Source organism: Melanostigma gelatinosum (genome assembly GCF_949748355.1).
Source record: "Melanostigma gelatinosum genome assembly, chromosome: 18".
Taxonomy (NCBI): Eukaryota; Metazoa; Chordata; class Actinopteri; order Perciformes; family Zoarcidae; genus Melanostigma; species Melanostigma gelatinosum.
In genome coordinates, this window is record NC_136651.1 from 13,768,906 (window position 1) to 13,913,084 (window position 144,179).

Here is a 144,179-nt window from a genome sequence, read left to right on the forward strand (position 1 = left end):
AGAGAGAGAGAGAGGTAACGTGTCCCTTATGATCTAGTTCAGCATCACTTATCTCCTCTTTATGGCCTAATTAGTTGTCTAATCGCCTCCTAAGGACATCTTTTATTGTTCTCCGCAGAGCAGCGGAGACAGTAAGACTAGTGTAGTGTTGTGTGTTTGGGGGGTGGTTACGGAGCGAGCGTGTCTTGGATAGTGAACTAAAGCTTCAGCCTCATATTTTGCACCTTCTCACTGTGGACCTCTATTCTTTTGTTGACATCGCGAGGCAGGGTTGATAAGAGGATCGACTGCCTTGTAATAAAGCTTATCAGAGGACTGGAGATATTGTGCCCAACAGCTGCTTTTAGGACATGGATAGTATTTATGAGGGTAAACCTTTGGACGATTGATTGAATCTCTTGCATGCTGTTATTGGTCTTTGCTCCGTATTAATGTTTCACTGCGAAACTCCTCTTGCTGGCAAGAATCAACACAGGGGATATGTCGCCGAGATACCGATGTTACTCACTGCTCTGTGAAGCTTCATCACAACTAAGGGAAGAGAGATGGCAAAACATATTGCGATGTGGATTCCAGTGTCTTCTGTAACTAGCACCCACTCACAATTTAAATTTGGCAGATCCCGTGGGAAAATAATTGACATCGTCCAACATTCAACATTTAAATTGTGCCAAGAGTGTGATATCCACAGCAGCTGTCGTGGATGATGGGGCATTAGTTAAGCATCTGTAATGGAAAATGTCTACTGAGCATATATTTCTACTTTGTATATTGTGTAAAGTATACTTTTGCTCTGAACTCAGTAGATCTTCATCCCTTGACATACTTGATATTCTTATGTGTATTTTATATTCTTCTAAAACACAACTGTTTCATAACTTGTGTAACAGACTATCATAAGCTTGCATCATGTAACTTGTGATCCATGCGGCTGACTGCCTGCACACGTGTCCTCTTCTTCTTCGTGTTGGACAACAAGTACCTATTGTATGTTCACATGTTCTGTGCCTTAAGGAGAAAACGTATGCATCTGTGTTTCTGTTGTAACGCAGATAAAGAACTTCTTCTACTTCTTTAACAGCACGGCCTGCACGGGATGAAACAGGCCCCCCACCCTTTATCACTCTCTTTATAACTCTGTGATTTGTTACTTCTGGAGTGCACACTTCTGCAGACTCCGAGTGACTCTGTAGAACTGTGCCTCTTCTCTCTTTACATACTTTTGAAACACAAGTTCTGTTTGACAATATTCTTCATTGCAGCTTAATAAAAAGACACCACACGTCTCAGTATTAGTCATTTGCAAAAATGTGAAATATCACACTGGTGGGAGAATCTTTTGCGTATAAAATACTTTGGTTTGGCAAATACGAGTCATTTGCATTGTTGGCCGCCTTCCTTGTCGGTGTGATCACATGTGAAGCAGGATTTGTCAGGTTAGCGGACCGAGTTATAAAGACGGCTGTGAACGGCAGTTTAAATCCACAGCGGTTAAAAAACAAAACAGTCGCGTGACTTGCATCAGGGAAAAAGAGTGCGTGACCCTGACCCTGACCTTTTTATACCATTAGAGGAACCCAGCAGCTGATCAGAGTTACACTACATCACATGTGTCAAGTGGGTTCAGTGGGGATGGTGTGTGAGCATAGACGACCCTAAACCGGACATCAAAATGTCCATTCCTCTAAGAGGCAGGCATTCTCCAAACACCACATTTGGTTCTAATGACTGCTTTGAATTTTTATTGAAGCTTATTTGTATCCTTGTAAAACTGAAGTGAGGATATATTGTGATTTAAAGCATGTAGGGACTGAAACAGTGGATTTGCAAGTGGTTAAGTATTCTGTGGAGGCTCTGAAAGGGAGATATCTTAGACCAGTTTGCATGTGTAACATATATTTCTTCTTCTATTACTACTATGCTGAAATGTCTAGCTCTCGATCAAGATGCACAAAAGAGTGTAACTAGATGATGGCCACTCGTCTTGGCACAACACTCCAGGCCGTGCCAAATGTTATGTCAACTCATGAGTCATGATGTGGCTTTTAAACGACTTGTAATGAATTCCTTTCAAATTCAAAGTCTTCATTTAAAACCAGTTTAGTAGGTTACAGAGATTGAAAGTGGTCATTACCCTGTCAGCCTATAACTACAAGAGAGACTTTCACAATTCTCCAAACTCTCGTCCAAATCTACACAGCAGTCAGCCTCGGTGATATACCTGTCACGATTTCACCTTTTATCAGCTGAATACATATGATTGTGAATTGTTTTATGTTGGTCGTTTATCCATACTTAACGCTGCCTGTGTTTCTAATCTTTAACAGTGAACCTGCTGGATTCTCGCTCTGTGATGGGAGACCTAGGATGGGTGGCCTATCCTAAGAATGGGGTGAGTATGACCATTGCTAAGATCTTTCAATTCTTGGTTGATTACAACAGAAGAAGAATACAATTTGACAAATGCTGTTGTGGTGACACCTACAACTTTTTAGTGTCATTGTTTCATGATTGGTTGTCTTTTTGGAGGCTCCTGTTGAGTAGAAGTATACAGATGTGTTCTTGTGGGTTTTTTTTTGTCACAGTCGAAACACCTTATGACATGAAAACAAAGCTATGTCGTTCAAATATCTGTATCGGCTTTCAGAAGATTCATTACCCATCAGCAATTACTTGACTCTCTAACAATAAACTTGCGTCCGTCCAAAACAGTTTCTGTAGTTTTGAGTTGTGAACTCTCTCTCAGCGTGTGACCAAAGGCACCTGTGACGTCATTATTTCACACTGAACTACCGGCTCTTCAATTGTTTTATCAAGGTTATTTCAGGTCATTTCATTACCAAGAACTCTCAGTTCATTATCAGGGTCAATTGAATTCATGAATAAGATGTTGTAAGTCACCGCGGGATATATTATTCTCAAGCCAGGAATTGAAATTCCATGACCAAGTATTCCCATGGGGAAGGCTAATTAAAGAATGACTCACTAGAGTTGGAAAACACTTATTTTGTGGTATTGTATATTGTGTTTTAATGAAAAAGAACTCTCATTTAAAATAAATGTATTAATGTATTCTGGAGCTTTAACACGACCTCGACTCAAGAGACAGTAGCTGACAGCCGAATCTGCCACCTTTTTGTTGTTAAAAATGAAATTTCCCAACCTCCAAGGGATCGATAGTGCTGCTGCGGTCGCTCTACACAGGAATTCATTTTGTGCATCCATTTGATCCACATGGCAAATCTCTCACATAGTCGCCACTCCTGTTGGCAAATATGCAGCTGTTACACGCCGGACCAATAGTGCTGACCGTCGCGTTTTGTCAGCTCTGGGTATTCAAATCACGGCCCACTCTGTGGCTGTATGTAGATGGGAGAGATAGTGCTGACAAAAGCAGCCGTATGCGCATTTCATATTAATGAAGATGTGATTATGGCATGTGGTTTCTAGAGTGCACCCGCATAAATAACAGCTTTCAGGAGGGACGGAGGGAGAGGAAAGAAAAGACGCGATAAGGCCATGTAAGGATCTCATAATGACATCCTCTCTTATTAGCTCTTGGGTTTTTGTTCAGCTCCAGTTTCAAGTGATTAAAATGTATTTTTTTTTTAATCTGTTCAAGTTGACTGACAGTGAAAGGACAAACATGTCTGACGAAATTAATAATTCATTCCCTGTTTGGCATTTTAAATGACAGACGTCATCGTCGTTGGCCATTATATTTCCCATCATGCTCAGCACATATACGGCAGAACCCGATCTGCAGCATACTCGCACGTTCTCCACGTGCACAAACACACATTTGGCAGCAACAATCTTCCGTGGCTAAATAGGACGTTGAGGAGGTTTGTTGAGGACGTTGAGGACGTTTGTTTCATCCCTGGTTTTCTCCTCCAGCCCCATCATCATCATCTCTCCTCTCATTCTTCACTTTTTGTTTTCACTTCTCATCCCCTGCCCCTCCCATCCTTTATAGTCCCCGAACATTCATTTTTACTCCCTTTTCCCCGTTTTCTTCTCATTCTTGTCATCTGCTCGTCTGTTCTTTATCTCGCCATCTCCTTTCCGCTGCGCTCTTCTCCCGAAGCTCCAATGTGCTTTGAAAGTTCTTGAAACATGCATTTTAGCAAACGAGAGATGGGAGTAAAATAAGGGATTGAAAGAGAAGTGTTTAAAACTTGATGGATGACCTTGAAATTGTTTTGACACATTTCAATGAACAGCGGGACACTGACGTAGTAGGTTGTAAAAACACAATTAATAGCTTAATTTTTCACTAAAAACCTTTCTCGCCTCATCTATGATGAGCTCCTTGAACTGTTTAGAATTGAGTGTTCTTATCTTCTGTGTACACAGCCTTCTTTATACACAAGCATATTATAAACTGAAATTATAAAGGCCTTACGAAGTGTCTCTTTCTTAAAAAATCTATTACGGAAGTCTGGCGATGCTGAGAGACAGGTGTGGAGAGATGGCGATCTGCACAAAGAGTGTGAGAGAGAACTCTGAGGAAACCAGGCTCCTGTGACCTCGCGAATAAAAGTCCTCTTGAATGCGAGTTCTTCATGGCCAGTCAAGAAGACAGTGATAAACTAGAGGACGAGACAATAAGATCTTAAAAGTGGAACTAGTTTCATTTTGTCTGCTACCCATGTCTCAGTGTATGATTACTGCAGCAGAACGGATGAGGTTGAAAGGGGTTTAGGTCGGAGAGAATAGAGAGAAATGGTGTGTGTACGTAGTTGAATGCAATTAATTAGTGCTTAATGATAATGTAGGACGGTATTCATAGGTTATTTGGCTGATGAAAAAACAACAAAGAGGATTATTAGGAAGAAAGCAACCGCCAACGTTTAAGTATTTAGCTTGAGGCTCTACATTTGAGCACATTTGAGTTATAGTTAGACGACACTGAGCTGGTATCATTGGAATTTCAGTTGGCTCATGAAAGGTTGCTTCCTCACTATTGCTGATCATTATGCATTTGGGTGGATGCTTTTATCTGCTGCTTCTTAAAGCATCTTGAAGGGAGAATAATACGTAAGAAACGTAAGAAAAGTCATGAAGGAAGGTGCCATTAAAGGGATGGATCCCACAATATGGATTATTTTATTCTGTCCATCAGTCTCAATTACCTCCCATTTTGCTCAGTCTTTATCCGAACATGAGTTGGCAATGGCCCCTGGGCCTGTAAAGATGCTGACACACCAAGCCGACCTCAAAGAACCTATTGACAGAGGCTGACTGATGACACACGTTGTGATGCCTCAATTTCTCTGTTTCAAAGAAGAAAATACAAAGACAACTGTCGCACGCCACGCTACAGGCCTCCATGAAAGGAAATAGTCTGCAGAAAAACCTTTCTTTACACAAAGACGAACAAGCCAAACGAGCCCACCATTCTCCCACCACTGTGAATCTGTTGAAATGGGCTTTAAGCAGAAGACGAGACTGTCTGACCCAAAGTTACAAATGAGAATGTTAAATTCGTTTTTTTTCTTTGCCTGATTCTGCTTTTCCACTGGGCTGAACGATTTGAGGAAACTATCTAATTGGGATTCTTTAAAATGTCAAAAATGATCTGACTTTCCCATGTGACATCTTCAAATGTCTTGTTTTGTGTAACAGTCCACCATCCTGAATATGTTGTGTGGTTCATGAATGTATTTTAGCATACCCCCATTGGAGAAGCTGCAACCAGAGAATACTTATTTTTGCTTTAAGAAATGACTTAATGACCTAATCGATTATTAAAATGGTTAACAGTTAATTCTCTGAAGAATAATGGACGAATCGCCGCAGCTGTAATTGCAATTTTTTTTCCGACCGACGTTGCAATTTCATTGTGAATAGTTTCTATAACTCAAACCCCAGTCTTATGCTGCGTTCACACCGGTCGCGTTGATTTTTTGACGCACTGCAAAAAAGCGTCCAACGCACTGCACAATCGCGTCCAACGCGCCGCCGGTCGTGTTCACACCAAACGCCGCAAAATCTCGTAGCGCCGGAGAGGGGGCGTGGTTTATCGTCCTGGAAGCCGTTCACCTGGCCGCCATTTCTTTCCGCTGTCAACCGTGAAAGGAATAAGGACAATTGCTGCTTTGTACGTGTTGTGGAAGTCCCTCAAACATCGGAATGCCAAACTCGCGCGTTGGCGATTTTGCGGCGTCCACCGCACTGCAATAACGCGTCCAACGTGCCGCGCCATTGCAAAATCGCGGCGCGCCAGTCTCATCGCGTCTGTGCATAGACTTTGTATGTAATCTCGACACGCGTCAAAAAATCAACGCGACCGGTGTGAACGCAGCATTAGTAGTTGTGATATACATATTGCAATAATACTGCTGGCTTTGGCCAAGTGTGTTATGTGCATTTTGTATGATGACATAATAAATTCATCATTGTCATTTTAGATATCGGACTGACAACCCTGCACTTAAATCTGCTGAAGTTGATGATGGATGATGAGCTCAAACAGTCTGTATGTTCGTGTGAGACGCAAAAAACAAAAGAAGCAAAACAGAAAATGAGGTGGAACCATGCTAAATTGGTGTAACTTGCTTTGCTGAACTCAGAAAGCTCTCTTTCATCGACCGCCTCTCGCTGATACAGCATGTTTAATTGACCGAAGATAAAGGCAAGCTAGCATCACAGGGGCTGAACGCACTGCAGAAATACTCTGGGCAATGGTGAGGCACAGGCGCTCAATGACGGCTAACAGTTGGCCCGACGTGTCAGGGTCCTGAACTCTCCGTCCCTAATGAGGAAGGGCAGCGGCTGTCTGAGCAGTTCAGTTTGCTTCGGGATTCGTTCTGCTGCAACTCGTACGCTGTTTAGCAGGCCTGGTTTTCCCTTAATGCACATGACGGTACCATAAGGAAGGGACGACAAGGTGGCGGGAGGAGAGGAGAGCGGGGCTATACGAGAATGGTGGAAAATCGCTAGAATAAGGTGTGACGGAAGGGATGATCGGGGACAAGGAAGAAGAAGACGGGAAGTCAGAAGCTGCAACTTGAGGAGGCTGAGATGGAGAAGGGGGGGGGGGGCAGTGTTTCTAGGTTAGACTTAAGATTGGATCGTGAAAGGAAGAATAGAGGACACATGGAGGGGAAACGATGATGGACACGGATGACATGAAGAGGCAGAGGAATGAGGCACAAGAAGAGTGATGTTGGAGTGAATTAGATGGGAGCAGAAATAGGGGGGGGGGTTCTTGTAGGGATAAGGAGGGAGAGGGACAGTTCTATCACAGTGTCATGACGGTCAGCGGTAATGGGCGGTAATAATAAGTTGGGGACAGCTTTATAGACTTAGAGCCAGGAGGGCACTCAGCACAGCCACAGGGGGTCTGCTGACGGATGTGACTCGCACGCAGAACACACACACACACACACACGATAGTCAACAAAACAAATGCACACTAATGAGGAGCCAGAGGGATGCCTATAGGGACAGTTCAGTGTTGAGGCTAGCGCTGCGTGAGGAGGTCTGAAAGGCCTGACTTTCCTGGAAAGCTCAAAGTCATCACAATCCCTTCCTTCTGCCCGTGACTACTCCACCAAATCTGTCCTTTTCTCCATAAACAATAGCCCTTTGTTGTTTTGCTGAAGCTGTCTCGTTTCTAGCCTTGCGAGGAAATGCATCGATGATTGTGGATATCATTTCATGCAACCTTTTTTAAAAGCAAAGGAGTCAAACTCCTGCTGACTTGAATGGAAGTGTGTGCGTCTCAGTGCTCTTTTCAAACTTGCAAATGGCTCCTGTTCGAGTGTCGTGTCAATTTACACCAGTAATCAAACACTGTTATTACAGTAGAGCTGCAAAGTGGGCTGGACTTCCAGTGGCAACAAAGGCAACCACACTTTATACACAGACACTGAAGCCGTTTGGTTCCAGGCATAACTGGAGAAGGTCGTCTGCTAAACTCCCTGCTGGGCTACCAATGATGGTGTGTGTGTGTGTGTGTGTTAAGCTGTGTAAAGCCCGGAGCAGCCTGGTGGATCTGTGTGATCTAACCAGTAAGAGGCTTAATGTCTGCACTTGGACTGACTGGGCTGGAGTCTGGGAGGGATCGGGACTCAGTCACACTCAAGCACCCACAGATCAGGTCTGTGCATCGACGGTGTGTACTTGTGAAGACATGATGGATTTAGTTTGACCTTTACCCAGGGCTATGTCTAACCTTTACTCTTAATAAACTAAGAGTCAACCCTCAAACAGCCCTTTGAAGAATTCAGGTTGGTTGAAGTTGAAAAATGTGATTCTAGGTGTGTATTTAGGAAATGCATATTTCTGACGACGGGGTTAGAAAGCGTGGGCTGAACCTTTTGCGGTTGTCGCTAACGGCTTATTTTGCGGCAAGCAAATAAGCGGCATCATGTCGTATCTGACCCGTGTTCAGTTTGTAGTTGTACTGTCAGCTCTTTGTCCACAGCACATAACAGGCAGACAGCATGGAATAGAAATCATTCAACTGTAAACTTTAATTTACTTACTAATTTGGTGTTCTCTCTTCCAAATAATCCAGCCACAGACCGATCCATTCATGACATAACATGAAATGGAAAGCTTTAGGATCCTCTTTACCCCGGGTATGTGCACCAACATTAATCGTTTGTTCGAAGGCTTTTAACAATGTAACAGGAGTGATCCTGTCATAAACTACAGATAGAACATAATCCAACAATGGGATCCTTCAAATCACACTTCAGGATACTCTCTTACTCATGATTCGAACTGGAAATGCAACTGATTTAGAAATGGCATATATGCAAAGTCGCCGACAAAAGTAAAACACTTTGTAAACTCAAGCTAATGTGGCGCTGAGAAACCTTTCTCTTCCACTTTGTTTGATGATCATTGAGAGATAAATGTATTCATTATTTTCATTTTTAGCCTGAGATTTATATCGTCAAAACTATTTTACAGTTTAAACAGTTTATTTTGGTAGTACTTTTATTACTTTTGATTTATGTGTGTTTTTAATTTAATATAATGCCCAACGACGATGACGTCTGTCATTTAAAATGCCAAACAGGGAATGAATTATTCATTTTGTCAGACATGTTTGTCCTTTCACTGTCAGTCAACTTGAACAGATTAAAAAAAAAAAAAATTTTAATCACTTGAAACTGGAGCTGAACAAAAACCCAAGAGCTAATAAGAGAGGATGGCATGTGTGTTTTTAAACACATGTCTAATAATACTTGACTGTACCTTGATTCATCCACAAATGGTTCAGGAAATGAATGATAATACACAGAAAAGAAAAGAGGCCGACGAAAGCAGGGAGGAATGAGAAGGGGAAAAAAAGACAAGTGGAGAACAAGACGGAGAAGAGAGAGAAAGGACAAAGACAGATGGTTGTACACGGCGACTCAAGCAAGGGTTGATTAATATGGGCTATTAAGCTATAACACCAGATCATAGTCTGGTCCCTCTGGCCATATTACAGTGACATGATGAAGCGCCTGTATTAGCCATGGGAGAGTGCTGGTGATGCAGATAATAGCCACCTCCCAGGAGACTTGCAGAGGGAATTAATGCTGCTGTCTGACACTCACACACACGGGCATAGATGCAGACGCTCACACACACACACACGCTTGAACACTGACAGAATCATTTACATATATGCACACATACAGGCAGGAACCAACACACACACGCTTTATGGAGGTATGGCTATGCACTACACACCGATGAACACACCTTTAAGGGCAGGTTAATCATTTTTTTTGCTGACAACTTCATGGTAAATGCATATACACCCCATAACACTATCTCATTCCTTTCTCTCTATTGCAGTAGGAGCAAACGAGGTGGAAGGGATGAGGATTATTCTGCTATCTAGCCACACACACTCTCTCTTTATAATTTCCTCGCCAGTGTTAAGCCTCTCAAACAGGTTTGCGTAGCTCATTCTGACTGCATCTCCATGCGTCTCAATTCATCACATGTGGGTATTATTCAAAATACTCTGATATTGGCACAGATAACAGAGTTTTGTCGATACCATTACTGCAAAGTATTGTACTTGAGTACAATTCTGAGGTTCTTGTACTCCGTTCTCTGTCTCAGTGGGAGGAGATCGGGGAAGTGGACGAGGACTACGCTCCGATCCACACTTACCAAGTGTGCCGGGTGATGGAGCAGAACCAGAACAACTGGCTCCACACCAACTGGATCCTGACCGAGGGCGCCCAGCGGGTCTTCATCGAGCTCAAGTTCACCCTGAGAGACTGCAACAGCCTGCCCGGCGGGGTCGGGACCTGCAAGGAGACGTTTAACATGTATTACTACGAAACGGACGGGGGCGAGGAGGAAATGGAGGACGGAGAGATGAGCGATGGGACGGGGATGACGGAGGAGGAAGACAGGGCGATGAAGGAGAGCAGATACATCAAAATCGACACCATAGCGGCCGACGAGAGCTTCACCGAGCTGGACCTTGGGGACCGCGTGATGAAACTCAACACGGAAGTCCGCGATTTAGGTCCCCTGACTCAGAAAGGCTTCTACCTGGCTTTTCAGGATTTGGGGGCCTGTATCGCTTTGGTGTCGGTGCGCGTTTTCTACAAACGCTGCCCGCTTCGAGTGAAGAGTTTGGCCGAGTTCCCCGACACCATCCCGGGCTCGGAGGCTTCGCAGCTGGTGGAGGTAGTGGGCCGCTGCGTCAATAACTCTCTGCCTTTATATGAGCCTCCCAGGATGCATTGCAGCACGGAGGGAGAATGGCTGGTGCCGATCGGGAAGTGCGTGTGCCAGCCGGGATTTGAGGAAATCAACGGATCGTGTCAAGGTAAGAGGAGGTTTGTGTGCAAAGTGGTGCTCGTACAAATAGTTTATGAACTGATTACATTTTCTTTCTTTTATCGTCACCAGTCATTTTTAAATGTGAGAATTTCCAGCTTTTTACTTAAAATCGTCTCCCAGGGTTCACATTTTTGGTCTTTTTTGGGTTTGTCGGTGCGTGCCGGTTTGCTTTGGGTTGCCATCTCCATCCCGTTTGTTTCTTTTTATATCCATGCACACGTTTGTTTTTAGTATTGTGTGCTTGAGTGTGTGCACAGACGGGTTTTATTCTTTTACTAAGAGTGTTTCTTGCTTATGCGTCAGTCTTAGTGGAGGAGGGTATTCCCCCGAGCCCAGCAGCACTTTGCTGCTCTCATCCAGCCGCTGTTCTGCTCCGAGTCGAGCCCAAAAACTCCCACCGCCGACCTTAACTGCCATTTCCACGGGCGCCCAGGGCCGCTCTATTTTCCTCCCCTTCACTCCTCTCCAATCTTCCTCTGCGCTGTCTTTAAATTACTCAATTTTCAGACCTGAACACGAGACTCTACTTGCGCAAACCAAGAGCATCTCTGAGTGGCGTGGCGAAAAATTTCAGTAAGAATTCCAGAGAAGTTATTACAGCGGCATGGAGCTGCGTGGTATGGAACATCGAAATGTGTGGTTGCAGGTGTGCAAGGGAGCATTTCACAAATCAGATTTTCTGTTGAATTCATCACACCATGCCTCCAGAAGTAAAGCATGGCCTTTTTAAGATGCAGCATATGTCTTCTAAAAAAAAAAAACTAAAAAAAAACGTAGTGTAATAAAGTGTGCACCATCTCCAGCTTAACTTTGTCAGACATGGAGTCTCTGTGGGAAGATCATTAGGAAATAGCTGTCAAGTGTGCCACTGGCCTGCCTGGAGTCACACTGCCACCGACTGTGCGGTAACACAGACCTGTGGCTGATGAGGCAAAAAAACGAACAAATGCAATAAATATCTCTGGCGTTTTCATTCTGTGCTGTGTATATCAGGAGTATTAAAAAAATAAATAAAAATGTGTGTTTTGTCTCTATGAGAGAAGCATCTTTGAGGATGTTGTGTTACTGTATACTGGAACATATACTATACGTGTATAGAATAAAGATGTATGCACTTTAGAATTACTCAGAATACGAAGAATTACACATAAAAAGTAGTAGTGTCATTAAAAAAAAGCTTTTTGGGCTCTTGGATTGGACTGGCTGTCTGCATTATTGGCAACGTGCTTTAGTTGTTGACATCCTGATGCTTGTACAGTAGTACACCAAATACTGTAGACTGCAGTTTTGTTTTCTCCAACTGTCGGTTGTTTGGATCACCGACCACCTTGATCCAGACTGAAATATCTCAAGAACTAATTCGATAGATTGGCAGGGATTTTGTACAGACGTTAAAGCTCCCAGGGGTTGACTTTTGTGCTTCAGACTGAAACACACACACGGGCGGCAGTGGCTCATGGGGTAGAGAGGTTGGTGGTTCGATCCTTGGTTTGCTCCGTGTCCTGTGCCGATGTGTCTGTGAGCAAGACACATCCCCGAATCGCTCATCGGACAGTGGCCCTACGCTTCACACTATGAAGCTCCAGGTACCCCTCTAGCTTCAGGTTGTGCAGAAATGCATAGTTTATAAAGACTATATATTTTGCATGTTTCCCTGTTAGAGATGTAGATATATTGTGAATATGCATGTGTCATAAACACAACATGGAGGAAACAGCTTTTCCGTTTTCATTTTCTAGTGGGCAGATGATGCTAAAGTATATCATTCACAATGTTCAAAAGCCTCGTTGGATCGAACTGTATTCACACTTTTTCATAGATAGAAAGAAAACAAAAACAACACTACGCGTGTGAGAAAGAAGTGGTCTGTGTCTGTATGGAGCTGATGAGTGCAGCAGCGAAGATTAAAAGAGTGTTTTTTTGTTTCATGAGACATCAGTTAAAAAAAACCCTTTTCTGGTGCAGACCGAGATTTAAAGAGACAGACAGAAAGCGGTATTCCCTTTGAACCTCTATCCGCCAAAGTGGTGTGAGGGTGTCTGCTTGATGACGATGTGATTAAAGTTTTGCAAGACGCTAAACGTCCGCCTCGCGACCGGTTTTTCGCCGTCATTTTGCAGCAGAGCAATGTTTTTGAGCCAGAACACCTGTCTGAGTAGAACACCCTCCAAGCAGTTATTGAAGCGACGAGATGATTTTCAGTTTCGGATGCAGATGAATCCGACGGCCTTTGAAAGTGTCTACAGAGAGAAACATGGCAGGATTTCCTCTCTCTGAGCTTTGTAACCATATGTGTTCTTCTCTTTGGCAAACACTTTTTCATGTGCATGTCGCTCGCTCACGTCGGAGTATTAAGTGTTTTGAAAGCTTTCCTGGACTCCATACTGCGAGGAGTTATGTATTCAGTCTCTATGTATTTTAGGGCTGGTGTCTGCTTTTCAGATGTGAACGTTCTGAACATCTGTCTGTCTGGATATGAGAAGCTGCACTGGGTCTGGTGGTTTCATCCCCGCTCTATTATGTCTATTTTGCCCTCTCAGTGAATGTGTTTTAACAAAGACATGCAGCATTGATGATGACAATTTTCTATTTTACAGCCTGTTCAGCCGTTTGTTAGTGCTTTAATAAGCATGGTTGTCTTACAGTAGTCTGAATCAGCGGGTTGCAGGTCGGAGTACAGTACAAAGTGAGAGAGAATGTGTGTTGATCCTGGTTGTATTGGCTGCATGTGCTGCCTAGTGGAGCGTGGTTTAGCGCAGCCTCTGTGAATGTAGGACAGAAATCATTGCGTACAGTTCTCCCTCCCCCTCTTTTGTCTTTTTGTCCTGTCTCACGTCTTGAGTTCTTTGTCTCACTCATTTGCTTTATGTCTACACTCTTCTGTCCTTCTTCCCCTGTCTTTCTTTTCTCTCACTTTATCTTTCTGCGACTGCCTATCACTCATTGCCTTGCCATCCCTCCCTCTTTCTCTTCCTCTTTACTGCTGCCACTTCATCAGCACTCTCCTGTCTTTTACACACACACACACACACACACACACACACACACACACACACACACACACACACACACACAATATGACAGTAATACTCTTTTATAGAAAAAAGAAATCTCCCCCCATTAACAATCTTATTCCATCTTATTTACTCTCTTTCTCTCTCTCACACACACACACGCACACAATAGTACATCTGTGTTTATGGAATACATTTAACCACAATACACCAGCATTGTTGGATTTGTGTTGTTATTCGTTGCTTTGTTCTGCTATTGTCCAGACTCAGTGTTTGATTACTTTAGTATTTTTTATTATTTACTCCTATGACATCGGAGGATTAAACTGATCATCCGTTTCCATTGTAGCAAGAGTGAAAGACACAGACAGTACACACATTTACATACGAAGTGTGTGGCGATGCCGTCTCCTCATACCGGAGATGTCGGGTATTGTGTCGGATGACATCTCACGACATTGTATGTGGTTGTGTGAGATGTATAGATGTAGGCATAACTTTAGCTGGGGTAATTGGTGATAGCCTGCAGCACTGTCAGCCCAGCGAGACTGAAGAGATGGGGAGGAGCATGCACGGCTAGATGGATGGCTGGACGGGGAGGATGGGAGGATTACAGAGAGGGGAACGTGATGGCAAAAACAAGGGGACCCAAGATAAATGGAAGGTTTCTCACCACAGGGTGTGAGGGCAGAGAGACAGAGAGATGGATGAGTGTTGTTTCAGCGGTGATTGCAATAGAGGAAGGATAACTGAGGAGAGAAGTGGGCAGATGGATGAGGGGGGGGGGGGTGGTGATTGTAGATTGAGTTCAGCCTCGCAGATGTGATTTAGGCTGAATGAACACTAGAAGGACTGTGGGAATAACAGCTGAATGGTTTGGATCATATTCATGGTGCGATGTTTGCATTGAGCATGATGAATCAATTTGTACATTATTCTCAACCAATTTTCTGTCATTTCGTTAGCATTTGTTTAAAGTGAGTTAAGAAAGAACCTAGTTTGTAGTCTCTGCTGGCAGAACTGCAGTAAACCCTCTGCTGGATGTGGCTTCTCTATCTGACCACCAGTAATGGAAGATGAAAACCACAATACCATACTACAACCAGACTTTGATATAAATTCACCATGATTACATTATTTATTAATTTTTTAAACTCATGATTTATCAATTGTATTTGTTTGTTTTATTGTATTAACTATAGGCAAATGTAGCTGAAGATGTAGCAGCATGCTGACTCGAAACCTGGATGAGGTGTTTACATGGCACATTATCTTAACAATCGTCAGGTTGGTCAGTGCTAGTTTAAGATCTTTCTGGCACCAGGATATGTCTATAAGTGACTATAAAACAATTGTAGATGAAAGGTTGAAGGGTGTGTTGCCTTGAATGATGGAATAATGTCACATGAGCTGACTGAAATGTTTTAATGCCACTAAAAAAAGCTCAGTGACGCACTGTAATGATGGAATAAGGGCTGGGATCCATTGTTGGTTTCGTGGAATAAGGGCTATATGGGATGTTGGGAAGATGAAATAAAGGCTGAATGGAATCCTGGGATTGACAGCTTGGCGATGTTTGGATTCAGGCTGCACTGAATTCAAGTGACAGAAGAAAAGACTTGGAGGTATAAGATGGGCAGCGAAGTCGGGGGGGGGGGGGAGTTGGGGGAGGACGAGAGTCAGCAGAGAAGAGGAAAAAGGATGACAGAAGATGAGGAATGCGAATGACAACGAGGACGACTGATAGTATCATCAATTCAAATAATTGCACGAAATGATGCGCTGCCGCTCACTGGTAGAAGAACAAAAAACCACGGAGTATTCCGTTCCTCGAGCGTCTTCTTAAGTGTGTCATGCCGAGCTGGATTCCCCTCGACAATGCTGTGTTTCAGTATCCGGGCTCCCCTGATGTTGCTCTGTGTTTGCCTGCCTATCAGACGTCACTGCAGCATTATGTCAAACTGGATCTGGTCATGGTGGTGCTGCTGCCATCAGACACTGTCCCACTGGCGTAGCAATGCGAGGAAGCTTCCTGCCTTCTCCCTCCGCGGAATTATGGGATAGCGAACGAGCGTGTTTCAGTGCGGGGCCTGCGGTTGACGGTGACGGGGGTATTACAGTGGCTTGCGTAACACGGGGGTACACGCATGATCGTGGCGGCATCTGCCATTTTCAATATGTGCTGGTCAGGGTCTGGCTTCCAACACCTCCTTGCTGTGGATTGCTTTAGTTGTTTCATTCAGTTGGTCAGTTATTGAAATATTCACAAGACACAGCCACAGGTAAAACAAGGTATTTATTCCTCGTTTATTTTTTGCTCATCTAACCGTCATCTATCGTTGATCGATGTATATTTTCAGTGTTGACAAATCAAACCTCTGTCGTGGTTGCAAGAGTGCAGCCTAAACCTTTGATCTGAACTCGCTCAACCTGAATGGCATCGCTAGTCTGGTATTTGCTCCCCTGTATCTATCGTCGTGTGCCTTTTTTGAATTCTATCATTTTGAGCTATCTGTATTCAGAAAGCCTTACTCATCCCTGAGTTCCTCAAGAGACAGAGGAAGCATGGGGAATCATAGCGCAGAAATCTGCAAGTGGCAGGAAGCCTCTTTTGGTTCCGTCATCTCCTGAAATATGACTCGACTGGATTTATTGCATAAAGAGCTGCCATTCATCTTTTAAGATCCTGTTCAATTGGAAGCTGCGTCCGGACTTCTTTCAATACACTACTCTCTCCCTCTCTCCTCCATCTTCCTCCCCAGCCCGCTCTCCATCACCCCATCATCTCAACGTGGTGATGCTGTCATGACAACTAAAGTGCTTCCTGAGTGCTTGTTGGGTAAACTGACTTTCCCAGAAGTGCTTCCTCCCTGTTCCCCTCCCCCCTGCTAACATGCACGCACATTCACAAGTTTTTTGTTATACTTGTGAGGACGTTAATTGACACAGTGCATTACCTAGCCCCCCCCCCCCATCTTCAGCCATAACCAACATAACTAGGTGCCTCTCCCCATTCGCCCTAACCTTAACCGAAACCTAATTCTAACCTCACCACTGAAACCAAGTCTAAACCCTCAAACACCTCTTTTAAAGAAATGCGGGCCAGCCGCAATGTCCTCACAAAGATAGAAGCGCACATAGACGCACACATTGCTGCAGTTGGTGAAATATTAATAAAATGCTTCATTCAGCAGAGCCAGCTTCTTTCCATGAAAGCCTGGTCGTCTCCAGAGTCCCAGTCAGCGCTGGCTCGTAGGACTGGTTAGACTGGTAGTTGTGGACGCTCCTGATGCATTTAGGTCAGGAGATTATTTTCCCAAATGATACGCTTTGACAGTTGTTGTTGAGGTTTTTTTTTTCGTTTTCTCCTTGCACCTGTTCTAGAAGTCTGGAAGAAGGTGAAGTTGAAACACATGCACACTTTGATTGAGATGGAGCAGAATTTAGGTTCGCTATGAATATGCATGTTTTACTTTACCTTACTGGCACCCTCCTCACTTTTTGGAAAACAAAAGCTGTATGAATGTCTGTTTGCCTGTTGCAAATTCAAACTTTGACGTTGTGAAAATATACAGCCACTGTAAAATATCCTGGCTATACATTTCTAATGCAGACGCTGCAAAAAAAACCCCAAAAAAACCACAAATCTCTAAATTACCTGATCATTTATTATAACATCTGCCTGTTTAGAAATACATCAAAACACATTTTCCTGGGAATGGAATGAAAGTGCAAACAGCATCTGGGTGAGTTTAAGTTGGGACTTACAGTCTCCACATGTGCGTCTGCAAACACATAGCAATGTAATATCCATGTGCAAACGGAAACATGAATGGTCTGCATAAATGGTTCAAATGAAATTATAATTCGATTCACAACCGATTTCATTCCATGCGTTCCACATACTTACGTCTGAGCTGACAGCGCTCCACCTCCAGCACACGTCTCAGGAGTGTTGTGATGGCGCTGAGATCCTGACCCTTGCACACCCAATCTGCGGGTGCTTGTAATTTGTGTTTGCAGTTGAACCGTCCATACATTTATCAAGTACATAAAAATGCTGAAAAGGCAATATAACATTTCAGTCTGGTGTCGTCGTTGTTCAGCATACCTTGACACTTGATTTCACATTCTGATGTATTGCTGATGTTTAATCTACTGGGGCAATAAATTGATTTCAGTTGGAAAGCCATTGTGACCTGCTGGACCTCTGGGTGTCAGCTCGTGGCCTGGGAATAAATGGGTGCTGAACAATGACCCTCCTCCGCCACCCAAAAGACAGGAAACCCCATTGACTTGATTGTATATTGTTGTGGTATGATCATCTGGCTTTGTTTGTGTTCACACACAGGCATACGTGAATGTGAGCATGCATCGCCACATGCACACATGCGCACAAACACAGCAATGCAACAATAATGCATGAAGGTACGACACCCTCATTCATGCAAACGCACAATTAGACGCTCACACACATGCTGTGTTTATGTTCCTTTAGGCCAGTGGCTCGCTGGGGGACAAATGCAGGAAGAGGATATTTACCATGTTTCCTTGCCTGATTTATTGGTTCACAATGGTATCGGTTAACAACATGGGCTTTGTGTTGAAACTCGGCTTCACCATTTTTGTGTTTCTTCTGTCAAACTGTTTACTTGCATGCCAAATACTGCTGAATCCGTGTACAGTTAGAAGAGTGACAGGAAAGATGGAAATATGAGTTCATGTCACGTTCGATAAATAGTGCGAGACGTTATTTTGTCTGACCGTGAAGCTCTGTTTGAAATTCAGTTGTGGAATGTAACAACGGTAACAATAGTTCAAATATAGTTTGTGCAATTAAGAACAATTTTGAAATATGTGTACTTTCCGCGGGCATGTCCATTTTATGCTACTTTGTACTCCACTTAATGTCACCGAAATATTGCACTTTTTATTCCACATTTACTGGCCGACTATAGCTGCACTTACTCTGCAGAACCTCTTCACACGACTTACGACAAGCTTGTAACATGTTGCATTACTATGGATTAAACTACCCAACAGCATAGATCAAATTAGCTCCACTTTAACCAGCATGCACATGCATAAGTAACGTGCTAATAGTACACTATTTCATGACGTAACAATGCATACATGAGGTGTACTTCGATTATTTTAGTGTGTTTGCGTCTGTACTTTGAAAGCATTGTTTAACGGAGTATTCACACATTTTGGAATTGCTACTTTTATTCATCACTGCAGACCGTTTTCTACTTTCCATTTTCTTCAATGTAGTTAGCCAACTACCCAACTGGCACTCGTCATGTCTCCAGAAGGTTGTGAATACTGTCCCTTCATCCAGTGATTATATTTCTGTTTTAGGAATTTATTTTAATATTTGCATCCTTGCTGTGTCTTAGCTCGATATAAATGAATTTAAATCCAACCGTCTGTTGATACAACTTTAACTTCTGTCCTGTCCCCCCCCCCCCTCCCCCTTTGAGTATGCATCTCTCCCTCTGCCTTAATCGCTTACTCCCTCTAATCCCACCAAACGACAGCCAGTCATATAAATCAACATGTTTACAATGAAATGTTTCCAATGAAACGCTCGTTAAGAGGCATCAACGGACACCGCTGGATCCTGAATTGCCTGGGATGCCAGAGTGTGATGCATATTAATTAGGTATTAACCTCACACACACACACACACACACACACGCAAATGCATGAAGGCACATTAGTGTGTGTTGCATATTAATTACCTATTACCCTTTTGTGCTGTGCATTAAAAGCTGCGTGGCATCAGAAAGACAGCTTGCCCAAGGGCACATGCAAACACACACACCCACACACACACACACACGCTAACACCACCAACACTGTCTATTCGCATTGGCATTCTCAATGACGAATGAGCCATTTCAGTCAGCCGCCCATGACCACAACTAATCTCACCGCAGCAAGTGTGTGCTTGTCAGTGTTTGCTCGCATTCAAAGATGCATGAGTGAGTGGGTGTGTCCCTTTAAGACAATTTAACAAGTAAAGCACCTCATCCAGAGATCTAAGCCTTTCCTTGCATCTGGAGATGTTTAATTTCTAGGAAATCTGACAGGATGATTAATAAAGAGATGATTAAAGTGAAGAAAATAGATAACTTCAAAGTAAAAACAATATATATATATATATATATATATATATATATATATATATATATATTTAGCGAATACAACTGTAGGTTTGAGAGTTGAAATGTATGGTACTGCTCATTTTAAAAACTAATCTGTACTTCATTTGCAATTTTACTAAAAACATACAAATATGAACATGGAACGAGATCAAGAGGTCACAGTTGGCCATACCTTTAGGGTGATGGGCATTTCATTCATCTTTAAACAAGACTCAAGAGTCAACAGCAATGCTGACGTCTCCATCACCATCTCTCCGTAGCTCAATGTTTACAGCAGTCCTTTGTTCCACCATGATGGTAGATGGTCTTTGGAGTTTAAATGAAAGCAGTAAGTCACATGCACAGTAATCCAGTTTCATAAATGTAATTTAAGCAACTTGTTGGTTTTTTGGTTTTTTCCCGCTCTTTTCCTGAGCCTCCACATGGACTTTAAGACTACCCTTCAGTTCTCAGATTCCACACTGAACATACATGTTCTTATTGCCTCTCTGTGGCAATTTAATTGCTTTATCTAACTATCAGCCTTCAGCTGGCTGCCCTGACCCTTATGCCCTCTTTTGCCTGTGGGTGGTAAATCCGTAGATACATAATTAAACGAATACAGTCAAACGGAGCATGATATATATATATATATATATATATATATAGTTAACCCCGCCCATGTCACATCTCACAATGCATGCTCACTTCCACGCGTGTTCTTTGTCCACTTTTCCTGTCGAGCAAGGATGATCTATTTATCCAAAAGGGAAAATGAGCTAGAATCAATGATAATCAATACCATCTACACCGTTGGCTCGTTTTAGTCAACTGGTATTGACTTTCTTTTTCACACCAATTTGCACATTTTAATTGCAAATGTTTATATCATTCTCATAATCATTTGCAACTTCCAGGGGAAATGAATGCATTATTTTTAATTTCACCAAAATATGTCATATAATCTCCACATTATGTCTACTTGTCTATGCAAAATATCTATTCATCAGGCTGACTCTTCTATCTCTTCAGCAGTAACATTTTTCAGCAAACTAATGCAGTTTTATGTTCACCCTTTGCCAAGAAGAACCCGGGATCAGATATGGAACATATTTAATAATATACGATATGTTTCAGGTGTGTATGTGTGTAATCTGTAGTTAGAAAGAACATATATAAAAGTGTTACCCCACAGTGACAGCCACTGTGGCCAGCAGACAAAAATAAATCCACAGAAGCTCAAAACTTCATCAACAGGAAATCCAAGTAGGAGCCATCAGAGTATCACACTGTGCCCCATGCATACTGTTTGATTGACAGGGGATCTTCAGGGAGTGTAGCAGAGCCACACCAGGTGGTGAGAGTTTAGCACCAAAAATAAAACAATGATAGTTACACTGGCATGATATCTGACCATACTATCTCAAATTATGAATCTGTTCAGGGGGTTTTCCATTTTTCATGATTTCTTTTATCATGCTGCTTATTGTCTACTTCACTGCCTGCATGTGTGCCTGTCTTTGTGAAATGAGCTGCCACCCCATGTTTTATTGATTTGGCCATGGGGGGTTTTGAGGATGGAGTCAAGGAGAGCTGGACACCAGACGATGGCAATACATCTGTATGCAACCATAAACGTGTGCGTGGCAACGGGCTGAAGCAGACAAAGGATCAAGTGTGTCCTACTGCCCTGAATGCCTCAGCCCACCACGCACACGCACGCTCTCATGGAAGGTGATACGGTTCTACATCATTAGGCTGCAGCAGAGTAAGATGAAGTAAATGGACATTCAATAAAAATCATGCATTTAATACCAATGCATCCATTTTTTTCAGCATTTAACAAAAAATTCAACGGCAGCAAAAGTCAAGCATTTAGACCATCTTTTCACATCTGAGTAAAATAAGCCCAAAAGACATGTCTGTGCTTTGTCGAGCATGAATCATGTCATCAGCTGCATTGCTATCTGCTCATTCGAAACTAGGCCAGCTTCATGAATGCCTCAAAAGCAATGTCTTGAGCCGATCAACTCGTAATTAGTCTGTGTGGCAGCCTACATGCTAAGCCAATCCACGCATACACACAAGGCCACACAGAGGCTTCTAGTGTGTGTGTGTGTATATGTGTTTGAAGCGTGTGTGTGGGAAGCAGAGGTGAGACACAGAGCGATCCAGGGCAGAGGGAGAATTTTTCAGGCCTAATGTTCCATGACAATGGACCAAGGTTCCGTCAAGGGGAATCAGAGCTATTGCTGCCTAACGCCTGAAACACAGACACACACAAATCCCCCCCCCCCCCACACACACACACACACACTCCTCCTTTGTCTCATCTCCTCTCTTCCCACCGTTCTCTTCACTCGTCTTATTTGCTTTTCACCTACTTTTCCCTCCTCGATTAATTGTCCTTCTGTCCTCTTACCTGAAGTTCAATTATGAAGTTGTTAATCCCAGTTGCAGCCTGAATGGGCTTCACAGCAACCACATTAAAAAAAAAGAGCGCGTGAAAACAACAGCTCCTAACCTTTACGCCCTTCGAGGACGAGCATAGATCATGATATCTCCTCTCTTATGTCCTCGACTGTCTCTCTGTCGTATGTATGTGTAGAGCTCTGCTCATCGGCAGTCCGATATCCCATCATCATTTCATCCTCTATTGCGTCGGTCTATTTGTATCCGTCAGGGTGCAACAGCAAAATCAGGAAGAAAATGATGGCGTGATAAGTCGGTAATTGGTCGGCTTGGGGGCGCAGCCATGGCGACAGAGGTTGATGATGTATTCTCCCCGTGTTAACATTCCGAGTGTGTCACCCCGCTGTCTACCTGCCCCACTTAGATCAACAGAGTGTATGTCTGTGTGGGAGGAAGAGAGATTATGTCTGTTTCAGTGCTTGTTTGTATATTCCCATATGCGGCCGGGTGGGTACAATATTGTGCAGCAGATGCCCGTGATTCTTAAGCAGGTGATGTTCACTGAGTTGAAGACTATGAATAAGAAGGGAAGCTCCGCAATAGGAAAATAAATAATCTTTTTTTTTTTGATTAAGATATAAAAAAAAAACAGAGGAAGAGAGCTGGGGTTGGACAAAAGAAATAACCCCCCGAGGGAAATGAGAAGAAATCAGACTTTAGAAGGAACAAAGAAGAAATACAAATGTGACAGCCGAATGCTTCTTTAATTTCATCCCTGCAGCTACAGCGGTATCTCTGATGTGAAACCTGAAAACAACCACAACCACCCAGGGAAAATGTCGATGCTGACCTCCTTTTTTTTTTTTTTTTTCCTAAAGAACTAACCATGCTGTCCTGCTTTTTCTCTCCCCCACATTTTTTTCTTCTTTACCCCCTTCCCTTTCCTATTTGTACGTCTTCTCTTATCATCTCATCTTTATCCAACCCAAAACATCCCATGGCATCCGCCCCCCTCCCCTCCTCGTCTTTCAGTCTGCAAAGTGGGGTTTTACCGCTCGCTGCTGGAGTCCTTGGCCTGCAGTAAATGTCCACCCCACAGTGTGGCCAGGCAGCCGGGAGCCACTGCTTGCAGTTGTGAGGACGGATACTACAAGATCGACTCCGACCCTCCCAATATGGCCTGCACACGTGAGCATTTATATTTGCACATGCATTTTACAACTGATGTTCACAGTTTTTGTACTTTTATTCTTGGATATGTTGCTGTCGTGACCTCTTTCCATCTCTCTCAGGCCCTCCGTCTGCTCCACGTAACGCCATCTCCAATGTCAACGAGACCAGCGTCTTCCTGGAGTGGTCCGTTCCGATGGAAACCGGCGGCAGGAAGGATGTGCGCTACAACATCCTGTGCAGACAGGTATTGCCCGATGGAAGGGGCTTGGAAGAATGCGGCCCCAACGTACGTTTTCTGCCACGCCGCGTCGGCCTGTCAAACACCTCGGTCATGGTGGCCGACCTGCAGTCACACACTAACTACAGCTTCCTGCTGGAGGCTGTCAACGGGGTGTCGGAGCTGGCCAAAGAGCACGCCAAGCAGTATGTGTCACTTAATGTGACAACCAATCAGGCAGGTATGTTGCGCCGGATCTGTCACAACTGTCAATACTTTGTTTTGCCAATCACAGCCTCCCCATGACTTCTCCAATCAGCACCACAGCTGTCCTGTTTTTGTTTGTTTTTTCCCCCGATATTCAAGCTTATTCTGAACTTCCCAACACAAATCACCATTTTGTCTTTTTCTTTTTACCTCGTTATTGAGACTTCCACACACCAACCTGCAAGTTGGATTTCTGGCGCAAATATCTTAGTTTGGCAACAAAGACACCAGATGATCAAATTATCACGATCATTATTTTTCCAACAAATCTGTCGCTGCGTTAATTGTGTCTCGTGCGCCATCCTTTCAGTGAATGAGGGAACATTGCACAGTGGAAAGCTATTTTTGTTTTGTTTTTGCATTCAGAGTCATTGGAAAAGCAGCTTGGTCCCCTCAATTAGGCAACGCATTCCATCAACAATCTTTGCAGGAATCGGGACCACAGTGAAAGCTCTTGATTTGCAGGGGGTGTTTTTTTCTGCCTGCCTATCAAAAATGATGAATCAGGCAGATGATGGGCAAGTTTGCATGTTGTTTTTATGCTGGGAAGTACTTTTATTCATCAACTCTAAGCAAAAAAAAAAAAGCAACCTTTAGCTGGTATAATGTGTTGCACATGCAGCTGCTGGGAATATTTCATTATCTGCCGTGCCAGAGCAGCTTAGAAGTTCCGTGTGACTGTAAAGTATGCTTGAGCAAGGCACTAAACCAATAACACTAAAGTGAGCAGCACAGTGGTCAAACATAAAAGACCACTCTAACATGAGACAATGAAAGAGTCCAACTACTCCCCATAGCTGTAAATAGTGAAAGCTTTGCTGGCTTTTGTTGTGAAAAATAAAGCTATCTTTCACACCCAGGGCAGATTTAAGAATACGACGAAAGCTCTCAGAGACGTTTAGTTATATCAATATCCAGATTTATTATATCAAAGCAATAGATTCGTTATCAACAAAGTTATTCAGCCAACACAATTAAACATGCATGGGCTCTAATGATTTTCCTCGCAGAGGTCCACCATAAGACACACTTCAACACTTCAGCATGATCCTTAATATATGGGGTCCGCCCCCTTGATACATTAGTCAAAGTCAAAGATGCAAACGTATCACGTTTAAGCCGTGTATTACGCTTGGTTGGAAGCCGTGAATGTCCATTCACCTTTGGCCCCTCCCAATAGGCGTTGGTTTCCGTCAGTGTGAGTGAGGTGTTGTCGACTGCGGGGGGGTGACTGGTTTAATACAGCCCGAGGCTGCTGGGCCTACTCTACGCTGCCGGCCCTGCTCTTGTGACGCAGTTAAGCCAGTGATCTGCCAGTAATCTTCCACTGCTGCTCTCTCGCCCTACTGTCTCATATGAGTACTGCCTGAGTCACTATTAAAGCTAAGACTATTTAAGCTGCTATAAGCTACTGGTTATTAGAACTGCAAATAAGCTAGTGTTTAATTAAGCTGCATATAAACTAGTTGCTAATTAAAGCTATTCTATCCCTACTAATTGCAAACAGTAGAAGGTGTAACCTATTACACCTTAAAAGGAATATTTTCTCAACAAATCCCTCTCTTGACGTCTGAAGGACGTCACTTTCTTTACCTTTCTGTCCTGTTACACGCATGTGTCTGGCTCTGCCTCATCTGACCCTACCAGGCTGATCTGCTAGTCCCATGCGGGGTAGGCCCTATAGGGAGGGGGTGGTGGTGGTTCCTTGGAGAGGGCAGTGGTGATGAGACGGCTAACCAAAGAACGAATACAGGGTATTATACAACATCCACATGATACCAGTATTGCAATGAACATTCCCGCTGACACTGCTATTGACAAGATCAGGTCTTTCCATTTTCCAAACATGGTTTCCATCCACTTTCCAAATGGATTGTCTATCCCTGATGCCTCCTGCATTTCTTTTGACAGTGCCTTCAGACTATTCAGTGCTTTGGTGACTGAACCGTCCGGCGCAGTGTTGTTGGGGATGATAGTGCAACACAGGTCTCCAAACATTGAGCAAACACCCCCTTTTTCAGCTAACAACATGTCTAAAGCCATTCTATTTTGCATAGTTATAAGAGAGGTCGGCCCGAGTTGTTCGGCCATCCCTTCAATTGCGTCCCTAGTAAGGTTAGCAAGACGCAAGACATTGTAATGAACATAGTTTATGCGGTCCACGTTTTTGTTGGGCGTGATCGGAAAGAAGGCTGCGATTATGGGGATGTTTTCAAAACCTGCTGCGACTTGATCTGCTAGTTTGTATTCGTTAGGAACGCCTCTTGGGATGCCTATAGAGTCTATATAGGTGGGGCCTTCGGTGAGCGAGAAGGTACTTAAGGTAACCCCTCTTTTGATGATGTGTCGCCTTCTGCGTTTGGTGAGAGAAGTGGCTCGATCGCTGGGTTGTGTTAATCTGCGACCTATTAGGGTGAGGGGCATTCCGAGTCTGACCATTGCACAAGTCCCAATGGTTTTGGTCGCTTCTATTCTAGGCACTAAGCGCAGACTTCCACAGTAATAGAATAGACCTGCTCTGGCCCAGGGCCCAATGTCTGAGCCATCGCGGGTCTCACTGCACCAATCAGGGGAAATTTTGCCCACATTCAGCTGTGGTCGTTATCAACAAAGTTATTCAGCCAACACAATTAAACATGCATGGGCTCTAATGATTTTCCTCGCAGAGGTCCACCATAAGACACACTTCAACACTTCAGCATGATCCTTAATATATGGGGTCCGCCCCCTTGATACATTAGTCAAAGTCAAAGATGCAAACGTATCACGTTTAAGCCGTGTATTACGCTTGGTTGGAAGCCGTGAATGTCCATTCACCTTTGGCCCCTCCCAATAGGCGTTGGTTTCCGTCAGTGTGAGTGAGGTGTTGTCGACTGCGGGGGGGTGACTGGTTTAATACAGCCCGAGGCTGCTGGGCCTACTCTACGCTGCCGGCCCTGCTCTTGTGACGCAGTTAAGCCAGTGATCTGCCAGTAATCTTCCACTGCTGCTCTCTCGCCCTACTGTCTCATATGAGTACTGCCTGAGTCACTATTAAAGCTAAGACTATTTAAGCTGCTATAAGCTACTGGTTATTAGAACTGCAAATAAGCTAGTGTTTAATTAAGCTGCATATAAACTAGTTGCTAATTAAAGCTATTCTATCCCTACTAATTGCAAACAGTAGAAGGTGTAACCTATTACACCTTAAAAGGAATATTTTCTCAACACTTTCCTTTTAAATGGAGATTCAAATTCATATGGGCTTTGGGAGACCATTTTTTAAAATGTTTACGGGTGTTATGGGCCTGTGTAGTTCATTTGATTTGCTTGTAATGAAATGGGCAGCACATGGCGTCATGAAATGAGAAAAACATGAGACTAATGCTCTCCTTCCCAGGGCTTCCATCTGTAGGGAAGGCTGGAGAAAAGAGCCGTTTTTGAAGGAGTGTTTGTTCCCGTTTGTTGAACAAATAGTTCATTGGCAGACTATTAACTGTCGGAAGTAGCAGCAGCAGCAGTAGGAGAGAGAATGAGAGCGGGCAGATGGTTGTCTGACAGTCAAGAGTAGCGACGGCCCTCTAACTGTGTTGTCATTGTGCCCGTCTGCAGACTGAGTGGATTACACCAGACGACAGAATCCACATTCAGTTCATTGGAGTTGCGGCTCGATTAAAGTTAGCAGTCACTGGACCATGTAGAGATTCGGATCTACATTCGATTAGATTACACACGGTTGGCTGAGTCACAGACGGATACAATGTGCAGCTCTTTGCCATGGATGAGGCCAAGGCTAGGCTAGGGTGTGTTTTTATTTCTGTCGATGTTGGATAAATATCCTCTCTTTAATTTGGGAACACAATAAATCAGGAGCACCGCTGAGTTTGTGCAGCGATCACTAGAATAACATGAATTAAAGGACATGTTGTGGTTGAAAGGTTGTTGTGTGCTGCGCCACTGACCACGTCCAGCATGATTGACAGTTGCCAGAAGTTTTGTTGCACCTAATTAAACCACACCCAGCCGGGATGTCAAGGTGTACAAAACCCTCCAATGTGAACTCATCTGTACTCCTCATATTTTGCCTCACGGGCAGAAGCCCCTGGCGTGGTAGCGTTTTGTGGAGTGTCTTGATGCGTGTGGTTAACCTGGTGAGTTTAGGCAAGGAAACCACTCAATAAGGGTAGGTTTGGCTTAGAATAAGATCGTTTGGAGCCTAAATGCAATGTCTCTGTCCAGAGATCATGACCCGGTTAGTCGACATAATCCACAGAACTTGTTATGAGCAGTTTCATGTAGGAACTGTGGTAATAGGTCATGATTTATTGAGAGAGGCATTGCTGTTGAGTTTTTTTAAATACATTTTTTAAATACATTTTTTTCTTACAGGTACGAGGGAAAATGTGGATTTTGATTTAGATGTGAACTCCTCGCTCTCAAATGATTTCCCAAAGTAATCAGAACAATCACGTTAACAATAATCCTGAAGCATTAATCGTAACGAGCAGTTTAACATCCTGCCTCGCCTCTCTATGACAGATCTAATTACGCAATGAGGACTTTGATCAGCGTTGTAAACATCTGTGTTTTTTGACTGAGCTTCTGCTCAGGAGGGTAAAAAGGCACGAACAAGATACCAAGACCGAAGTCGTGCGAAACGGGGGTCGACGGGTAGTCTCGGATAGACGGAGACGGAGAGAAGGAGTCGGAGGATCTGCCTTTTGATGTGTGGGAAGTGTCACCATCGATAAGGGATCCGTGAAATAGGTGATTTCACAGTGTTCCTGTGAAGACCTGCTGAATATTAAAGTGTCGGTACTCGTGAGGAGGAGAGGTGAAAGGCAGGAGGGAAGGACAGAAGACCAGGATGGAGGTAGAGGAAGAAGCTGTGGAAATGATGGGGGAGGTTTGTGATGAGGAAAGGAAAGGTGTAGGAATTAACTTACAAAAAGAAAAAGAAATTCATGAATCCAAACCATGAGAACAAATAATCGAATTGACCACACATCGTCAATAATCACAGACAATTCAGTCTTTTGTCGGCCGATAAGCTTGATGGTCATGTAATGGCTTCCTGCGGTAGCTCAGCTCTATTATGTCTTTCCTCGTGCCCAGTTTTGCATGTTGTTCACAGTGTGGGAGCACTGCGTGGTAACTGCGCACTAAATGCTCCCATACATTGTTTGTGCTGTTGTTGGCAATTCATCAAATGAATCGTGATGCATTACCTTGTGGGCGGTGAAAATAAGAGCCCAGCCTGGTGCTCTGCCCATGTGTCTTACTTTTGCTTTTAGTCATGTATAATAGATATAAAAGCAGTGGGGTAGCGAGGTTGTTTGCACTGAAACTGGAAAAAACGCTAATTTGTGAGTGTTTTAGCTCTATTTTTTAATGTATTTAGTGACTCAGAATAACATTTTTGTACCACGTGTACATTTGGAGTCTCCAAATGTCCTTTTGGGACATCTGCCTCTAGAGTCACACTTCAATTTGAGTGTGAAAGTGTTGGTACTTTCACAAGAAACTTTAATCAGCAGTTTATTCTCTTTTTGCTTTACCTGATGTATGCGTATAGTATGTTTGGCTTAGGAGCCATTTTAATTTAGGTATGTCATTTTCGGTATTTTTTTTTCTCCCAAGCAGGAAGTGGAAGACGTCTTCAAAGACTGATGACACATTTGGTAGAGCAGAGCAGAGGAGATAGGCTGTAGGAAAGAAGCGGGCCAGGGTTCACATCGTCCATATTGTTTCTTAGAACGTTTCACTTTATAAGAAGATTGCTTTCCATCTGGTTGAGTTTGTACATTCAGTCTTCTTTTAAACGCATTTTCCTGTGAATTATACCCGACAGGAAATACAGAAAGAGAGATGGGGAATGACATACGGCAAAGGTCTGGGGACGTTGCAGTTTATGGTCAGACCAAGAAGGCGTCCTGTACTTCCAGTAGTCTTCCTATTATGATCTTTATGAATTCCTGATTGACTGAAATATACCGGTTGCCACCGATAAGATTGCAATATGTTGCGTGACGGATGAGTTTCTAGGCTGCCAAATGACTGTCACTGTTGCAATTGTATGAATGAAAACATGAGAGCGGGATGAGATAGAGCAGGTAGACAGGTGTTTAAGTTTCAAATAAAAAAATAAAAGATGAGAGCAGCTCCGGTGCTTTACAGCCTTAATAAAGCCATCTCTCTCTCTCTCTCGTGGTCTCCCATATCGCTTTCATTCTGTCTCTGGGTCTCTCTAGCTGTCACTCTCCGAGGGTATAGTTAAAGGATAATAAACCAGGTAGTTGAAGGTCTGTATTGATTTCAGTGATGCTCCGGACAGATAGCGGTCTGAGAGGCTTATGTTCTGCACGGTGATAACGGTGCTCTTATCTGAGGCTTACACTGGAGGGCTGCACTCGTCCGCTGAATAGCTTTCTCCACCTGTCCCCGCATGAAATGGAAGCTTCGGCTCGATTGGGAAAACAGAAAATGACATCACAGACGTTTTAAAATTAGTTTGTGGAGTGCGATAGCAAACTGTAGGTGCTCATTAGCAGATGTAACAGGCACTGGAAGTGTTCGAACCAGCGAGTGCGATTCCTCTGTCTTCCTTGCTGCTAAAACCAAAGTGTTGCTTTCACCACGTCTCTCCCTCTATCTCTCATCTCTCACTTTCTTCCCATTTTTGTCAACCCTCTCGCTTTTCTTCCGTCTCCTCCTCTCGCACCCCCCTCCGTCTCTTCCAGCACCTCCCACCCTCAAATCCCACCTCCCACCCTCAAAGTTTCTCAAATCCGTCGGGTTTTAAAACACTAGTTAGTTTAGTCTCAGTCGCTGAGTTGTGGCACTCATTGTGTGGCTCCTGTTGACTAAGATTCTGCCTTCGGGTGTTTAAATATGGACGTTGCGCGTCTGTGCTGTTTTTGGTATTTGGTGAAAAGGAAAGGTTAGGGCTGAGAAGGAACAGATACAAATGACATGATGATTAGATCCGTTAGTATATAAACAGAATTACTTATGCCTGTGAGGGCCAGAACTGCCCCACCGTGAGAGCGAGCCTGTACGCACGCGGTGCTGCAGTCTTCAGCAGCACCGCATCGCAATAACGTTACCGAAACTGGTTGACAATTAAAAGGAATTTAATCCTACTGAAGCAAATACAAGTATACAGTGAAGTACACGACTTCTATGGAATATTAACCGATTTAGCCCCGTGCAAAAAACTCTTCCCAGCTCCTCAGGAGACACAACCGTCCCCTGGAAACTTAATGCCAGATGAGAGGAAAATACTTGATTACGTCCCTCCCTCATACAGTTCGAAACTCCTCCCATTTTGTCCATCACAATTCCTATTGGCTAACTCCCAGGTCCCAGGTGCCCCCTTTAATCGCCTGTCTAAAAGCCTCTCTGTCCCTTCGCTCTTAATACATTCTATATAAAAGATAAGACTTTGCACCTTTTGGCAAAAGCTTCATGTCTCAAATTCTACTTCTAGCTACTAATCCTAAAACACCTTTATGCTTATCTTAATTATGCATTTCCAAAACACTTATGATTATGACTAATTATGAATTCTTAAATACGAATCATTAAACACTTTTATTATAACTTCTAAACACACAGTTCTACACTCAAATTTCTGACATGCCTTAGTTGCACAGAAGACTTTCCTAAACTAACTTTCCTCAATTAGCTGAAAATTCAGCCATTTAAATAACAAATGCAGCATTTCAGTTATTTTTCAAGAAAAAAAATCCAGAGAGCTGCGGATCCCCCGGATTGGGGGGGGGGGGGGGAAACATTTGACAGATTTATCAATTATATCAGAAAAAAACATATTTGCAGCAGGCATAATTAAAATGTATACATATTTTATTAGTAGAATGGCACATCAACTTTATTCTTATAACCCCAAATCACAAGTTTGTAGAACAGAGGGCTCTGCAATCTGCACACGACCCTCTATTCTCTATAGATATGGCATGGCAATCGGCATCCTTTTTTCGTTGGATTTCAACTTATTTTTTCATCTATTGTTACCCACGAGGCTGCTGGGAAAAGAAGCCCTCTCCTCTCTCCCATCATCACATCCCGGCATTGATAGCGTCTAAGCATTGTGTGTGTGTGTGTGTGTGTGTGTGTGTGTGATTGGCTCTCTGGTTTCAGGCTTTTAAGATGTTGCAGATAACACTTCTGTGCGACTGTCCACTCAGGATACAGTTACTGTGTTGGTAGCAATGATTTATTCCCTGTGGAGTTCTGCTGAGGCCATTGAAACCAAAACGCTGTTTAGCATTTGCAGGAGACACACACACACACACCCACACACACACACACACTATCAGGATGTTGCCTGAGGGAGCATTTTGCCTGGTGAAAAGCTCTTTATGTGTCAGAGACTCTCCAACTGTCCCTCTGAGAGACGGGCCAACAGTTCATGTTACAACAGGATGGTTCCACGATTGATGTGAACGCACACAACTGAGCTCACTTGACATCAGAACTTTAAAGAATAAATTACCAAAAAATCTTATAATGGACATTGGAACTTCGCAAAGAGCCTAAAACAAACCGTCTTTCCCCCCTGTAATCAAACGTGGTACACTAAAAGCTGTGTGCCAGATGTGTGGTGTCATCGTTGGCTTCATGGGCTCCTCTGCCAGCAGCTACTGAACAGCAAGATATGAAGGGATAGTTTAATTAGGCACAGGTGGAGCTTTTTTGCCAGATTGCAGACAACCCCCTTCTTTTCACCACCATGTTTGAAATCATTTTTGGTCTTTTTTTTTTTTTTAATGATTTTGTTCTTTGATGTTTCGTCTTCGGTTTAATATTTCATAACGTACAACAGTCCCAGCAAGCATTACAACTAGCTCTGTGCATGTACACATCAAAGCATGAGGTGTCTTCAGAAGAGGGATGTCTTATAGAAGCTGATGGTACCCAACCGGTTTTACAATGCTTCCCTTGTGTTGATTAGGATGTTATGTCAGTCGGGATAATACTGGAATTAAAAATAACAATGCACTGGCATGCTTCATATTAAACTGCTGGATGTTCACTAATGTTCCTGAAATTGTATTATGTCTTTTTATCTTTGTGTGTTTGCAGCACCGTCCCCAGTGAGTGTGGTGAGAAAAGGCATTACGGGGAAGAGCAGCATCTCCCTTTCTTGGGCGGAGCCTGATCGGCAAAACGGCATCATCCTGGAGTACGAGATCAAGTATTTTGAAAAGGTAAAAATAATTTTGCCCGTTTTACGAAACTACGTGTCTCTCTCCGCCGAGTATTTTACCAAAGCTCACATTTACACAGATTACGCAGAGGTATTGATTTTGCACGCACTGTTATGCATAAGTGTATTTTACTTTTTCTTTACGATTAGTGAAGAGCAGAGCTTCGTCTCGCTGCTTTGTGCTGCCAAAATCAACACAACATTAAAGGACCTTGTAGTACCTTTGACTTTCAAATTAAGGCTGTATTCGCTGTAATGAGCCCTGTCGGCAAATTTGTTTGCGTGCGCCATTTATTCAACGTGTTCAATTTGTGGAAACGTGTTGACAAAGACTGTTCAAATTGCCTTCAGAAATACAGCTGAATATGCATTTAATTTAGTGTTTAAAGTGGCCTCTAAAAAAACCTTCGCCTCAAAAAGACTTTCATTTGACAGAGCTATAGCTGTGTGGGGGTTTTATTTCCTCTCTTTTTCAAAAGTTGGATTTGGGGAGAGGCAGGAATTCGATACTTCTATTCAGATCATTGTTCCTGTGCCCTTCCTCTTTTCTCTCTTTAGTCGCCCGCTGTCGTCTTTTCTGGGAAGGTCAGAATAAAGGTATACAGGAGGGCAGAGCAGGGTTTGTGGTCAGTGGTTAGCTAATGGCTTCTGGCTAATGGAGGGGGCATTTAGCTGTGTTTAAACCCGATGTGGTTACAGTTGGGAAACTGATCCTTACACACATGCTTTTACACACACACACACACACGCACTCACACACGTTCTACAGGTAGCTTATAGGGATGCACCGATCTGTCTTTTTTCAGTCCCCTTACCGAAACCCGGGCTTTGGGTATCAGCCGACACCGAGTACTGATCTGATACCAGTGTTTGATGAATGTGCTGTATGCCTCACCGTGTGGAGGTGCCCGAGATCATTCTTTTATGTTTAAGGGCTGGACTTAAACATTGCTTTCCTAACTTTATAAATGTAACAAATATAGATAATAGATATGAACTAAAAAATAATGAATCGTACACCAGCAACTTGGTAAAACAATTGAATTCAATTGTAAACCTTTTTAATGAAGCGACACATTGGTCAAATCTTTAAACAGGAAATCGAAGAATATAGTTCAATAGATGGACCACGGTGTCCCCTATATCCAATCCAGCTATCTGAATCACTTTCTGCTTTTATATCTAATATCGGTGCATCCCCAGTAGCTTAGCCATACAAATGTGCTAAAGAATAAGGAACATGTGCAGGCGAGAGGACGCAAATGTGCAATATCTGCAGCAACAAATGATCATCAAGGCTACAAAACATGTATTTAATGCAAGTTGATTAATTACAACTCCTCCGTTTCTCCCACAGGAACAGGACTCCAGCTACACGATTATAAAATCCAAGGAGACTGAGATGGTGGTGGAAGGCCTGAAGCCCTCTTCAGTCTACATCTTCCAGGTCAAACATGGGTTTAAAAAAACAAATAAATAAAAAAAGGCATTGATGAATAATAATGTGAGGACAAAAAGCACTGTAGTCTGAGGTGAGAAGAGGTGAATTAGCAATTAGATAGAAGTTGTTGAGTCAAAGTTTCAAATGTGTAATGCATATGAATATATGTAAAAATGGATATGCTGTGCTTTTTACTGTAGATGTGATATATTTGCATATGCTGCATTACAGGTGCGAGCCAGGACCTCAGCAGGCTATGGCGCATTTAGCCGACGTTTTGAATTCCAGACCAGCCCTTACTGTGAGTACACCAGAGAGAAGGAGAGCATGAGCATACAAGTTCAACTTGTACGAGACTACCACCTGCTTTCTTTTTTTGGAGGCTGCTTGTACAACAGGTGGGCTTTTGTTTGTGTCCTATTTGTGTCTGATCCCACCTCTTTTCCTCTGGCAGTAACCGCGACCAGTGAGCGCGCTCAAGCTTCGATAGTAGCGGTGGCCATCACGTTGGCTCTGGTCCTACTGGCGGTAGTCGCTGGATTCCTGCTCAGTGGACGGTAAGTCCTAAATACACACCTGCAGGAACACAGACACACTCATGATACGGTGTCCGCTAATCTCAAGATTGTCGGTTCGGTGTTGCGAGTGTGTGTGTGTGTGTGTGTGTGTGTGTGAATGAGCGGTTGGATTAGACCCTGATGAGCACGTTGGCATCTGGCCTCTGCCGTCACTGTATGAATATGTGTGGGAATGGGTGCTATATGAATGCAAGTCCATTTAAGTCCATTCAGGTGATGAGCAGAACATGATTGCATGCTTTAATTTTTAAAAAAACAACACATAATTTCTCTCAGTCTCTCTGAAAATGGCTGTATTCACCATTTGAAGCGCTTTGTTTTAGCGCCTGTCTCTTTAAGACCCCCCTTCCGAAAAAACAGCCCAGTCTGCGTGTGATTCCTAAACGCTTCCGGTCTTCCTCATCTGTGCTATCATCTGTGCTCTCGCCATCTTCTCAGGATCACTGCAGCTGGGGACTCACTGTTTGTGTCAACAGAGTTTAGCAGCACTGCTGACTGTAATCTTGTGACCTTATGGAAGTCCCGGCAGCTCGTTAAAAGGCACAGTGTCTTAATACTGTCAATTCTCTGTGATTTGATACTTTCACAATATTCATATAGCACCTAGACCTGCTTAATGATATAAAAAAAAAGACGTAAGGATGTAAATTCCACTTTATACAATATGGGACATTTAAATGCCATCAACTGTGCTGACCTAAATGTCTGTAGTGACACCCCTCATCCTCTCATCTTTGGAGCAAGCGGCATCATTAGACGATGAGACTAAACGCTCACTTCAGGGAAATAATGGCGAATACGTTTAACAAGCAAAGGACAATGTGACGTAATTTATTCATTCTGATGAAAGAGGCTGCTCTGCGTGAAACCTCTAAATACAGTTATTATCATTTATTTTACAGGCGCAACAGTCATGAACATTTCTCAATGTTGGCATCGTCAGAGGTTATCCACTTGTCCTCCTCGGTCCTATTGCTGACTAACAAAAGAATGAGCAATGCCAAAACTAATTTGTGACCCAGATCTTTCTGTGTTGCAGAAGCAGCATTATGGGATTAGATGCGTGGCTTGAGGTTAGAGATTTGTAATAGGTCAGGAGGATTCAGGGTTTTAGGTTCGAGCTTCGGCGATGATGCATACAAGCCAGTGGAATCTTCTCAATGTCTGGTGTCACAACTTTGCTCTGTTTTACATCAGCGTTTAGCACTCTGTACATTACACACTGCATTCATGTTGTATCTGCAACCCTCCGGTCTCATGTGACCTTCACTTAATGGGGTCTTGTAATTGGTACAACCAATTTTCTGATTTCCTTTTCACACACGCGCACACGCACACACACACACACACACACACACACACACACACACACACACACACACACAAAAGATACATGAATGCAAGTACTGTGTATATCAAGGGAAGCTTTCAAACACATGCAGAGCATGTAATCCCTGGCCTGCGTAAATGTATGCAGTGTTGAGAAGACATTCAGCCTGTTGTTCTTATATGATCTGATGTCCATGAATGTTTTATTTTTTGTTTTTGTTTTTTACCGGATTCCATCTTCGTAAACCTTATTTTACTGTGACATGTATCTACTTAAGTTAATTAACAACTATTATGTCCAAATGCCATTACTGAACCATAATTAATACAGCTGAGGGCAGTTTTTACGAAGCTCAGAGTCTGAATTCATGTAGTTATTGGACAGCAAGATCAGACGGATAGACAGTGGGGGCTCTGGTAATGTCCAAGGATTAAAGAGCCAATCGGAAGGAAACGGTGGTGGTTTTGTTTTTTGGGAAGAGGATCGCTCTAGATTCGTGTGGGGGAGGAGAGATGGAGGAATGCCAAATTTTCCAGCGATGGATTTGGAACACAAACGCCACAGACCCGCCTCCAACCACTGTATCTCTCTCATGAGCGTGCTCAAACCCCTTGACTCAACAGATCCAGCAAACCAAGCCGCCTCGGGCAGACACACATGTAGAAAATGCACAGACACACACACACACACACGCAGACTCCCCTCCCACAGACTGTCCAGCTGCACGTACTGAACCCCTCCAGTCAAGCCTGGCTGTCCTATGGACATGACCCTTGTGTGTTGTGAGCTTTTTGTTTTCAAACTCCAGAAAACTCGGGCATCTAAAACATTCAGTTGAGTTTTGGTTTTACAACTACAATAAAGTGAATCAATGCATTTTCCTCTCATAATATACCATTTTAAATGTGTGTCTCTGTGTCCGTTTGGTCATATGTTTGCATGTGCGTTTGTGTGGAACATCACGTTTATCAATCCTCCTGTATAATCTGGGTCATCTCTGATTATCTGTGATGCTGCTTGTCCAAATCTTGAAACGCGGAAGCTTTGAGCGCAGACACAGATACACAGCGGCACAACAAACAACTTGATACCGGTTTTGGCCTGTACATCAGGGGAGACGCAGACCCAAGAGAGAAGGATATGACATGGATGCAGACAGAAGGCCGTGACTGAAGGAATTTCTCTTCTATTCCCTTCTCCTTTCGGGCAACTTGATAAAAAAAAAATCATTATTTTATACGTAGCCTTTTTCGAAAAAAAGCTCAAGACCGCTCTCGCTCCTCTGCCAAAAGTCAGAGTTGATCGATTGACGAGGGCTTTCTTTGAAAATGGTATTATTTGAAAACTGCAGTCCTTTGCTGATGTCTAAAAGGCTGGAAGTTTTCAGCATTTTCAGCAATGTTTTTTGTAAAACCTTGAAATGTAAGTGAGCAGAACCTAGGAGGACATAAAAAGCTGATCTTGCAGTTGGAACCAAGTGTGATCGTTGCCTTGTGTTGGCCAGGATTAGCTTTTTATGTGTCTGGGACATTTTATGGTATCTTTATGGGATCTCTGTCTGGTACCCTTTTCTTCTCTCTCAGTGTGAATGCCACTGTTTGCTTTCTGTTTAGATAGACAGTAGATCAAATGTATAAGGGCGTACGGCATTTTTATACCATATCAATTGAAAATGCATGTACTGTGTGACTGAAAGTGAAGTGTTGTTATTGTTTTGTCAACCCCCTGTAGGTCATCAGTATGAACCATTAATACACATATATGATAAGGTGTTCTGCCTTGAAACAGCAACATGTCATGCCGTGACATGTGCACATATCAAAACTATGGCATGACATTGACTGCGATGTGTTTGTGTGGCCTCCCTCTCAGGCGGTGTGGCTACAGTAAAGCAAAGCAGGATCCCGAAGAGGAGAAGATGCACTTCCACAACGGCCACAGTACGTTAACGGAGCCCGAACTCACTCCGTGTGTGTCAGTTCATCCACAGTTTCCACTACATGTACAGTAGAGGGTTCAGACTGCGGTCATGTCTGTATGAGTTTGTTCATCCCCGTAGCCGTGTGTGTGCGTGTGTGTGTGTGTGTACAGTTGACATTGTTTTGTACTAGGAGCTATTCTTTAAATGACACGGCTACAGACCAGCTCGGTGGCAGCCGTGTTGGCAGAGGACACACTAAAGCTATGATGATTTATAGGCCATGACAGCTTAATATAGTTGGCCACATTTTTGCCGTCGCATCCGGCCAGCCATCTGCTGGCATCACAGCCGACCATGACGCTCAGGAAGAAATACCAGTGTGCCATCACGGTTACATTGATTCATACTCCAAATGAATTTGAATTACTTATCATGCCGACAAAAAGCAACTTAAAGTGATGAATCATAATATTTTGTTCTCGTTTTTTACTTAGTCAGTCAGTAGACGAGTCTCAGTAGGTCAGTAGATTGAGTCGGAGTCGAGTTTTTTTTTATAAAAGGTCGAATAATCATAAGGGAGTGTACTGCGTGTGTGTCTGCAGTAAAGTTCCCGGGGGTGCGCACCTACATTGACCCCCTCACCTATGAGGATCCCAACCAGGCCGTGCATGAATTTGCCCAAGAGATTGATGTCTCGTTCATCTCCATAGAGAGGATCATCGGAGCTGGTGAGTCAACTCTGCGTGTGTGTGTGTGTGTGTTATACTCGTTCTTATTCCTAGCGGCAGTTTGGGGCTGATTTGGCCACAATAATGTCTCACAGAATACATTATGGTTCATTCTGAAGTGAACCTGTTCAGTAAAGCGTTCTAAGGTAAAAAAATACTATCATCTTGTAACCGCTGAATTTAAACAATGCTGTATTCATCGACTGTATAGTTCGGCATTCTGGCCATCTCCATCTTGGTTTTTGGCAGTCGTCGTTTCCTTCTTTTTCAACACTGAATAAGACATTTGGAGCCGACCAAAATGTCAACTTCTATACAACCAAGCTTATATTTGTAACCAGAGGAGTTGCCCCTTGATGGCCATCAGAAAGAATTCATTTAAAAGTCACATCTGCATCGGCTTCACTTTTCAGAGCCGGAGATAGTCTTAAAACGCACTCAATGAGCAGTAATAACCATGATGATTCTGTCATGTTGCATAAAATGTAACCATTTCATTACCTCTTAAATTGGGCGAAATTGTTTTTCTTCCACCTGCATAAACCTGTTGCATTCATCATTGCGCGCCGTTGTATAGAAGCACACTGACACGCATACTCAATTAAGCCAAACACTGCTAGGAAATGACGGCTTGCGTGGCTATAAATGGTGTTTGTGTCCCGCTGACAAACATGTCTATTTGCAACGTGTGCTGTGCAGCAGCTTAACTTCAGTTCAACACTTCTTTTGGATTCTATGTATCTATCTGTTGCGATATTGAAAACTGAGTCGAGTGATGCTTGCCCGATTATTTTTTTCAGAAGTCAAAATTTGGTCGTATTGCAACTCCGATCACAAGAAACATAAGAAAATGATTACAATTGCACAGAAAAAAATGCATCAGCTATGAAAGGTTTGCTTCATCGTTGGAGAAGACTTTTGCAGATCGAGGTGGGCTGAAATGTTACGGCCACAGTTAAGCTCTGTCTCTTTGCCACAGGGGAATTTGGCGAGGTGTGCAGCGGACCGCTGAGGCTGCCCGGGAAAAGAGAGATCCAGGTTGCCATCAAGACCTTGAAAGCAGGCTACACCGAGCAGCAGAGACGCGACTTCCTGTGGGAGGCGTCGATCATGGGCCAGTTCAACCACCCAAATATCATCCGTCTGGAGGGCGTGGTCACCAAGAGTGAGTCATCACCATGTCTGTTTCCAGTCAGACTTTGCACTCTTCGTTTTTTTGTTTTTTGGTTGCGAGCCCGAGAATGGCCCTGCAGGATTTAGAACATGCGTCACAATGCAGATTGCTGCGGCTTCTCATGTGACAGTTGTACTGTGTAGATGTTTGGGAATCTCAAGCTGAACTCGTCAGACGCTGCCCTGATTTCTTCAGTCTATACTCTGTACTTAGTCAGGGTTCTTCATCCGTCAGACCCAGCTGTTCTTCATCAGTCAGCTTTGGATGTGCTTGGACAGCTCCAACTGTGCTTTACCAAGCGCAGTTGTGCTTCGAGTTGTACTTCTGAAATGACCTTTCCTCTGACATACCATTTATGCATATGATGAATACAGTAATAACAAAATGAAATGGAATACATTTCAGAAAGCTCCACAATACCCATTCTGAATAGCTGAATCCATCTGCAAGAATACAAACAAATATGTGCTGTTATTTTCCTCCTGTTATTTTCTCATATCTTGCTTCGCAGGCAAGCCGGTGATGATCATCACTGAATACATGGAGAATGGATCACTGGACACTTTCCTCAAGGTAGGACGGAGGGGGACACGGGTTGTTCAGAGAATGGAATCTGGGGAGAAGGGAGTGAAAGATGATAAGGCGATGGGAAGGAAGAGTGTGATGTTTATAGACAGGAGACGGTGGATAAAGAGGATAATGATTGGGAGGAGCAGGGTGTGGAAAACCACCGCTGATTCTCAAGAATCCATTTAAAATGAACCGTTTTCGCAGCATATTTGTGGTATATCAAAATGAAGTGGTGTCGGCTCTCAGACACAGTTCTGTGTTGGTCTGTACTGAGGTAATTGGCAAACGGGCACGGCTGGAGAGCCACCACTTGCGGATATGCCAAATTGGGCGACAGTTATCGCAGGGGTGGGAAAAAAAACAACGAAAACGTTTAATCCTGTTTGAAAGAAAAATACATCTATGAAAGCTGTTTTCGGTGGAGATAGACGCACCACTGTGGGAGAATATGTCCACCAAAGCTATCATTATTCCAATTCGGTGCCTCATCATTCGACACTTTCGAGCAGAAATGAACTGGAGAAGAATATGTGATAGCCATGCATGTCTGTGTAAAGAATTAGCCTGTGTTGTGCCAAATGTGTGACTGTGAAGACGTTGGCAGGTGTCGAGGGGAAAGCAAAGTTACTTTGTCATATACTGAGGTTGGCGGGCGCGTTCTTTCTCTAAGGCCGGTCTACACGGTGCAGACTTTGAAGTTACTCTATCATTTTCTTTGTTTACTAGCCCCGGCTGCGAGACAGATCACTTTGCCAGAATATATGAAAGACATCTGAGCACTCGGTGCTGGAATCACATCTGCTTTGTCTAGACAATTTGGACTTCACCGAGTGGAGAAGGTGGGCTTATAATGAAGGCTGGCAAACCTCTGAATTAAGTGATCCCTCTCCAGAGAACTTAAGTCTATTCACTGGTTACAATGGCAAGATGCTCAGTTGGCAGACGAGGCTAAATCCTGTGTGGGGAAAAAAAAAAGAAAGGGTAAACTCCTGCAGCCAGATGGCTAATTGAGAGATGAGAGAAGTAAGGTCACGTGATTGCATGATGGAAACGGCTTATTTCAGCGCTGCAATTATGGCAATTTAGGAAAGGTGAGGAATAATGTGGCGGGGTGCTGGAAAAGCAATGCAGACTGAGACCTGAGCAAGATGTTCTCAACCGGAATGTGTGGAATGGGAGGATGCTGTGAGACAAAAGACAAGAGGACGGATGCGCTGCAGGGCTGTAGTCAGTGGAAACCGCTGCCCGGTGCGTCTCGGGGAGTGATGCTGCTGGATGGCAAAGGGAGGCAGAGGAGCGGGCAGACCAGCAGGCGGAGCAGCCGGACAGCCCTGTGAAGTAATTACATGGATGGCTGGTGTACTGAGGCTGGGTAGAAATGACACAGCCATGAGAGAAGCAGGGGGCTGGACTGGCTCCGGGATTAAGGGTCACAGCTATGGACAATGCAGTATAAGGCTCATAGAGCTGAGGCTTAAACAGAGAAAACAAAGAGGGACCCTGGTGGAAGGGCTTTCAATGTGATGGAAACAGGAGTTACAGTGCTAAAATGTACAGTTTGTATCAGTATTGATACACAATGTTGTTTAAAATGAAAATAACAAGCACATACTAAAGTTTCGGGGGGAATAACATTTGAAGGTTATCATTTTTGTTTTTACATCACACTTTACATGATTGTAACATAATATTGTCTTGATCAGATTACTCTTTATTTGTGTGCATGCATGGTCACTATATAGGTAGAATCACTTACTGTTCATTTTGCAATACAGTTCTTAATTAAATGAGAAAATGCTCAATAACAAAATAGGTGTTAACATGCCGTTATTTCATATAGACCTATAGGTTTATTGAATTACCAGAAAACATGTCATACTGTGACAACTCTGCGGCCCAAAGCTACATTATCTGAAACTAGCACAACATCTAACAGCGTGAGCTGAGTTTCAATGTAGGTAATGCTGGTGCCACTGGTTTTGACAAGGACGAAGAGGGCATGGAATAAAAAAAAAGGCTGCATCGACTTTAAGACTTTTTAAAAAACGGTCTTTTTATGAGTAAATCAGGGTCATACTCTGTTCTACTCTTTCGGGGAGCGCCCATCCTGACCAGCATGCAAAGGTAGAGAAAAAAAACCATTCTGTCCTTGGCAAAAAGTTCTTTGCCCCATCATCATTCTTCCTTAGTGATTAAAAAGACCTAATTATCAACCGTGGGTATGGATTTTTAAAGGTCCCACAAGGGAAGGTTAAACCAGGGCTCGGAGTGAGGAACGAGTGGCCGTGACTTGCTCGAGGGAGAACTGTAAATCCCCCACTGAGTTAAAGTTGGATATGTAGTGGTGTGTATTCGTCGCGATACTATAACTTACGGTTAATTGCGGCATTAATGGCTTTCATGCTGCAAGGCAAGTTTTAAGCGGCCGTTAACAGAATGCTGAGCTGTCATTTTACAATGCAGAGGTCATACGTGTCCTCTAGCTCACTGATTCTCAACTGGTGGGTCGCGACCCAAAAGTGGGTCGCGGACCCGTTTTCAGTGGGTCGGGGACCTTTGCCTGACAAAAAAATTATTTAAAAAAAATTATTTTGAAGGGCATTTTTTAATATATTTGATGTGTACTTTCGTCATTTGATTTGACAGTTGTTTACTACACCGAGACGTTACTACTACTAGACTTCTTGAATATAGATATACCCAAATATACCCGTTCCCTGTTCTCATAGACTGTATGCAGTGGTGTAACTAAAGATACCAGAGACAAATATCAAGTCTTTTTCTTGTTTGTCCCTTTTCAGAAAAACGATGGTCAGTTTACTGTAATCCAGCTGGTTGGTATGCTGCGTGGCATTGCGTCTGGGATGAGGTATAACAGCGACGCAAACAAACATCTATTACAGTACACATCATGAGGGCACAGTTTAGATTCAATCCTCCCGTTTTTGCTGATAAATGCAGATACCTGTCCGACATGGGCTACGTCCACCGGGACCTCGCGGCTCGTAACATCCTGGTCAACAGTAACCTCGTGTGCAAAGTGTCTGATTTCGGGCTGTCCCGAGTCCTGGAAGATGACCCGGAGGCGGCGTACACCACACGGGTAAGACTGGGCATGTTTCTATATGTATAACAGAGCTGCAACTCTTCTTTATTTTCACTGTCACTTCTGGTTTCAAGTAATCAAGAATAAGATGCTGGTCACAATTTCCCGGACCCCAAGGGAACGTCTTCAAATCGCTCAAAGTGTAGCGCTAGTGTGAAAGAGAAAGACGAAAGGGAAACTAGAGGGCACACTGGTGTGTGTTTGAGGACATTTATATTCAATCCGGTGTGTGTGTGTGTGCAGTATATTGTGTTACATCAAACTTTGGATGAAGTTGGAAACTCTTACATAAGCGTCTCGATCGAACCGAATACACACACACCCACACGCATACATACAGACGGCAGCAGGTTTTAAATTGAGCTGTGTGTCCCGGGCTGAGTGGCGTCCTGTCAGCCAGAGACTGGCTGCTTCCTGCAAGAGGAGGACCAATTAGTACTCGGCACAGTCTCTGCAACACTCAATTAGCACCGAGGTGTCACTCACCTCTCACTGCCGGGCTACGTCTCTCTCTGTGTCTCGCTCTCTGTCTCCCCCTGACAGCAGTGAGAATAACTTCATTCACAACCTTCAAATAATCAGACCTTGAGACATCCCGCCGCTGTGTTCATCAACACTGCATCAAGCTAATTTCACTACTCATCAGCCGAACACCACATTCTCCTGTGGAACTCAGCAGTCGTCCTGTGAACTTTTCTGTCTTTGCAATGAAAGCGCGATAATGAAGATGAGGAAAACCAACGTCATGTCAAGGCCCCCCAACAGTTAGGACGGGGGATTTGTTGAAGAAAATCAAACTTGGTATCATGATCATTAGTGTAATTGTAAGTTGGACCACATGCGGCACAAGTGTCTCAATTAAGGTCTGTTCTTTGTTTCCATCCTCGGAAGTTTGAATGCCTGCAGCTGTGTTTATACACACAAAACAAAAGGTAATTTGAACAAGTGTGGCACTGAGCTGTTGTCGATGCAAACATGTAAGTCTTGCTTATGTTCAGCGCCAAAACGAGTTGAAGTCACAATTCGGAGCTTAAGTTTCCTTTTTCAATCCTTAAATCTGGTGAATGTTCTCGCATGTTGTCACAGGGCGGGAAGATCCCGATTCGCTGGACGGCTCCGGAGGCGATCGCGTTCAGGAAGTTCACCTCAGCCAGCGACGTGTGGAGTTACGGGATTGTCATGTGGGAAGTGATGTCGTACGGAGAGAGGCCATACTGGGAGATGTCCAATCAAGATGTGAGTTTGACGTGACGACGTCGTCTTGGGAAATGTTTGTGCGAATGCTGCATGCTGCATGCGTTTTGTCAGTTTGAACTCGTCTTGTTTTAAACTAGTCACCCTGCAGTTTAATCAGCAAGTGGAAGGTTTGGGTTCAACCTTTTGGGCGGTGCAGGCAGAGAAAGCAGGATTGTATAGAAGCCATGAAATAGCGAATACAACTGAGAAAACGATCTCAACTCAATGTCCATTTCGTAGTTGTTCTGGCGCTTTCAATAATATCACTTGATCTTCGTCAGCAGGTGGAGTTCGCCCAGTATTTGTTTTCTTACATCTTGTATGTTTTAATCTGTCGAAATGAAATGACAATTTGCTGTTTTGCTGTTTTACGGACTGTTTCTTGGCCGCAACCAATAACTTCCTGGAGTATGGTTGCGAGCCAAGACAAAGTCTGGAAGTTAACAAATGAGATATGCCGTGATGATTACCGGTAGTGACTGGTCAGCAGATTTGTTGCCATTTGACAGAGCCGAGCTTGCCGTTTCCCCCTCCCCCCCCCCCCGTCTCCTGGCTGTAGCTTTGTATTTACCAGGCTGCCATGAGAGTGGTATCGATCTTCACGTCTAACTCTCCGCCAGAAAGCAAATAAGCTTTTCCCAAAATGTCAGACTTTTGCTTGAAGGAAATTGGAAGCAGCAGTTGAGAAAAACTGCTGCTTCAGCTGCTCAACGGCAAGTTCCAAGGTCAAGAATCAACTTAACCTAAACTGGGACAGTCCTTCTCGACCTTTGGGTTGCTTCATATCTTCATAAGACTGATCATGATAGATTTCCGATGACACGTATATTGATATTAGTTCCATATTTATCAACAATACATTTTAGAAAATGCCCATTCTCCTGTTTTAGAGCACAAAATACTTTTTTCTTGTGAATTTGGGAGGAAAAGGTGAAACACATGTTTCCTGTCCGGAGGCTGAATGGAGGTTGAAATAAGGAGGGCTGTGCAGGAACCTATTATTAGGAATCTATTTCTGCAAAGTGTGGACAATGAGAATGAATGGAAACACACGGAGAGAGTCGTTGTGTGATGTAGCGAAAGGCGCGCGTCAGCAAAAAAAGAGTGAAACAGGTGAATACACACGGAGGTGCAGAGCTAAGCAGAAAAACATGGCTGGGAAAACAGCAGACTGTACACTCACTTAGGCTCTCTATATATCTCACATTTGGCCTCAATGTTTTTCGAACACTTGTAAACAAAACACAGCAAATTCTGGACATATTTGGCCAAATGAAAATGAATTGTTGTGGTCGCGCAGTTGGCTCTACTCAGCAAGTACCCAAGTGACCTGTGTGTGACCTCTTCATCCCCTGCTACAGAGCCCTCCCTCCCTCCTTTTGGTTATTAGGCCGTGTGTCTCAGAGAAGTCTAGAGAGGGGGGAGAGGAGAGGAGGATGAGAGGAGAGGGGAAGACGTTTGATGTTTAATTGAAAGCGTTCTGCTGGATTTTCTCTGATCTGCGCCAGTAAGTGCAAGCTCTCGCACTCCTCTTTCTCTAAGCTCTCTCCTTCTGTTTCCCATTTCTACCCCTCTCCTCCTCGCTGCTTTCTCTCGCGGAAATGATTAAGTGGGCCGTGCGACGTATCAAATCCACAACTTATGTTTTTATGATGCATTGCTTTGTTGATCCTCGCAGGGGGGGGGGGGGGGGGGTTTCGTTTTTCGCTCGCTAACTTCATGGAGGTTTGAGTGCAGGGTCAGATAGAGAGCAGGAGCATCCCTGGAGCAAACATCTGGGTTCAGGAATTTGCTCCGGAGATTTCAAATTGGAAGTGGCATTACTTCTGCTGAAGTTTGTCGCAGTCCTGCTGTGAAAAGGTAATCGCATGTTCAGGCGTCAAACGAGTTGTCTTCTTCTTCAGACTTTGTTCATGCAATAGATGTCTCACATTTGCCCTCTCTCTCTCTCTTTTTTTTTCCTCTGTCTCTTTAAATGTGTCTCATTAAATGGTGGTCTTGTGGTGCATGTTGCATCGTCGTATTATCTCATTACTCCCTATTAAAATACACACAGACAGCTGTTTGGTCTTCCTCGTTTACTGTGCGGGCCAAATTCTGTCACCTCTTCTCTGAAGTCCAGAGTCTTTTGGACAAGCTTGAAAACTGATCAGCATATTTTAATATGAATCAAGATTCGGGTGCTGCACAGGTCCAACAGTGTGAGGAATTGTTCTGCCGCTCATGCCATCTCACTGTTCACTGCTCAGGATATGTCAGCTGGTGACCAGCCTTCCATATAATATTTGTATTACTCATACAATAATTCTTTGCTGCTCTGTTCATGCTCTGGACGTTACATTTTGCACCTTTTAAAGTCCAAGTCCCTGTTTGGATGAGAGGATTGAGACTTGCATGGGAGGTTTCACTGCTATGGCTTGTCGCCACTGCGACTCCTCAACCGAATGGACAGCCTTTGTAAACTGGGTGTTACTCTCTCACTCATCTCGCTTTTTTTTCCTCACCTCTATTTGTCTTTCTCCATCCCCCCTGTTTGTCTGCAGGTAATAAAGGCAGTAGAGGAGAGCTATAGGTTGCCGGGCCCTATGGACTGCCCCGAGGCTCTATACCACCTCATGATGGACTGTTGGCAGCGAGAACGCAGCAACCGCCCCAAGTTTGATGAGATTGTCTGTCTGCTCGACAAACTCATTCGCAATCCCAGCTCATTAAAAAGACTGGTCAACTCCTCGCACAGGTATGAATTCACAGCGCAAAACAATGAGTCTTTTTTTACTGTTGTTTTTCTTTTTTTATTATTATTATGAAGGCCAACAGCAGTCGATGGCCAATTGTTACACTGACATATGAATAAGATATCCTTTCCGTGCAATATTTGAATGGATTCAATTATTTTTCAAGAATTGATTTTCACACATACTGCTTGTACGGCTACTAAATGTAATTTTGTGTTTTACCTTTTCAGGAAGAGATATACGTCTGTTATTTAATCATGAAAATGCATTTTGTTTTAATTGACCGAATCATTCTTAAGTGACTTAAACCGAGCTCTGCCAGCTAATAGACTCGTCACCATTCGGATGAAATAGAAATGGAGTCTTTATTGAAGTTTTGTGTCGCTGCATAATTAAATCAGGACGGACATAGTAGCTAACTGCTGCATGCCTGCAAAGTAGACGAGAGGAAATAAATGAAAGTGGCTCCATTTTCCTAAAACCGCACATTAGTCTGAATTGTATTCAGTGGGGTATCTTTTGATTATCGTAACATTTGAATATTCAATTAGTATTTCACCACTCTGCGCATGCACTGCATTAGTGTATAATGGCATGAAACGGCTATCAGTGCTGGGAAGCAGACATTTAGTCAGACACCCGCATTACCTGATTTTCTTTGCGGATATAATGAAATGATGGGAAATCTGTCTGTGTACACACACACACACACACAGACACATTTACAAACACATTGCAGGACCACAGTCAATAAATCAGTGGCATACCTAATAGCCCATGCAATAACATATGACAGTTAGCCAGATTAAAGGGACGCCACATCACACTCTTGTTCTAGCTAGAGCGTGGAGAATATGGTTAGCATGAACATGTCTGTTTGAAAGCATGGAGAGTGAGCTGAATGAGAAGGAGTTTTGAGTGGACGGCAATTTTCCGCTTTGCGTGATGATGCGTAAATAGCATAACGAAGCCTCGCTGGTGATTGTCATGAGCTGAGCCTTCGGCTTCACAGTGAATCCCGCTCCTTAATATTTATTACACTTTTGTGCTGTCATTTGATGACTGTCTCACTCTTTTTCTTTTACTGTGTCTTCATCTTGTGTGCACCAGGGTTTCCAACCTGTTAGTGGAGCATGCCAGTGTAGAAGGCAACTGCAGCACTCTGAGCCAGACGGTAGGGGAATGGCTCGACTCCATCAAGATGGGTCGTTACACTGAGCTCTTCATGGAAGGAGGTTACTCCTCACTGGAGACGGTGACTCAGATGACATCAGAGTAAGGTCACTTCCACACTCTCGCAGACATAACAGAGTACCAGAATGTTTAGCCATGCAGATGGTTTTGGATTTTAGCTTTTTTGATTTTTGCAAAATTGTATCAAAAGATATATAAATAAATACCAGTCCTCATTGTCATCAGTTCATTTTGGGACTTTAAAAAAACTTTTGATGAACGGACTCTTTCAAGTAAACAAAATGACATGATCCAGACTTAAATGACAACTGTCAAATGCTCAATACAGCACATCCAAAACAACTCATTTTAAATTTATACTTCTTTTTTACTCAATGTTGTGAAGGTCGAAACCAAGTGAGGATGCAGGATCTAGGTTGCAAGCCTGCTGAAAAGTTCTAAAAAGCCTGCAGAACGTTACAGAACTGAGAGCGTCGCTAAAGACAGATATAGCTCCAGAATATCAGCGTGACTTATGAATGCACAACTCAGTATAATGGAGTTGAATGAATATAATAATGAAGTTAAGTTTAAGTACAGTGTTTTTTGTGTGTTTTTTTTTTTTTTGTATCACTTGCATGATATATTTCTTTATCTGTTGGCAGACTGCTTGATAATATGTGGCCGTTGTTTCTCTGCTGTTTTTCAGGGATTTGCGAAGAGTAGGAGTGAGCCTTGCTGGACATCAAAAAAAAATCATCACCAGTATTCAAGAGATGAGAGTCCATATGAACAACACCAACTCTACTGTAAACATCTGATGGATATGTACAGGCATGCACACGCACACACACGCAAATGCACACATATGAACACACACACACACTATATGGACCTAGTATTTGATGAAAAGACTTGCTGTTGGACCTAGAGCGGCGTAGCACTTTCTAAGGACAGATAAGCCCACTGCATATGGATCTAAACTGGAGGATCCGCATTTTTGTGGTTCTTGTGTGTGGAGTTTGCGTTTGGTGTCGTTGGGGATTTTTTTTTTGACATTGCAGCACTAAAACCAAACTGAGCTGAGTGGTGCTACATGAAGGAAAGATGATGGTGAGAGAAACTGAACTGAAGCGTTTTCATTCGAATTATTCCATTTGTGTGAATCTTGCAGATTGTGATATCTCTGTGCACTGTTTGGATTCTTTCAGATCAAACGTGAAACACAGACCACAGATCTGGCTCTGAGAGCAGCCGGCATTGTTTTGGCTGTATCACAAATGCATGGGGTTTCACGCAGCGGGCTCAAAATGTAACTTTTTCAGCCCGTCTCAGGTGATCTGAACCCGGTGGATCTGAACAGTTTCTGTGGCAATTTTCTCTGGAAGTACAGTTCCATCACGAGTCATTGAACTGAACACCATTCTCAGGCGGTGGGGGGGGGGGGGGGGAGGTAATAATGGACATGCTTATTCGTTTCAGTTTGCCATGCTGACGTGCTTTAGATTTAGTTTTCCTGTCGCAGGCACGTCTTCATGCAACAAGACTGCAGTTTTAATTCAGCTGTGCAAAACTAATGAAAGGTCCAGACTCGTATTCGGCGTCATGTACTTCATTGTCTTCCAAAGCGATGCGAGACAAGACTACATAATGCAACCGTCATCGTTTAAAGAGGCTGAAGTTTAAAATGCTACAAAGTAACAAGGGAAATCGTCTGGGTCTGGCTTCTTCCAGATGAGTTTGGGTCTTATTGAACCCTGTAACTGCTCTTCTGGCTGAATGTATAAAACTACACTCATCACAACACTTGGTTGCCAAGTCATTCTATTTAGTTTGATATGAAAATACTGTCAAACACGGATAGATTGTGATCAATCTGGTCCTTAATTCCAGCTTCTGAATGAAGCAGCAGATTGTTAAAGATATTCAGCTGGCTGTCCGTCGTCTTTGCACTGAAAAATCTGTAGGAATCTCCAGACAGAACTCATTCAGCAATCAACTTTAGCTTCATATAACTGGATACTTCACGCATGTTTTAGTGGGAACGTTCACTCAGATGCCAGGCAACCTTCGTGTAGGTCCGCACAGCTTCACTCTGAGTCTAGAAAAACAGTTTCCTGAGATTCTACTGGAGCCTGTGCTGAAACACCAATGGATACTTCACCCAGATTCTGATGAACCTTCACATGCTGGCTTTACGGCGGACATTCAAAATGGACCAGTCGCACAGGTTCTAATGGAAATGCCACATGTTCAACGGCACTTCCGGTAGGATTCAGCTGGAACATTCAATCCAACAGTCATTTAATTTCATGGAAACGTTGATCCTGATGGAACATTTGCTCATGTGACAATGGAACCGCCAGTAAGATTCCAGTGGGACTGTTTACTGATATTCTAATGGAACCTTTACTCTGATTCTAATGGGATCTCTTCTCGGATTCCAACGCAGCCTTCACTCAAGAGTGCACTCAGTTTTTCATGAAGCCTTCACTTAGAAACCAACAACCTTCAGGTACCGCGGAAAACCCTCAACAATGTATTCAGTTCACCACGCCGTAGAGTCTCTCTCCACCACATGTCTGCTACACCACAATAAACCTCACGAGCGGCACTGCTGAAAATAAGGAGGCAATATTGATCAACTTGATAATCATCTATTTCTACGTGTAAAAATTATGTAGACGGTTTGTTTCATCTTAATACTCTGGACTACTGAGCAGCTCTGCCTACATGTCTTTCATGTATATAATGTGTAATATATTTAAAGCAGGGAGCATTGTTCTTCTGTCTGCCATTATGTGGACAGGTTGGTATTGATCAAGCATCTCAGAGTAGTACACATTAGTACATTTGTGACAGATATTCTAAATCAGCATTCCTGCCACTTAGACCTGGGCCACTGTCTGGTGGGGGCAACCAGCACATCTGTCCCCATATAAGGGTGCGCAGAATTATCAGATCGTCACGTTATGTTGTTGGTGATTGTATTTCCTTTTCAAGTTTTGGTACAAGACCAAGAAATGTTTCCAGCGGCCCTAAATGAGCCCGCGATGATTACTCTGTTGTCTCTGAAAGCCAGAGGAGTGTGTGCACAGGGATTGGTATCTGAACTTCTGGTGTGGTTTAAATGTATACAATGATGTCAATGATCAAGCCCTTGCTTTACTTCTCTTTGGTCTGATATATTATACATTGCTACTCTGTGCTTTATTGCTTGAACTTGACACTTTTCACCATTGTGTTCACCTAAGCAGGAACTGAGTTCAGTGTGTATATATTTTCATCCTCTTTGCAGATGACATGCTAATATTTTCTTGGTTGTGCACAGTGCACTGCAGATGCTGTGGCTGAAGAGTCAAAAACGAAATGAGATTGTAAAGCTGGTTTTATAAGAAGTGGTATCATTTGACTGTGTGGCAAGTATAGAAAAGCACACAAGAAGAATGTACGGTTTTAAAGGGGTATTTCACTTTTTTAGAGGATATGATTCGCTTTTTAAAACTCAAACCTTCCAGCTGACTTCCAGAGGAGTCAGAGAAAAAGGCCTCAATGGTCAACTCACTTGTGGCTTTTGGACTTTTCCACCTGCTGATCAAGATTATGCTTCTTGACTGGTTCCATTAAAAGAATGTGAGTCATTTGAATTGTTCTTCTATTTGGGTATGTGTTTTTAAAAGTCGAAATGTTTTAACAGAGTGAAAGTCAGCTTGAAAGATAAACATCTGCATAGTCTCTTTGGTCTACATATGTAATTTTGGAGGTTTGTGCATTAATATTAGATACAATCCGATATGAACAAGAGCCATTCTGCAACATTAGATCTATGGTTTTTATACCTTCTTTTTAAATCACAGTGTCATTTTTTTTTATTCAAGCAGGTCTTAGTCTTGTCTTCAAAAGTGCGTCCAACTTTTTAGCAGTAAAACATCTGTACTGTAAGTAGACAATTGTGGCTATGCAGATCTTTAGTGTAGCGGGGAGGGGAATGCATCAATAATATGGTGCACCTTTTATATTTGACAGTATAAGGCATGTACAGTGGAAGTAGCTGTGCTGGGTGGTCTCAGTCATGTGAATACCACAGCATCTGATGACGTTTCAGTGTTTTGATCCCACCCAAATTTCATGGTATTGGCTTTTTACAACCACCCTTTTCAACTTTCAAACCTATGCCTGGGCCATGAACAATTGGTGAACAGTACACCCTTATAAGTGCCTCTCATCTTTCGAGCACCATCTTTTTTTTCCTCCCCTGCCAAAATGCCACGCCCCAATTGTGCCCCAACTTTCTATCGATTTACTTTTTGCCAACAATATCTTCAGGCAATAAGAATGTCAGACAATGTGTATGTTGGAACTAATTTAATTTGCACTTTATGATAAATCTTGTGCCCTTTTTGTTTGACTAAAGATGTCTACAGGTGACTGACTTTAGTAGTTCTTATTGATTTACTATACAATTACTATGATTACGGAGTTCCCTCATGCTGAGTATATCACTTCATATTCTCAATGCTTCCCACAGTGTAACATTTGACAGTTAAGCACAAGGCATTGGTAATATTTTCAAAAACAAATCAAAGTTACATATATAAAGTTTACATATATATATTAAAAACGAAAGCATCATTGATGTAGAGCACCACATTGTGTCCGGCACAACGATGCACCTTCAGAACGTAAGAAATGTGACGGTGAGCGGATGATATGACTTTGTGCAAACGTCAACAGCACGAGTCCTTTATGTCAACAAGCTTCAGCCAGACATTTTGTCTCAGTGTTTGTGGCATTATAGCATTACCACAGCTAAGCGCAAAAAACACCTTCATGAATTCAAATGATTTATTCTCAGCAGTTTTGCAATGGCATGATTTTACCCTCCCCGTCTCTTGTTAAGCAGTTTTCATTTAGCAGGAAGAAGCGAAGCACAGCAAACCAGCAGAGACTTGTAGAGATGTATTGATGTGTTGTTACTCTACAATGACTGTCGGCTGGAGCTCCATCCGCCACGCGTAAAGTGTTAACGCAGGAGCCACGTCTCTAACTTGTCAAATTGCATGAAGTAACATGTTTGATTTAACATCTGAATAAACAACCTTGTTGTTTGAAATTGACTTTCAGAAGAGGGTCATCTAGTTTCAATCAATATACACATACATTTCCAGAGGAAGTTCTTGCATTTGTACTCATTAAACTGAATTCTAGCAAATGTAGAAAAGCAATACCTGATGTTAAAAGCAAAAATAATATATTTGCATACAACCATAAAAGCTTTCACCTGATATCTGACTGGTTTCAAGACATTTTCTAATGATGAAAAACATAGCGTTGGTGTCTTTGATAACCACAAAAACAAAAAGCAAAGAAGTGGGCGGGGTTATATCTGGGCCACAGTTTTCGTAATAACGGTCCTAATGTTTTCCTTGGACTGTTTTTGACAGGCTGTATGAACATTTCCAACACTTACACAGTATGACATGTGTGTCATGACAACAGCCATGGACAAACGTTCAGTAAGATTGAGTTATTTGCTAAAAGCAAACTTTCAAATGCAGATTTGTAGAAAAATACTTATTTTACCATGTGGCCCCACCCACTTCACAGCTGTATAGTTAACTTCTCAGGAAGTGAAAAATGGGTACATTTATTCGGACATCAATTGAAAGCTGCACATGACAAGATATCCAAGTACCAACGTACAGAAGCAGGTATGCGGTTATTAGGTTTTCCCCGGGTCAAAGACAACGATCATGTTATCAGTTTTCCACACATAAGGTTTTAAAGATCTGAATAACTGTTTTGTGAATCTTTTGAAAGCACAGTAACGATACAATTGATGTGCTGTTGGTTTGTCTTTGAGACTGTCATGTATTATGTTTGTGTTGATGTTTTTGTAGTGTGTTATCAAATTCTATATTTTTGCAATAAAACCTTTAAAAAAAACAAAATTCAACTCTTGAGGTGGATGTCATTACAACGCCTTACAGCCAGGGCTGCTGCATGACACAACACATCCACAGGTAGGGTTAATTGATTGTTCTACTGCATGTAAATGCACTTCCGTGTTCTACTAATACCTGTTGAACGGACAGATATTCACTACATTACACATTTAGCCACACTAGTGGCACTTTGGGCCAGACTGAAATATCTCAACAGCTATTGGATGGATTTCCATTAAAGTTTGTAGAGTCCTCCAGGGTCTCAGGCTGAATGCTACAGACTTTGGTGCCACCAACAAGTCAAAGTTTACGCGTATCCAGTGATATATCTCAACAGCTACCTTACAATGAATTGTGATCCCTTAACTTCCAATCTAGTGCCACCATCTGGTCAATGTGTCCAATACTTTGGTTTATGAACAAATACCCTTAAAACAAACAACGTTCTTTTCAAATATAGCTGGACTTTGCTGTTAATTAGCAAATGCTAACGTACCGAACTAAGATGGCAAAGCTGTAAACATTATACCTGCTAAATGTCAGTATTTTAATGTTGTCATAGTGAGCATGTGTTCTATTAGCAATTAGCTGCAACCACTGCTATGCCTGAATACAGTCTGGCAGAGCCTCGAGCGTTTCTGTTGATTTGTATTCCTGTTTGCTGTCCTCAGTGACAACTCATGCATGTTTTAGGTTCACCTCATGGAAAGTGGCCAATGTCGGAAACAAAGGCTTATCTGGCAATGTGGAGCCTGGATTTAGATTCATACTCATTTAGAACATATTTCAATTAGTAATGATATGTTTTATGCATGCAGCATTGTAGCTTTTTACTGGCAATGCTCATCTTCACCAGTTAATAGAGCAACCTACAGGCTGTGAACTTTACTGTTAGGATTTGTGTTTTGTCTGCATTTATATCCCCTGTTGGTTGACATGTAACGAGCTATTTCAGCCCCAACAATTTAATTGCGGAAAGATGTTTCCAGGCTATGCAAATAGACACGGTTTATTGGTTGAAATGCCGATTGTCAGGGTAACAAGGAAGCCAGTCAGCAGTTTCTCTCTTTGTCAAGGTGGAGACTGAGAGGGAATGATACATGAGCCAGATGGATTAATGGACACGGAGGCTGTTTCTGACTGCAATTAAATGAAATACTGCCCGAAGAAATTCACCCGAAATACCTCAGGTATTTGGCGAAAGTTACTGTCAATGGTGCATCATGGCCGACAACACAATCCAGTAGACTGCAGTTCATAGCTGGGCTATCGGGATATGAGCTGTGAGGCTCTGCAAAATGCACAATGTTTTAAAAACCCGATGATGCAAGACCAGGCAATGATGTGTCTGTCGGATGCATTAGCTGCTGATGTCAGCGACTCACGTTATTGTGCGTTCGCTCTGGGGGTGAGAGCCTTGCTAACAATTAGCGTACGATATGCAAGGATCCTATATATGATTTTGCAAACAAAATCATACACAGAATGGGGTGAATGGTCATTGGGTGGTGTTGACTTTAAATCATTATGACGTTTAAAAAACAAAAATCTAATTCACACACCTTTTCATTATTTTTTTGTTAACCTTGAATCATGTGTGAGGGTGATGCAGTTCTTCCATTGCTAAAGTACTTTATATGTAAATGTCGGCACCAAATGGTTGTGTGTGTGTGTGTGCGTGTGTGTGTGTGTGTGTTATGTAAAATCAAGGCTGGCTGATCTCTGGGGGAATCCATCGCCTGCACGGCTCAAGGTGATTATTACACTTGCACACACATAAAGTGTATAAAGGTGAAATTAACCATCACACCATCAGCGTGGCTATGACCAAAACCTCTGTATCAGCGCCTTGAAGAAAAGAGCTGCGGGATATGAGTGTGTGTGTGTGTGTGTGTGTGTGTGTGTGTGTGTGTGTGTGTGCGCGGCACTCCTGTGTGCGTTGGGATTGCACTGGGGCCATATTCCCACTGGTGCTGACTGGGATTGTTCTTGGACGGGTGGACGGGTGTCTGGCTTTGGGCAAGCCCGGCTGTCCCTCTGTATGCATCCACGTCTTCACATACCCGCCCCTCCTGCTCGTCTGCCTCTCTCTGTTTTGACCGTCGCCGTCTGCCCGACTGCTCCATGCCTGTGCATCTTCATATCTATGACATTCAGTTTGTGACTCTATTAGGTCTTCATGTCTGGCTTTCTGCTTGCCTTTAAATCTCTGCCCCCAGTCGACTGCTCTTTACGGTATATCCCTCTCTATTACACTGTCACTGTGTCAGACTAAAGTCGGTTATCCCAGGGCGCCATAAACTAATTTTCTATTGAAGAAGTGTCAGTGGTCGAGGCGTCCCGAGGGTCATTTGAAAATCATTGCAGAGATGCCTCTTTTAATCATTATGAATGACCTTCAGCAGAACCTTAGCTGTCAGCGTAATGGTCTGGGTGTCTGCAAATCTAGCGTGTTTTCTGTGTGTGTGTCGGAATGTAAGCATGTCTGTGTGTATAATAATGCATAATCTCTGTGTATGTGTTTGTGATCATGTGCATCTATATTTGTGCCTGTTTTGGCATTTAATTGATGACATTTTGTGCAATTTGCTTGTCTAAAGAAAAGGTTTATTGTCAGAGTCCTGCAAAAAAAAAAGGGTTGCAGGAAGTACTTTGAAGTCAATAGTTGGTGCCGTTGCAGATTTTATAGTGGACTGGGTGTTAAAAATGGCAGTGCTGTTTTTAAGCATACTTGACCATATATTGTTTAATTTTTTCCGGGAAAAAACATCCTCCCCTGAGTTGAAATAGTAGCTGCTTGTTTTTGTGTGCATCTATTCGTGTGAGCATGCTTGCCTTTTCTGTAGATACTGTAAAAAGACCCATACAGCATTTCCCTTACATATGAATCTCAATTACAAAAAATGTCTTTGCAATGTAAAGTTTTGTTCTTGTTTTGTTTTTTACGTTGAAATCATTTCATGAATAAATTTAGCAAGTGTAACAGTCCACTTGCCATCTGTGAGCATTAAAAAGCGTTCTTGTTTGGGCAGGCTTTGGGATCCGATATTGTCATTGATAAAGAAATTATAATTTCCACTTGTACAATTTTACAGTAAAAACATTCTCCTTGCATTCTCCTGGCATCATGGTTTTGTTATGTCCAGGTCCTGACCCCTCAGCTGTCCAAATGCAATTGCAATCACTTCTCATGCAGACGGGCCCTCAAGGTGCATATGGCCAGATATAGCCGCTCGCTTTCTTTCCCCCGTGTAGCAGCCACCCTCAACACCCATTAAACTGTTACAGGAGGTCGGACCCAGACCAAATAAGCTGCTGGTAAATGGCCTTATCCAGTCTGCTACTGATCCGAGGAGCCTGCCATGAGAGGTCTGTGTGATGTCAAGTGGCTGGCAAGGACACACGTTTACACACACACACACACACGATCACACAGAAACCTCAACAGCGGTAGCAGTCTGGCAGGTATTTGTGTAGCACTGAAGATAACTCACACACACACACACACTCTCTCTCTCTCTCTCTCTCTCTCTCTCTCTCTCTCTCTCTCTCTCTCTCTCTCTCTCTCCCACAGTATCTGTCTCCTTCATACAACCAACGGCAGCCAGAGGGACGTATTTGTCACTCGCCCAGATGTTTTTCCAAGGTCCTTTATTCGAAGCAGTCAATCATATGAGCAGAAATGTCCCTAATGTGAAGTCCCTTTGGTGCAAGGACTCTTTGTGTGCATCTAAGTCTGTGTATGTGCATCCACGCATGTATGTGTGTGTGTGTAGAAGGTCCGTCAAGGTGAGCTGAAAGTGCATTTGACCTGAGACACAGGGGGGTAATATATTTATAACAACTACAATAACTCGCACACAAGCCTGCAGTTGCTGTTTTTCTGGGTCTAATGAGGTCTGTCACTCTGGCGCACACACACACAGACACACACACACACACACACAGGGTTTTAAGTGACTTGGCACGCACTCTTTGTTCCTATTTCCTCCACGAAACCAAGCATCTTTATCCGGCACAATTTCATTTGTGATTGTCTTGAATGGTCACGAAACCCATTTCCAGGTTCAATCATCTGCAGTGACTTTATGAAAATGCAATTTAAAAAAAAAAAACAATATGTAAAATACATATATCTACAGTACATACAAAGATTTGAAGAGTTATACTGTATTTGGTGGTAGTTAGCCCCCTCAACCTTGCTCCATAATGAAGAGGCGCTGCCTGCCCACTGAGCTGTCTCGTCTGATAATTATTTAGACATTACTCACTGAGGGCTGGGCGGTGATTGTCCTCCACAGCGTCTGCTTGCCATACATTCTCCATAATCAGCCTGGCCATGCACGGGTAAATCTGTGCAAGCCCGTGTGTATGTGGAGCAGCATTGGGGATAGCGTGGCAAGAATGGACCTGCAGTCACTTTACTTTTGAATGTGTTAAAGGTGTCTGATTCAATTCAATCATGCAGCAGTTCCAGATCAAATTGTGAAACTCAGCCAACACAAATCTGTACGCTTTACTTTTTTATTAACAATCTAAAGGCAAGCTTTGTGTGTCACTCTTTGACTGCCACTTTAATTGCTAGTATGTAAAAGTGATATGATGGCATGCAAACAAATTGTTCAGAGAAATGTCACACAAATAACTGGACTGGAGGGTTCATTAGAGGTTCCTCGCTATTTTTTATGTCGGATCCACTACAACACTGCTGCTTCCTCATTACAAAGCCACATAACTTTGTTTATTAACCTTGTGATAGTGATTACCCTCTCAGTGGTGCTCGCACAATGCACCTGCTCATGTCGTATACATGTCGTATACAGTAATGCAAAGCAGCAGCAGCCCCCTGTGAAAGCAGCCTGAGGGAGAGCGGAGCCAGATGTTTCTCAGTCTAAACATGTCACAACAATTTTTTATTTGTTTAATTTCAAATATCTTCATTAATTAACCGTATTTAGTATTAACTATATTCAATAGTTAATCTGCTGATCTTCATCATTAGGGGGATGATTCAAATCTGCATGAGTATGTTCAATTAATTCAATGTATGTTAGTTTGGATCCGTTCACTTAAATGTGTAATTAGGTCGTATTCTGTTCATTAAAATTCAATCAGTTCCAATCCTTAAATAACAAATCCTTTGATCCCAGAAAGTGTCAGTATACAGAAGATGATTATAGGCTTGCATTTAAAAAAAAAAATCTAAATTGACTCACAATAGAGCACAAAAAATGTGAAGCAGCAGTTCTGTAGTTTTTACATGAAAATGTGATTTTCTCGTCATATTACGGAAAAAATGGACACCCACTTTCTACAGTACATTATATGAAAACGTGTGGTTTTCCTCATGTATAAACTAGAGTTAATAGCTGTGACTGTCTGTGAGAAGCGCCCAATTTATCCAAATATCCACTGCGCTCTGCATAGACAAACTAATGACTGCAATGCATCGCCTGGATATTGTATTTCAGTGAAAAGTGTGTGTGTGTGTGTGTGTGTGTGTGTGTGTGTGTGTGTGTGTGTGTGTGTGTGTGTGTGTGTGTGTGTGTGTGTGTGTGTGTGTGTGTGTGTGTGTGTGTGCGCATTTGAGCGTGAACTGTGTTCTCTCAGTCAGTCTCCCTTTATGTCTGTTGCATATTTGAAAGCATCTTGCTCAGCACCAGATATTGTAATTCATCATATTATGTGTAATGAAGTCTACTGAAGAAATAATCGTATTAAAAATAGTTGGCAGCAATGTCTGTGGATCATCGTGAGAGACTTGCGACACTGTCTCTGGTGGGAGTTTTTAAATTTGTCAATGCTTTGAGCAGAACAAATGAAACACCGTTCCCCTCCGTTCTTTTGGGGTATTATTAGCTGGAAAGATGGATCATTCTGTAAAAGTGTGTAATTAAATGTGTGAACTGCTGCTGTAATGTGATCCAAAAGGGGGGGGAATCATTTATTTGGCTGGACATCAGCACATTGCTCTTATAACATTGCCACTCACTCACAATGGACAGCAGAACTATAGATCATCTTTTTCATTACACACATCCTTCTTCCTTGTCAAAACATGGCCCCTTTGTGCCCAGTGGTACCTAACTTGTATTGTCCATCCCCAAAAGACTTTATGCAACTCCTTCTGGAGTCTCAAAGGGCTTAATGCGGCTTTTCTTTTTCTTATGCAGTGTAATCTGTAAATAGACTTTCCCTTTTATGCTTGGCTGTAACTTTTCCAAAACTTTATCTAAGTGCTAAATCTTAATTTATCCAAATCATTTTAGTGGCCTAAAAGACCTTAACTGCCTTCATGCAGACATTGCAATGAAGAAAACAGGACAAAAACAGTTTGCGTGTATGTTCAGAATTAAGGTTTTGCTGCTATGGTTGAAATAAAATACCCCGGTTGGCAATATGTATTTAGCTAACAAAAACGGTTGCATTGATACATATCACTGAGAAATAGCTGCCCGGTCTGACATTTGGTTCAAAAGCAGTGCTCACTACAGTGTGTAATGAGTCATTGTTAAATCATGTTTGTAAAATGACTATTGATTTGTGCCCCACAGTGGCTGCGTGTGTCGTCACAGATATGAGTGAAGTATCTGTGGCGACGATCAGCTGCCACTCCACAGCTGACGATGAATCACTTTGCTGTGCTTTGATCACTCTGTGCTTTTCCCTTTGTGATATTATTCCCCCCCCCCCTGAATGTTTGAATTCTTCTGAACGGATGAATTTGTCTGAATGAATGAATGAATGAAGAAGGTTGAGGCGGGCACATTTCAGAGCAGACAATTCAAATGTCTTTCTGCTTTTAACATCTGTCTCAAGTAGAGGAAAAACAAAGTCTCGACTGCTTGACCTCATTCGGCGCAGTGGCTTATTCCGTCTCATGTTGTTGTGTTTATTGGAGTCAAATTTTAAATACGGTTATGAAATACAATCATCTATATGTGTGTGGGTGTGTGTGTGTGAACTCATTTAACTCAGTGTCAGACCTACTGAAAGTGTATGGCCGTAATACATTCAAGTCCATTAATGCCTGGGAATGAAACAGAATCTGAAAGAGGACACACACACACACACACACAGAGTGCTGTATGTCTCTGATAGCTTCTATTATCTAGGTCTCCCTCCTGGCTGCACATCAAACATGGATGAGCTCCAACCATAAAAGGATCCATTTTCCTTTGATTTATACAAGGAATAAAAACCGGAAAGGTGAAAAGTCCAAACCATGCATATTTTATCAGCTCGCTGACACCAAAGGCAAGACGGAACAAATTTTAACATCGAGCTAAACTTAGAATAGACCATGATAGGACCAAATACAGCAACTGCAATACCGAACCTCCTGACCTCATCGGCCAAAAAGCCTTCTGAGATCATCCTGTATCAACAAAAACAAATAAGTAGAACATTCTATTAAATATCAAGAAAGTTTCATTTATCGAAATGAATTCTTCAAATAGTGAAACACCACTGGCTCTTTCAAATCTAGAATATACATGGTCTGTTTTGGGCTATTTAACAGGGGAATAAACACATAGAATTAAAGGCCAGACAGCAATGTAAACAGGATATTTCACATGGAGATAAGACGCCGCAGAGATTGAGTGAACGGATACTGCTTTAGCATCAGATACCAGTCCTCTGGGCCCAGTTTGTCTTATTCCTTGTTAAAAGACAGTGGTGATTACAGATCAGTACTCTGGCAATGAGAGGCTTTATCTATGTGTCCCCATCGTGTCTCCACTAATAGATCCTATAGCAGCGGGGGTGGGGGCTGGGTGTGTGTGTGTGTGGTCTTATTGTTCTTTTAAGACATTTCCTCCAGATGTGCTGGCGACTAAATGTAGTGACATAATTAGTTGCTGAAGTAGCTACAAAGAGAATCCGACAATGACACAAAATTAGAGCAAATGTTTTTCGAAAAATGTACTCCAACATCAGTTTATGTCACATCAATATTGCATGAAATATGCAAATATTTGCACTGTACCCTTTGAATAGAAAAATGAATCCATGGTGCACAATTTTTGTATCCATTGAATAACTGGCATGATTTTTTTGTACAGTTAAAAAAAAGATATGGACGAAAGTCTACACAAAGTCGATTAAGCTTCATGTCATGTTATCCCCTTTATAATGCATATATTGCGCGACTTAATGCCTCCATATCATACAGATACCACCCAAATACATCACCCATTCAGACACATCCTCCACCTCACCTTTCCTTTTGTTAGTTCATCCCCAGCCCTCTCCACCTATTCTCCCTCCAAGCATCCATCTCTACTGTACATCACATCTGCCCTCCCTCCCTCTCTCCCTTCCTCCACCGCTCTATTCCCATCCATAAATCGCTCCATACGTAGCCCCACTCCCATCCCCACTTTCCCTCCCTCATCTCTTCCTTCCTTCCTATCCCCTCTTGTTCCCACTCCCTGTTTTTCTCCCCTTTTCTCCATCCATCCATCCTGTCTGAATAATGCAGTGAACACGCAGCTGCAGAGCCATTGTTCCTGCTTCAATGTTAATGTTGTGTCCTTGTCACAATTATTGGGTCACTATCATTCATCACAGCTAATCATTGTCTTACAGATACATGGACAAGCAAAACACACCGCGGGGGAACAGAAGCCAAACACGTGTAGAGAACAAAGGCGCACATGGAGCAGAGTAAAGTGTTGCGGTTCATGACGCTGGCGTTAAATTGAATGATGCACTACGAAGAGGCAAACACAGCAGGCGCTTTACTTTTGAACAGATCGGTCTATAAATGTAAATACATATGTTTGTAAGTGTGTTCAGGGAGTCTTGTTAGCTAAACTATGGGTTAAAAAAAAAAGTGCATCAAGTATTTTCAGCAAGATTTTTTAAATCACCTTAAAGGTATACTCCGCATTTCAAATTCCAAAATGTAATCCCAAATCACTGTAAGGCTGCCGGTCAATGGTAAAAGGAAATAATTAAAGGGTCAGTTTGCCGAATTCAAAAGGCATATTTTCACTCTAACACACAGTAATGTCAAGGCGTACACGCAATTTCTGTTTTGTGTGCTAAGGTTATAAGATGTTTACCCCTGAAACATCTACTGGCAACCCAACAGAATGGGAGATAACGGAAATAGTTTTTTTCTGCTTCAATAATTTCTCAAACATTATATATGAAAAAGAAAATCGTGTCACTCTAATACTGAATTTCCCATTGAGGTGTGTCAGAACTCTCTCATGGCTGTGTTCGACATCACTCTCTATTTATCATAGCGTAGTGTGTGTCAATGTCTTCATTATATTGTACCCTCATAAATTCCACAATGAAACAAGAAAAGTCATGTCTGTTGCGTTCCCACAACTTTCTGCTAAAAATCCCACAATGCAATGCATCACATCCCATTATCGACGCGACTCTACAGGTCCGTGATAATGCAATGTGACAATGATGAGTAAGTGTCTGAAACCTCAAGCTTTAGTGAATGGGTGAACAAACAAGTGATTTTGGACACAACCCAAAACTACTTGCATTAGTAGAAACCCTTAGAAGTTGAAAGTTGAAAAAAATATAAATATATTTTGTGATTATAGTGGTTTCTCCCTCAAATACAGATGTTACCTGATGTTCATTCCTCAGAAAACAACCAAAATGTGACCTTGTAATGGCACTTTTGAATTGCAAAATTCAGCATAGTATTATCAGCAGCAGTCTTGTTATAAGGAGTTGTCATGGTTTAATTTGCGGTGAACGTCTTGGTATTTTTATTTTTTTTCAAGATGTCTTCCTCCCTTACAGTCCTGATCACCCCAGTGGTTTGGTTTCGATTTCGGATTCACGGATCTAAAGACCAGAGAATGATTGTGGTGAGGGATGGGTCTTTTGTGGGATTGTTGGTTTGATTTTTCATCAAACAAACACGTTTCAGTGATGGGCTCGGCATATGGATCTGTACCGCTGCACTGTAGAATTTGTGGTGGCGGGGGGGGGGGATGAAGGATGGGGGCTAATGTGGATTAGGTTAAACAGACCCATTGAAACATGAAAGCTTGTTGATAGCTGATGTGGGAGTATCACACATCTCAGAGGCTTTAGGGTATTGTGTGTGTGTGTGTGTGTGTGTGTGTGTGTGTGTGTGTGTGTGTGTGTGTGTGTGTGTGTGTGTGTGTGTGTGTGTGTGTGTGTGTGTGTGTGTGTGTGTGTGTGTGTGTGTGTGTGGGTGTGTTTGTGTGTGTGTGTGTGTGTGTGTGCTGCAAATGAATCGATAGTGATGAGAGCCGGCTGGTTTCTATTACCTATTTAATTATCCTCCATCAAACAAACATGATAGCACCTTGAGATCACTTAGATCACAGCCCATCGCAAACACACACACACACACACACACCCTCACCCGGCGGGTCCTCAATAGTAGGGGGGGGGGGGCACGTTTACTTTTACTGTCATGTGAAATAAAGGAGACTCAAGGTCACCGCAGCCGAGACAAACGCAAATGCTTTCACAAAAGAGCAAAGACAGCAGGTTCTTGAATTAACCCTGTTCTCTGACCTCACAAAAAAAAAAGGTAACAAATGAGTTAAATTAGGGGAGACGGTATCATTTGATTGATCTTATTAAATTCCATACTAATGGTCATTTTTAATGTCATTGGTTAAGGAGCTGCGAGCTTGTGCTACCATTGACTCCATGCCACCGAGGGTCGGCTCAAGCGCCAACAAAGCTTTGTTTCTGTCTGTTGCAAAGCCGCTGAGCAGTCGTTCTCTACCAACCCCGTCTGACTTGGCATGAAATGATGAAGCCTCTCTGGTTCAAATCAAAATATTTAAACAAATGATTTTTTTTTTTTTTTTGTCAGCGCCAAACCAAAACAAGCCATTTGGATTCTGCAGCTGGGAAAGAGCAACATGGAGTCAGTGTCTGACTGACAGCTGTGAGACATGTGCTACTGCCTGGTGTCTGTCCTCTGTCTCACTCTCACTCTCTCTGGCATGATTGCATAACAGGCGATCTGCACTGAAGTGTGTGTGTGTGTGTGTGTGTGTGTGTGTGTGTGTGTGTGTGTGTGTGTGTGTGTGTGTGTGTGTGTGTGTGTGTGTGTGTGTGTGTGTGTGTGTGTGTGTGTGTGTGTGTGTGTGTGTGTGTGTGTACAGTATATGCACATGCATTTGAAAGCGAGTTTGTGTATCGTGTGACCCAGAAACATCGAGCAGTCTCTCATGGCTTCATTAGGGGATAAACCAAAAGTTCAGCACCTTTAAATGATCACCCTGCCGGCTCCCTGACACACCGTGTGTGCATGTCTTTTTGTGTAGCTGCTTTGCTCACTTTTTCTTATTTTTCTAATATATGATCGTACCGAGCTTCTCGCAGTTTTCTTCATGTTGTCCATAATTTATTCCGCTAACTGTTTCTCTCTGTCACTCTCACTCATGGAGTTTGAGAAGTGTGAGGAGCCGCTGACTCTGAATCAGTATCTTTTCACCTCAAAGTCAGTGCTTTCCAAAAAACATTACAAATCACTGTTCACAACCAACTCACTTGGGATGTTGACGTTTTAATCAATGGATCCGACATTTTCCCACTCAGTTCTTTGTACTGAAGATTCAACCAGGAGATGCCGTTCCAAAACTCCGGAGGTGCACCAGTGCCAGTCGCCCAACACTGCAGGAAAGGAACAGGCTGTTTACCTCTGGAACTCTCCACTAGACGCCTGGAATAACTCCTCCTCTCCTGCAACTCAATAATGGAGATAAGGAAGGCAGTACAGGAGAGTTATCAGTTACGGGTCCTACACACACAGAACCACTGCAGCATTTCACTACCTCTCTCTCACTCGCCCTTCACTTTTTTTTCCCCCCTCCGTTGCAGTCCCGCCTCATCACCTCCCATCCCTCCTCTGGTGTTCTCTCATCTTTCTCCCCCCCCCCCTGCTGCATCCTCTCACCCCCACCCACCCCTCTCTACCTCTCTACCCCACATGTCTGTCTGTTCGAAAACTGGAGCAACGTCTTAATCGAGGCTCGGATACGTGACGGGAATTTCTAAGCCACCCCGGCTCTGCAGTACAGACACAAACACACACACACACACACACAAACACACACACTCTGCTTGGCAGCCAATTAACAGCCTGCGATCCAGCGCCAAAGGAATAACTGCATGCTGATGAGCTGGCGGCTCTACGTGTGTGTGTGTGTGTGTGTGTGTGTGTGTGTGTGTGTGTGTGTGTGTGTGTGTGTGTGTGTGTGTGTGTGTGTGTGTGTGTGTGTGTGTGTGTGTGTGTGTGTGTGTGTGTGTGTGTGTGTGTGTTTGTGATGAGCTGGTGGCCGTCAGAACCACTTACACAGATAGAAGGATATCTCTTTTATGTGTTCGGGGGAGAGAGAGGGGGATCATGGCGCATTAAAAACCATCTTCGTGAGGGACAAACTAAGACAGGAACAAGAAAGTACAAGTTTGTGCGTGTGTGTGTGTGTGTGTGTGTGTGGGTGTGCGCGTCTGCGTGTGTGTTTTGATGCTGTCCCGGCGTCTTTAATATATGTGTGTTTGTGCATACAAGCAGCATCAGGAGAACAATGCGGATGATTTACATGGCAGCCTTGCTTTCTCCTCCTAATCCTCCTCCTCCTCATCCTTCCTCTATTTCCGTTATCTTTCGTTCTCCTCTTCCTCAATTCTAGCCTGCCTTCACTTTGGGGAGTTCATCCAAAGGTGAGCGCCTGGAGAAAAAAAGTATCTCCCCCACCAACCTCAAAAAACTCATATTTTCTCTTTTTGTGTCAAAACTGACACCAGCCTTGACACGATATCCCCGAGCTGCAAAGCGCTGTGTTTGCCAGTACAGGTTTGATCCTCTTTTCTTTCTTTTTTTTTTGGAGGTAAAAAAATGTGTTGAAGAGAAGACTGTGGGTTGAAATCCTGCCTTCTGTGTTGTTGTTGCCCTACTTTATTGCGCAGTCTTCTGTATCAGTCTTCTCAGTACACCGGATAAATAAATTAAATCCTGGCAGATGAAAGGTGTGAAACTATTAGCAAGTGAAAAAAACCCCAATATTCAATCATATCACAATATCACATCTACGGCAGGTCACCGAAGAACTCATTTAGAACAACTCATCTGTGTTTTACTTACTTTTTTCATTTAAATATGTATTTAAAGACGAAACAGCTGATAACTTATTTTACTCATGTCCTATATAATAACATAAATATGTTCGTGTTTGGTCAACACTAAAACCAGCATATGTGGTAGAAATAATGAGGGGAAAGTACAAATGAACAGTTACAGTGTTAATTAGAAGCTGTGTATAATGGATGTATAGGGAAGCTTTTATTCATGTGTCAGTAAATGAATGTGATCTTTTGTTAAACTAGGCTGACAACTAGTGGTGGATAGCAGCTGGTTGTTTGGAGGATAGTTCTGCTGGTAAATGTGTATGTGAGGAAAGGCTGCTATCTAGTGGATGCATGTGCAAACGAAATGAGAGGATGTGAGGAAATGATGTGCAGAACATAACAAATAAGTTTGTACAGTCTCATGCTGAGACATGAAACAAACATTGTGTTTCATCCGAGACACTCAAAAGACCAAACATCCACTGTAGAGGCTGTCTCTCCTGGATCCTGGTATTCCCTCGGAAGTAGCTGCAGGGCAACGTAGGAGTCACCCTATTTCTATTTACATTCGTAGACGTATGATAGAAAAAAGAAAATAAAAGGTCTCTATTAAAAAGATGTTTCGCTGATATCTTTTTGTGTTCCCTGAATTCCTTGAATCCTTATTTCTTCAACTTAAACGCGACCTTTCATTATTTTTTATCTTTGACATTTTAAACGAATTTTGAAAGCGCGTATTTATTTTTGGAACATAACCTTATTGCAAAAAAGAAAAAACACAGAGACACGCACACACAAATTTAAAATGACATAACGGCGTGCTGATTTTTGAAGATTAGAGAACGGCATTATTGGAAATATTTATAATTCATAACACTTGATGACACTCTGGAACTAAATACTGTACATTTCAGATATCATATTTTTTTTACTTGATTCTGTATTGTGGGTAAAATCTTCATTTGTACTAATGGCCCCAGTTTATTTCAAACAGCAGCATTCCTGATCGATCTGGAACGATCCAGTGACGTCTGCAACTCAGAGAAGCAGCTCCCCCCAGTGGAGAGAAGTGGTAGTGACTGGAAAGTTCCTGAAGGCTCTGGACCTCCTCCAGTTAGAATATAAAAGCTGGGACCGTCCCACTGCAGAGACAGAAAGCAACACAGAAGAGAAGACATTTTAACAAGAGGACTCAAGACTAAAGACACACTGAAGATGCTGTGCTCTCATGGATTCCAGTCTGCCCTCAGTCCATTCATGGACGACTGGCCTGTACGCAGTCTGTGGTCACAGGTCAAACCTCTGCTCCACCAGCAGGATCTACTGCAGAGAAACCTACAGGAGCTCCGCAGCAGTCTGGAGCTGATGGACGAACTTCAACACCAGATCCTGGAGGAGACGGAGCCTTTCCAAACCAATGCGGCCCTGCAGCCGGTCTCCTGCCAGCTGGAGGGAGAGGGAGAGCACTTTGGCTTGACCCTGGACACTCGAAGATTTTCCCCAGAGGATCTGTCTGTCAGGCAGGTGGGCCGCAAGCTGAGAGTCAGCGGGAAGACAGAGAAGAAGCAGGAGGACGGGGAAGGCTCCTACTCTTACAGATGCCAGGAGTTCAGACAGGAGTTTGATCTGCCTGAAGGGCCGCACCCTGAGGCCCTCACCTGCTACCTGGATCCAGACGGGAAGCTCCGCATCCAGGCTGCCAAAGCTCCATGTGAGGAGGAGGCTGAGAGAGAGCTGACTATCAAGAGGAGCTTGGAGGAGAAGACACAGCAGAGTGTGTGTTCACAGACACAAGGCACACAGGACAAACCTGAGGACATGGACTCATTGGCATGCTGTTGAAGCAATGTATAAGAACTGTGTTCCATACAAGTGTTAACAGATTATTATCGATGTTTTTGCATGATAAATAAACAAAATCAAATTTTAATATGTTTTTGTCACGTTTTTAATGAAGTGTGTTACTTTTTTTCATATTATCACTTATATTTTGGTCGGGAAACAATTATTTCATCTGTAAATGAACAGCATACTTTTGATACAATTGCTGTTTAAGATAACTTTATAATGCCAACATGACATCTATTACCAGTATTAGCAGTAAGTGTTTAATTGTTCCACAGCTCTCCACTCTACAGAGCTGTTACTCCTGAGCAGTGAGTCACCAGGTGGATCGTGTTTGTTCATAATGTTCATGTCTCAGACCATCATCCAGTCTGTTCTCTGTTCTTCCATCACTGTGTGGTTTGGATCGGCCACCAAACAGGACAGAAACAGACTACAACGGATTGTTAGGTCTGCAGAGAGGATCATTGGTTCCAGCCTGCCCTCTGTCCCAGCTTTTATATTCTAACTGGAGGAGGTCCAGAGTCTTCAGGAACTTTCCTGTCACTACCACTTCTCTCCAGTGGGGGGAATAATTACTCAGGAGTGCGAAAGTCACTGGATCATTCTTGTGTTCTCAGGAACTTCATGTATTTGCAGTAGTTCAACACTAGATGTCACTAAAACTCATTAGTTTTAAGTGTATATTTACCTGCCGTGTTCATTTACTGTCTCGACTTCCACTTGTAGCTCAATTTGAAAGACACTAATTCAGGTTTTCTTTGTCTAGTTTGTCCTGGTACAGAGAACAACAGCTCATAGTGGTGACAGCACCAGTAGTTTTACCACCAGTAGGAAAACTGAGCAGCTTTGGAATATAGTTTGAAGTTGAATTGAATTGTAATTACATCAGTAGCTTACCTTGCCTCCATTTCCTCATTAGTGTTCAGCAGCTCAGTAGTCTTCCTCCTGTGGTCCTCAGATAGACTTCTCTTCCTCTTCAAGCACATTACTCTGAAACCACTGTCTGCCTATTCCAACCAAAATCAATGGTAGACACCACAGAAGAATATGCTGTAACACAATGAAGAGAATAGCAGACAGAATTGTTGCTGAGTGAGGACCCAGTCACACTCAGTCTCTTATCGCTCTTCTCTTTCTGTTGGTGTTTTTCTGCCACCGCTTGCATTCTCCCTGGAGGAGACTCTTCATCTGGGGTTTCATTTCCCACCTCCTCCTCTTCATCTTCCAGCAGGGTAAATGAAGATGGTTCTTGTACTTTACTTTATTTTGTTGCACCTTTAAAATATGCGTAATCTATTTACTTCCTGGTTTTCCTTTATTTCTGGTAAATATAAGGAATATATGAATGTTTGCTTTGTTCATGGTCACAAAACGTTTTGCATAATTTGCATCCAAATATCGTACCAGCCCCTGTGTATCCTGTAGAAATAGCCAAACAAATATGCAAAGCAGTTTACCTCTGCAGTGATCAAGGATGAAGTGGAGCACCAATCACTCAACATTCTGATATCCTTTTTTTAGTGCTACACTCACAACTTAGTAAACATTCAGATGATCACTGTGCTGGGTTTGCAATGATGTTGGTTTATTAGCTGCGAAACGTTTTGCATTTTGACTTCATGTCTGCCTTCTTAAAGACATATTATGGTAAGAGGTTTGCAAACAAAATATAATTTCATGATAACACCATAAACAACATAAATAAACAAGTCTATTCAATGACGGCATGCTTTCAGAGACAAACATTTATTCACCTTTGAATATCATACATTTTTTTGAATTGGAATCCTTGAGAGAAACAAATAGCATTGTTGTCATTTGTGTTCATCTTAAATGACAACTTCCATCCGATTCAAAGACAAAATCTTACCATTAACAGTCAATTGGCTAACATTACCAGTCAGGCGTATTTAACAGTTTCACGACTGAAAATCAAATAACAAGTAGAAACCCTGAGTGGAAAACAATGCACCCATTTTAAAATCAGCAACATGTTGTGCAGTAAATAAGTGGTTCCAGTGAAAAGTGTTTTTTTTTTATTATTATTAAGACAATTCTTCTACACATTGTATACTCGCTGGCCAAATGGTAACCCCTGTCAAAGTCAAGCATTGTGACAAATCATTACTGCAGTTACAAAATAATTACAAAGGATCAGTTGCATTTTAAATATGTGCCGAAGAGGATGTGAGACATTTTAAGATGTGATCTGAGATGGAACTGCTAACTTAAAGCAAAGATGAGGAAAACAAGAGAAAACACAAATGAATTCATGTCAACCAGTGAACACGTGACACAGTATCAAATATCATGAAACAACATGTACAGCATAATGCCTTATGGCATTATATGTTATTTATTGGGTAGTAAAATACAACTTTTAAGTTGAAAGGGTACAAATACACACCTGTATTGATTTATTTAAAAAAGTAGCATTATTGTGTAATGCCCTCACAATAAAAGTACACTTTGAGGTCGATCAGTCTCCTCCTCAGTGTGACGTAACTCTTCGGAGGAAACGTACACGTTCACATGGTTCTGCCTGCTTGACAGGAAGATGCAGTCACAGAGTGTGCCTTTTCTAAATGAGTGTGGTGGCATCAGTCAACCTGTACTCTGAGGAATCCTATATTTGGCAGGCAAATGAGCCTCAGCAGTGACCTTGCAGACTCTGGAGCTGCTTCCACAGGGTCAGCATCTCGTTGGGACTCCGCCTGTGCACGAGCAGAACGGATCTGTAAGCGCAGGGATTTCCCCTGTCCGTCTCTGGGAGATCGAATGTCAAAAAGCCCGGGTGATGGCTCGGGGAGAGCCCCAGTCTGTACATGCACATGCCCAGATACACGTCGTCGATTGGGAAAAGGCGCACCCTCTCGGACACGTCTTTCAATCGCAACGCAAGTGAGCCAGAATACACCACCCCTCCACCACCGGCGTACGGTGGGTACCCACCTTTGTAGAAACCTTCTGGTATGTAGTATTTAGCGGACGGCTCACGGTTGGGCATTGCGTTATAGATGACTTCCCCCACAAGCAGATCCAGGTTGGTTTTATTTGTAGAGGCTTTCCACAGGTTGTGCTCGTCCCACTGCTTGTGCAGGTAATCCAGAAGGGCACCTGTTCGAACGAAGACATCGTCGTCCCCTTTGAACACGAAGATGGCCGTGGGGCAGTGTTGCTGGAGCCAATGCCAGAACAGCAAGTCCTTCAGGGTCAAGTTGAAGAAGGTGTCTCTGAAATCCCACTGCAGGATATCCCCGTATTTCTGGTTCTCGAGCTCCAGGAGGTTTTTATGGTCCGGGTGAGGACCTGTGCTTGAGTCCTGCCTTCCGAGGAGGAACACTGTGCGCACCAATCCGCCCTTCTTGTTCGATTCCCCCTTCACCAGGCCACTGCGTCCCCACGTTTCCCGGATGGCCTGCCTGTTTTCGAAGTTCCCTACTTGGGATTTGATGGCCATGAGGAGCATGGGAGAATCCAAACTAAGGCTACTGCTGTTCCTACACATACCAGGTTGATTGATAAGGAGGGGGTACTCCCTGCAGTGCATTGCCAAAATAAACGCCCTCATTTGCAAGCTGTTAAAGTCCTGCACACGAGGGACTGAACACTCGCGTGACATGCAGACGGAGGAGCATTCCTCTTCGATTTCTGATAAAAGCTTCAGTTTCGTCTCCCCTGTGCTCCCAGTTCTGTTTCCTCGCAGTATTGGGTTGTGCTGACGGTCCCACGCATGCTGCAGCTGGTTCCACACTGCGCTGTCCTTCAGACGAAGGTTCCAGAAAGGGCCAACTGGGTGAGAGGCCAGCGCAGAGGACTTAGCAGAAACCCCAGAGGCAATGTAGTGGACGGTTATTTTCTGAGGCGTGTAGGAGATGGTGACGAATATGGACACCAGGACATAAATCAGAAGGTGGCTGGTCATCATGAAGGGAAGCAGGCACATGCAGAGCAGTCTCCCGTTGCATTTGCAGAATCTGCCCATTGCCTGTTAGCGTTTGAATCAGACACACACATGTCAAAATAACACATCAAGATGTATTTATTTTTAAATGCAATTATATCAGAGAACACGTTTAAAATGCACGATTCACTGACTAAACCATTGCAGTGGCATGGGTGTACCTGAGAGATGTTTACAGCTAACACTGCAGGTAACCCTCTGGAGTTTCTGCCTCCTTGGTGATGGTCCACTGAGGGATATTATCTGCTCTTGTCTACACACTCAGAGCATCATCCCGTGGCTACCTGCTGACAGGCACACAGCCCCTGAAGACACGGTGTGGAATATGTAATATGTGAATGTAGTGGATTAGCTCCCACTTTATTATTTTGGACTTGGTTTCAGTCGACTATTTTGTGCTTGTTAGGGCTTCACGTGCCCTATATCTATTTCCCCTCTTTTTTATTGATAACACTGAACATTTTCAAAATGATCTAATCCCCACTGCATGTTAAACATTGACTGTTAAAGAAAATAAGTCTGCAACACACTGTTTCTCTATAGCCTTTACTACATAAACGTGAATTTCAATATAAGGAGTCTACTGACCATCTCACCACTGTTTGCCAAACCCTTTTTGAAAAAAGACAATGAATAAAAGACAATACTCACAAGTGTGTGAACTGCTTTGGATAGTTACTCCGACTGAGGTAAAAGACACGGCGACTTGTGGTGTCCACTTTGTTGTTGTAGTGTTTTCATCCGGCTTGGTTATAGTCTTGTAGCATCTAGGTCTGTGGCGAATCATTTACGTCCGATGAAGGATAACGACAGACATCGTTTAAGTCCAACACAGGCGTCATCTCACCGCAGTAGCAGCAGCTGAGCAACAGGTCTCCAGGTAACTGCGCGCACCAATGCATGCGCATATTTGGCTCCTTATGTACGATGAGGAAATCAGGAAAATACTCTCAGGATTAACGCAGGCTGCTACCTGTAGCCTACTGACGAAGACCGATTTAAACTCGGGAAACAGCTGCATCACAGAGATATGATTTGACTTCATTTGCATGCAGGTGCTGCCTGAGCGTTTGTTGGCATATTTGCATGTTGTGGCCATATGACCTATGAAAGGATCCCCGATTAGCGCTCTGTCCATCACTGGCCAATGCTTCAACATTTCACTACAGGCTACAAACAAAAACAATAGGCTGCTTTCTAAACCTAACAACATACTCTTCCGGCACCAGTGTTCTATATGTGCGTGAAGTATTTAAGGGAAAAAACTAAAGAAGAAATCACATTTAATTTAAAACAGCTTGGGCAAATTTGAAAAGAAAAAGAAACATTCAACATTTAACAGGTAATAGGCTATATTATCTTTATACTACTCAGTTTAGTGACCATTGGCTATCCTGTTGCCTGCAAATATATACGGAATATAAGGACATTGCTAGTGTTGGTACATTCGTTTGTCATCATTAGGATGGTTTGCGTTATTATTTATGCTTTGTGATTTCACTGTCAAAATGTGATATAAGTGTGTGAGCATTGCGGTGCAGAGGTGCTAAACCACACGGCAGTTTTGAAAAAGACAGCATTGCAAAGATAAGCACATATCCGATTTGTTTCTTCTTTCAATTCGATTCAATTGACCATCTATGATGCAACTGTAAAGAGGACAATCAAGGTCTACCCGCTGATAAACATCCCCAGCATACCTTTGTACGTAAATACATTTGAAGGGCGGAACCCGCAGCCAATAGGACACACGTCTGGCAACAAGTTATCGGCTGAACTCCGGGAGTCGGCCAATAGGAAGGGAGAAGAGGCGGGGATTGTCGGCCTCGCGCTGCCGTTCATGTTGTAGCGTGTGAGGCGATACATGTTTGGTTGAGTTTTGAATGAGGGGGCCATCATCCCGGCGGCTCAGCGGTGGAAAATACAGTTTAAAGTCTCTCTGGATGCATTTAAAATGAACAAGCAGGCTTTTCCGACAGGTACCCGAATGACGGTTCACCGCCCTTTAATCTTCTCGTCGGGTAAGTGTGTTTTGAAACAATGTAGCGGATTTGAATTGTGAGCGACAAAAACACACAGCAGGTCTGTTTTATTTGTCTGACACAAAGTAGCAAGCTTGCTAGCGGATTTTTTCGTACTCTTTTTTTTTTTTTTGTGTGAGTGTGTGTGCGCGCGTGTATGTGTGTGCGTGGAGGCGCGGGGAGGAGGAAAGAGGGGGCTTTCAGTCATTTCGAGACAAAAGAAACCTGAATATTTTCACAGTACGTGTAGCTCACAACAAATGACACCCTGGAGGGAAAACCAACTCGCTTCTTTTTTTTTCTTCTAGCTTGTCAAAGTCCACATGTGCTGGCAGTTTCTGGTGAATCGCCGTTAGTAGCGTTAGCTTTATTCTTCTAACCGTGTGTGTGTGTGTGTGTGTGTGTGTGTGTGTATGGGTTCGGAGAAGAAGTAGTTAACCCAAACAGACACACACAAAAATAAATGACGAGCCGATGCAGACAAAATAACGTTGCTTATTTTGCCCACAAGGCCCCTGATAAGCCGTGGTCAGCATCTCGAGTTGACGTATACATTGTGGCCTCAACAGCACGTTTTGTTCTTTAAAAAAAAAAAAATAATAATAATCTTAACGTTGAGACTTTCTGCTCAGTGTGAACAAGGTTTTGTCCCGGGGACACCCCACCAGCGAAGGTTTAGTCTTTCCCCCCCCTTGTGTAGGCGATCAACATTTAGCAACGTTGAATATAACCTCACGTGATCCATTATTTTGTTAAATAGTCTCTTTTTTTTTTTCAATGACTCCAAATCAAGGTGACAAACCTCTAGAGCGCTGTGTTTTTCCAGACTGCTTTAATTCTGCCATCAAAGCCTTTTTATTCCTCGATGCTCTGGCCCTAATGGAGAGCATGCCTCACTGTTTAGACAACTGCAGGTACTGAGATTGCAGTTAATTATTTTCAGGAGTGCTCCGACTCTTTCTTAAAAGGCATTCATATACTCTTGCACTAATGGCGAGCAGTCCAAGGGTTAAGCCTGTGAAACTTATTCTTAGAAGGAGCTTGGACTTTCAGAGGAACATGCTAAGGGCAGTTATCCCTTCCTGAGGAATCTGCACCATGCATCTGTTTTTATTGTAGTCCAATTGATTAATAATCGGTTGCACTGATCTACCGACAACAACGGTGTTTGTGTTTTGAGTGAGGGAGGTCCGTGGGAAAATAAACCCAAAAGAGACAGATTTTGAAATTTGATTTAACAATTAAATTAGGGTGTTCTCTGTAGGTCCTCAAACTGGATCTTGACAATTAAACAATTGGCTGTGATATCGGATGAGGTTACACTTGCAAATCAGAGCTCACATCAACGACGTCACGTGAGTGATGATTAAATTCCACGTTTCACGAGCTGTTTTGCCCTGTTACCGGTCCCATATATGAATTTCAAGCCGGTGAACTGCCGGTGAACTGCTGCGGACCAGTGTTTAACACAGTGTGTGTGACACGGCTCACCTTTAGCAGTAGAGGGTGGACAGTGGTTGGTTTCAATATAATAATATGTTTACTATAGGATCAGCAAAGGATTAGTTCAGCTATTGAAGTAGAATTGTCACCTCATACTTGTATTTACTCTCTTTTCTGTAAAAAAAGAAAAGATGCTTGTACATAATTGTCTTCAAAATGTTTTTTAATGGTTGACAGAATAACAAACAAGAAACCTCATCATGTGACACACTATCTTCCATTCCTTCTTCATTTGGAACAAAACCGATAATTACGTTTTTTGGGGTGCTTTGTGCAGAGCGTCGGCTGTATTAAAAACATATGTGAAGCTATGTAACTGGAGCTGTGACTCAGCAGTCGGGGGTGTGTGTGTGTATATATATATATATATATATATATATATATATATATATATATATATATATATATATATATATATATATATATATATATATATATATATATATATATATATATATATATATAGTCTGCTTGATCATGTGTGTGCGTCACCCTGTCGCCATTTGTAAAAACGAGTTGTTGAAAGTCTCATGTTTTCTGTAATGTAACTTTATCGATTCAACACTGGTCTATAAATGTCACTTTTAAACAGATTACACTGCCAAAATGATCATTGAGATCATCCAAGTCATACTAAATATGGAGTAATATTAAACTGTATGTATCTTATTTTTTTATATATGTTCAAATACTGTTGGGATACGCACTATGTAAGCATTTATTTCCCAGTCAATAAATGCACCCATAAAAATAGATCTTGCGTTTAAAGATATGTGAATGAGGTTAAATGGTTTTGCAAGGTGACAGATCTATTTGTGTAAACAGAAGAGCTTTACCTTTTTGTTGTTCTAATGGCCACGCACCAAACAGTATTGCACAAGTGCACAGCAAAGTGTGCGCCAGCAGCAGCATAGAGTATTGACCGGGGGGGGGGTGTTGACTAACATGGACAAGAAAGCTGCTTCAAAACTGTGTGTAGTGCAAGGACTGCCGGTGTGGCTGATACATGCAGCACTGTGTGGTGGGAGCGTTGGCAGCCGGGGGCTAATGGCTGTAGGCAAAACAAAAACAACATGTTCATGAGTCTCATGTGTGGCCATAATTGACGTTGTCGTTTGGAGAATAAGTTATGTAATGAGTTGATTTGTCCATCTGTTTCTGATAGGGTTCTTTGGAGGCTCTCCTCTGGCTCCTGACGTTTGATGCTTTTCCCCAGACTCCTCAAGACCAATGTCTTAGTTCTGCCTAGATATAAATACATGTATTGTTAAAAACAAACAATCTCCAGAAGGAATTCAGACTACAACCCATCACCCCATCTCACCCTACTTCCCCTCTCCCTAGTTGTCTTTACATCACAAAGAGGGACATCAAAACACACTTAAAACATACATACACAAGCCACCATGTCGTCCATCCTTCCCTTCACTCCCCCGGTGGTGAAGCGCCTGCTGGGATGGAAGAAGACTTCGACGGGGAGCGGAGGAGCCGGAGGAGGCATTGGGGAGCAGAACGGGGGAGGACAGGAGGACAAGTGGTGCGAAAAGGCCGTGAAGAGCCTGGTGAAGAAGCTGAAGAAGACGGGGCAGCTGGACGAGCTGGAGAAAGCCATCAGCACGCAGAACAGCAACACAAAGTGTGTCACCATACCCAGGTGAGGCGAGGACACACACTCGCGCCCTGTCTTTCTGTCTCTGTCTTGTCACATACCGTGCACAACATGGTCATTGTCACGGAGAATAGTAACCGTGTGTTTCAAGATATTGAGGTAAGACACACACTGTCATGCCCACATGGTCATGGTACACACACAAACAAAATATGTGAGAAGGACAGATGTAATTTCATGTAATCAATTGATTATCAAAACAAAATCATTTCTGCTCTTAAGTCGTGCTCAGGTTCACACAAAGGCACATCCGCGCTCCCCGTGCGCCGGTGTACCGCAATGCCAGCGATACAGATCGGCACAGCGAAGTGTGTCAACACACATGAAAGTAAGAGGGAGGGTGACGGGCAACCACAGGCTTGCAGAAAGAAAAGTTTCTGTTGTGCAACAACATGTCCACTTCCTCTGTCAGCTGTGCCATAGGTTAGGAAGGCAGCAGAAGTGAAACCTGATTGGAGGAAACAGATGTCCGACATATGACGGCAACCAAACTAAGTGAACATGCATACAACGTATACGTGCATTCACGTGAAATAGTTTCAAGTGTAAAACATTTCTTTTTTTTGGGGGGGTCAGAAATGTTCTTTGGCGCAAGACGCATGAAGGAAAATTCTGAATCCAGCTTGTGGCCGATGCTGACGTGTCTAACTGATGGCACACATTTGAGTAACGTGGTTAGATCGGCTCCTCTCTGCTTTGAAGAAAAGCTATCTGCGCACGTCTACTTGGAAGTAAAAGAAGCTGGAAAGCTTGCATTAATCAGGTCGACTTACTGTCCCTCCCCCATGCCTGACAGGTCATGCGTCCGTCAGTATAGATTTCTATCGTGTCGCATGTCAACGTACGCGAGCCAAGTCACCAGACCAGGCGAAAACCTTATCGCGGCAAAGTCAAGGGGAGCCCCACGAGAAGTGTGTGTGTGATGAACGTCGATCAATCCACCGAGGATCAGCGGAGACGGGCGATAACTAGCTCTGCTCCTTGAAGATTTCATGAGCTTCTCTTCTCAAATTTTCTTTCTAATCCACTTTTTTTTTTTCCTTCCCTCTGTCTTAGTTTTCTTTTGATTATCAATATAATTTGTCTCCGCAGAGAAATTGTCTTGTGCCCCATGTCAGTCCCAGATCAGCTCACCTGGACCTGATGGGGTTGAGAGTCCTGTGTGTGTTTTTCCTTTTTTTCGTGAAAGCGGTCATCCTCCTCCACTGATATCGGAGCGGGATGTTCCTGGTGGGTGTGTAGTTTCTCAGCAATGCACTCTGCACGGATCGCTGGCTGAGGTTCGGGGAGAGCTGATCACATGGCAGTCCTAATGCACGCCGAGTAGATTTACACACTCGTGTCTCAATGTCAAAAGTTCTAGAAAGTCTTAAGTAAAGCGTGACGCAGGGCAGTGCTGGAATAACATGGCGGCTAAAATGAAAATACATACAGCAATCGATCCAAGAGGACACTGCAGCATATATAACGGAACATGTGGCTACGCTAAGTGCTGAGCTATATCGGATACTGGTCTCGATTGTAGACGTATGGAGGTAAAAAAAAAAAAAAAAGTGCCGAGGTAGGACCACGTGAGGCTAAAGTGTTCCTTCCCTCTGAGGAATGTGGGCTTGATAGGAGCTTCTGGAGTGGTGCTGATAAGGTGATGCTGGTTCCTGTTTGGCATGTACATGAATACTTGTTGGAGTCTTCAACCTCAGAAGAACACATTTTATTTAATTAACTTTCATTTCATCGGATGATTACAGGGTTTGGACCATACAACTTCTGTTCTTCTAACTCTTATAAGTCGCATCACGTGCTTGTTTCGCGTTAGCTTTTGATGTCTGGTGAATAAGGCAATTATTGGTACACAAATACAGTTAAAGGCATGATGAAGTACTTTCACGCGCAGGGCTTTGTAGGTCTCCGTTTGAGTGGTTGCAGGAATAAAAGGCGACGGAGGAAGTCTGGAGATAGCGGGCATGGGTAGCTCCTTGACTTAAATGCGGATGACCCGAGAAAGAGATAAAGGTTTCATGGTTGTTGTTTTTTTTAAACAGCACACAGGCTCTGGGGAAATTATCCTCGAGGTGTTTTGCAAACAATCCAGTTTTAACTGATAACCGGACTCCTTTTTAACTTACACGTCTTAGCTTTTTAAGCTTTGGTCCACGGTGACTTGTGGGCGAGCAGGATGAGGATCTTTTGCTCAGGAACGGGGCTTTTTGACAGACAATGTTGGGATTGTGCTCGTGACCTTTTTAGGTGAGAAAGGAAGGAGGCAAGACTTTTATCTGTGTCTGGAGAGAGTCTCCACGGGGCTTATTGCTGCAGACCTCTTTGAGTGGGCTGATAAGTGTCGATAAAGAAGGTCTTCCTCAGACAGGCCTGGCAATTACCTCGCTCCGATCGGAGAGCCGGATCTCCTCTACACTCTCCTTCGTATCAACACGTTGGTGAAACTCGTAATAGCTTCAGAGCACAAGTTAGCATCAGTCTGGATGTGTGCTTTCTTCAGTCGCACACACACTTTGTGTTCGTATACACACACACACACACACGTCTGTGTTGCGTCTGGTTTTTCTGTTGTCTCGACACATCTTGTACGATCTATTAAACCTCTTTATTTCCTCATTCACATGTTGTTGTTGTTGTGTTCACATGTTGTCTTAATAATAATCAGTAGAAATGTGATTATATTGTGCAATGCGGGAAATTACTTTAACTTAAAGATGTAAGTAAAATGATCCGACATGTACGTTCACATGCCGTACTTTTCGGACTATAAGCCGCTACTTTTTACCCCACGCTCTGAGGCCTCGGTTTATAGTCCGGTGCGCTTTATATACGGATTTTTCCGTAGCTTTTCTCCGCCACAACAACCGCAACTTCCGGTTCTGGTCTAACGCAACATTTACCAGCTCCCGACACAGAACAGTTGCTACCAGCAACCCCTCTGCTACCAGCTGTTACTGACAGGGTCGCTACAATATGGATGAAGTACCTTTGACCTACCTCTCACTAGGACTGTTAACAAAAAAGGTTGAACGGCAAGATGCTTTTAACAGTACATGTCCGACTCGCTCGCTTCTAAGCTAATTTTAACATTACGGCCAATGGGGAAATGCTAACCGCGATTAGCATTAGCGAATATATAATATATCTTTGTACATCTTTTCATGCAGACATACTTGCATTACAGACTAAGGTCTCTCACGGCTACCACACGAAAAGCAATGAGGCAATAACTGTTGTTGCTCATAGCTCTGAATAGCTGTTGTGCTAGCAGCAACTGGCCAAGCCAGTTAGCCGTAAATGCTATTCAGAGCTATGAGCAGAGAAGATCAGCTTTTTCTCAAGTCTGCCAGTGGATCCTAACAGCCCGGAACAGTGTGAAAGAATCCATCATCACCAATGGGTTCTGAAAGGCTGGGATACTATGAGATTAAGCTGCTGCCTATATACCGGTGCGCTCTATAGTCCGGAAAGTGCGGTAATGTGAGCGGGAAAAGAGGAATCGGGAGATGAAGATAAAAATGACTTTCCTCTTCAGCGTTTTAACGTGCAGTCACAATTCAATCCCGTCTACCCATCACCTGATTGCACCACATCACTGTCTCGCCAATAGTCCCATAATCACCTGTCATCCAGTTAGTGTCTCTTTTTGAAAAAAAACCCACAAGGGTGGATCTTTTTTGTGTCCTTGCTTCGTGCCAATAAGAGACCGACTGTACATGATTTCATCCTACTGATTTGGAATGAAACGCCTCATGTTTACCATCTGTTTTCTTTTATTTTATCCTTTTTGCACTTGTGTGTGTGTGTGTGTGTGTGTGTGTGTGTGTTCATGTGTATGCATATCCTTTGTGTGTGTGTATGTGTGTCTGCAGCAATTGCTCAGATCTATGGGGTCTAGGCTCAGGCCACACGATAGAGCAGTGGGACTCCACAGGCATGTACGGATACCATGACCACAGCAGGTGAATATACTCACACACACACACACAATGAGTCAACAATCGCCTTACATCCTGTCATTCATTCATTCACTGTTCATCTGTAATCTGCACTGTCACTACACACTGGTGTGTGTGTGTGTGTGTGTGGGGGGGGGGTGGCCTTTTCTGTTTATTGAGATCACCCAAAGACTTTGAGACTATCTGTCACGCGATTGCCGCTCATGATGCAACCTTATCATAACCTTCCCTTAAAATGCCATTTGTGTGACAATGCTTTTATTCATACATGCAGGCAGTAAGGCAATAATTGAGCTTTTTATTTGAGTTGCAACAGACAAAATCTCCTCCATTAAGTCAATTATAGGCTCAATTTACAAATCTTGCTTTTGCAAGGTACTAGTTTCAAAATTCAATGTTCAATGGCTCTTTCCAACTGTGCTGATTATTCAGTGTAGCTATAAGAACACAAGAAGCCTCCTGATCTCCACTGGTTTTGAGGGTTAGTGGGCTTTCTTCTCCTCGTCTCCTGCAAAGACTTGGTCTCGTGACTTGAGCTTTTAGCCGTCCTCTCTCCCGAAACCTTCTCAGGTCCCTGGACGGGCGTCTTCAGGTGTCCCATCGCAAGGGCCTGCCCCACGTCATCTACTGCCGCCTGTGGAGATGGCCCGACCTCCACAGCCACCATGAGCTGAGGGCCATCGACTCCTGCCAGTTCGCCTTCAACCTCAAAAAGGATGAAGTGTGTGTCAATCCGTACCATTACCAGAGAGTGGAGACGCCTGGTAATGATCCTCCAGACTTCTGTGTGTTTCTCTGACATAATGGGAACGTGTTTGTTTGTTTGCCTGTGTTTTGGTGTTGAAGCGAATGTTGTCCAGTTTAATTGTATTATATTCTAACAATTTTGATCTGTATAGCGATTCACCTTTGCCTCCGTCAGTGACGCTTCCTTCTCTCGCCAGTGCTGCCTCCGGTGTTGGTGCCGCGCCACACGGAGATTCTCACCGAGCTTCCTCCTCTCGACGACTTTACGAACTCCATCCCCGAAAACACCAACTTCCCCGTCGGCATAGACCCTCCTAACAACTATACACCAGGTCTGTGTGCAGAGCAGGAAGCAAACGCCTTCATTGTTTTATTCACTTCTTACCTTAGCTGCTCTGATAGGTTTGTATTCAATAGAAATCTTGTTTCTGATGTACACGTCATCAACCTTTATGTTGACTTAGAAGATCTTGCAGAGATCTCAGTCTTTCTGATTGTGTGCATCAGTTTAAAATGTGTTCTTATTGCTTCTTTGTGTGGTGCAGAGACTCCTCCTCCTGGCTACATCAGTGAAGATGGAGAAAACAGCGACCAACAGATGAATCAAAGTATGGAATCAGGTAGACTAGTTGAGTTTTGTGCTGGTGTCCAAGCTGCTGTATATTTCAATGGTTTGGGGTAAAAAAGAAAAATCACACTAATGGGGTCACGAGGTCAGTTTCGACAGCCGTGTTGCAGCCGTGAACATGAACACTACAAACGGTATACGTACAAAAGGTACAAAAGGTTGAACATGTAGTTATGTAATGTGTAAATATGTAACTTTCTTTCTTTTTCTTCCAGTCTCGCCTGCAGAAATGTCACCCGGCGCGTTGTCACCTGACCCCTTGTCACCTGTCAATCACGCTCTGGGTAAGACTGCTCTTTATCAGTTCTTCTTCAATGTTAGCAGGTTGATGAAGCTCATGAAAGAGAAGTCATGTGTTTTGTTTGATTTATTGTGGAGCCGATGTACATTATCATTTGTCACATTGAAACTTGGGAAATAGAAAAACAAAAGCAGTCGTTAACGTGTAAAATGTTCCCCCCTTGATTTCCTTTTCCAGACCTTCAGCCGGTTACCTACAGCGAACCAGCTTTCTGGTGCTCGATAGCCTACTATGAGCTGAACCAGCGGGTGGGAGAGACGTTCCACGCCTCACAGCCGTCTCTAACGGTCGATGGCTTCACCGACCCCTCCAACTCTGAACGCTTCTGTCTCGGGCTTCTCAGCAATGTCAACAGGAATGCAACTGTTGAAATGACGAGGAGACACATAGGTAAACACGCGCATCTTTACAGAGACGGATACTTTTTGGAGGAAATACAGTAGTTAAGAGATTTAGAAATTATGTTAATTCTAGATATGCTGCAGAATAAACCTGCTGTTTTTTCTTCTTCATGATTTATGTCTTCTTCGCATTCTTCCTGGCTCACACTCTGCAGGTCGCGGTGTACGGTTGTATTACATCGGAGGAGAGGTGTTTGCCGAGTGCCTCAGCGACAGCGCCATTTTTGTCCAGAGTCCCAACTGCAACCAGCGATACGGCTGGCACCCTGCCACAGTCTGCAAGATACCGCCAGGTCCATGTGCATTTCTAGTGTTTCTTCCTTTTCCTCTTTGAGCCAGGTGGATGCTACACAACCGGCAAAAAAAAGCCTCCATTAGATATATTTGCAGCGTCAAATAGTTTAAAGTTGTATCTGTTAACTTGCGGAGGAACACGTATCGCTGTCTACTGCGGCTGCGCTTCATAGTGGCAGTTGTCTGGATTGGGGAACGTGACTTTTCTTCCACCTGATGTATCGATAGAAGCGTGAGGAGGAGCACTGATGCCCTCCACAATGTGACAGTTTTTCCTCCGACTCTCACCCACTCGCACTGACTCATCGTTGCCCGTGCAACTTTGAACATTTCGTTGCTGGCCAAATGAGCAGTGTGAACGGTATCATTAGCGAGGCTCACAATTGTACCGACGGGATCTTGAGGACATTCAGGGGCGGGACTGGTGGAGAATAATCACCAACATGCAGCACACCCACAGCTCACAGCGCACCTGCTCGCTGCTTGTTAAGTAAAATCCCAGAGTTTAGAAAAACGCGCATTGTCTGATTGGTAGCAAACGTCTAACGCATTCATGAAATTCAAACATATTCGGCTTCATCAGGGATATAACAAGAAGTATTTCCGCTGTTGTCCCCAGTGTTTTCTCACCCCTCCTATGTTTCTATTTTTTTCAGGCTGTAATCTGAAGATTTTTAACAACCAGGAGTTTGCTGCACTGCTGGCCCAGTCAGTCAATCAGGGATTTGAGGCCGTATACCAACTGACCAGGATGTGCACCATCAGAATGAGCTTCGTCAAGGGCTGGGGAGCAGAGTACAGGTGTGTTCCGCTCTTAAGCACACTGCGCACTCTTTCTCTCTCACTGTCGTCCTCTGTGATGGAGGGTTGAAGGGGTCTAGTCGGACCACAGTCACAGTGACAATTATTTGTGTGTCCTCATGAAAGAGGCCATGCTGGAAGCTTGTGTACACAAAGACTACTTTTAGGCTCAGCAGTGGCTGCTGTTGGTTGTTGTTATACTTGCTGTTATAATTGCTGGTTTGACTGAAGCTTAACTTCTGGGTGCTGTGGCTCTTAGGTCTACCCATGTCTTTGTAAGGGTGTAACGTTGCTGTTATTTTAAGTTAAGTGATGCGTAGGCTGGGGGTCCTTAGCTTAGTGGACTGAAATTAATTAAAACTACAAATCTTGCACCAGCATCTTTCAGGACATAAAGCAGAAGTACTGATTGTGTGTCAGTTATTGCTAATCAGTTTTGAAGGACTCAACATTCGAATCCAGCCTAACCCAGGTCTGTCTTTCCATAAGAAGAGAGGGCGCGACAATGTTCATTATGTAAACAGGCGTTTGAGGTTGTGCAGGCTATCATCTGCACTGCATGTGAATAATCGTCTCTGTTATATTCCGCCTTCTTGTTGTGAAACCACAGAGATTACTGAGCATTTGTGTGTCTCTGTGGCCCTCCAACCATCCACCCAGCAAACATCTGAGCCGCCACCCTTCCAGGAGCCAGACAGCAGTGTTTTTTGGGGGGTGGTTTGCCCCCCCCCCCCCCCCCCCCCCCCCCCGGCCAGGGTTAAGCCGGCGTGTAGCCTGTCTGGTTAGCAGTCATGTCTCCGCTGTGTGTAGAGCTCAGGCCAAAGCCTGGCAGGACCACAGTGCAGTCGGCTGTGTTTGATCATCTGCTGAGACCTGGGCAGTGCAAGGTCCCATTCACTTTTTATTATTTGTTGTAAATCGCTTTGGGAAAGGTGCTCTACCACTACTCACACATTTAACAATACTGCTGCTACTACTGTTTGTATTTATTCATTCACATCAGACTGTTAATGCTCCTTTAGCTTTGCCGTAACACTTTGAATCGGCAAGATGTTTTTTAACCTTTTATGCTTCATTTTTTTTGTATCCCTGCAGACGTCAGACGGTAACCAGCACTCCCTGTTGGATTGAGCTGCACCTCAACGGCCCCCTCCAGTGGCTGGATAAGGTGCTGACCCAGATGGGTTCACCGTCGGTGCGCTGCTCCAGCATGTCCTAAACGGGTTTCTGCTGCCACCGCAAAGCCGATCTGACATTTCACAACATCTGACCGGTATGTCCTGAGGGGAGACCACCGTGCGGTCTTGATCTGACGCGCCAACAACATTATCATAAAGAGGGGAGAGAAAGAAAAAAAGGATTACACAATGGACCTGGAGGATGACATCGTCCGATGGACAATAGTGGAACGTGGACATCGATGTCACAGTGGGCCCGATCACCTCTTGGCTCTGTTGGATTAAAGAAATGATGACATTCCAGCAATCGCGGACCAAATAACCGAAACCACCCTGCAATATCAAACTGACGAGAGTGACGTCATCACGGACCAGATTCATGTTTTTTTTGGTATTTGACCGAGGCAAAGCAGGGCGGAGCTCAGTGACGTGACACCGGCTGTTTTTCGGGGATTGAGCGCGTGACCTTCTAGCCACCGCGCAGTCTCTCCAACCACTAGCCCCCCCTACCCCCCCCCCCCCCTCTAACTGCTTCACTACCTATCTCCCACAGCACAACTTTGATTCAGCGTCAAGCTCTCTGTCGACCAACAGCAGAACTGCCGCTCCAGGCTCATGTTTTTGACCAAAGTGAGCTCCACGCCGGGACATTTTTTTTTTTTTTCTTGGTTTTGGTCGACCACAACTTCCATTCCATTTCTACCTGAGATTCCCACTTTCCCCTTTGCATTTCTCCTCATCGGTCCTGTGACGGCGTGAACGGCAGACCTGACTACGCTGGACCAACGGTCTTCAGCTCTGGAAGGGGGGGGGGGGCACCGGGGGGGAGAGCATGTTGTCTATAATTAATACCACATACCCCGTCTTCATACACCGTAACACAAGACAGACCAAGTCATTTCCTCTGCATGCGCATTAAGTCGGTTGGTACCGTTGGAGCGTGAGTGTGCAGCGGTGTTGATGTTTTGAGTGAGGAAACGGCTGCTAGCCATAATAAGTCATTCTCATAGCAAGAGTGTAGGACACGTCCCTCCTCTGGAACTTCGTACAATCATTGAACTTGTTTTCCGACTGTAATAAAGGCGCACAAAGTTAGCCACGGTTAACTGGTTTTTGAGGCCCAAAAATTTGCTCTGAATCTTGCCCCCCCCCCCCCCCCCCCCCCCCAGTTGCAGTTCAACGAATCTCAATGTCGCCCCCTGCTGTCTAAAAGAAGAAGATATAAACTCCCATCACTTGAGGTTTCACTGGTGTAGACGTGGCGCAAGTCTCTCTTGATTATATGCTTGGAATGATGCACGGTTTCCCCCCATTATTGGCATTTTATTGATAGGAAAACGAGTCCTGCAGGGACTTAAAATGGCTTCTGCGCTGTACTTGCACTGCCCCCAAATTATGCACACTTATTGCTCGGAGAAAGTTGCCTTTGATGTAAAGATACAGCGAGATATGCTTCAAAATGTACAGAGAGGAATGTTGGAAAAAGCCCAATTGAAATCGAGACAACTACAAAAAGATATCTTCCGTATTTTTTAAAGAATGTTCACTATAAAGAGTTTTTCCTTCCGTATATTGTCTGAATTGGCTTATTAAAGAGCATTCATTTGATTTTTAATAAAATGTCTTGGCCCGATCTAAAAAGCCAGCTGGTACCTACGCCGGTATTTAAGCGTCCAAATCGTTAGTATTTAAGCTTTAAGTATTTGACAAGCTAGTATTTTCTTTACACATTGTTTAAGCTACATTTTTGTATTTTCATGTATTTTTTATATATGGATATATTTAAGATCTTCCAACCTTTCTTCCCTTTTATTACAAGTCCAATATTTTTTTTAGAATATGCCCCTCCGTTCGAAACGACCACAGCTTGATGATGATTTATGAAGTATGTACATTAAGATTGAACACTTTCCCACTGTCCAGAATGTTGAGACTGAGAGACCAAGTGATCATAAATAGCATGCTCCATAACATACTAAAACAGTAAAAGTGGCCGGTGAACTTGAGCTATTATAGCTGGTGAAACGGGTGTTTTTTATGGGTGTGACCCAAATGATGATGGTGCTGTCCCAAAGACTGAATGCATGTAGTTACAGTGTGTCCTTTACACTGCACAGCCACTGCGTCATAAACCGAAGCGCTGATGGAAACATCCAGGTTTCCAACGTAAAATTGAATTGGCTCGATAGATTGTTCGATAACAAATCAAGATACCCGTTAAAAAACATACGAATTAAATTATAACTCTGACGTTTTCGAGGTATTAGGATTTAATCCAGCAGCTGGGCTGCAGTCATATTTTCCGTTATCAAAGCAGAGTTCCGTCTCACTTTAGCGACACGGGACGTCCCAACATGCAGTGTAAACTCTGCATATGTTTCATTTTCATGACTCCTGATGTACAGCAGTACACGTTTAATTACAGCGAGCGTGTTTATGTGCACACATGATATTAGACAGTGGTCTTGACTTGGTGCTCAGTAATGCATGTAAACACATTGACATTTTCTCCAAAATGAAGCTTTGCCGAAAGTTTAGTTCGTCATCCGTTGGCTGAGATGAGGAGTCCAGAAACCCTGGTGTTTATTCAAACGTATGGTCCGCATCCTGCAGAGACGTAACGCTTCAAGATCTGTGTTTGATACACACTTGATGGATGACCACAGAAAATCATGAAGTACACTGCTTTTTAGGAAAACCCTTCTTCACTCATCGAGCATCTGTCAAATGTGTGTCACCTGTAAGCAGACTTGAGACCAGCCCAAGCAGTGTTTGTCTCTCTGTATGTGTATCTATCCGTCTGTCCTGTCTTTTTGCTGGTCTGTCTTTTTTCGTTTATTAGGGAAACGGTTGACTCTGCCAAGGTCGGTGCACATGCAATGAAAATACAGTGTTACCTTTTAAGGTTGTTGTATCACCGCTGACCCACATATTTGTTCTATGCAGTGGCATCAAATAGTTTGGACGATGTATTCAAACCTGTTTTCTGATGGTTGATACGCTGTTTTATGCATATTGCCAGGGTCCAACAAAAGCCTTTGTGTCAACTTGTTTTTTTTGTTCCTTTAAACGAGTGCCACCAAAATTGCACATTGGACAATTCTGTTTGGAGATGGACGATGAGACCAAATTAGGTTTTGCGGGTCCACATTTACAGATTCCATATATTTTCTTTTTTTTCTTATTGTGATGACAATTGTGTATCCCCAAACAAGCCTCTTTCTGATGAATTCTTAAGAAGGTTGCTTGTTGGAGAAAAGTGAAGTTTCTACATGTCACTGGTGATGTTATTGTATAGATGTACTTTTTATTTTACCGTACATGCTGTTCCTTTTTTCTTGCTATCAATGGAGCGTATTCCATTAGACAACGCGCTGTTAGGATTTCGGTCTTCTTCAAACATTGAGGACGATCTTCATATAGGCTTTTCAACTAGTCTACATATACACACAACTTCTTACAGTGTACACTAATAAAGCTGTTTTAATTCAACTGAAAGTTGTGTCTTGTGGTGCGAGTCTGAAGTGGTGGGATTAATAACTCCAAGCAGAGCTCATGGGCTAATTAGGCACAGTTTGAATATAATAATAATAAATCTGCATGAATAAACTTCAATAAGAAATAATTTACTATATAGTATTAAATATGTTATGTTAGATCCTAATACAACTGTTATTAATGAAACAACCAAAGTATTCTTGTTTCAAGAGTTCACTGTTTTGTTAGATTTTTTTAAATTCACATAAAAATTGAGTAAAACGGGGGGTAACTTCTGTTATTTTGCATTCATGTATGTAAAATTTACCATATATAATCAATATGTTTACAATAAATTCAGTATTATATTTATCCTCTTTAAAATGTATGACATTTTTGTACTCAACTTTGATGTCATGAAAGGTTTAACACAATATATAATCTTTGATTTGAGTCCTGAAAGTAACTGAATCTATACAATGGTAAAATATATGGGTTCAAGATTCTGATTCATTATTGCAAAAAATATATTTGTTTTAAATCTCTAAGGATTGGGAGGAATATAGATTTGTTTGATATCTATTGTGTACAATTTTGCACACAATATATGGGCTATGATAATGGCCATAACCTCTGCCAATCCAAAAACATTGTCTCCAAAAGCTTTTCCACGAGGAGTAATGTTCATTATTTCATAGATGGTACATGTGTTTTTATTCTTGCATTTGATATTCATAATGTCAATACCATGTAGGCCGAATCCTGATTCAAACACGTGTTTGTCTTTGGTTTACTTTTCTCACACATAATACTAATGGTGTGCAGGTAGGGGGCGTGGCTTATCAATTAATTGGGTCAGCAGGAACCAGGTGTGCTAACAGGCAGGCGACGGGACCTCGCGGGAGTTTTGAAGTGGTATTTGGATGAAGCGAGCAGCAAACCTTCGCTAGAACCGTCTAAGAATACAGTGAAGAACTGCCTGTTCAAGTTAATACCTCGTCATTTCGTTGCATTCGCCTTCGTACTGTAAAAACCTGAAGGAGCACACCGTTTGTGCTCGCTGCCTTTTCTGGTTCTGGTGACCTGCTAACGTTACATTTGAGGTAAGCCCAAAACAACCCAGTGTTTGCCCTTCTTTTCCTCATTCTAGCACCGCCCATTACACCTTTAATTCACATAAAACCGATATACATAAAAAAAAACATATATATATATTATATATTTAACCCCCTATACATATAGGAACGGGCTGCCTTTCATTCTACTATAGGCCTTGCTGTATGTTTAGTGTAGTGCACACGACACAAACATTGCGCACTAAATATTGCGCCTTGCTCTTTTGAATTACATGAAGACATTCACAATTTAGGAAGTATTACTATAGCTTCTTCCTTTTTACACCAAAAAAAGGGAAGCTCCAAGATATACAATTGAATGCAATTGATATATCCATGTAACAACAGAATAACCCTCGATTCTAGGCTGTAATAGTTGTGTTATATGCAGTTCACTTTGACAGCCAGTAGAGGGAGGTCTAAGCATATAAATGAACGACTTTATGTGAGAATCTGTGTTCATCAAGTTGAACCTGTCTCTATTGTTTTGTAATCTGATTCTCTTCTAAGATTGTATGTCATATCCATCTTTTTGTTGACTGTGGTCCTTTTTTTAACAGATGTATATCTCTTTTTGAGGCTGACTCGTTTGAGACATAAGGTTTAAAATGGTCTGTTTATGAGGTGTTGTCAGTCACAACCTGCAAACCTTTGTATTTTAAAGTTGCCTTTTTGTTCTTCTTGCTAAGAAGTAGTTGCATTTCAAAGCAGATTCAGCAAAGACAAACAAATACGGGTCTGAAAAAAAAAATCCAATCTTGCTTTAGTTCCACCTCTAAGACGAGCAATTATGTTTCCATTCTTCTTCACACACATAGACATCGGATCAAAACCCTGAAACGGTAATTGATGAATAACAAATAAATAAAATGCTAATTTCTCCCTCTGAATAATTTAGATTTGTTTACTGTCAGCGAGTGAAACCTCTACCCCCCCCCCCCCCCCCCCTTCTGTGCGCAGTGCAGCAGGCTACTTAGCACAGTTAAACATCTCGGAGACATTAAAACACATTAAAAACCATCGCAGTAAAGAGCTTTGCTGGACTGAGAGTGAGCAGTCTCTGAGAGTGAAGAGACTGTGTGTGCACGGCCGCAGTTAATTTACTTTATGCCAGGAACAAGCCCGTTAGTTGACTTCATTAACATTGAAATGTACAAAATTTTATCAAAATTACTAATTTTCATCTGAAATCCCTGGAGCGATTGACTTCCTGTATGTGTGTTACTGTACTCGTCCCTCTGGATGTGCTCATGCGTTTAGATATTTAAGACATATCATTTTTGTTTGTATGTCCACGCCCAAGTGCTTGGCATCATACACTGGACCTTTCCACATGTGTGCAAAGAATGTTTGTGCCTGCCAGGGCGAGTACTCCTTCTAAGTGACCCGATTGTGCTCCATTACCAGAGCGTCGTTAAGCTGTTGTTGTCGAGGCTCGCCCTCCTTCCTTATGGTTCTGCCCTTGGATCTCATCCCTTCCCCTGAGCCCCATTGCAGCACGGAGCAGTAAGCATTTCCCAAACAAATTAATACTATATCCTGAGTGTACCTAAACTTTCTGGAAGTGTAATGTAGCCTGGTAATGGTGGCCGTCCGTATATATCTCTTGTGGTGGCAGAACGGATTTCAGTTCATGTTTATGCTTTGGGAATGGTTCATGGACACGAGCGGGGTTAATTCCTGTGACTGTGGCGTCCGCTTTATGGGCCGGATATCGATCAGACGGGCTGTAACCGTGCTGTCTCGTGCAGCGGGGCCGCAAATGCAAAATGCTTTCCAATAACTATGAGAGTAATTCAGGTTGGTAAATTACAGTCGGCAGCATACTGTACATATTGCGAGAGTGAGCTTACAGCAGCCTGTTAGTCTGCAGTGTGTTATGGATTTCGTATGAACATGAGGTTGGCTGGTCCAGGAGAGTGATGGCCGTTTCACATTTCTTTGCTGGTAAGCATCTGCTGCTGAAGAAGAGAATAGTCTGTCGATATTGCGTTAAGAGTAGATTGCAATTATGGGCTTTCATTGGTCTCTGTGTTAAAGAAAGGACACGGTAATTGCTGTTTTTAACAGTATAGTTACAGTAAACATTCTCTTCTTTCACTGAACAACGTTTCTCATCTAAAATCACACATTTCTTTAAAGACGTATTAATAATGTGTCGGCTTCTTATCCATTGCTATCCATCTGACTTCATGTTTCTGTCTATATATATCGAAGGTAGAAATCCTACCGGTCAGTCACGGGGGGGGAGTCGTCTGATTCCCGGTGACACGGCAATGTAGGTCCAGACATACGACCCGAGCTCTGACCCCAGACTGTCATCCATCATTAATATGACTTTTGTCTTCTGACGTTGTTTTTGTGCCGTCTGACGTTCCGGGGTAAGGTTCCTCACATTTCACCTACCTGACCTAAACCTCAGACATGGTGTGCGTGTGTGTGCGTGTGTGTGCGCGTGTGTGCGCGTGTGTGCGCGTGTGTGCGCGTGTGTGTGCGTGTGTGTGCGTGTGTGTGCGTGTGTGTAGTCTTTCTTTGCCGAACAAACTCTCTTTACTTCTTGGCCGCAGGTCGTAGAAAGGCACTTTGTGTGCGAGCGTGTGTTTTGGGGGCCATAGGACCCGAAAAAGGGGGTAATCATGTATAAGTTATGTCAACTAATTAAGACTGGGCCCTAACCTATGGCTGACCCTGAGGAAATAACAATGCACCATCTAAAAGGCCTTTGTACCTGTGGCCTCTTGGCCACACCAGAGTGTTGGATGTCCTGTGTGTGTGTGTGTGTGTGTGTGTGCGCTCACTCTCTGGCTGGCTGGTAGTGCAGGGCTACCTTGATCTGGTAACTGGAGCACAAGGAGAGAAGAAACGAGAGAGCAAAGAGAAAAGGACAGCGGGAGAGTGAAGGAGAAAAGAGAAGGGGCAAAAGAAAGAAAGTGCCTCTTCAGTGAAAGAAAGTAAGAGAATCAGAAGCCGAGCCCATGTAATTAGGCCTAAATGAGTTTTCCACTGACTCAGTGGGTCGTGGCGACGCAGCGCTGCGACAAAGATAGACCGGAGTCAGGGAGGCAGGGAGACGGGGCCAAGCTGTAGTCGAATGAAGAGAGGGGGCGCAGCGAGCAATGCTGGAACTGTAGGTCTTCTCTGGTTAACGTTTTGTAGGGTCTTATTACTGTTGTTGCTTTAGAGCTTTACATAGAGAGACTTTGTGACGAAAACACCCATCTCACCAGTTTCATGTGGAGCGCCATTTGATAAAAGCTTCCCATAATTCTTGATTAAAGGCCCTGCACACGCACAGTACACTCACACCACTAATTTCACTTTTTGTAGCTGATTGGACTTCTCGGGACAGTGTGGGAATGTACTAGGGCTCTCTTTTCATTCAAAATAACCCTTTTTATCATGATATATATGTTGACATGCCACACAGTGGAAATAATAAAATGACTGATGGCTGAACTAGCTGCTCTACTTTCAGGTTCCTGGTATTGTGCACGCTGGTTCACTGTTACACTCCCATTGCTTACTGGAGCGCTTCACAGAATTGAGCCATCGTTGATGTAATAACACCTTCATTTATCCTACAGTAACACATCTGAACAGGAGGACATTTCATGCTGAGGGAAAAAATAGGCAGGACTGCAAACATAAACTGTGGAAGCTCGCAGGCTAACAGCATTCCTCCAGTTGAAAGTATAGTTGTGTACAACACTGGCATTTATATGCTGATAAAAAGCCTCCACTCTTCCGCGTAGGCTTTCCTTAAGATTTTGGCCAAACTTGTGATTTTATTGATTCTTACTATGTTTAGTCGTCTTTGGAATGCCACATATTTAATTTGTCTATCAATAACAAAGAGTGTTCTCTTCTGCTATTGGGTTACACCCGTCTGTGTTACGTTTGCTGTCATTCCATTATGAGTCAGCTTCAGCCGTGACAAAATTAAGCCAGAAAAACGGCCAACAAATTTGTTAAATGGTAAAACACGCCTCTCTTTTTCTCCCTAACGGCTCATTTGATATCAAGAATATTGTACATGGCGGATAAAAACACCTTTAGCAGAATGCACAGTGCTGATTGCTCGGTGCTCTTTGGATTCTGAAGATCACTTATTTTAAAATGCAGTGGACAACCTGAAAAAGGCCCATCTGTCACGCTACAATCAAGCCCGTTTCTCTCTACTAGCGCATCATGCTCCTGAGACTCATCATAAAATGTCATAAAAAGTCTGAATGCTCGATGGCTCAGGCCTGCAGGTGATACTGTTAAAGCCATTAAGTAAACCACAACTAGTCCACTTCAGTGCCATTCAGCAGTTCTTTGGTCCCAGATGGATGACTCAAAAACAGTCAGGCTCCTGACTAACGCTAATGGCCAAATTGTTGGTCTCTCTTTTTTTTCTTTTTTTTTTTAACAATCAGTTTGCCGCAAATCAATTCGGGAAGTGGAGTTCACATTTTTATTCTTGTTGGTCAGCTGTGAGTTCTACATTATCAACCAATCCCGGGCCATTATGAACGACCAGCAGGAAGTGGGTTTGTGGTTGACATGACATCACCGCGACCCGTTGGTGACCTGGTCACTGGATAACAGCAGGGGATGCCTGGAGACTGGCCACAGCAAAGGCCGTACAGTCGTACGTTTGTCATGTTTATAGGACATATCAAGCTTAGCTGGAAATATGGACATTTAGTTCTTTACAAAATCTTAATACACCTATTTTTGTCATAGTCGTTCCTGTGCTTTTCCTTACGATGAAATGTCCAAATGTCCAATGTGAAAATGTTAAGCACTTACTAATTAATGAATGCATTTGATGGTCATGCTATTCTATGCATTGCTGGTGTGTTGTAGTCTTTTTCTGAAGGCCATAAGTCATAGATCAGCAAAGTGGCATGGTAGTCCCCGCTCCATTATTATTGCTTAATGACACACAGATTATGAATCTTTTTTTTTTAGCCATGCTGGTGTTGTTGCTCAAGGGATGCAATGCTGCTCCGTGTTGCAAATTCATGTGTGTACCAACAGTTCTGGACTTTCCTTAGATTTTGACAAATGCTCACAATATTTAAGACTGATTACATAACCAGTTATAACATTCTTCCTTTTTAGGTTTTATTAAAAAATATATAGTTTTGTGACTTTTTGCAACATGATTGCGTGTATGTGTGTCACTTGTTCTTGTCCATATGTTTGTGCTTCATGCTGTTTCATCGTGTAAATACTACAGTATGTTTTATCTTGTTGCTGTCCTTAGCGATGAGATACTATAGCACGCAGTGCCGCATACACACATATTCACACCTTTCCTTTCTTATCATCACACACACATCCACCCCCGTATTATCCATCCCCTCCTCCCCCCCTACATGTGCTACATGGCGGGGTGTGTGTGGGGTTATGAAAACAGTTAGGCTTAATAATTGATGTTCTGCATTTCAATCAATTTTACCACAGTGTTAGGCTAATTAAGGTTAGCTCCATCCTCCCAGGGGACATAAGGAAGAGAGTGAGAGAAATGCAGCTGTGTGTGTGTGTGTGTGTGTGTGTGTGTTTGTTTTCCTGTTCCTGGGGGCTCCATTTTCGATCTGAGAATACATGGGAATTCTCTATTTCAGGAACAAGAGATGAGAGATGGAGTCTCTCTCATTCTCTATCTCCCTCTCTCGCTCTGCTCTTCCCCTCCCTCTCTCCCCAGGCAGGATCCTAAATGCAATTAACACAGCCGCTTTACTGCCTGCTAATTATTAACATGCACACACACGCACACACGCACACACAGGAAATTATTATTTTATGCTGGACTAATTTAAAGTTCATTGACGATTGTTTTAATTAATTAAATAAGAAAAGTACACACTTTAAAAAAACAAACATCAGGCTGCCAGGTGGGCACTGCAGGCTTTGCATATGAAGGTAATAATTATCCCTTGTGTGTGTGTGGGGGGGGGGGCGTGTAGCTCACCTACGTCATTTTTGTGTGCGTGTCTGTGTGCATAGTTTGCCCAGCCATACCACCTTAAGGTGTGTGTGTGTGTGTGTGTGTGTGTGTGTGTGTGTGTGTGTGTGTGTTAATGAGTCTTTAAACCCTCTCTGCCAGTATTTAACATTAACAGGAATAACTAAAGAGTCCAATTAAGAAGCAGGGACTACTTTATGTGCTGCAGATTTGTTGCTATGATTAAATATTCACGGGTGGGCCGTGCTTACCGGAGAAGGTTGGACCTCCCCTACTGTAGATCAGTTCAACTTGTTTCAGTATCGGTGATAAATCTGGTGAAAGCCAAAACGGTGCTGATGGGTCAACCTCCACACGGGACTGACCGCTTCTCCACTGGGCTGCTTTACACTGGTTCTGATCCATTCATCAAATGACATGCAAGTGTTGAGTGACTAATGCCGACCGGTATGTGTTCAATGCTTTCCTTTTGGGCCTTCTATGTTTTATTAACTTTAAGTTGTGTTGATTCAATAACTCTTTCGTACAATCACATTTTCATATTCATTGTTTCTGTTATTTCTATCCTATTTAAGACCTCTTGATAAACACACTTTGTCCTCTAGAGGAGGATCAGATAATGTTGTAATAATCACTGCTCTCATGGGACTTCTGGGTATTTTGACACAAATCACATGGAAAAGAACAGGCATCAATAATATAATACATGATGGCTCGATGGCATTTAGCTGCTTGAGTTTCAGGATCCTGACACTGTCCATGCTGATTCACTGTCACACAGTCGGGGCTCCCTCTGGCACTTGAAACGATCCATTGGTAACACCTCTGCTATGACGAGTTAAATTATCTACGTTGAGGCGACAGCAGGAAAAGCACAGGCGGTAATAAAAGCATTCAAAACGACTGATTTAGGTGAGCTAGTTCAATGTCCTGGTATTGTGCGTGCTGTCATGGCTGACTTGGATACCCACGATGGCCACTAAGTGTTTATTAGTCCATAAGTATAATCAGCACTGTTCATCACAGATATTTGCAAATAAAGCAACTTTTTTTTCAAGGGTTGGTTTAGGTCACCTGTAGTGTGGCGTTAGTGTCCTAAAACGTAAGGTCGGGCAACTACCGTAGTTGGATTTATAGCAAGCTATTTGCTGCTAACTATATAACCACACCTACTGTATATGTGCACTTCCTCATTGACTGTTATTGATTTGCGTACCATGCATACGACATTGTCTGCTTGCACAGTGACGAGTTGAACCTCATCCCTTTTGATTCTCATCCTTTTTCCTAGATCCTCCTTACATTGCGCACCACTATGGACAACATTAGCAACTACAATGTAAGCGAACAAGACCTGGAGGAAGACTGAACAAAGAGACGCACACCGAGGTAAGAAGACGGACATGTCCGCTGATTGGATGTGCTGTCAAGAATTGATCTAGTGCTCTTATTGTGTTGATTGAAGAGTGCAGGGGATCCATGTGTGGCCTCAAGTCACATGTACACCAGGTGTGTTTGTTCAATAACGTCAAAGGAATAAGGGAAAAAAAGGAGAACCAAACAAAAGAGACAGAAAGACTATAATATAAGTAAAAGATGAAAGAGAGTGAATGAGCAGTGGACATGAACATGCGTGTGCTTGCATGTGGTGGACTCAGGTGTTAAAGAACACTCCAGACACAGAGCCACCGTCCTCCCACCTCCTGACCTCCCCTATGCCGTCTCATTTCAGCCTCCTCCATTAACTCCTCTTCTCTTTTTCTGTCTTTTATAAATGAATCCCCTTTCAGCTCACCCATGTCCCATCTGCAGTCCACCTCTTCAATTCTACATATTCACTCTCAATTACTAAGATTGATTCTGCAGTAATGCAGTAGTTTAGCTCAATTTACTCACAAGTTTGGTACTTTTTAAAATGTGAGATGGAATTTATAAGGAAAAAAAATCCATCCTATTGTAAAGTTATGTTACTGTTTTCTTGTCGATGGATGGAGTTTATTGGCAGAAAAAAATGCCGACATTTAAATCTCACAAACTCACTTTTCACAATTTCTCTACTAATTGCTCTGTATACTTGGGATACATTTGATTTGACACCTGCCTTGCCTCCCACAAGAGTCTACGACAAAAACTTCATGAGTTAGGCCGTGGTACTCAAATCCATTTAAGAATTTTGCACTTTTTATTCTTGCCCACTCTCACTGCCACACCCCCTTTTTCCAAATTGACCCTTCGCCAAGCCCCACCCCCGCTGTTACTCTGTCAGAGCTACAGTGGAGCCCACATGGTCACGAACTGCACTCCTTGAATCTATATGATTTTTGAAAAAATAAAAAGGGGTTTCAGAGAGAAGCAGACAGAAAAGTCTACAATATCTGTTTGCAGATTCAAACTTAAAAGGTATTCTTAGAATCTAAAGCCTACAGATCAGTGTTTAAAATGAACCACCTGATCACCTGGGGATCAAGACAATGAAGTGAATGATCACCACTGTTCCTGTAAAGCCAGGTAGGTTTTTATTCACTGTTACAATCATTAAAAAGCAAAATAATGTGTCTACCTTCAGTAGTTTGTGTTGTATACACATCCTAATGCTAGTAAATGACGTGCTAGCAAACTCTGCTAATGTTATCTCTACAAGTTTTAACATAGAAACCTAACATTTTAGGAGCTTACAACTCATTCCAACCTACTCAAAACCATGACTTAATCCACAAAAGCAGCCTGAAAATAAATTCTGAAACGAGTCTGTGGAGCACAGCTGGATAGTAGTCTGAGCTGAACGATGCTACGCTGTGATTGGCCGGCCTGCGTTCGATGGCGGGACTTAGCAAAGGGTCAATGGGCATAAATACAAACGCAAACCTTAACACCGACACAATTGACCTCCGTGCCATATTCCAGCCTCAATAGGGCGAAACTGTGCCCTGCCAAAGGGCGGGGACATTTTTGTGGACTGAAGAAAGAATAACTTATGGTTCCTAAGTTAAAACGAACAGTAATCACTTGAAGAGATTCGTGAATATTGTTTGGTATATATTTTTTTCTTGTGTATATTGTTTTCTTAAGGAAATGCATTTGCCAGCACCTGATTTGAATTCTTAACATTTAAAAAACGTGCACAACATTTTGCATGTGCATACACTGCAACCTCCTGTGTTTCTTACACTCTCTACTGTTTCTTGTTCCTCCCTCCATCAGTTTGTTCATCCCCCTCTCATTGTCTCGCCATTTAATCTTGCCCTTTATAGAAACAACTATGTTTCCTATTAATTCACCTCTTATTTCCTCATGTTGGCTGTCACTAAACACAGAGGCACTGCAGCAGGAAGACATGGGATCCAGGGGTGGGGTTGCATAGGGCACAGAAGGCACAGAGCCATCATGTGGGGTTATAGTGTGTGTGTGTGTGTCCATGTCCATCGTGTTCCTCTGTTACTCTCCTCTAGCCTGACCACCTTTTGTGGATGCGCATGTGTTTGACTGAGTGCATGAATATGTGAAAGAAACGTGTGTGTGTGTGTGTGTGTGTGTGCACGGGTGTGTGTGTGTGTGAGAGAACGGAGGCCCCTGGCCAGGCCATACGTTATTGATGCTCCCGCCTCGGGGTATGTCGGTGGGAAATGGATGTGTGTACGTCTGTGTGTGGGTACGGGGGTCACGTTGTGTCGTCAGACGGCGGCTGGTGAAAGATGGCCAGCGCTGATATGATCAGTCATCTGTTGATCAAGATGTACTGCTGCCGCCTCGTCACACTTTCTCTCGGAAATTCACTGTTAACTCGTTCCTCTATCTCTCTCTCTTCCTCACTCTGTCTTTGTCTCCCTCCCTGTGTCTCTTGTCTTTGAATTTCACTCTTGCTTTCTTTTTTTCCCCTCTTCTTCTTTCATGTAAGTACATTCTTTTTCAAAGCTGTGATGAGGAATGTTGAAATAGAATGAAAGATACTGAAAAAAGAGGGAAAAAGTATGAAAGCAAAATAGAAAACAACATTGTTTTTGTCTCTCTCCTTTTCTCATGTCTATTTATTCTCTTCGGATTCCTTTTCTGTGTGTTCTTTGTTTCATTCTCATATCTTAACATGTCAGTATTTCCTTTTTCTCTTTATCTGTGTATGCCTCACACTCGCTTGTTTTTTTTAAAAATCCCACTGTCACTCACTGTAACACAGTCTGGGTACTTTCTGGTTTGACAGTATTGATGTCCACGTGTGTCTTCTGTGTGTCTTTTTACTCTGAATCTTTTTTTTTCTCCCTCTTACGTCGCTCAATATTGTTCTCCTCTGTCGTCTCTCTCTCTCTCTCTCGCTCTCTCTTGCATCTGTCTCGTTCACCCTAGTCTCTCTTCCTTTCATTAAAGTGTCATGTTACATGTACACACACACACACACACAGCCAGGAAACAGTAACACACAATCACACTTACATACTCACACAGATGTTGAAATTCACATACACATTGTCAAACATTGAGTCGCAGAGACAAACTGTGCAAGAGACACACACACACGCGTATAGGAGTACACACCCTGCGGTAAGTAGGTAATGCGCTTCAGAAACGGTGGTTAACTGTAAAACACCAGTCTAAAGTGCTGTGCTGTGCGGTGAATAGCTAATGGACGTCAGAGAGTTTGGTTTTTTAAGCTTAAGGCGCTGTTGTTTTCTGTGGTTAAAAGATATACGGTTTCACTGTGTGGTTAAGAGCTCTGTTTGTGTGCCATGCACGTGCATATATACACTTGGTACTTGCTTAAGAGATTAGATTATTTAATTTAAATTCCAGAAATAAAAACAAATGTAGATGCTGATACAGATAAATAAATCCATACAATGTGTTTGTATGATTAAATACTGTGGGTTGATTTGTTTTGGAATAAAGCTTTTTACTAAAGTTCTGGTGTTTTGCAGGTTGTTACGTAATGCCTGCAAGTAATAAGATTGTGATGAATAAATAAGCCTTGTTTCATCTTGAATCCATTGTATGTATTTTGATCATAGCTCATCATTTACATTTCCTCCTTGCAGTGTATGAGATGTATGGTTTAGCTCGCTCTCCGGTCCTCGCTTCTACCTCTTCTGTAGAATATGCTCGTAAGGTCCAGGGTGTTGCCCTGCTTCTCTCCCCCCAGTGCATGATGGGATATGCTCCAGCCCCCCTGAACAAGTGCTGTGTCCAAAGTCACTCCCTCATTCATTCATTCATTCACCGCTTCCTATATAATTGACACTTGCTACTCACGAGTGAGTGAGTAAATTCAGATTCTGCACACTTATTAATCATCATTTCGTGTCACTAAGGTGTACAGTCTCTCATGGGGAGCTTTCCCTTTTGGAATTATTGAGGGCACTACATAGTGTTTTGAATATGAAATCCATCCTGCTTATTTCAGGGCCCTATAAGTATTGTGTTCAATTTTTTATCCCAAAGCACACTAGCTGTTGTCGCGAGGCCTCTCATGATATTTCTGTTATGGACTCATCATAGAATATATGGACATAACCATGATCCTTTTTGCTAACCATATTGCCCGTTGTGTTTGCATGTGTGTTCCTTTACATACGATTCGCCAACTTGATGCCTGAATAAACAGCAGGTTTTATCCTACCGTTATGATACTTAGCCATTGATCATACTAGTATTTCTAAGCAGAGCCTTGGAGTCAGTTTTATTTATTGTTTTGGTTGTGTAGGTTATATTTATGGTTTATTTATTTTGGGATTGGAAAGTGAAAAAGAAATGATTGGCATGAAATGATAGTATCGTCTGTCACAGTTATTTCTGGGACAATATATCGAACAATAGTTGTCACAAAAATGTTTTTTTCTTCTTGCTGATGCATGCTCCATTCTACAACTCGCACTTATTGTCACACTAAGTTTTCCTTTTTTCCATTTCCTTCTCTAAATTGAATGTGTGCCTCATAGAGCCCAGTTTCAAGTGGAACATGTTTAAAGACTCATCTTGTCTAATTATAAGGCATTACATTCAGTTCAACAATGTCCTTAAAGAAATATAATAATGTATGGACATACTGCGGCTATTTATCAATGCTGAATTCAGCATATTTACTCGTTAGTGTGTAGCTGTGTGTGTGTGTGTGTACACAGAGTATACACCGGCACATCGATGAATACGTCTTCTTAAATCACTCACCGTTGCGTTGGTGTTGTTTTCTGTGGGAAATGGATAATGTCTTTACAATGTGTGGTTAGAGTCCAGACCAGTACAGTTCATTTTGCGCTGACCCCAACTGATGCATAATGTAACAGCACTGACCACACTGATGTATTAGTGGACTAAATGACTGTATTAATGCTGCTCAATGCTGGCAGGAAGGGAGGCACTAAGAGGCCTGAAAAGTGCTTTAAACGAAGGTGTGGAGCAGTGAGTGTGTGTGTGTGTGTGTCTGAAAGAGTACTTGAGTTTCTGTACTTCTAAGGACCGAATGTCTGGAAAGATCAGGGAATCCATCACAAGTGAGGACACTTAAAGGATCCCTCTTTTAAGGAAAGAACTGAAACATCACGGAGGCTTTGATACCACTAATTGGTGCATCATATTTGTTGATATGATTCGGTTGTGTGTGTCGTCCAACATTTTTAAAAGCATCATCCATTACTTGGTACATGGTGTCGGATAACGGAGCGAGAAGTGAGTGTTGAATGGAGTGGTGAAAGCAGTTCAAAGTAAAAGCTATAGTGGGTTTGATTGTGTAAGTGAGAACACTGCTGCTCTTGAAGCATCTGATTTGAAGCTGTTGACATATAAATCTATCAGCGCTCAGCCAACCATCTATCTAATGGTCAACTTTGTCCAGTTGTATAGAAGTCTATGAGAAAATGATTCTACATGATTCATTACCTCAGTAAACATTGTAAACATGAGTTTATGGTCTCTAATTTCAAAATGTTCATTTCGTCAATGATGGTCCCATTTGGAGTCAAATAGACAAAGAAACAGGGTATTCTTTAGGGCGTGGCTACCTTGTGATTGGCTACCTTGTGATCTGCTCATGGACTCCGTGTTATCGCCTCCATCTTTAACCCTTTCACAGTGTGTTTTCAGTTCATGAAAGTACTTGGAACTATTTTGTCTCCCCTAAAAAATGTGCTTTTCAGCGTTCGGTTGTACTTGGCTGCTGGTTGCGGAAAAACAAGATGGCGTCAGGCAAAATTCCAAACTCAAGGCTTCAAAACGGCAGTCCACAAAGTAATGAGTGACATCGTGGCGACCATGTCTACTTTTTAAAAATATCTCATGATACTATACTTAACAAACTCTGATGCAACTTACAAATCAGTTTTCTTCCATGGTGCGTGGATATATGCGTTGGTAGCAGCTCATTGTGTGTGTGTGTGTGTGCATGCTATATCCTGACATGTTTGTCTGCTTCATGTCATTGTATTTGTCCCCTAGACGATTTTCTAGCATTCATCCATCCTTCATCCCCATCTCTCTTTAGCCCTCCCTTCCTCCTTTAGTTCTTCAGTGTCTGACCCGAGTTGTAAACAACTGTCATATCTTGCCTTCTTAAATAGCCTTCACGCGCGCAGACACACACACACACACACACACTCACACTCACACTCACAAGTATATCTCATCAATGTTTCAGAGGGAGGGCTGAATATGAGCTAGCTATACCCATACCTAGTCCTCACTTATTTACATCCGGCTGCCCCCGCGCCACTGAAACCTCAACAGCAACATCAATGATTCATCAGCCAATGTTTTAGCAAAATGCATGCCTCGTCTGTCGATACGGAGGGAAGGAGGAGGGAAGCTGGAGGAAGGAAAGGATTGGAGGAAGGAACGAAGGTGAGGAGACATGACAGCGGAAGAAGAGAAGGGGACGGAGGGGAGAAAAGAAATGGAGAGGATAGAGGGATGAGGCGAGAAGACAAATAAATGAGAGGGAAAACTGGAGAGGAATAGAAAAGGAGAGTGAAGGATCATGGAGAAGGGAGATAAAAAAGGGGGAGGACGATGGTAAAGCATGAGAGGAGAGAAACGAAGGAGAAGGTGAGGATCGAGGAAAAGTTAGGAAAGGGAAAAGGGTCTTAAAAGTAGGGTGATGGAGGAAAACAAGCATGAATAGGAGAAAGAGATGGAGGGGTCAGGGTGATAAGAGGAAGGAGTGAGAAAGAAGGATGATGAAGGGAAAGGAAGGATGGATGGATGGATTGATAGATGGGGAATCTGGACTGACTGAGAAAAAGGAAGGGTCGAAAACAAGAGGAAGGAGGGTAATGAGGAAGAGAGTAGGGAGACGAGAAAAAGGGAGAAAAGGAGCAAATAGGAGTGCCGATCTATGTGTCTCTTCCCTCCTCCCCCCCCCCCCCCCCCCACCCCCCGCTTTTCTTTTCTTTTCATTGTCCAACACTTGATCCGTCTTTACGGATGAAACATGGTCTTTTTTTGATCTTATTCTTGTCAGAAATCAATGACCTTCTGCAGACACGGGAGTCCGATATGTCTTTTACTCTTTAGATTTCAGTAGAACATGACCCCGCTCTCCTCCCGGGGCTCTAAAGGAGTTCACGGACCTTCACACATTGATTTGAAAAATGTACCTGCGTTTTGACATTGCGGTGTGTGTGTGGTTTTGTGGTGTACAGTTGCATAAGACACAACGACAGAAAGCGTCTGAAGCCGGGCAGGAAAGACTTTTTTTTTATTAATTTTGGATCCTTCAGTCAAAAGCAAGTGGTTGTCGTTTGTGTGTGATCTAATTTGGTTGTTCCCCAATTTCAATACATTCAATACATGTGAGATGTTAGTATAATGCACGTTAGATATTAAATCAAGGATACACAATCGCTGAACTGCAATTGATTAAGTTTACCACAATCCATTTGTTAGTCATTTTAGAAGACCTTTCATACGTCGTAATAGCAAGACATGTTCTCCATTTGAAGATTGCATTTGTTTAAAAAAAGACGGATCAATGTAGTTTAAAAACCTTAATATGATCATTAAATTATATTGTCATACTGTGACGCTGTGATCATAATGATGTGATCACATGTTTTTGTTTCACAAAAAGCTCTTCTCCCAATTAGGTTTCAATTCATGATTTGCGTTGGAATCACGAACAAAATGAGTTGTGGAAGTTTTTGGTTTACTCATGAGGTTTTTTTTCTGATGCATGAAAGTCAAACGCAACTCCTTGCTCGAAACATAAAATTCTTTATTTTACGTGAATTATTTTGTGATCTGTTGAAATCGTGATATTGATTTCAACACTGCGCCGAGCCCTAAATCCATAACACCCCCAAGAAATTGTTCTTTATTTTCAAATGACCAAACATTTCCGATACACACATGAAAGATTGAACGACAGACGAGCAGAGGGGGTTCAGAGAGAGACGGAGGAGGAGTTGGCCTTGACTTTGAGGAAGAGTTGTTCCAGGGTAACAAGGACGAGACACGGCTGCTGTGTTTCTCTCTCTCTGTCTTTTTCTGTCATTTGGCGCCCAGGGTGAAATTATGATAATAAGAGAAAGGAAAAGCTATTACTGTGTCTGCTCTCTCATTATGTAAATGATATTAAACAGGCCCTCTGTGTGTGCTATGTGTGCGTTTCTGGTGTGTACGCAAGCCTGGGCAGCTGAGCAGCCAGGTGCATGCCTGCATGTTCTCTTTTTATGTGTTTGTGCCTCTCTCTGTGTGCGTGTGCGTGTGCGTGTGTCTGAGTCCTGGGGCTATGGGTGCTTATCTCCACACAGTGATTACAAGGTGTCAAACCCCCCCCCCCCCCCCCACATTGATTATGTCATGTTAATTACACGCCGTGTTTCCTTCTGCTCTGATGACACAACACACGCGTTAAAAGGTGTGCTGTGCACGTTTGACAGGGAAACTGTGCACGTGGCCTGAGTGTGGGATGTGTTAACTCTGGTGTGTGTCTTTTGTGTCACACAAACTAGAAATCACTCGGATGTGTGAGATGTCGTAGTAATTGCGGTGGATATTTGGGGTTAACTGCACCGATGTAAGCGCATGTTTACCTGCAGGCAACTGACATCTTTGACATATGAGACACAGGAAGCGACATTTTCATATTCATTTGTATTACTGATAATTTGCATGTTTAAGAAAGGACAACATTTAAAGCTTTAACAGCCTCTGAAGGCTGTTTTTACATCACAAACATGCTGTCAGTGTATTGAACCTAAAACCAAACTCGTCCTGGATTTGGCGCTACAGACCATATGTTCATTCAAATGAAATGGTTTAACTGAGCTCTCTTTCTGGGATTGTTTCAGTGTTACCATGTAAGTGTGACCGTTAATCGTCCGTCACCATGCATTAAGTAATCTCCCCCCCCCACACACACTTTGTCACGCTGGGACATACTTCAAACCATGAAAGATTATTGATTGTTAAACACTCACACATGGCATGTCACTGAAAGTCAACGATGACAAATCAAAGAAATAGTTCCAGGTTGGCACAAATTACTTCATTGTTCTTACATTAGAATAAATGATTCAGTGATTGTAGCCGAAATTATTTTGTTTCCATTTTTCAGGTCAGGTAAGTTGTTAGTGAACAAAGAGGAATTGTAAAAAAAACCAAAAAAGATTGCAAAGAAACGAGCAAAAACGTAGGTAATCATGTGCAAACAGCTCTTGAAATGTATTGTATATTTGACAACCACGATCGCATCATCGCGCCAGAAATAAAATGCAGAATTGCGATGATAATCAATAGTCATTGTTTCACCTGATTTCACACGCAGTAAATTGCCTTTAAGCAAATCACACAGGGAGTTATTCTGAGAAACTAATTACAATATTCTTTATGTGATTATAAAAATTTCTGATAGATATTGACAATCTGCTGAGCCGCAACAGTTTGTGTCTCTTTCTGTCTTTTCTCTATTTGTGCTTTATTGCAGAGGCACTTAGCTGCTCTTCTAATGAATTAACTTACTTATTCTTACTTGATTATCGTTATTAATATATTTGACTTCATCTTTCTTTTAGATATTATTCATGTGTTAACGTCTCTATAATTTGTCACCTGTTTGTTGAGCAAAAAGACTTAAAATGATGAAATGAAATATGAATGATGATAATAATAACGCTGCTGCTTTTATTTGTGAATGTGTGGTCTGTCCTACTCTGCTCCAGTGCTTGTTTATATGCTTCATACCACACGTCCTCGGGGGTTTATAAATATTGATTGTTACAAAGGGTGGATAGATGCTTGATAGCCTGTCCAGGCCCTGGGAATACACACACACACACACACACACACACACACACACACACACTTCTAAACCCCTCTTGCAGCGTAGCCAAATACAATATCTCTCTAATGTTTTACTTTGATTTGGAAAACAAAGGCAGTATTTTCAAAGAAAAACAATTTTCTGTCGTCTCTATCTTTATGTATTGCTTTACCGTACAGTATCTCAAGAGTTTACAATCTGCATTTTACAAGTGTGTGTGTTTGAGTGAGAGAGAGGGAAGTGAAGGTGGACTATAAGTTTCTGTGAGTTATTAATAACCTACTGAGAATGCTGCTTTGTCATTTTTTGACCGGCCTGCCCGGCGTTAGAGGTGCAAAGTCTTGTAGATATCAATTATCAATAATTAAATGATCGACTTCAAGCAGACCTGGTTTGTGTTGGTGTCTCTATGGCCTCAGGGTTAAGGTGCCAACCGCCATCTGCAACCCTCGTGATTTGACTTTGACCAAGAACCATTGTTGCATCTCCTTCTCAGTCTCTTTATCCCTCCTTTCCTGTCATCTCTTTAATATATATATATCCAGTATATACAAGTACCCCAAACCAATCATGTCATAGCATTACTTATTGTATTAAAAATTTATAAAAATCGTTCACGTCATTGTTTTCAGACTGTAAAAGGGTCTGTACTTGTGAGAGCACATTACATCTATGTACCTGCTTCAAGTTTTTATTTGTGTACGCCAGAAAGTGTATTGTGATTGGCTCCTGATTCACATGCTCTATTTGAGCACTTAAACATATATATATATATATATATATATATATATATATATATATATATATATATATATATATATACACACACACACACATATGAATACACAGGCTGCGCTGCACTTTTTTCAAAGTCTGAGAAAGTGAAGTAGGAACACTTGATGATTAACATTTTAAATTTCGCTCAGGAAAGTTCCATTCATGTGTCGTGAGAGAATATGAGAGCTGAATTTCCAAACTCCATTAAATATATGAACTGTATTGTTAAAAAGGGGAAAACAACAACAACCGACATGCACAGTTCACATACAGCTGTGGTCAGACCCTCCAGCTCCGAGTAAATCTGAAGATGAAAGCTTTGAACTTATGGTTTATTTTTTTATTTCAGCAAAAAATATCCACCAAGTAGAAGGTTACACAAGATCATTCATTAAAAGGCAGCAAGAGTCCTTTAGTGTTCGTCATGCTGGACCACTTTTACTTGCTTTCTGTAATCTCTTTTATTTTTTTGACATTCAATATTTTTAAAACTCTTCAGTTTCCCATTCTTACATGACAGCGGGGTCCAGAGCACGCTTTGCAGAGACTTCTGTAGATGTTATTTTATATTGTCCGTCGTCGTTGAGATGTATGTGAGCGGTGCGGCACATGTTCAAAGCCTCGCAGAGAGTGACAGGATGGCCCCCTCACAGCGCACAATAGATGGAGATGATTGGATTGAGGCTTGGCTAAAAATGCAGCAAGACCACTCGAGGAAGGCCGAGTATCTGAAGAGGAATAATGAGACGGCGAGATCAGACGCTGCATTACCACGATCCCATCTGCCAGATACTTCTGAACACTCCATGAACCATCTTTCTTACATGGGAAGGAGAGGGAATAATGAGATGGAAAGATGAGACAAGCTGTATTTCCTGGTACACAACTGGGTTACTAGACACTTGTAAACACTCAGTTCTAACACTTTCCCCCTCACACACTGTGTGTGTGTGTGTGTGTGTGGAATATTTAGGGCAGCATGTCGACCATGTTTTGACCAGTACACACAGTGACTCTGTGATACAGGTAAGTGTGTGTCAAAATGTTTCCGATTCAGTACAGCCCAAAATCACAAATTTTACTTTACAATCTGTATGACATCCTCTGTCCTGGGACCCTCGCATCGGTACAGGAACACCCCCCCCCCCCCCAAAAAAAAGAAAAGCAAGTAAGAAACCTTAGGGAGAGACACAGAGGAGGGATCCCTCTGTCAGCATGAACAGATGTGCAATAGATGTCATGTGAACATAATAGAGTTACAACACATTCAATGTGTATGATGTAAATGATTCATATAATGAGAAGCAGAACAATGCATTCATCATGTAGAAAAACAACAACAATCCCAGTTAGTAAACATTCATTCATCGAGTCATTTTGCTGAGCCGTCACTGCTGAAGTCTTGGACTGAGCTCTCTACGTGGTAGCCACATGTAGACCAAAGAATTAACTCCAGACAATGTCTAGTGAATCAGGGCCGGTCATTGTCCTCAAAGCGCACAACGGAAGATTGTCCTTGTCGGACGCTTTCTCACCTACTGGAAGTCCTCCCATTGGTGTGGCGGGGTGGCACCGGGATGGAGCGTGCAAGAGGCCGGACATGATGCAAAAGAACCGCAGTCACGTTCCCGGTTTGTAATTCGGTCATAAACAACAGCCTCTTGTCGTCTCTTGAATTTGTCTGGTTTTCCTGGTTTTGGTTTGGCCCCTTAGTTCCAATTAAGAGAGATCTCACGACTATAGCATACAATTACATTTGAGACAAAAGTGGGATTCCAACTTAGGCAAGAGTTTGGGGAAGTCCCTTCCAACATGAAATGCCCCCGTGCACAAAGCGAGGTCCATAAATAAATGTTTTTCTCAGTTTGGTGTTACAGAACTCGACTGTCCTCAGAGCCCGGATCTTAGGATGAATTTGAACCCGGCCTTATCGGCCAGCATCACTGATGCTCTCTGTGGCTGAATGGATTCATAAAGCCAGGTTCATAAAAAATTATCAAAATCGTCGAAAGAAGGGTTGAACGTTATAGCGGCATATTCAGTCCCATGGTTTTGTAAAGAGAGGTTCAACTATTAAATATTGGTGCAGTGTTTTGGGTGCCGGTGTGGTCAACATCTTTGTGTGTGCACATAAGAGAGTGAGAGAAATGCAGGTGTGTGTGTGAGTGTGTGTGCGTGCCCCAGCTCATCTCATCTCTCAGGTGGTGTGTTAGTCTCTAATTCTCAGTGACAGATAACTGGTCGGAGCAGCACTGTGTCAGCTCTGTTTAGCCGGGACAGGCCTCCTGGAAATTAGACCTAACTCATAACCACAGACACCAATTGTCGTCCCCCCCCCCCCCCCCACACACACACACACACACGCACACGCACGGACACACACACTCACGGACACATCTGGCGAAAACTCACTACATAAATGGATACGGGCCGACAAATAAATGTGGACATACACGTGTGTACACATGCAGATATTACACAGAAACACACGTAAGGCCTCAAACAAACTCATAAACATTCCTAGACACACACACACACACACAGTTCCAGAAAACAACTTATTCAGTACCTGTCACCTCTGCTTAATAAATAAGAATCTGGTTTTGTCTCTGTGTGTGTGGGAGGAGAAGTTTTAGGTGTGTGTTCATTTGTGTTCGTTTGAGAGAGATGGTGAAATGGAGATTTGGGGGGGGGGGGGGGCGAGCGGCGGAGCTGTCTACATTAAGCATGTAGTCGGTGTGGTCAGGCCCCTTAATGAAAACCAATAGAGATTCACTCTGCTTTAATGAACAACACACACACCTCGCAGCCTCAATTTACACCTGCAATAAGGCTCTGTCACTCACGTGTGTGTGTGTGTGTGTGTGTGTGTGTGTGTGTGTGTGTGTGTGAGTGAGACTGAGAGAGGGAGGAACAGAGTGGGCAGTGTGGCTTTTTCTCTTTATTTTTCTCTTCTATTTTTTTTAAATCTCTCTCTATGTATCACTATGTTTCCTTCTGTCTGTCTCCCCTTCTCTCTCTATACATTTCTTTAGTTACACGTCTGTCAGAGTTTGGACTGAGCGTTCATGGCTTTGTGTGTGTGTGTGTGTGTGTGTGTTTGTACGTGAGCCTTGCAGAGTCAATCTGGTAGGTGACACCCCTGATCTAGCTTCTACAACCAGTAAGCAACTGTGGCAATCACAAGCCCCCAAATTAATCACCACGCGAGTGTGTGTGTGACTGTGTTTGTCATTGAGCTTGAGAGGTTAGACACACACACGCACACACACACACATACACTCTTATACGCTTGAATGTACCACATCAAGTGTAAACTGAAGGACAACTGACTTGGTCTCTTCTGTCTTTTTTCTTTCTTTGTCACTCGCTTCCTCTTTCTGCTTTTGGTTTCTAAGGCCAGGTGCACAGTGGATGACGGGATGAGCAATCTGCTCTTTTGTGACGAGCCAAATCGTCACTTTGTTCAACATTAAAATACATTACTGACAAATAAACAAAATGACATCTACCGGGCACCTGGTCTAATGCGTCTGTCTCTGTATATCTTATTTCCACTTATATATAAAACGGATTACATGAACCCTCAACAAAATTGATTGTACATTTCCATGTCCGATGTGCCGACTTCATGACTCCGAGTGACTGGATTGGAGTCAACATAATCAGTGAAGCATACTGCATCCTCTTTGTCACTTTGTTACAGTATAATGAGAGACATAAAGCCTCTTTACCAACAAAACAATTACTCAAACATTCAACAGACCCACTGATCTTACAGGTTTGTTTGTTTTTTATTGGAGTTAAACTCAGATTTGAGCTCCGGTTATAATGCAAAAGATCAGATTCTGAGATCATGTCGATGATCAAATGTTTTCTTAGCACTACGTGTCTTTGTCTTTTGTGATACATGTTGAGATTTGTGTGTGTGTGTGTGTAAAGGATATATTCTGTGATTGAATGAGTTTTCTGTGTTTGGCTTCACTGAGTCAAAATAAATCTTGAGAGGCGAAATCCTCTTTGAACTGTTGGTCAGGACCTCACCAGATGTTACTTATTAGATGATCAGATTGATGCCAGACAGCAATGCAATCATGTATTTGTAGCAGGATAATACAAATCGGATTGCAATGCACTTGTTTTTTTTTTCAGCAGGGGGGGTTCAATTAACTGAAATGGCTTAATTATCAAATATTAAACGGATGCTTAAGTGTATTCAATTTTATAATTTTATAGAGGAAACGGAAGAGAAATTGGTTAATCAAGAGCGGTTTAAAGATGATGTAATTATTTAAAAGACATAAAAGAAGGTACACAAGGGAAATCACTGAAGTCCGATCACTGCAGAACAACCAAAAATACTACACACACACACACACACACACAAATGCATGGAAAGGAGAGAAATTGGCGGCATGCAGCACGCTCCTTTTATTCTGCAAGAGAAAGCAACTAGATGTGTGGGCGATGTGTTCTTTATTTTGAGGAACACCAGCATGAGATCAAGGCTGCGGATCAATTCAACCGTCTCATTCATTTATGTGCAATTTAAAAGCAACTCTGGAGTGTGATATCTGCAACGCAACCTTTTTCAGTGCAGTTAATGCAGTCTTTGTCGCGGACACGAGAAGGTACACTCTGATCCAGCGGGTAGCGAGAGGCGAGTGTTACCTTTGTCGGTAAGCTGAGGTAAAGTAACGGTAACAGGTCACTGTGTGTTATCTGAACAGGTATTTGACCTGTCTGACCTGACTGTGTTACCACTACACTGCCAACATGATCTCAGCCTGAACCGGGGCTGAGTGCTGTGACTAACTAATTCAGGAGCCAGACACACACGGGTAGATGGGATGCTTCCTCTGTGTGTGTGTGTGTGTGTGTGTGTGTGTGCGTGTATCTAGTAAGGGATGTAAAGTTAGATGGGCACATGACACTTTACTTTTCCATCGTGGTCTCATATCCGAGTGTGGGAAAACATGGGTGGAGAGAGGGATTCGCTCATCATTTTGAGAAAGAGTTTGACTGGCACTAATGAGTCTGAAACATCGCAACACCATCTCTACCTCAGTATCACTTTTATACAATCAAATAACACACACAAATACCAACACACCTTCTACTGTAGCTCTGCTACACCATTACTTGAGTGCTTCCTCTAATGCTACCTTTAATTCTGCTACTATCTGTATCTGTTACTTCTGACTGCTGCACAGCTACTGCTAATCTAAATACTGCTATTACCACTGCTTATACTCATACTATTACCACTGCTACATGTGCTACTAAATCTACTATTACTGCTATTACTGTGACTGAATCCCACTTACAAAAGCCATGTTTTGACTGCGGCACTGCAACATATCTCCATCTTTTTAAGTAACACTGTGTCTATACTTTGAAGCGTAGAAGTCCTGCCACCAAAGTGTTTCAAGGGTTGTCTTGAATTCAGCGTCAGTGTCTTAAAGTCAGCTTGTTTGTACAATTTCTAACCCGTATTAGTCGGTGACTGCGGTCTCAGTGGCTGAACCATTATTTTATTGTTTTGCTTTTCACTGAAATGACTCTCACTCATATTATCAAGGCCGTATTTTGTTCTCCCCCCCCCACTCTTAATTGGATTGATCTTATATTAGATGTCATTTTAGTGTGGGTTACGACACGAACAACAAAATATACACACGCGTCTGACTTTCACTTCGCTTCTCGGCTGCACGGCCAGACGGGTGAAACGCACACCAGAGAACCCATCACCTGAGCCGCCTCAGGTACACGCTATTACTTTCCACTCTGCTACCTTACCTTCACACAGTGTAACCTTTCTCAATAATTACCTCAGCTTACACAGACACATTGGGAGCTCCGGTGACGATTAACCTGTGCAGCGGTGAATTCAAGCCTGTCCTGGTCAAATTTCTACAGGGGGAGGCGAGCTGACATAGACGAGCGTCGACGTACAATACAAATTAGTGATTTACCGAAAAGACATTGTTCACTTTCTGTACCAATCATTCACAGCTCTAACGAGCCTCTTATGTCACGTCACTAAAGACTTTTAGCCCATGCTGCGACAGTCGCCTGCGGAGTTCAAAAAACAAACGTTGAGAATGTCAAGGTGTCCCTTTTTAACAACTCCGGCGCATTTATTGTGACATACCCAACAGGATATGCAACTAATGCCATCGAGGTCTAATTATGAGCCAGCTCTGACTGCGCTCCGGGCGTCATCCATCATACTCTGCGCTGCTGATACTGTCTCTGTCCAATATAAATGCTTGTAATCATGCTCTGTCTCATGTGCCATTTGTCATCCTCTATGGCCGGCTGGGTTTGCACTAATCACTACTATTACAACCATATCAGTACACCTAAGCGGCCCCGAATGGACTCTTCCTGGATCGTATGTTGCGATGACTCATTGACGCCGCAATATGTACAATATGTCGATTTTCTGAAAGGAGTAAACTGGTTTTAAATGATTTACACCCAGGTTCAACCCACATTGAACATAAGTCATCGTAGCAGAGTTTCTTCTCAAATCAGTTTTTCACTTTTGACTTTTGTATACAGTAGAATATTTTTTTATCCGATTTTCATGATTATTGATAATTGCGATGACTACATTTTGATGATTTGGCCTCTTTTTCTTACAACTAACATTACTCCCAGTTTTGGCTTCTGAGAATTAAGTGTATCAGTTTAAAATTGTCATTTATTGTATGTCAGCTGTACATTTGCAGTATTTCTTGGCAAGGCAAGTCCCATTATTAAATTCCCCCACAGAGTCTTGGCAGCGTCCTCAGTATCTTTAGGTTATGAGCGCAGACAAACAGCCTGTTTGTGGGCTGAAGATGGAAGAAATCTCTGCCGTTTTTAATCCACTCAAACACAATTGCTATAAATACTTGGCATCTTTATGGAGAAAACAAACAAAGCACAACTCCTCCAGAGTAATGACTGTCACGTTTTCTGCATTCCAATGAATGCCCACGTACATCCCCCACGCAACCATACTGACATCGCCTGTTAATACAGCAAACAGGATTCAGCTTTGAAGGTGATGGAGGGGGAAGTGAGAGTGAGTGAAGGAGAGGCCTGCAGGCCTCAGGGCGGTCTTCTCCTCTCCTTTTGCCTTATTTTTACATTTTAAATCCAGTCTTCCCTCCCACAATTTGTCCATCTCTTATTCACCCTCTTTCTTTATCTTCTTCTCTGCGTCCTCAACCCTCCGTTCATCACTCTCCTCTTCTTCCTCCCATTCAACGTCTCCTTTCCTGGTTCCCAGACGCCTCGGGCTGGTCCCCCTTGGTCTGATGGCTCCCAGCAGGAGGGAGGACTCGGGATGCGGCAGCACCGGGAACACACAGAATGCAACATAATAGGATGTTGTAGTCACAGGACTGCTCTGGATAATGTAGTTTACGTTCAAATGTTTCAATTACAACAACGGCCACATACATGCTTTTTAACCTCAGCCATTAAAATACATATGAAATCCTAAATATGTTTATTAAAAGCAAAACATGAAAATCCCGTCCAACTATTCAACGAAGCAGTTAACATACAGAGGTAAAAGTAGCAATGTAGTTACAACAAATAATCACCAATTTAAAGATACAGTCACACGAGTAACATTTCAATGGTGGAGTCGACTGCTCGTTAGCAGCATAAGTGCACTAATTGCCATTGTATATGCATAGTTATAGACTAAGCTTAATCTGATGTGTGTGTGTGTCTTCACTGTCTGGCCACTGAGGCTTTCCACTCATTGTAAATCACTCAGCTTTCGCTGGTTGCGAACAACAGCTGCAGTAAATGACTGAAATCTAAAATGAACACTTTGTGTGTTTATCTCGTCTCTTCAGGCCCGAGCCCCGACTGCAGCGCATTGTAAAGTAATAAAGCAGTGCGTAGTTTTCACAGAGAGCTAGTAATTATGGGAGCGCTGTGATGAGAAGCTTTTCTTTAGATAGACTAGATTGGCCATTCATTACCAGCCCTACACACACACACACACACACACACACACACACACATGCTGCAGAGAGACAATAGAGTGCAGGCTGATTCAATCTAGGCTTGTACTTACAGACAACAATGAGATAATCAAGTAGAGCATTCCACCACACACTGCAGGGCAGGCTTGGTGTGTGTGTGTGTGTGTGTGTGTGTGTGTGTGTGTGTGTGTGTGTGTGTGTGTCCCAGTCTCATAGCTGCATATCCTACCTCTTTTTTTAAGGGACAAGATCATGCCATTCCGTCATGTTGTGCGTTTCTGTCTGTGTAGACGGATTAGTTTACGCGATACGAACACACTCGGGCTCCAACAAGAAGAAAGAGCGCATAAAAGAAACTCTGAGTGGATGAGATAGAGGAGGATGAAGAGTAGGGACGTGTGAGAAGAAGGAAGTGGAGGAAGGAGGGAAAAAAGAGGTGCAGGTGAAAACTGTAAAAAGGAGAAAGAAAAGGCCTGTAATACCCCTTTCCTACCACAAGTAGTGTGTGTATGCAGGTTTTTTTTAAGCATGGAAAATATAGACTCCTTTTCTATTTGAGTATGTTGTTGTGTTTATTTTTTGTATCCGTTACTTGTTCTCTCTTTCACACTGTCAAAACAGAGTTGGTGATTGTTGAAACAGTGGAAAGACGAACGAAGACGGTTTTGATATTATCTTTCTGTCGAGTTACAACGATCAGTGAGTTAAAATTGCCTGACTGGAGGCTGGTGGCATTAAGAAGAACATATTAATTGTATGTTTTGCACCTTTTATAAATTATTATAATTGTCCAAATCCCTGTGGATTCTATTGTATTTTAACTTCAACACTCGTCACATATAACTTGCAGAAAATGAGCGTGTCCACCTGGGTATCACATTTCCATCACTGCCGATCGGAGCTGGAGCCGAGTCATTTGTCCCATGAAAGCCGATTGGAACCTTTCCAAATAAAGGCAAAAGTCAGATGTTATTCGGTGGTGGTGTGCAGTGGGAAAGGGGCTTCATTTAGTTGCCAGAGGAGCAGAGTCTCTATTTCGTTCACCCTCCTCTTCTCACCAGTACTTGGTCTCTCTCTGCTTCTCAATTGATATGTGCTTGATTTCCAACAGCCCCCCTCCGGCGCCCGCTGGGGAGCCTTTTTAGATTTTACGCTTGGATATATCTGTTTAACTCCCCGTTTACCCCTCTGACAGCACGGTGACACACACACACACACACACACACACACACATGCAGAGCTGCCGGCAGAGAATGTGAGGGAGAGGGATGCTACCCCACGGTCCTCTGGGAATTGGATATAATACAATACAATACAATAAAAGAGACAGAGGAGAGAAGGAGAGATGTTTTTATTGTGGCATAAGACACCCCACATCGATGTGTTTGTGTGTGTATATATATATATCTGGCTGATATGTGTGAATGCTGTTAAGAGGATGGAGCACAGACACAGTGGAACTCATCAGAGCATGTTTGCAGGAACAGACGCTGAGGAAAAGCCAGCCGCCCAAAAACAAAAATTTAACCTATTTTTCGCGTGTCATATGGGAAAGTAAGGACAAGACCGGTAACTTATGTAATGTTACTCAATGAATACACCAACTCCTTCCCCACATCACTCAAAACATAGGCTCATTTATTCATAGTGTCCTGAGGTGTGTGTGTGTGTGTGTTTCAGGGGTGGTGTTATGCTAATGAGTCTTAGGATGGTTAACACAATGCCTCGAGGGAGGAGGAGGGGCTGCAGCTTCATGACCGCGACCGACAGCCAGCAGCGCGACCGATGAATGGACGGAGTTTATCCACGCCACCTTTCCGAGTTGTTGTTCTCAAAATTCTTGTAACGGCAGCGAAGAACAACGAGGAAGGCAAAAAGGGCCATGGAGTGCAGATATCAGTTAGATTATAAAACAATCGATAGTTAATGTGCGTATTTATGGGACTTTCAAAGAGAAATGCAATACAAGATGAATCCATAAAATCCAAGAGCCCATTAGATTAAAATGGCAGTTTTAAAAACACCTGTTCACTAATGTGCTTTAGAAAAAGAGATTCAAAACACGAAAGTAATTTTGTGAGACTGAACGCTCGGCATCATTTTTACACTGCTCTACCATCGTTAAAGTTTCCTCCGTCTACCTCCCCTCCCTCCTACCTTCAGACTTCCTGCCTTCGGACCGTCTTTACTTGTTCTCCTTTTTATCGGCTTCTTGTTTCAGACGTTTCTTTTTCATTTTCGTTTGTTGTTATCTTCCCCTCAAACATCACACCCAGACACAGCTCTCAATTCATTTCACAATGAATGTTTTATTAAAGAAGTATTGTTAAAATGGCATTGACTAATTAATCAATCGGGTGTTACAGCATCATTTAATTGTTGCAATGTAATTATAGATCAAATAGAGAGAACAAATAGAGACGTAACTAAATAGATGACGGACATAATTGATCTATAATGCCTTTTATTCTCCTGAAGCAGGCGTGACCGTCGGAACATAACTATCGATCCCCCCCCCCCCCATCTCTCTCCTCCCCTCCCCTCTATTGAACCCTTGACCAAGACCTCTAAAGGTCAGAGGTCAAGGCTGAAGGCCAGCTCGGTGACACGGAGAAGTCGAGAGACCCGCCCGCCTCTTTTTCTCCATTTAAGCAGGTGGAAAGAATGTGATTGGGGCGTTAGATTGATTGTTGTTGCATGCCAGAGACCCGCAGTATCTCTGTGTGTGTGTGTGTGTGTGTGTGTGTGTGTGTGTGTGTGTGTGTCGTCGCAGCAACAACAATGCATTTCAATAGGCCTAATGTGAAAGCTGTCAATACTGCTGATCCAAACCACAACGCTTCATAGGAGGTTATTGCCCTTTGACTGATAGAGTGTGTGTGTGTGTGTGTGTGTTAATTGACAGATGTTGGCTCTTACACAGCAGCCAGAGGGAAGTGGAGAAACCATGTATTGATTGGTTCAGTCATGATTGTCAGCTGTCTCCTCTTACATTTATTCTCATATTGTTTTTCATATATTGCTTCTGGGGTTTCTCCTCTTTTGTTTTTGTGTTTCCTATTTAATACTTGCAAGTTGTTTTTGTTTTACTTCTGCAGAGGCTTAAATTACATTTCTTTATTTTTGTTTTGTTAGACTTTAAATGGATTCGATGCTCATGGAGACAGAAGAAAATTGCCCACCTGTGACAAGTGTTACAATTTGGGATTGCTCTCCAAAGACAGCTGAGATAGAGAGTAAACGTTTGCATATTTAAATGTGGAGGAATTGTAATTTATTCTCAATCATGTACCGGTACTCTGAGCGTCATCTTATTTGTTTTTGTCCACAGTTTAGATTAGACGCCATTTATTTAATGTTTGTGTCATTACTTTGCCCCAGTTATGTTTTTACCTTGATAAATTGTCCTTGTTGCCGCGCAGTAATGGAAGGTTTCACATTTGTTGTTTGATTTTTAAAAAAAAATCAGCTCTTCATGTTACCGGGATATTACAGTTATTACTGGGCGACTGCACCCTGGCGGTTGTGTGTTATTGGTAGTCTGTCGATGCGTGTTGGCACGCATGTTTACAGTCATTTCTGTCGTACGTGTGCGTGTATTGTGAAATTAGATGTTATTGAGCTCCTCTGACTGGAGTGTCCCTGCGGTGCCTCTTCTCACTGCTGGATATCAAACAGCACACACACACACACACACACACACACACACAAATCCCTGTGGTGATTATCAGATCCCCCCCCAGATCCTCTCGAAGCCTCAGACTGAACAGGAATTCACTTCGCTTTTTATTTACTGGCTATAGAAAGACCTGAGAGAGACCCGACAAACACACTCTTTCACGTGTACACGCATCACGACGTCCACAGTACAAAAACAAGTACCCTTTCCTGACCTGTCATATTCTCATGCTGAGTATTACAAATGAAATGTCTTTAAAATAATACAACTAATAGGTTCAGAGAGTTTGACTCTTTCAAAAGCATGTCTAGGTTTTTCAAGCGTAAACATGTTCAGGCTGAAGTTATTCTATCACTGAGCTAGCTGCAACACCTCGATAACCGGTGGAATCTAAATCACCTGCGCGAGTGTGTGTGTGTGTGTGTGTGTGTGTGTGTGTGTGTGTGTGTGTGTGTGTGTGTGTGTGTGTGTGTGTGTGTGTGTGCGTGCGTGCGTGCGTGCGTGCGTGCGTGCGTGCGTGCGTGCGTGCGTGCGTGTGTGTGTGGAGAAGGATTCTTGCTTGAGCCCAAATGTGGATATTTGTGCACTCGCCCATTACACTTGCATGCGTGAGTCTCTGAATGTGTCTCTAAGTGATCATATGTTTCCTCTGAATGTTGCTGAATGTAAACCACGTCTGTCTGACTCCCCACAGACAGATATTATGGGATTTGTGCAGGTGCGCTCACCTCTCTCTCCCCCCCCCCCCTCTCTCCCAGTATATGTGTGTGTAGGGATATTATGGAGATCAGAGGCAGGCTGGGAGCCTCCGAGGCTATTAGCTCATCTGTATTGTATTGAGACGAGGGTATGTACACATCTGCTGATGACACCAGAGAATTGAGCGCTGTGTGTGTGTGTGTGTGTGTGCGCGTTTGATCCCAGACACTCATTTGTTCCCTCCCATGCCTGTGTGTGCATGTATGCGCGTCTCCATGCCATCTTGTCTGGCTAAGACTCCAATATTATTGTAACTTGACAACTATGCCCTTGCCGGCAAATTGCTCAACTGTGGTAAAACAACTGAAATATATAAGCATAACGTATACGGCACGCAATTTGTTTGTGTTTTTTTTTTCTCTCTCTTTCAGGAGCCAGGATTGATCTATCAAGGGACTGATTGCTATCAAAATGTAAAACATTTGAAGATGTGAATTGTCAAAATAAAGCGGTGGCAAATGGGGGGGGGGGGGGGGGCATATTGCTCAAATCACTCCATCTTTGCCCAGGTCTGATAGTGCTCATTCTGCATACAGGCCTCTTTTGTATTCTAACATATCAGTGCATCCTTGCACCTGTGAGAATTAGCAGTGAAATCGTCTTCTGACATTTCATTACATTCTCTTCCTGTATCTGGTAAGTTCAATCGAGTGGCTTATTTGAAATCCATCTTCAAATGCCTTTTTCCCCAAATACTTGATCAGCCAGTTTTTTTTTTTCTCGCATTAGCATGAGCTGCATTGCACCAGAGAGGTTTTTTTTTTCCTGCCTCTCTCTCTCGTGCCTATCTCTCTCTGTCGACCCAGAGGATGTGGGTCAATTGATGAATACAAATGTCACCTAATGTCCCATCATCTAGACAAAAAAAAAGAGGTAAAGACAGTGAGAGAGGTGATGGAATAAAACGAAAAGAATCCCCGCTTCCCCTCCTTCTGCAGACGTTAGCAGCTTTTGACCCGCTTTGATTGATACGGCATCAGAAGTTGCTCGATTAAACGGCGTTTCACACTGCATAGATTCCTACTTAAACGTCTCAAGACCTCTAAATTATGTATTGATGTCTGTTTCAATCTACATCTGGCTAAGGAGGACTGTGTGTGTGTGTGTGGGTGGAGGCGAAGGGTTCAGGGGGGTGGGGGGGTGGGCTGGTGCTTCCGCAGCGCCTAGAGGAACTTGTTTTCCATGTGCACTTGTTCACCTGCCCGTCTCCTCTAATGGGGCTCAGCAGGGAGGGATGAATAGGGCTGAAAGTGGCGACGTGGCGGTGAAATTGCATCGCGCGCGCATTGATCCCGTGCACGTGCACACATTCATACCTGCACTCGTCAGCCTGCAAACTCCGGCCCGAGTGCGAAGGTGCGTTTGCGTGAATCATGGTCGGGATTGAAACGTCACCGCAACCTTGAGGGATGAAGCATCGGACGGAGGTCTCCGCTGTTGGTTGGATGAAGTTAGAGGAGAAGCAGCGAGTTCATTTACTTTGTGTTGTGCGGAGCGGAAGGTGAGGCGGGGGAGCTTTAGCTCTGGGAGGCTGGTCCATGTTTCTCCCGTCCGCTGTTTATGTAGGGCCTGTCTCAGGAGCCAGGTATTGATTTCTGCCTGGATGAGACGGGATAGCCCTGGAAGACTCTGTGACGGATGGATGAGGAGGAACGGAGGGATAAGTGGAGCTCTCGTCCCGGTACAGACGCTGCTTCCATTATCTATAAATGTTAACTTTGCCTTGACCCCCACTCATTGGTTCCTGTTTAAGAAAAAAATATTGTGGATTATACTTTTTGGAAAGCGACCTCATTTTTTTTTTTTGGAAACAAGGTTGATATTCTTTTGGCTTTGGAATAAAGGCATCAACCAATCACGTTGTGCAGAACAGACATATTCAAAATATACACTGTATTGTGCAACAACAAGGCGGCTCCGTAGTCCGAACGAAGACGGAAAACTTTATTACTCCTTTCAACCATTCCACTCCTTTTGTTCTTACCTTTCACAATAAAAGCCCTAGGCGTATACAGAACTCCAATTCAATCAGAGCATTTCACCAAAAGGAAAGTCAATGAAATAGCTTCCGGTTGCTCAGGCTACAACAATGTACCTCAGACAGCCTGCCAGACGCTGCTTTGGGTCAATAGGATCCTGGTCGTTTGTCCTCTGCCTCCTCTTTTTATTGAAAAAATGCTGGAATGAATAGTTTAGATCACATGTGTCAAACTCAAGGCCCGCGGGCCGAATCCGGCCCGCCACGTCATTTTATGTGGCCCGCGAATCCGCCAGCAAAAAAAAAAAAAAAAACCTTTTTTAAATTATTAAAAGTTAGACTTGAAAATAAAAGTATCCCCATGGTCGAAATTATGAGATAGAAAGTTGAAATTATGAGATAGCATGTATCTGTGTACTGACATTAAAACTAACACAACAGGTGGACAGGAGAGGCAACAGCCCGAAAAGAGGTTTTCCAACGATTGAAAAAGATCGACAAATAATCCCAAAATGTCCACGAAGAGAAACATTGATGCAGAGGCAAGAAAATGTAATGAAAGATGGGAAAGTGAATACATGTTTGTGCTTCAAGGAGAAAAACGGGTCTGTCTTCTGTGTTATGAGGCGTGTCGGTGATGAAGGATACAATTCACGTCGGCACGTTAAAATCTCTTAATCTCGTGTCTAACCTAAAACCCTTTCAAATATCCCACTGACTGAGACCAGGGAACCGGGAGTACGGGTTTAAGGACTCCTGCAGCACAATCACCACTTCACCAAACACATGTAACACACTTATGTGACTCTTTCGAGCATAACACATTAAATGATGAGTGAAATATATATTCATATATATATATAAGGACCAAGACAGTGTAAGCTAGTTTGAGTCTCTGCTTCCAACATGTCCGTCAGCCATTAGAGAGCATTGACTTTGATTTTGAAGTGTAGGCTTGTTTTCCGTCGGGGAAACCGTAAGTTTCCGTAACAGTTTCTGCCAATCAGCTGCCGCTGTGAGGGAACAGCTGTGAACTCATTTGACAGCTCTCGACAAAGTGCCCTTGAGCAAAAACATTGAACTCACTAGAACTGGAACTGCTCAGGAGCATATATACAAAGCTTTACTGATACTCAAATAGACTTCTTAAGCAACCGCTGATTGTTAAATAAACAGTGAATCTCTTGCTTTTGCCTTTTTTTCTCATATTTCTATCTTTCTTTACTCCTTATTTTCTCCTCTCCTCCTCCTTAGGTGCACGGCCTGTGAGGTTGTGTCAAACCCCAAACTGTGTTTCATTTCGACTGCACACAAATTATACTCTCTTTTTTTGGGCCGTCTGTCACAAACACACAGTCTTGACTTTATCAAGGTTGTATAGTTGATCGTTCCCTGGTTAAGTGCCCAGTGAAAGTCGCAAAACACACACACACACACACACCTCCCCAGCACCCTCTGTCAACTTAACGGCTGCCGATCAATGGCAGGAGGTCAGCCTGGTGATAGAGAAGCTCGGAGCAGCATGCGTCCGCCTGTATAGGTGCGTCTGTGTTCATTTGTGTGCTTTTATGTGTCTATGTGAGTGTTTATTTGTGTGTGTGTGTGTGTGTGTCCGTCTGATAGAGAGCAGGGCTTAGGACCGCCGAGTGATTGAGGAGGGGTGAAAAAAGTGTCCAAGATTCATTTTTTCTCATCTGGAACAGAGGGAGAGGAGGAGGAGGAGGCCGGTGCGTTATTTTTCTTGGCTTTAGCCCTCACGGCTCTAAGTGGGTATTGATCAGGTGCCTTAATGCAAACCTGTCAAATTAATTTTGCAGGCAGAGAAGGCTGTGACTGCTGCGAGATTGCTTCAGCATCGATGGGGGGGCTGGATGGATGGATGGATGAAGGGGGTGAAGGGATGTTAGAGGTGGGGAGCCTATGAATTTTAATCATCATCTAAATAGGAAGCTGGTGTTCCACTGTGTTTGTTCTCCATTCTTCCTCTTTTTCCTCAAGTGCTTACTTCTACGTCCTTTTCCTGCGCCCTTTTCCTCTGGTCTGGTTGCTTTGGTTGACATCCGAACAAGCAGTTGTGTGTAGATGCTACATGTGTCTGTAAGCAGCCCTGGAAAGAAAAAAAAGAGAAAGTTGGAGCAAAATAACTTCTCCTATCCTTTCCCCCCCAACCCACACACACACTCCAGCGGTGTTGTTTTACAACGCTGCTGTGAGGTCTCATCCCTGGACCTGCTACACCGGATCAGGCTAATCTCTGGCCAGCTCCTTTTATCCCATTAGTTAGTTCACTGTCGGCCAGGGGTCTTTTCACACCGGGAAGAATTAAAAAAGAGCCATAAGTAAGTTTTACGACGAGGGATTTGAGGGATCGAGCGGTGTTACGGTGAGCGGGCGAGCCCATCTGCATGTGATCTACTGCAGCGTGTGTTCTCCGCCTCTCTCTCTCTCTCTCTCTCTCTCTCTCTCTCTCTCTCTCTGTGTTAGTTTATTTGAGAGCTGTACGTTTTACACAGAAGGCTGTCGCCCCTTTCCATCGACCCTCCCGGCCGTTTAGGTGTGCTTTATGATCTGTATGGTACAGACTGAAGACACGCACCCTCTATCTCACACAGTCATACATGAAAGCATGTATGCACAGTCCTGTTTGTATGCCCATTTGTCTGTGTGCGTGCAAGAGTTACAAGTACCACATGCACTAATGTCTCAGATACACACACATACGTCTCTACGGTCAGACTACATCAATACTGGCAACTGTGGAGGGCTCCACCGCCAAACAAATCATCGTAATAACTTTCTCTCTGGAAGGAGCGGCGTGACAGAATTATAGTGTTAAGTATCATGTTGATTCAGAATGAGCTTTGCAGTGGAGAGTTTAAAATGTCTCATATTCTGGATGACATTTTAACTATGTTTTAAATTCACGTTGAACCTCAGACGAGGTTGTTTAGCGCAACGCTCGGCATCTCTCCCATGTCTCTCGTTGTCCATCTGGGCCACAGTCTGGGTCTTGAGTCTCTACCAGCACTGCTGCATTAGTGTTGTGGAAAGTTAAAGTGGGGAGAATGTGTCAGTCCACAGCAGCAGCACACGTTTGTTTGTGGTTGCATGTGAACAGTTTCTTTTTTCTTTCTTGGGATTTTAATGAAGTAGGTTCTGGATGATTATTGAACTGGCTGTAACTGATATCTACTCTCCTAAAAACAACAATCGAAGATTGTTGCTTTTTTAAAGATAATACCTTTTACCGACTTCATTAAGTCAGTGATGACTTTATTTGTTAAATGTACTTATTTGATTTATTGCCGTTAGTTCGATGAGTTCATCCATACCACTCTCGTGTCTGTCCATTAAATGGGAAGCTAAAGCCCAACTATTCCTTTAAGAAGTTGTTAATTAACTGTTCGAGTGTCCCAATGAAGTTAAATAGTCTGCTAATTGCTTTCAAACTGCGTTTTTTGGCACGAACAAATTGCAATTGTGATTCATGCCAGCTTGAGAAAAGATACAACTTTGACTTTGAATCTTATGTACGTTCGAATAAATGCAGCATAACATGCCGTTTTCTTTCTTTCCAGTCATGTGCAAAGTTACGTCCTGTTCTGTGCACACGTTTCAGTCTTGTTCATTGCATGCACTTTCTTTCTTATTCTCCTTTGCAGTTTCAAGTTTTTATTTCTGTCTCTTTAAGCCCTGCCGGCCTCGTTATACATGTAAACATCAGTTTACCGAAGTGATTCTTGATTTAAGCTCCCCGACTAGAAAGCTCATTTTAAGATAGATTTCCCATGCTGGGCAGTATTTGCATATTCCTAAAAAAAAAACCCTTTCTCTGCTTTTTTATTTTCCCCTCTCTCCAGGGCTCACACAATCACTGCCTTCATTTGAATGGGAACTCAAATTGTCTCACTAGCTAGGTAGCTGCCACTGCACTCCAGATGCAAATGTATTTGGTAGATGTGTGTGTGTGTGTGTGTGTGTGTGTGTGTGTGTGTGTGTGTGTGTGTGTGTGTGTGTGTGTGTGTGTGTGTGTGTGTGTGTGTGTGTGTGTGTGTGTGTGTGTGTGTGTGTGTGTGGTGTGTGAAATGTATTTTGGTGAGCTGCAGATTGTCTGGCTCATCTCAACAGAGGTTCCATTACCTCTCAGTGGCTTTCATCTGCCCTCCCTCGCATCTGGGCCGAATGAGACACGGCCCAACGAGAGAGAGAGAGAGAGAGAGAGAGAGAGAGAGAGAGAGAGAGAGAGAGAGAGAGAGAGAGAGAGAGAGAGAGAGAGAGAGAGAGAGAGAGAGAGAGAGAGAGAGAGAGAGAGAGAGAGAGAGAGAGAGAGAGAGAGAGAGAGAGAGAGAGAGAGAGAGAGAGAGAGACTCAAATAAATTGTATGACCAAATACAATCATTTTCAGCAGGCATTGTTGTGCTGGCGAGTGCCGGCTCGGATTTATTTTCTTTACTGTCCAGCTGAACAGCATTACTGTGTCCTTTTTGTGTACCGTTTTGATTGACAACAGTAACGCATTTGAAAAACAATGATTCAAAAGTTGAATTTTGAGTCCTTTGTTTGATCCGTCTACTGGATTCATTGTCTTGCTCACAAACACCATGGCAGGGTTAAAGACGGTTGGTTCGACAAACAGATTTTTGTACGAATTATCCATTTAAAAGTACATTTTGAACCCACGGACAGACAGGAAGCGGGTGGTGGAGACATCGTAGTGACTCAGATCTTCGAGAAGGTTGAGCAGGATTTTACCCGTATGCAAAATAACACACAGTTTCCCGCGGCGTCGGCCGGAGGCTGGGAAAAAAACAGCTGAAATCTTCCTCTGATTGACTTATTTAGGTGTGGTTCACACAACTAGAGCTGGTGAGGACTCTGAATACATATGCTGAAGTTGTTTGGATAAACTAGTGCGAGTTTAGCTACACATCAAGCTGCAGCGCTCTGAAGCTTCATGCATCTCCAGAGAATAAGGTCATGTCCTAAAAGTGAGTCTCAGATCAGTTTCCCTACAGTTAAGAACGATATTTCTTGTAGGAAATGAAAGCATTTGTCTTTTGTGTGCGCGTGCGTATGTGTGTGTGTGTGTGTGTGTGTGTGTGTGTGTGCAGCAGACAGATGACGTGTACCAGGAAGGCAGATGCAGACTGTCACAAAGCAGGAAATTCACAGACTGACAGGACTGATGGTGTTTAGTTATGACTGACACACACACACATGCGCATACACACACACACACACACACACACACACGCAAGCAAACACTTAAGTTTTGCAAATTGTTCTTAAAGCAATTCTGTATAAGTTGTTTTTGGAACAGGAAATGTGTGCAGGATATTTGAGGACCATCTGCAGATCCCTTATTCGTACTGTTAGTTCCTGACAGCTGTCTCTGTGTGTGTGTGTGTGTGTGTGTGTGTGTGTGTGTGTGTGTGTGTGTGTGTGTGTGTGTGTGTGTGTGTGTCTCCTTGAAGAGGGAGCAAATCTTGAAACTTTGTGGAAACTTAATTAAAGAAAAAAAGTAGAGAAACAGTGCTTGAAGCAGAATATGAATATTAATGTAGAAGAGTAGAAAAGTGTCTTTAAGAGCCAGTAACCTACATCTACATCAACATCGTTTGATATTTTGTCCATTTGTTGCATTTTTTGTTATTCCAGTCTGTTGCAAAATGTCTCATGAATGGGACAGTCGTTAAAAATGATCTTTAAAAAAGATGGGCATACAAAAGACTCAAGGTGAAGGAGTGGAGCTTTAGGACTGTGTGTGTAGGGGGGCTCTCCTGTCAGTCCTCATATCCATCAAAGGCTGCATCCCATTCACAGCAACATGACAGAGACGTAAAGCAATCTGCCCGACCAAAAGCATTTAATTTTGAAATGGCTGCCCAATGAATCCCCATTCAGATGAACAGCGCATATGCACACAAACCATTTTGCATGCATGCACTCAAAGTGTGCACCTATACATGCACAGATGCACACATATGCCCTTCCCCCCCCCCCCCCCCGCCACATCTATTACCTCAACCTACACCCCCCACACACACACACAGCCTCAGGGGAAAAGAGTCTTTTTTTAAGAATTGAATACAGCGGGATGAGCTTCGCCACTTTAACCTTACGCATGCAAAATCCAGCGCTGTGTATTCATGCAGAGAGACACAAAACAGGCGCTACAATCAAAAGTGTCATTTCCCTGCCAGTGAGACGAGCTCCACTCTCATCTGCCGGAGAATGAAATGCTCTCACCCTTACCGGCCCAAACATGCATCACCAATATGATTAGATCAAGTGGATACAATGATATATACAGGGATTCAAATAGATATTTTAATTGTTTTGTATGATTCTATGTATGTCATTCTTTTAAATATTTCCCTTTAGAATTTTGGGGAGGTTTTTTTTAACAGCTGGAGTATATGTCGGGTTTTATGTCAATGCTGCACAAGCCACTAACAGACAGCTACCCCTTCGTTAGAGCCCACTCAGTCACCCCTCTGGACCCTTCAGACTCTTCCCTCCTGTCCATCTCTTGAAGACGAGTCACTTTGTGTTGTCGATCTGCACTGCACAGAAAGAGGAGAGACTGGGACTCAAACTCTGCTTGATAAACAAGCTGCTGCTGAGTTCAAGTGAACTTTGTTTAAGCCTCGATGTGCTAGTAACTGAACAGTGTCAGTTAAACAAAGCACAGAATAATGTTTTGCACAAAAACTAATTATATAAAAGCAGAAATACTTCTTTGTGTATCACATGTTATTCTAGGGAGACACAGTATTCTACGCTGAAAAAAATCGGTATATACAGGGATGAAAAGTCTACTCACACTCAAGAAACATGATTTAAAATACAAACAAACAAAACTAAATCATGAAAAAAAAACCTGAGCAGCTCATTAGATTCATATTAGATGAACAGGCCAGAAGTGGAGCAAGTTTATTTGGGCCATGGACAAGAAGTCAAAGTTTGTCAACCTGCTGGAAGCCGCTGCAAACCTGTGAGAACAGCGTGTGATCACATTGAAATAGCTTTTTTTTCTGTTTAATACTAATTATGAGGGCATTGCAATACCGACGAGTAACTTCCATGTAAACGTTTTTCTGCATCCACCTGAGACGAGCCCGCTCTATTTTTCTGTGTTTTTTAGGATGAAATAAGAGGGAACAACAAAACTATTATCACACTTTTCCTTGTAATTACTGCATCTTATAATACAGAAGAACCCCATTAAAAGGCACGATACCTCCAGTACTCCATTGCAATATTAGCTCGATTTCTGAAACGGGGAGAAAGCTCATTATCAAATGGAAATGGAATTTGCATACACTGAGGCAACACACACACACACACACACACACACATGAAATACCGAGCTACATAATTGAATTTGCAGCGCGCTCTTCTCTTGCACCTTTTGAAAACATCACTATAGCCTGAAAACTGTTGTTACCTCTAGCCAGATGATGTTAGCTTTTAGCAGCATTGTGTCGCCGGCAATGAGGCCACTCGTGCTGCTAGCATCAGGTGTGTGTGCCTGATATCCAATACCGAGATCAAAAGAAGGATTTCGGTGTGTCTTAATTGAATTGACAAGCATCCGCAACGGGATTGGATCTCAACTTTGAGTGAGTGTGTGTGTGTGTGTGTGTGTCTGTGCTGTAATTTGTGGATTAGGTGATTGGTCGGTGGGTGCATGTGTCCGCCTGTTGATTGAATTGGGTGTTCTCAAAGGTCTGAGAGGAGTAACAGAGTGTGTTCTTCCGCCACACCTGTGGCAGCGAGGAGGCGGGCTGATTGTGTGTACAGGTGCTGGAGTGCGTTTGATGTGAAGCATCCACACCTCAGACGAATCAGCAACACTTGCAGCAACACATGCCGAGAGAGAGAAAACACACAAACCCACTGACTCCTTTTCCCCGAGATAAGTCATGTCCAGATAAAGAAATCACATCAATGATACATAACAAGGGTTAGGGTAGTACTCAGGGTATAACGCAGTAAAATAGAAAATATTTCCCAGTAAAAATATCCAACAACCAACTTAATGAAATGGCACAGTGGTGATTTTGATCCACTATATCTCCTCTGTCTCTCCGTCTCACACTGAAAGGCCAAAAGGATTAAATTCTTTTTCCCCCAATTTTTTTCAATTTCTTCTTTAACTGTGCATCCCCCCCCCCCACCCCCACACACACACACACACAAAAGGGAGCGATGGAGAGCTTTAAAAGATTTGGTCTGAGAGGGATTTCCGAGGGTGTTTTAAAAGGGGCTTGACTCTATTAAGTAGGTCTGCTAACTGCAATGCTCCAAATCCAAGAGACTTTGAACACTCATACATGTGGGGCGGAGGGGTGGGGGTTGAAATGAGGGTAAAAAGAACCATTAAATGAAAGGCTATTAACAGAGAGAGAGAGTTCTACCAGTTTCTCTCGTCCATCTCTGCTCTCCGTCTATCACTCAATCCTTCTCTCTTCTCAATTAGGAAATGAAAACTCTGATCGTCTTACCCCACTTTTTGACTTTTACCGTAATTAAGAAAATTCAATTCACTTATGACTTTTAAACCATCTTATAGATCTTCAGCTTTGTGCAATTCTCTCTACTTTTGGAGCCAAAAAAATGCTCTGATTTAACTTCTACAACTAAGGCCAAGTGGTCGAGTGCATTGATGTTCAAAGCTCGTGCATTAATGCTTTCAGGTTTTCAACATAACCATGCAGGAATCAAACTCGTGCTTTTCTCCCGTTGTTGGTCCCGCTCCTCTGAGCCATGAAATGCAAGATCCGGGTTGGTTTTGCAGGGACAACTTTTGACAGATTTAATGAATTTTTACAGTTGGTATTTCGCTGTTATAATATAAACAGTCATGGATGTATACTGATGAATACAAGCGCACAAGGACTACTTCCTGTTGTGTTTCCCCCGTCTTCTGTTGCACGTCCTCCAGAAGACAAACGCTCTGTTATTTAAACCCGTCAGCCGCACTGAGGAGGGGAAATCTACTTTTCTTTTGTTCTTTTGAATTAATAAAGGAAAATATAATGTGTGTGTGTGTGTGTGTGTGTGTGTGTGTGTGTGTGTGTGTGTGTGTGTGTGTGTGTGTGTGTGTGTGTGTGTGTGTGTGTGTGTGTGTGTGTGTGCGTGTGTGCGTGTGTGTGTGTGTGTGTGGTTTAACAGTCGAAGAGGTCTGGTGCTCCGTATGTTCCATTTGCTCCCCTATGGAGCATGGAGCCCCTCCATCACCCATCATCTCCACACATGCACAATGCATGCGTGTTTGTGCTTCTATACTTGTGAGGACCTTCATGAACGGGCTGCGTTCTCTGCCTCTCGGCCGGCCTGAGGAGGGTCTGCTGCTGGTTGGTCCATTCACAACATTTTTGAAAATAGCCCTGAAGCTGAAGGGCTAGAATACCATTTTATTTTGCACTGTTTTGTTTAATCTAAGGGAGTTGGATTTAGCACAAATCTGTTTGTTTGTTTCACCGAGGTTAGTCCTGTTATTTTGGCCTTGGTTTGAGAGATTGTCTTCCCAAGAAAGATGAATTGATTCAGCAAATACCCCAAAATTAGATGCTTTTTTTGGCGTTGTTCCCGCCATTTTCGTAGCTTCCTCTTGGATGTGCGGTCAGGATCTAGCACCTGGTCGCTACATTTTAACAGAGGGTGACGCCGAGAGAACTTCCTGAACTCAGCAAAATAAGAAAACACAGGCAGAGCCATTGATTTCTGTTGCATCAGAAAACACTTACATGTGTCGTAAGGAAAGTGACACACAACACAAAGTATCTGCTGTTTGTCTTTCTTCCTTTCAGAATCTTTTCAGGGTCATTTTGCATTGAACGTCTCTGTTTGGCAGTGTTGTGTGAGAGGAGTGGAGAGGAAAAGCGTTTTTGTAAATGTATGAATTATACCGACGTAGAAGTCAGAAGGAACAGAAAAAAAAGAAGAACTTGAAAATACTGTGTGCGTTTGCACGTGTGTGTGTGTGTGTGTGTGTGTGCGTGTGCGTGTGCGTGTGCGTGTGCGTGTGTGTGTGTGTGTGTGTGTGATAATTGGTCAGAAGTGGTTAGAGGAACAGTGGCCTCTTTATGCCCAGAGGGGTGAAAGAGCCACTGATAGTCTTTCTGCTGCTGCTTAGCTGATAACACATAGTACCACCACCGAATGTCCTCTCTCTCTCTCTCTCTCTCTCTCTCTCTCTCTCTCTCTCTCTCTCTCTCTCTCTCTCTCTCTCTCTCTCTCTCTCTCTCTCTCTCTCTCGCTCTGTCGCTCTCTCTCTCTCTCTCTCTCTCGCTCTGTCGCTCTCTCTCACACTCTCCCCATCGCCATCTCACTTTACTATCAACACTCGCTCGCTTACCCTCTCTCCCTTCCCGCTACTTATCTGTCTCGCTCTCCGTTTATTTCCCCCCGGCCCTCTCTCTGTCTCTCCGCCGCTCTTGTCTGCAGGAATGAATCAGACGTAAGAGACCAAACAAGATTTTCAACCCATTGCTTTTGATTAAGTGACTTAACACAGAGGTCTGCGGCCCGGCAATATCACTAATGGTCCGGAGAAAGAGAGATAGTGTTTGGGGGAAATGGAGAGAGACACAGAGGGAGGGCAGGAGAGAGAAAGAGAGAGAGAGAAAGTCAGACGTGGGCTAAATCTCCCACAAGTAGTACCATTATCCCCGGCTAAAGGAGAAAGTGATTATGAACTTAAAAGGAGCTTTGCGCTCGTAAGGCAAGGCAAGGCAAGTTTATTTGTATAGCACATATCAACAACAAGGTAATTCAAAGTGCTTCACATGAAACCATTAAAAGCATAAAGGCAAAAGTAAAGGAGATTTAAAACATACATTGAAACAATAATCGATGTCTCCCTGAGACATTACGCTGCACGCAATCAACCATACACTGCCGCAATTCTGCAATTACTCGCACACAAACCACGTCTGGAAAAGATCTCTGCCGATCTGCGTTTTATAGTGTACGCCTTGCACGAACTCGGCCCCGGAGGAAATGGCGACATATTGTGCACTTTCTAAATTTTAATCGATGTCGCCCTGAGACATTACGCTGCGTTGCTTCGTAGCTTTCTCCACAGCAAGTTTAGTTGGAGAATTACGATTAAGCCGGATTTAGATTCACGCAAATGCCTTTTTAAACAGAGGAGGCAGAAGAGGAGAAGAGAGGCCCGTTGTGCTGCAGAGTGAAGCGTGGTGAGACAGTGGCACCATGCTTTCAGCTCACAGCTCACAGTTGTGCATCAAAGAGGACTTATTTTCATTAGGTATCATGATCAAGTGCTGGAGTATTCTTCCAAAAATGTATTTTCGTTCTTCCTGCTGTTCACAGGAACCCAGTGAGGAGGAAGCACATGAGCAGATGAGCGTTTCTAAATTCCCCCCGTTTGGGTTTTACAAACAGATAGTTAATTCTACAAATGTTGCTTTTATGGAAATGCAAAACATATGTCGCGACTTATCTGATTTCCTGCAGGATATCAAAACAATTTGGGATGTGATCTCCGCGTTGGAGGGATATACTTAAAACACCCCCCCCCCCCCTCCCTCTTCCAAAAAAACATGGAAAATACATTTTTTTATCATCGAGATTGTTTTTTGTTTTTGGATGATTATTTCAAAACCATGGATGTTGAATTTCCGACGCCGCAAAAACACGCATGTTGTTATGTTATCAGTTAAAGGATTGGCTTGGTGTAATAATTCATCACAGGAGATATTTGCTTTGTTATGTCCCTCTATGTTTCCTAAGTGTCCCCCTTAAGTTCAGGGCAATTCATCTGGTACTCTCGGAGAAAACGCTTCGGTTTCTTTGTTACCGTCGTCACAATGAAAAGCAATGCAGTTCCAGAACCACCGGGGACAAACTAGTCGTGTGACATGTGACTCGCAGGATTCAAGGGACACAAATGTCAGACCTGAGGACGTGATGAGGTTTACGAGGACCATTACAGGCGAGTCTGGCTGCCGTGAACTGCATCGCTTCAATGAGGCAACATACTGAAAATGAATTTGGTTGCCTAAATTTCCCTGTTATTGCTTTGTGCACCAGTCACAGTTTCCAAGAAAATAAGTATTCTCCTGGTGAGGTGTGTGCGCGCACGAGTGTGTTGTGAAAGACGTGTGTGTGTGTCCAGGTGCTCACGCGTGAGCTTCCCACCTGCATGTATCTTTGTGTTTACATGTGTTTTGTGGGTGTGTGTGTGTGTGTGTGTGTGTGTGTGTGTGTGTGATCCTCTCTGCACATTAGCGGTAATTATAGTCAGTAATAACCCTAACGAGGAGAGAGGGACAGGCTGTGTTCAGAGCAGCAATTACAAGTTAATCAGCTACCATGTTGTTGGGAGTAATTAGGCAATGCTGTGAAGAGGATTTAGATCTCAGATATTTACTACTGCAGCGTGGGAGAGGGTGTGGCATGTGTGTGTGTGTGTGTCCGTGTGTGAGAATCGCTGCAGTCTGAAGACTTTTGAAGGGATTTGTTTAAGTTTCCCCCCCCCCTATACATGCTGCTATTTGAGCTTTGTTAAACTGTTGCGTGAGCTTTACTGTTTGTTTGTTTTTTGTCCCTCTTTTTGGGGGTTATTCCCATTCCGGTGACTGTTTAGTTGACTGTAAGAAAGCCATTGCAAATGCATTTTGGGAAAAAGAACCAGCTGGCGAAGTCTCTCAGCGCTGACACTAGTTTGACTTGACTGTAAATATGTTGACATTGCTTTAAACAATAAGTGCAACCCAAAAAGCCATGGAAAGGGGATCTTCAGTTCTTAATTGCAGAATATGCCAATACGCCAGAACAAGAGGTGACAGGGCCTTGATGGTGTCGGTCCACCGACAAACAGCGCGGCACTTCTGTACACTGCTGTTTCAAGCTAATTAGGTGTTAACGCGTTACGCCGTCGATTGCGTGTCTGAGGCCTTTAATTGTTTGACTGGGAGGAGGAAGCTGGGATTCAGCTCGCTGCCAAGTGCCATTTAGGCTGAGGTGCTAATAGCAGGGGTCTGACACTGATACACACACTTTAATTGTATGTTGTGTTAATGGGACACAGAGGAGGGAGGGAGAGAGGGGGGGGTGATCGGGAGAGAGCAGGTAGAGAAAGAGACAGACAGACGGGGATCAGCCAATGACCTGTGTGATGCAGAGAGACTGTTCTGACAGCTCATTGCCCAGTGCTGTCAACCCTGCTGTGTGTGTGTGTGTACTTGTATGGAGATGAATATATATTCTAAAATGCATGATAAGCTAACAACATATATTAAAATGATGCATCAAATTACCATATTGAATATTTTTGTGTGTAAGCTTTTATTGATTTATCTAAAAATTGTAAAATCTGATGAAATGTGACATTTAATGACACATTAGTACTCTTGTTTGCGTTTTATTGAGAACATTATTCTTCTAAACATGGTAAAATGTGAAGAACCATTTGTCTCACCCACACACAAACCCAGCTGCAACACTTCTAATAAATAAATGAATCATTTGGCAGCAGGCAGATGTGTTCGACATTCTCTATAATCCAGAAGGGATTTCCCAAATTGTAAGAAAGGTTTTCAGAGTGCCCGTTGTAGAGTGTCGTATTCTTTTTTTCTTGATACCTTTTTAATCCAACCTTTAAATTTAGGAGGGGGATATCAAACCATCATCAGGATTAGGATTTCTTTTTCAAATTTTGTAGAAATACATTCTACATAGAAGAGTTCAAGTTGAGCATTTGTTGTCTTTTCTGAGTTTAAAGACTTTTCTGTAATTTTCAAAGGACGGACCGTCTCTGGTAAAGCATTATTATTGCTAATCATTGCCGTACAGTTACACTTTATGAATGTAAAAGAAGCTTTTTCAGTCTACACAAATGTCTGCTGCTGACTGTATGGAGGGACTCTTTATTATGACATTGAATAATGATCTCCCCACACTAACAAGTTGACTGCTGTCATTAAAGGTGACCAATAATCAGCTTTGCCTTTATACCAGCAATCAATTTGTAATTGAGTGTCAAGTTATTTTTTTCAAAATGACAAATATCATTTCCGAGTGTGCACGTATACATTTGTATGCGTGTGTTTTGGGCAGAGCTGGTAACGTAATTAAGCTGTCACATCGCGTGCTATCAGAGAACATAAAACGAAGAAATTGTGTGTGTGTGTGTCAGGGTGAATGATAGAGGAGGGTTGGGATTGACCTCCTAATTACTGCTGCGGTGATGGGAGGAGAGACACGGGGCCAGAGGTTAATAGCCGAGTTGTCGGACAAGAAGGCTGAGCAGGGGGACAACCCTTTATCCCAACAAGTCCTTGAAACAATTTGCCTTCCAAAACAACCCATATTGTGTTTTTTGCTGTGGTGCCTCTCTGGTTAATGATTGGTTCAGCGTGTTGTTTAAGATACCAGGAAGACAGTGAAATACAATCAGGAAGTGCAGTTGACGTACAATTTCAAAATGCTTACAGGTAGGACTTTACATGACAACTCTGGAAAGTTATCGCGGCAGCAACTATTTATCGATTGTTGCGGCAATCGCCAGTGGAACATTAGAAGTATGTTTTTTCCCGTCACTAAGTAATCTGCCAGGAATGTGCACTTGTTTTTGATTTGCCAATGCAGCACCTTGACGTATGAAGTAACGTGGAAGAAAAAGTTCACCCAACGTTTTTGGTGGACGACTGAGACTGACCCTATGTTGGCCCCCTTGCTGCCAGTCCAAATTCCGGCCTACGAGGTTTTGTGACAAAATATATTTCAAGCAGCTGCATTAAGCTCCAAGCCCTGTTTTGTTTGCTTTATCTTGTATGAAACCAAGTCCTTAAAGGAATTTTTATTTTCCGAAACAACAATAAATCAAGCCTCTTGCGCTTCTCCAGCAAACCCCTGATTAGGGCGTCATGACATTAGTTGTGTAAGTCACCCCTTGGGAGAAAAGTTGACAGTCGCGAAACCACCGTTGATTCTCAGGCTGCTGTTGAGAATATCTTTATCCAGGCCATGGTACCAGAGCAAACATTGTAGTTAACCGTCTGTGAATTTAAAAAAATCAACATTAATTTAGACAAGCCCCCTCCAAAATAAAAGCACTTTCCCCTCCGTGTGTGGTACATTTTGTCTGTTGCCTGGAGCGGTGAGAGGCGATTAGAGCGCCTGAAAAATGGGAGCTAGAAGACAGAACCTCATCAGGAATATGGAACGGCTCTCGCAGACAGAGCAAGTGACACCCACAACCCAATTAAAACAGGGGCAAATAAGAATGTAAAAGACTGAATGGGTATGCCAAATACATCTGCAATGCTTAGAGGTGGGTGCTGGATAGGAATAGTCCTGATTCAAATGTTATTTTCTGACAGTTTGTAGTTATTTCTGGAGTGAGCTGATTCTCAATTAACATGTACAGATGGTTGAAAACCAACATAAACCTCCAAGTCCGCAGAACTCTCTCTATTCTGCCGTAGGTGTTAAATCGATTGACATTATTTGAGTCCTCCTCAATCCATTCAATGACCCCTCATGTCTTCTGTGAAAACATTTGCATTCGTCATGTTTCTCCACTCCTTTATTCAGATCCATCACTACATCAGGTACGGCATGAAGTAAATCACACAGATCTGAACACACTTGTTCAAAGGCAACTGGATCCAATAGAAATAGTTTGACGAGGTGTGCCTCCAGTATGTGGTGATATCTCATTGGCTCGAATGAAAATCAAAGAAAACATTCAAAATGTTTACCTAACAGTGAGTCTTATTTCTAACAATAATACAATGTATGCAAAATAACAAATTAAGATGGAAATCTGTATGAATTTAGAAAAATTACATTTGACACATTTCATGACATTTCATTTTTTTAAATTGTAGATATGTTCTACTTTTCAAAGTTTTTGGTTCTTTAATCACACACATTAATAACTTGATGATGCTGTTCTGCTTATCAGTATTGCATTTTTTCATTTAAGTCACAAACCATGTTAAAATAACAAGTTTCAGTAAGATAAACTGTAAAACAAAATAATAAAAAAGACACTGCCAGATATAACTATAATTGAAAATCAAAGAATCAACTGAGAATAAAATTGGTCAAAACTAATTCAATCTGCCACAAAACAACAATTAAGTGTTGCCCTGGGACAACAGCGCATCTAAAAGATAGCAGCGAACGTGTTGGGGACCCGTACAGGAAACAGGGCCTCGCTGCTTGTTTCAGGTCTCCGCCTGCAGTCTGAGAGAGAGAGAAGTGAAGTGAGCGCATTAACAGTCTGATTGTAAACATTATGGAAACACTGATGGTGCTGTTCCTGTTTGTAATTAATTACCCTGATTGATTCCGACTGCAGCTTGCTTTTGAGTGGCATTTCATCATGATGTTCTTTAGTTAATACCCCCACTCCCCGCTAATAAGGCAACAATTAAAACAGTCATTTGCATCTAACATTATACCCTCTATTAGCTAGTGAGGGAATAACGTCGCTGAAGGGGGCACAGGTTGCTGAGTAAAAACACAAAACTAAATTTGTGTGTGCGTGCTACTTGAACTCACTCAAATGCTGCTGCATACACAAAACACACACATACACACAGACACATACACACACGTATAAGGGTCTTGTGCACACGCTCAGACTTGCAGGTTTGCCTCTGCGCTGCCCCCAACTGATTTATGGGAAATGTGACTGCCAGTTCCATGACCCTGCGACGGTACTCCATGTCCGACCCTTGGTACCCCGACACACACGTGCACACTCTCACACATACACACACACACACACAAACACACACACACACACACAAGCAGGTATCCAGGCATCACTCGAAGGAATATGAGTTGCCACGCCAAAGACGGAGGGGGGGGGGGGGGGGGTCCACGGGCTGTCCTTGGGGCTGATTGGCTGAGAGTTGTCAAACGATCACGGCGAGCAGTGGGCCTCCCCCCCCTCACCCCCCTAAAATCAATTTCAATCAACGTGGAGACGCAATATTATCAAATGTCAAGTCCACCGCGGCCCTCGGCCCCGTGCCGCAGAAAAAAATTATTCCTGACAGCCACTTGGTGACTTAATTAAGTGCAAAAAAAAAAAGGCGAGGAGAGAGGTAGGGAGGGGACAGTGGTGAAAAGGAGGGAAGGACGAGGGTGGGTGGGTGGGGGGGGATTAGGAGTCAAAATACCTCAATTGGTCAGTTGGTCTTTTTGTTTGGTTGACTGGTCGTATTGACAAGGCCTCAGAATGATAGTCTCACAGGGGAGCAGTCAAGTGAGGAAGGAAGGAGGGGGGGAGGAGGGGAGGGCTGGATAGAGGGAGAGGGAAGGAAGGAAGGGGGAATGGAGTCAAAGGGGAGGAATATAGGGGAGAATTACAAAAGACAGAGTGGACACAGGAAGTTAAGATTGGGGGAGGCATTAATGGATTGTGTGGAAGGAAAGATGGACAGGGTGAGTATAGAAGGGAGGGAGAGGGGGGAGGATGTTCGACAAGGAGTTATTGGTGAAGAGCAAAGATGTAGCGTGGGAGTGTGAGAAGAAAAAAGTTGAGAAAGAAAGTGTAGAGATGGATGGGTTGAGAGAGCGATCGACGGAGAGATACAGGAAGAAGAACAGGGGGAGTAAGTGGTAGTTTATTGACAAGGATCTCCTTCCACACACACACACACACTCCCCCCCAACCGCTCGCCAGCTCTCTCCTGATATTGAAATGATTCCTTGGGAAATAAATCACATTTCGATTGGCTGGTAATTGCTGGAGATCGATCAACTCGTTCTGAGAGACTCTCTCAGGGATTTTCCTCCTCTGTCCACAACGCACTCACACGGGTTGTCAATGGGGACCGTGAGCCTCGGGGGGGAACTGATGCCTGATTGGGCGAATCAGTAAACATGAGCTGCTGATTGTTCCTATGCAGATTGATATGATCGGGGGAGGTGGTTAGAAAAAAAGAAAAAGGGACGGACGAACTTGGAGAAAAGAAAGGAGGAAAGGGAGGAAAAACTGACGGGATGTAATAAAATACTAACTTTGAGTTATACACTGGAATAAACTCACAGCAACATGACGCAAAAGATCAGCCAGAATGAAAGTACAATATTTATCGTACCATAACCACCGCGTTGTTCCAACCACAACACCCTACCTTTTAAAGCGCTGTGAGATTGTGCTCAGCGCATAAACGCTGGTCTGATTCATGAATGAGTAATTTTGATCAATTCTGCAATCAGTCAGCGGTTAGAGGTTCGTGTCCCTCATGTTAAAGTATGATTTATAAATGGCTGGAGGTCGTAATGATGCTACGGGCGCTTTATCAGGCTAAATGAGAATGGCCTTTCTACTCATGTTCTCTGTGTGACAGGGACAAGCAGGTTGTCAATACAGCAATGACCCTGCTGGAGGGCTGAAAACACATGCACGCATGACCACATGCCTGTTTGCTCACATTCAACAACACATAAACACCTCCAGGGTCACACACACACACACACACACACACACAGAAACGTTGCAAAGAAAAGTTACTGTTCAAACTAAATGTAAACATGCAAATTGCCAAATTTCTCTTTCGCAATGTCCCCAAACACACAAACACTTTTTGCACGCTTTCACACACACACACACACACACACACACACACACACACACACACACACACACACACACACTATACATTCACACCCAGGCGATGGATGAGTCAATATGCGCGTTGGTCATCTTCTGATTTACAGGAACAGCAAGCATTGTAAACAGCGGCATGGATTTTTCCGTGTTCATAAAATACATACAGAATTTATTCACCCTTTAGAGGCAAATCAATGGGAGTCTATGGCTGTAGAAGACTTTTATTGCGCATACAGTATAAAAACAGACAGGGTTGTTATTCAAGCATACATTAAAGCTGGAGGAAAGCTGCTGTTGAGTGGCGAACGATATGGGATTCAGAGTTATTTACACGACTGGAAACATCTGATTGACTATAATTTGAGTTCTCATCAGAAGTAAATGTAAGTGTAAAATACGTAGACTCACTGGAGAGTAATAAGAGAGTTTATGTTCTTAAAACAGACCTACTTTACCACTGTGAGCCAACAAGCGTGATGAAAGTATAAGATACACAATATTCTAGCTGTTATAATATCAACAACAACAGAGATGAATATTGAACACAGAAAACCAGCCTCCAAAGGGAACACGAGAGGCCAATCTCTGTCCAGACAGATGATCACAGCGCTTGTGTCTGAGTGTGCTGTTGAGTTTTCTAGCCTGCGTTGCGGCTTCCCTGATTATTTTCATGAGTTTTGCACATTTCTCAGAGGCGTTATTCATACGTGTGTACAGCTGCTTCAAATGTAAGCGATTTCAGATCATTTCTGGGACTCTGCTGCTGGAGAGGACGACTTATTCATCAGACACCTCTCATGGTGGCTCAATGGTCAGAATACATCTTCCTGATAAGGAGTTCTTTTTTTTATATGTTCTAATAACAAGCACACAATGATGAGGAGTTCGCAGTATATTCCCCATAGGTTCCATATGGGGTTGACCCTGGATGTCTAGTCTAGTTGTAGCTTATATGACTAAAAGTCCACCACATTTAGGAAACTTGACA

General features: G+C 42.9%; 4 protein-coding genes across 4 annotated transcripts; 3 read left to right on the forward strand and 1 right to left on the reverse strand.

Moving 5' to 3' along the window:
- Positions 1-2,338: 2,338 nt before the first annotated feature.
- Positions 2,339-50,068, forward strand: epha5 (EPH receptor A5; the record flags this gene model as incomplete). The annotated part of the gene is made up of 18 exons (XM_079289286.1): positions 2,339-2,392; positions 10,081-10,801; positions 23,423-23,578; positions 23,683-24,021; positions 33,132-33,256; positions 34,613-34,702; positions 34,928-34,997; positions 35,151-35,253; positions 38,477-38,544; positions 39,128-39,253; positions 40,233-40,418; positions 40,939-41,000; positions 43,799-43,866; positions 43,959-44,100; positions 45,190-45,339; positions 47,883-48,076; positions 49,185-49,349; positions 49,957-50,068. Exons 1-18 carry the CDS (start codon positions 2,354-2,356, stop codon positions 50,066-50,068), a joined length of 2,916 nt encoding a protein of 971 aa, XP_079145412.1. The 5' UTR covers positions 2,339-2,353.
- Positions 50,069-69,505: 19,437 nt separating this feature from the next.
- Positions 69,506-70,132, forward strand: LOC306792337 (heat shock protein 30-like; the record flags this gene model as incomplete). The annotated part of the gene is made up of 1 exon (XM_079289409.1): positions 69,506-70,132. The coding sequence occupies one exon, from the start codon at positions 69,506-69,508 to the stop codon at positions 70,130-70,132; it is 627 nt and encodes a 208-aa protein (XP_079145535.1).
- A 2,520-nt stretch (positions 70,133-72,652) lies between these two features.
- Positions 72,653-74,123, reverse strand: LOC306792117 (N-acetyllactosaminide beta-1,3-N-acetylglucosaminyltransferase 2; the record flags this gene model as incomplete). Its single annotated transcript, XM_079289131.1, has 1 exon — positions 72,653-74,123. One exon carries the CDS (start codon positions 74,121-74,123, stop codon positions 72,789-72,791), a length of 1,335 nt encoding a protein of 444 aa, XP_079145257.1. The 3' UTR covers positions 72,653-72,788.
- Positions 74,124-75,999: 1,876 nt separating this feature from the next.
- On the forward strand, positions 76,000-91,170 carry smad2 (SMAD family member 2). The gene is made up of 11 exons (XM_079289441.1): positions 76,000-76,123; positions 78,792-79,280; positions 83,168-83,257; positions 83,825-84,018; positions 84,199-84,333; positions 84,547-84,621; positions 84,845-84,913; positions 85,108-85,320; positions 85,487-85,624; positions 86,282-86,426; positions 87,522-91,170. Exons 2-11 carry the CDS (start codon positions 79,033-79,035, stop codon positions 87,643-87,645), a joined length of 1,431 nt encoding a protein of 476 aa, XP_079145567.1. The 5' UTR covers positions 76,000-76,123; positions 78,792-79,032; the 3' UTR covers positions 87,646-91,170.
- The last annotated feature ends 53,009 nt before the right edge of the window (positions 91,171-144,179 follow it).

What these genes read in the sequence shown, in the direction of transcription:
- smad2 (XM_079289441.1), top strand. Translation starts at nt 79,033, where the DNA reads ATGTCGTCCATCCTTCCCTTCACTCCCCCGGTGGTGAAGCGCCTGCTG. An exon ending in ACCTGTCAATCACGCTCTGG is followed by an intron (nt 84,914 to 85,107) that starts GTAAGACTGCTC and finishes TTCCTTTTCCAG; the next exon opens with ACCTTCAGCCGGTTACCTAC. An exon ending in GGCTGGGGAGCAGAGTACAG is followed by an intron (nt 86,427 to 87,521) that starts GTGTGTTCCGCT and finishes GTATCCCTGCAG; the next exon opens with ACGTCAGACGGTAACCAGCA.